This window comes from Mastacembelus armatus, unplaced genomic scaffold (genome assembly GCF_900324485.2).
Source record: "Mastacembelus armatus unplaced genomic scaffold, fMasArm1.2, whole genome shotgun sequence".
In the NCBI taxonomy this organism is placed as follows: domain Eukaryota; kingdom Metazoa; phylum Chordata; class Actinopteri; order Synbranchiformes; family Mastacembelidae; genus Mastacembelus; species Mastacembelus armatus.
In genome coordinates, this window is record NW_022872941.1 from 205,582 (window position 1) to 307,913 (window position 102,332).

At 41.2% G+C, this 102,332-nt stretch overlaps 1 protein-coding gene across 2 annotated transcripts; it reads right to left on the reverse strand.

Moving 5' to 3' along the window:
* Nucleotides 1-21,898: 21,898 nt before the first annotated feature.
* zfr (zinc finger RNA binding protein) lies at nucleotides 21,899-101,889 on the reverse strand. 2 transcript variants are annotated; one of them, XM_026311345.1, is made up of 20 exons: nucleotides 101,774-101,889; nucleotides 101,514-101,595; nucleotides 99,715-99,994; nucleotides 82,885-83,023; nucleotides 72,162-72,380; nucleotides 70,055-70,287; nucleotides 69,390-69,593; nucleotides 56,626-56,941; nucleotides 54,239-54,432; nucleotides 54,005-54,124; nucleotides 53,186-53,331; nucleotides 47,889-48,054; nucleotides 47,224-47,426; nucleotides 46,007-46,157; nucleotides 45,067-45,208; nucleotides 42,952-43,049; nucleotides 42,028-42,123; nucleotides 41,046-41,157; nucleotides 23,919-24,016; nucleotides 21,899-22,812 (listed from the first exon to the last, which is right to left on the reverse strand). In XM_026311345.1, exons 1-20 carry the CDS (start codon nucleotides 101,808-101,810, stop codon nucleotides 22,630-22,632), a joined length of 3,219 nt encoding a protein of 1,072 aa, XP_026167130.1. In that variant the 5' UTR covers nucleotides 101,811-101,889; the 3' UTR covers nucleotides 21,899-22,629. The 2 variants fall into 2 exon arrangements, 1 of the variants encoding a protein (XP_026167130.1); XR_003295942.1 differs by lacking the exons at nucleotides 21,899-22,812; nucleotides 23,919-24,016; nucleotides 42,952-43,049 and having other exon boundaries at nucleotides 41,117-41,157.
* Nucleotides 101,890-102,332: the final 443 nt, after the last annotated feature.

A 102,332-nucleotide genomic window follows, 5' to 3' on the forward strand; every position in this document is an offset into this window, starting at 1 on the left:
GAGAACAAAGTTCATTCTCGCCTCCTTGAGAAAACGAACAAATTTTTGCTTCTCGTGGAGTATGTATCAGGCTTAAGACAGAGACTCTGCCAGCATCGCCGTTCAGACGAATGCCATTTGTCACCTTGATAAGCCTCACTGTTGTGATGGGACCTAAAACCTGACTGAAAAAAATGTTTGGTGAATGGTTTTTTTCCCTTTTTCTGCTGCAACAACTTCAGCAGAGTAACACTGTTAGCCCCTATGCATGGTTGTGTTAATGTTGCTCTACTGCTTCATGGTAGACTGATGGCATGCTTTCACCACCTGTGGCTGGGAGAGGTATCGCAATTCTGTTTTAAGGTTTGCCCTCCTCATTTGCTTGATAAAATTCAGCAATGCTACCTACCTGTCCTGACTATTATTATAATCAGTGACCAATATTCTGTTTTATTATTTGTTTGATACTGCAGGAGAGGTACTTTTAGGTGTAGAGCATAGGTCACTAACAGGCGGACCGCGGTCTGGGTGCGGACCCAGAAGCTGCCCCATACGGACCCGGACCTACAGCCAAAACAGAAGATTGTGATTTAAAACCTAACAGGGAGCGTTTATTTCCACCGGCGCAGCTTTTTTAGACTTTATGGTAGTGGAAACGCACAGATCAATTGCATGCGAGTTGAGCCATCCCACATGATACCACTCAGCCAATCAAGTCTGTGCATCCCAGGCGGTAAACATTACGACTCTACAGTGTAAACAGAGCTAGAGGCAAGTTACACATGAAAAGACGGTACAAAGAAAAAGAAAGAGAGAGAACTTAGTTAATGAGAGAACATTATACATATCTACAGCCATACATATATGTTCAGTTGTGTGTTACATGACAATAAATATTGTCAGTAAGTTTTTGAATTGTACTGAATTCATTTGATTTGACAGTCAGGTATTGATTACATGCAGATGTTGGTAAAACTACTAGGCTACTTAAATATATATCACACTAACTAGTTAGACATTATGATCCTTCCGGACCTTTGCTTCAAGAAATTTTCTCTAACAGGACCTCTTTAAATTTTAGTTGAATACCCCTGGTGTAGAGGCACAATTACTGGAAACTGCCACATTACTCCTTCAAGGGTGATGGCTACAGGGATGGACATTGACCACATGGACTGTGCCCTGGAAGAGGATCTCCCACCTGGTCAGGATTCAGCCACTCCACGCAAGGCAGGAGGGAAGACTCTGAGAAAAAGGAAGCTGGAATAGGTCTATGACCCCAGAGTGGACCTCCTGCAGAAACAATTTGAAGACATGCATAAGACCATGGACATCATGGCAGCAGTCCAGCAAAGCTACTGGAGAATCAAGCTCCCCAGCGTGCAGAGTTTCACCCTGATATTGTCTCTTTGGCAGCTTCAGGCAATTTGGATAAGATGGACAGCTGTGGGGAGAAGTGAGATGTAGTATTAGGCTGTTTTCCTGAAGATGAAAGTCCATCTGGGTCCTGTGATTTTTCCTTGAAGTCTTTTCCCCTCAGAGCAGCTGCAGCTTCCTGCTCCCCCAGCTCCCTCTAGAGCCTCTGCACTGGACCAAGGCTCTGGCCGCTGGGGATGGGTCCTTTTCCTTGTGTATAAAGACTTTGTCTGCTGCCTCCAAGAGTCCTGGGCGCAAGGCAGGTGATGGTGAGGACAGACAACACTGCTGTGGTGTCCTACATCAATCACCAAGGCAGTTTGAAATCTGACCTTACATGCCAGAGCACGGCGACTCCTCTTGTGGACTCAATCAGACGGAATGTCTCTGTGGGCCTCCTGCCTTCCAGGCCCCTTGAATGTAGCAGCAGATCTGCTGTCAAGGAAGGGCCCACAACCTGGCAAGTGGCCTGCACCCACAGGTGTTTTCACCAGATCTGGTGTTGCTTCGGACAGGCCACAGAGAATCTCTTTGCTACAGAGAACAACAGTCATTGTGTTCTGTTGGTACTCAATGCACAGTCCACCAGGGCTATTGGGGACAGATGCGTTGAGCCTGTATGCATTTCCCCCAGTTCCTCTTCTCCCAGCCCTCCTCATCAGGGTGAGGCTGTCACAGGCCAGGGTGCTCTTGGTAGCCCCGAACTGGCCACAGAGACCTTGGATGGCCAAGATCCACGAGATGCTGGAAGAATACCCATGGCATCCGCATTTGCATCCCCTCGAAATCACACACACTCACACAACGTTTCCTTTTAACTTTTATTCACATTATGCAGATGTCTCCTGCTCTGCAGCAGGGTGGCTCTTGTCGTGTTGTCGTTCTTGTCCCTCCAGCATCCCTCCTCCAATATATATATGCAGAGGTAGGTCATTAGATTTGATGACTAGCAGCTGGAGGCAATTTCCCCCCATTTTGTTGCCATTCCCCGGCCGCTGCTGCACAGCTTTCCCTGCAGCCTCGCCACGATCACACCCTGCCACCACAGGCATCCTCAGTCGAAGGCCCTGAGTCTTCATGTATGCCCTTCAAAGGCAGTGTTGGTGTGCCTCATGGGCTCCCTCCACTCAACACCTGTATGGTGGTAGATGGAGGGTGTTTAGTGAGTGGTGTTGTGGAAAAGGTGTAGACCTTTTTTCCTGTCACATGACATGGCAGATACTGTCCTTTTTTCAGCATCTTGTAGGCCAGGGGCGGTCAGAGTCCATTATTAATTAATGTTATCTTGCCACTATTTCCACCATTCATGGCCTGTGTAATGGGTTGACTCCAGGGTCGCATCTCCTTGCAACACGTTTTTGAGAGGTGTGAGAAGTCAGCATCCCCACAAAGGGTCTTTCGTTTCCTGTGTGTGCTTGGATGGTTTCCGGGTAAGTGAATCACTTCCTCTTGCAAGCGTGTCGTGTTGTGTGTGTTGTATAGTTCGTCTACAGATTAGCAACAGACTAGCTATAGCCTAACACACCTAAAAACCAACTAAACTCTAAACAATTCATTAACTGCTACATTCCGGTACTAGTCAAGTACCTTTCTATTTTGACCGGTATTTATTGCTATTTCCTGACTTAGTGCTCGTTAGCCTACCGGTTAGCTTAGCTAGCTAGTTAGCTTAGCTAACATGGCCTCTCCCTCTCTCTCTCTTTCATGCTCGGTGTGCCACATGTTTAGTTATTCCTCTGCCTCCTTTAGCGATAATGATACCTGTAATAAGTGTAAGGTTCTGTTAGCCTTGGAGGCGAGGATCACTGATTTGGAAGCGCGGCTCCGCACCTTCGAACAAAAGCCAGCTAGCCTAGCCCCGTTAGCTGGTGTGGAGCCAGTGAGCTCAGGGTCTGTTAGCGGTCCAAGGACAGCTCCGGAGCAGCCCAGAGAATTAGCATGGGTGACGGTCCGACGGAAACGTACTCCTAAGCAGAAGCCCACGACTCATCACCTGCCTGTTCACGTTTCTAATAGATTTTCCCCGCTCGGCGACACACCCGCTGAAAAACCTGATCATTGGCGATTCCATAGTCAGGAATGTGAAAATAGAGACGCCAGCGACCATAGTCAAATGTTTCTTGGGGCCAGAGCGGGCGACATCGAGTCAAATTTGAAGCTGCTGGCTAAGGCTAATCGTAAATATGGAAAAATTATTATTCACGTCGGCAGCAATGACACCCGATTACGCCAATCGGAGGTCACTAAAATTAATGTTGAGTCGGTGTGTAACTTTGCTAAATTAATGTCGGACTCCGTAGTTTCCTCTAGACCCCTCCCCAATCTGACCAGGGATGACATGTTTAGCTGCATGTCGTCGTTCCGTCGCTGGCTGTCCAGGTGGTGTCCAGCAAACGATGTGGGCTTCATAGACAATTGGGCCACTTTCTGGGGAAAACCCGGTCTGGTAGCAAGAGACGGCATCCATCCCACTTTGAATGGTGCAGCTCTCATGTCTAGAAATTTGGCCGAGTTTATTAGCCAACCTAAAGCCTGACAATCCAGAGTGGGGACCGGGACGCAGAGACTCAGTCTAAAACGCCTCTCTGCAGTTTCCTTAGAGCCGCCACCCCTCTCAAACCACATAGAGATTGTGTCTGCTCCTCGAACATATAACTCAAATAAATCAGATGTTAACATAAGAGGAGTTATTCATAAAAACCTAATAAAAATTAAGACTACTCCTCATATTGAACAGAAAAACAGAACAGTCAGATGTGGATTATTAAATATCAGGTCTCTTTCATCTAAATCTCTGTTAGTAAATGATTTGATAACTGATCACCAAATTGACCTACTTTATCTTACTGAAATCTGGTTGCAGCAGGATGAATATGTCAGTCTGAATGAATCAACCCCCCTCAGTCATAAAAATTGTCATGTTCCTCGAAGCACAGGTTGAGGTGGAGGAGTAGCTGCAATCTTCCACTCAAACCTATTATTAAACTTTAATTCTCAGAACAATTATAACTCATTTGAGAGCCTCACTCTTAGTCTCTCGCATCCAAACTGGAAAACACAAAAACCAGTTCTACTTGTCATTGTGTACCGTCCACCTGTCCCTTACTCAGAGTTTTTAACTGAATTCCCTGACTTTCTGTCTGATTTAGTGGTTAGATCAAAGTTATTATAGTGGGAGATTTTAACATTCATGTAGATGTTGAAGATAACAGCCTCAGCATTGCATTTAATTCTATATTAGATTCAATTGGTTTCATTCAAAATGTTAATAAACCCACCCACCGTTTCAATCACACCCTTGATCTTGTTCTGACCTATGGCATCGAAATTGAACATCTAATAGTTTTTCCCCCAAATCCTGTTTTGTCAGATCATTCTTTAATAACTTTTGAATTTAAAATGATGGATCATGTAGCGTTTGGAAGAAAATTCCACTACAGCAGATGTTTATCTGACAACGCTGTTAATAAATTTAAGAAAATGATTCCATCTTTATTTACATCTATGCCAATTATAAACATAGTGGAGGGCAGCTGCTTCAATCCCACTCCCTACCAAATTGATCATGTTGATGACAGTGCTGTAGCCTCACTGCGTGAAACACTTGATACTGTGGCCCCTCTGAAAAAGAAGTTAGTGAATCAGAGGAGATTAGCCCCATGGTATAATTTACATATTCGAACCTTAAAGCAGGCATCACGAAGTGGCGTTCCACAAATTTAGAGGAATTTTTTCTAGCCTGGAAAAACAGTCTACTAACATATAAAAAAGCTCTCCGTAAAGCCAGAACTGCATACTATTCATCACTAATAGAGGAAAGTAAGAACAATCCCAGGTTTCTTTTCAGCACTGTAGCCAGGCTGACAAAAAGTCACAGCTCTGTTGAGCCCAGTGTTCCCTTAGCTCTCAACAGTAATGAATTTATTTATTTATTGAGTTTCTTTACAAATAAAATCACAACTATTAGAGATAAAATTCAGCAGATGCTTCCTATACCTAAAATAAATGAATCTTCTACTACAGTAGCTCTTGAATCATCTGTAAGACCTCAGTTATGTTTAGACTGCTTCTCTCCCATAGATCTCTCTGAATTTACATCAGTAGTTGCTTCATCGAAATCATCAACGTGTCTCTTAGACCCCATCCGGACTAGACTGCTTAAAGACACCCTGCCATTAATGAACTCATCTTTATTAGACTTGGTAAATTTATCTCTAGTATCAGGCTACATACCACAGGCCTTGAAGACTGCAGTAATCAAACCTTTACTCAAAAAGCCTAGTCTTGATCCAGGAGTCTTGGCTAATTATTGACCAATATCCAACCTTCCATTTATTTCTAAAATCCTAGAAAAAGCTGTTGCTAAGCAGCTATCAGACCACTTACACAGGGATGAACTAATTGAAGATTTTCAATCAGGATTTAGAGCACACCATAGTACAGAAACAGCACTGTTAAAAGTTACCAACAATCTTCTCTTAGCCTCAGATAATGGACTTGTTTCAATACTTGTCCTCCTAGACCTTAGTGCTGCATTCGACACTATTGACCACAACATCTTATTGCAGAAACAGGAGCATGTGACTGGTATCAGAGGAACAGCGTTAAAATGGTTCCAATCCTATTTATCGAACAGATTCCAGTTTGTTCATGTCCATGATGAACCTTCCACATGAACAAAAGTTAGTTATGGAGTTCCACAAGGCTCTGTGCTAGGACCGATTCTGTTCACCCTGTACATGCTTCCTTTAGGCTATGTCATTAGGAAGCACTCTATTAATTACCACAGCTATGCAGATGACACTCAGTTGTATCCATTTATTTAACCTGTTAACACAAACCAGTTAACCAGACTTCAAGCGTGTCTAACTGACATAAAGGCCTGGATGACCAGTAACTTTTTACTTTTAAACTCAGAGAAAACAGAAGTCATTGTATTTGGGCCAAAAAATCTCAGAAATAACTTTTCTGAAATTATAGCTACTTTAGATGGCAGAGCCCTAGCCTCCAGCACTACTGTAAAAAACCTTGGAGTTATTTTTGACCAGGACATGTCCTTTAACTCACACATAAAACAAATCTCTAGAACTGCATTCTTTCACCTGCGCAACATTTCCAAAATTAGGAACATCCTGTCTCAAAATGATGCAGAAAAACTAGTCCATGCATTTGTTACCTCAAGGCTAGATTACTGTAACTCATTACTATCTGGATGTCCTAATATCTCCATAAAAAGCCTCCAATTAATCCAGAATGCCGCAGCCAGAGTCCTGACAGGAACTAGCAAGAGAGATCATATTTCTCCTATATTGGCTTATCTTCATTGGCTCCCTGTAAAATATAGAATAGAATTTAAAATCCTTCTTCTCACATACAAATCCCTTCATAATCAAGCTCCTTCATACCTTAAAGACCTCATAGTACCATATTATCCCAATAGACCACTTTGCTCTCAGAGTGCAGGTCTACTTGTGGTTCCCAGAGTTTCCAAAAGCAGAATGGGAGGCAGAGCCTTTAGTTATCAAGCTCCTCTTCTGTGGAACCAGCTCCCAGTCTGGGTTCAGGAGGCAGACACTCTCTGTACTTTTAAGGCTAGACTTAAAACCTTCCTCTTTGACAAAGCATATAGTTAGGGCTGGCTTCAGGCAACCCTGAACCATCCCTTAGTTATGCTGCTATAGGCCTAGACTGCTCGAGGACCATCGGTGCACTGAGCTCCCCTCCCCTAACCCCCCTCCCCGCCCTTCTTCTCCCCTCTCTTCTCTCCTCCCACCTCACATGTATATTCCACCACTGAATGTCACTAACCTTGTGCTCTCTCTCTCCCCTAGTTTGTGCTCTCTCCCTCTCTCTCTGTTCTCTCTCTCTGTATCTTCTGCAGTTGTCCCTGGTCCTGGAGCTGTATATCGCTGATGTGTAGTTACTGGTCCCACCAACCTGCAGTGTCTATTTGTTGTTTATTGTTGCTGTTCTTTTCTCTCTCCTCTATCCACACACCCCAACCGGTCGAGGCAGATGGCCGCCCAACTGAGCCCGTTTCTGCTGGAGGTTTTTTCTTCCATTAAAGGGAGTTTTTTCCTCTCCACTGTTGCCAAGTGCTTGCTCATAAGGGATTTGTTGGGTTTTTAGTTTTAGTTTTTGTAAAGTGCCTTGAGATGATTTGTATTGTGATTTGGCGCTATACAAATAAAATTGAATTGAAGTGAATTGAATCCTGGAATCTTCAGACAACCCTGAGAGCTCTCTGGCTGCCTCCTTTTGAGCCCTTGTCTGATCTGGAACTTCGTCTCCTTAGCCTGAAAACAGTCTTTCTAATTGCTATCGCCTCAGCTAAAAGAGTGAGCAAGTTGGCTGCCCTCTCAGTTGGTGCGGGATGCCTTCGGTTTGGTGGTGGCGACAGAGTGGTTACCAAACCCCGCTTTCCAACCCGAAGTGTTGCCACATTTGGCAAGCCTGTTACAAAACAGTGCCTGGCCACTGGATTGTTGACCTCATTGCACAAGCCAGGCAGCGTCCTCCATCATGAGTTTTTGCTACCTCTACAGGGGGGATGTCTACATCAGGGGCACTGTTTAGGTGCTGCTGGTTGGTCATCCACATTTAATTGGCTAAATCTGCTTGCATCTGCCATCCCCATTTCTGTTCTCATGGCTGTGATGGATGGGTGACTGTTTTTATTTTGGTTAATAGTCTCCATCCTTATGAAGTTTATCATATTCTGGGACGCCTTGTGTTTTTCATAATTTATGTTTATTACCACAGAATGAATTTCTGTTCAGGTGTTCTGTCTTTGACAGATACCTTCCTGTTGGGTGCCACTCACCCTATTCGTGACATGACATACTCTTGTCACATGGTTACAGGTTAACTGAAATGAAATAGAATGATTGTTTACATATGTAAATACGGTTCTATGAACGAAAGTGAACCTGTTACCGTCAAGGTCACTCATTCGGGTGATTGGCTGGTTTTCGCCCAGTCAATAGAAAAAGGGTGAGTGTGTGTATACGCGTTATTCATATACTGTGGAGCGCGCACCCACCCTTTATTGCATGCTTAATACCTTGAACGTTGTCATTAAAAAATAATCTAAACTCATTGCATTTAGATGTTGAAATGAGTTCTGATGGCAATTTGCCAAGGGTTTGTTAATCTATTCACTTTAGCAAATAGGACACGTGAGTTGTTCCTGCTGTTGTTGATGATTTCAGAAAAATACATTTTTCTTTTTCTACGTATTTGCTTATAAAGATCATGATGAACTTAGAGCTTTGATTTATGCCATTTTTGTTTGGCCTTCCAGCACTCCCTTTTCCATGCCCTGACCAAGTCATCATTTTCTCCATGTGTCTTTTGCCTGTTTCTGATCACTTTATCTTTATCTTCAAGTAGCAATCACATCCATGACATTTAGAACACTTGAAGTATATGAATTCAACAAATCTTCAACATGAGAAAAAGAGGAATTTTCAAATCTAATCATCTCAATAAACAGTGTCCTGTTGTTGTCATTCATATGTCTTTTCTTAACAAATGTAGGTCCAACTGCATCTTTGGGAATTATGAACAAATCAAAAAAGACACAAAAATGATCAGACAAAGCAACATCAATCACAGTGACATTTGAAATGTTAACACCCTTAGTGCTGACAAGGTCCAGAGTGTGACCTCTGGTATGGGACAGCTCACTAACATGCTGACTAAGGCCGTAGGTTTTGAGGACAGCAAAAAGTTCTTTGGCATTTCTGTCACAGGCCTTATCCACATGAATATTAAAATCACCTGTAATAACTTAACAGTCAAACTCTGTGAAGACAACTGAAAGCATCTCAGTAAAATCATCAATAAAATTTTGGTAACATTGGGGAGGTTTGTAAAGTACAGAGGGAGATAATTTTAGCTCCATTTTAAAAGATACATATTCAAATGATGAAAACTTCCAAATGACAGCCTCTGGATAACCATATTATCCCTAAAAAAGGCACAGACACCACCACCCTTCTTGTTTTCTTGTATTTCTGATAGAAATGTAAAATTAGATGGGGTGGACTCGATAAGAACTCTTGCTCTTCTAACAGGGGTGCTCTGAGGAAAAGACGTAGGTGTAGGTGTTGGCCAAGGTGTTGGAGCTAGTGATGTCTTGGTGGATTGAGACAGAGCTCCTGGGTAGCAAAGGGGGTGGTGTTTGCTGGGGCATAAATTCAACAGCATTGATGATCAATATGAATGACCTTGCCAAGTTAGGGGTAAGGGGCACCATTTTAATTCCTGATTTCACCACGATTTGGTTTGGAAATCCTATTGGTGAAGATGGGGATGGAATGAACAAGGAATAGTCTGCAGAGGGTGTCGATGCAGCTGCAGGGGCTCAGGGCAATGGACTGGGCACCACGAAGTTCTGTCAGAGTGGGATCCTTGGCTGGTGAGGTATGAGTGCTTTCAACACTCCTGTCTTCTCTCAAAGGAGCCTTTGGATGTCCAGACAGCCACCCAGATCCTTTTTGGTGACTTAGAGAGTGGAGGAGGTTTTTTCGTTAGTCGTCTCACTCCACATCTGCTTAGGTGCGGGCCCTTTCGAACAGGTCATCACATTGCCAAAACAGGTTGAATCAATCAATGAAATCACTCCTCTTATCTCACAGGCCTTGGACAGCCATGTGTTTAGTGCAAGCAGCCTACTGAATTTATTAATCCTCCTGTCGATGTTTGGAAGAGGTCCACTGATAAATTACTGGATTTTCAGTTTATCAAGTTTCTCTAACAATTTAGAGAAGTCCTGTTTTAAAACCTCTGATTCTCCCTTTCTGGTGTCCACTGCACCCACTCGCAGGATCAGCTGTTTGACTCCTTGGTGTTTTGATATGACCTGGGGGAGGAGAGCTGCTATATCAGTGATCATGGCACTTGGGTAGCTGCATGTAATAATTCTGCTGTTATTTATGTCACGGATAGCACCGTCTCCAAGCAGTAGGATATCTCTGTCCTTCACATTTGGCACAGATTCTTTGTATCTGTTTCTCTAACTAGCTCCATGGCTCCTGTTTTTAAAATTATTGCTTTTTTGTGTCTCAGTCACAGCAGACATTTCTTGCTCAATAAGATTTAGTTCAGACAGTGGTTGAAACCTGTTACTGAGCTGTATGTTTGTTGATTGTTACGCCCCAGCCTAGGGGTTGCCGGAGCGTAACACGATTGTGGAGTTTTCCTCCAAACCTCTTCCACTCTCAACAAACACGAACTGGACGAACTACAATTAACAAGAATATTTATTCTGTTTAAACACAGAATACAATACAGAATGTTCAACACAAACAAAACGCTAATTTAGCCCTACTCAAACAAAAACGCTCCGTGAGCCCTACGATTTTACACGAATATTGGAAAACAAACACAAACGCTAAATATAGCCCTATGGTCTCAAACAAACAAAAGATCAAATAACAGAAACGCTACAATAGCCCTACGATCTCAAAACAAAAGAAACAACACAAAATCACAGGTCGCTAGCCTGGAAACTCCTAAAACAAAACAGGAGAAAACAAAACACAAACGTAGCCTAAATATCTAAGTATTTCTAATCTAAATAACGAAAATCCTATCATTAACACTACCTACAAAATGAAACAAAACCTAATATCTAACTAACTAACTAACTCGAAGTCGAAATCTCTAGCAAAGTAGTTGGGAATGGCAAAGGTGGGAGAATAGCTCTCTCGAACAGCAGTCCGTGGGCTTCTTATAGTCCTTCCGGGAAGTGTTGGACCAATCCCGGAAGTCCAATCCACGGTCCTCGCCCACACCCACTCCAGCATCCGATACACACACACACATACACACACACTCGAAATGGGGAGGGGAGAGCCAACAACACACAACCACACACACAATGACCCCTAGGGTCATAACACCTCCCCCCCTAAGACCAAACATTTTCCCAAGAAAATGTTTGTCTCTCTTTTTTTTTTTTTTTTTTTTTCTATTTTTAACATCGGGATAGAGCATCAGCCATCACATTTTCTAATCCTTTTTTATAGCGAATTTCAACATTGTAGTCTTGTAACAACAATGACCAGCGCATAAGACGATTGTTGTTGTTTTGCATTCGAGTCAGGAATACCAGAGGGTTGTGGTCAGAGAAGACGAGGGTCTGCTGTGTATTTGAACCAACGTACACTTCAAAGTGTTGTAATGCTAACAATAAGGCTAATGCCTCCTTCTCAATGGTGCTATAATGCAGCTGATGTTTCTTGAATTTCTTCGAAAAATAACTGATTGGATGGTCTATGCCCACATCATCCTCCTGTAGGAGTACTGCACCTGCTCCGAGAGCACTAGCGTCCACCTCCAGTTTAAATGGACGGGTGAAGTTTGGGGCAGCAAGAACAGGAGCACTACAAAGTAAAGCCTTGGCGGCCTCAAAAGCAGACTGACATTTCTCTGACCACTGGAACGGAGTTTTCGGACTTACTAAGCTCGTGAGAGGAGCTACTACTTCAGAAAAGTTTTTGCAAAATGCTCGATAATATCCAGCCATTCCTAAGAATCGGCGGAGCTCACGGCGTGTCAGAGGGGCTGGAAAATCAAGGATTGCTTGCACTTTGGTAGCAATGGGAGCAACGTGGCCTTGGCCAACCTGTTTTCCAAGGTAGGAAACTGTTGCTTTGCCGAATTCACATTTAGCTAAGTTGAGTGTAAGGGAAGCCTGTTTTAACCTGTCAAAAATTTTTGTTAGCGTGTCTAAATGTGCGGACCAGGTATCAGAATATGCTACAATGTCATCTAAATATACCTCACAATTGTTCACACCTGACAGTATTATGCTCATTAGCCGCTGAAAAGTGGCTGGTGCGTTTCGAAGTCCAAACGGCATGACTGTGTATTGCAGAAAGTGGTCCGGAGTCACAAATGCTGAAATCTCTGAAGCACGAGGTGTCAAAGGAACTTGCCAATAACCTTTTAGCAGGTCCAATTTTGTGACATATTTAGCGGCACCCACACGGTCGATACAATCATCCATACGTGGTAACGGGAACGAGTCTGATTTTGTAACGGCGTTTACAGTGTGACCAAAAACTAAGTCAGCTGGACTAAATCCTAGCGACTCCTGGCAAGTTTCTCTCACGGCGAACAACAACAATGGTAAGCCTTCGTCCCAATCTCGACTTGACTCGGAGCAAAACTTTCGTAACATACTTTTTAATGTTTGATGAAACCTTTCCAGTGCACCCTGACTCTCGGGGTGATATGCGCTAGACGTGCGGTGTGTGACTTTGAGCTCTGCCATGACCTGAGCGAAAACCTTCGACATGAAGTTAGAACCTTGATCACTCTGAGTATACTTGGGCAAACCAAATGTGGAGAAAAATCTCACAAGTGCCTTGACTATGGCACGAGCTTTTAATGTTCGGAGTGGCACTGCCTCGGGGTAACGAGTGGCAGCACACATTATCGTAAGGATGTATTGATTTCCGGATTTGGTTTTTGGCAACGGACCAACACAGTCAATGATGTGTTCAAACGGTTCCCCAATTACAGGAATTGGTTTTAATGGGGCAACAGGAATTACCTGGTTGGGCTTACATGACACTTGACATGTATGACAGGAACGACAGAATTTTACCACATCGGACTTGAGTCCTGGCCAGAAGAAGTAACGAAGAATACGATTGTATGTCTTTCGTATTCCCAAATGTCCTGCCATACTGTGATCATGTGCTAATGTCAAAATTTGGAAACGAAAGGGTTGGGGTATTACTACCTGACAAACAGAGTTATGTACATTACCAGAGCTCGGAGTCCAACGTCACATCAACACACCATCATTCACAAGGTAAGACATACCTCGATTACATTGTTGACTTTGTAACAGTGACATACAGGAAGACAACGTAACATCAGCTTGTTGTGCCTTAATTAGCTGTTCTCTGTCCACCGACAGAGACAGTGTTTTGTCATCAGGTTGTAGTTCAACACACACAGATTTTTCTTTTTCACATTTTGTAGGTAGACTTGGCGGATCAGAAGTGCTCACAAAAGTATCACTGAGATCCACCAAGTTTCCAAACTTTCGTGCTTGAGCACGGGTTACAGCACACATGGGAAATACTATAGGTGAGTTTAACACAGAGTCATCTGAAACAGTTACGGAAGCCATCGGACATTCGATCACTTCCGGTGACGGGAACACTTGTCCGCCAGCTAAATCATTCCCAAGAATAAGATCTACCCCTTCTATTGGCAGTTTTTCTCGAATGGCAACTTTACATTTGCCTGACAGAAATTGGGATGACAGTTGCACAAAGTGTAATGGGGCACGTACAACATTCATTTCAACTCCCCACATCAAAATGTCGGACCCGCAGTAAGACTGGGCCGAGAAAGGTAGTACGTCTTTACGTAACACAGACTGCTTTGCACCAGTATCTCTCAGGATCGTAATTGGAATTTGGATTGACTCATTTTCTAAGGAAACAAACCCTTTTGTAACAAATGGCTTAAATGCCTTGTCCACTTTGTTATTTCCAACCATGCCCACAGGTGGCAGGGTAGGTGGCGGGGTTTGTATAAGAGCCACTGGAGATGATGACTTAGCAGATTTAAGATTTTTATTCTGCTCTTTTTTTTTTCAGAACGGGACACACAGCAATGAGGTGACCCTGCTCATGGCAGTAGAAACACTCGCGTTTTTCAGCGGTGACTGGGAATGTACGACGGAAAACTTTTGGAGAGGGATTTTTCCTCTCAACGAAACTCAAGTCATGCCTGACGGGTGGAACGAAGACGGTTTTATGCGTTAGCGCAAACTCGTCAGCCATAACAGCAGCATTGTCCAGAGATGTAACTTTCTGTTCGTTTAAATAAAGCACGATTTTCTCTGGTAACCGATTTTTCCATTAGAATTAGCTCACGTAGATTGTCTAATGTTTTATCTTTACTAGCCTGACACCACTTATCAAAGAGAACGCCCTTCTCTCGTGCAAACTCTACATATGTCTGTGTAGCAGTTTTTTCACAATTTCTAAATTTCTGTCTATAAGCCTCAGGCACTAACTCGTAAGCACGGAGGACTGTGGTTTTAACTGTATCATAATCTAAACTGTCTTCAATAGACAGTGACGCACACACTTCTTGGGCTTTCCCAACAAATTTGCACTGAAGCAATAGAGACCACACATTCCGTGGCCAATTTAAGGTGGCAGCTATACGTTCGAATGCGCTGAAATACGAGTCTACCTCAGACTCTCTAAAAGGTGGTACTAAAGCTATGTGCCTGCTCACGTCAAAACCTTCGTGGGGTCTGGAAATAGGTGACTGAAAGGAGGGACTGGCAGCGATAGCAGCTCCCTGCTCCAACTCCAGAACCCTTACCTTAAGGTGCATGGCTTCCACCTCCAACCTTTTGTTCTGCAGCTCCACCTCCCGAATTCGCAGAGTGAGTTCCAACTCCTCTGTTGTTCGTCCAGCTTGGACTGGGAGGTCTTTAGGTGGGGTAGGAATACCAGCCAGATCACCCGGCCCGACTCCATTTGTGGGAGTTGGCCCACCAAACAACCCCCTTTCCGTCAGCTTTGATATGAGGAGTTGCTTTATTTCCTCCTTTTTGGCGCTTGTTGACACATGTACATCAAAAAAGTTGGCGATTAGCACCAAATCAGCCTTGCGGCACCTATCCAACTTATCCAAAGTTGGACTCAAGGTAAAGTCCTCTAATTTAAACTCCATGCTGCCACCACCACAAAAAGAAAAAACTGCGAAACAGACAGAAGAGTTTACACTTACCGAACACGCTAGGAAAAGCGCTACCAAAAAAAAGGGACGACGGCACGCAAAACGCGACGGACGAGCCCCCAAATCTATGATTTGGGAACGGTACGCAAAACGCGACGGACGAGCCCCCAAATCTATGTTACGCCCCAGCCTAGGGGTTGCCGGAGCGTAACACGATTGTGGAGTTTTCCTCCAAACCTCTTCCACTCTCAACAAACACGAACTGGACGAACTACAATTAACAAGAATATTTATTCTGTTTAAACACAGAATACAATACAGAATGTTCAACACAAACAAAACGCTAATTTAGCCCTACTCAAACAAAAACGCTCCGTGAGCCCTACGATTTTACACGAATATTGGAAAACAAACACAAACGCTAAATATAGCCCTATGGTCTCAAACAAACAAAAGATCAAATAACAGAAACGCTACAATAGCCCTACGATCTCAAAACAAAAGAAACAACACAAAATCACAGGTCGCTAGCCTGGAAACTCCTAAAACAAAACAGGAGAAAACAAAACACAAACGTAGCCTAAATATCTAAGTATTTCTAATCTAAATAACGAAAATCCTATCATTAACACTACCTACAAAACGAAACAAAACCTAATATCTAACTAACTAACTAACTCGAAGTCGAAATCTCTAGCAAAGTAGTTGGGAATGGCAAAGGTGGGAGAATAGCTCTCTCGAACAGCAGTCCATGGGCTTCTTATAGTCCTTCCGGGAAGTGTTGGACCAATCCCGGAAGTCCAATCCACGGTCCTCGAGTCCACGCCCACTCCAGCATCCGATACACACACACACATACACACTCGAAATGGGGAGGGGAGAGCCAACAACACACAACCACACACACAATGACCCCTAGGGTCATAACATGATGCTACATACTGTATGCTCCTGGGGTGCCACCATTCTTCTTTCTAATTCTGTGACGCTTTGGTTTGGCACCAAGTTTATGAAAGGTGGCTTCATTTTGATCAGTAACAGGTTTTGATCAATTTTGAAAGTTTTGGGAAAGACACTGTATTGTTGTCCGTCTTTGTGTGTCTCTATGTGGCCCTGCGATGGACTGGTGACCTGTCCAGGGTGTACCCCTGCCTTCCACCCGAGAGAGAGCTGGGATAGGCTCCAGCAGATCCCCGTGACCCTGATTCAGGAAAAAGCAGGTATAGAAAATGGTTGGATATCCGGTTTTGGCACAATAAATTCTTTGTGTTTGCTTTCCCAGACATATTGAAAAATAAACAATGCATGGCTGTAGTCACAATTAATCTCAGTTTATATATTAAAAATAAAAATCCCTTGTTAAAATCCCAAGTCCAGTTAAAAGAGAGTAAAATAATGTTAAAAATCACAAATCAAGAACCTTAAATTCATAACGGTTACATTTACATACAAATTGATGGCAATTTCTTGACATACTGAATGAAAAGGAAAGAATTCTTCACTGCTTGTCCTGCGTCTGTGAACTATTATGTGATAGGACACAATGAAATGTCAGTGTTGCTATTATATAAGGAACCAGGGGAAAAAACATTTTTAAAACATCATTACGTCGCATCACATGCATGTGACAATTACAGAACTTTGAATTAAAAATTGTTACCTGATCATCTAACAACTGAAATTCAGTATAGTGAATGTAAGTGCACAATTCATCATCTGAAACACTGCAAATGAGCATAATATAAGAATGGATTGAAAGAAACGAGGAGTAAAATATTTTGTCTGGCAGATGCCCTGTGGTCTGTAGAAAACCCTTAGCCAATGAGGTGGAGTGAGAAATGTAAATCTAAAATGAAATAAAAGTAAAAACTACATTTATGTTAAAAACCACAGCAGCCATAAATAAAAAAATAAAATAAAATAAAATAAAATGACCAAGGCTTTTAAAGGTCTAACAACATATATTATTGAATGTTTCTAATCATTTTTGTGTTCATTAGAAACGAGTATGCCTGGGGCTACATTCATCAGTTGGTGAAGTGTCCAGGCAGAAATGGCGGGGAGTGGGCACAATTTTGGAGCTCTGGAAAGATTAGCCAACATTCGAGTGAGATGGATATCATCATGTGGATTTTCCATTAATGGACTTTTATTTTGGGTTCTGATTTCCTGTGTGTCTCCTATGTAGTCATAGGTAGCTTTCCGGTCATTAGTTAGTATTTGTTGGGTCATTTAATTTCCGCCACAGTTCTGTCTCATTCGTAAGACAGAACTGTGGCCCTCTGGGCTATTGCTAATGGGTCTTAACCCATTCTTCATGCTAAGCACTGAAGAGAAAACTGTTTATACCCACCTGGAGTGCGACCTCTCCGTCTGAACTGAGTGATCTCATTATGTGTGCTCTACTAACATATAAGCAGCAGCTGGGGAAGTTTCTTCCACAAACAAGAGACACGGCTGAGCCTCAAGATCCACAGAGGAAAAACCTGGTCATGTAGCAGGTGTTTCAGAGAGGCTTAAATAGATTTTTGGGAAGCATCACATACTGGTTCACTCCAGACCCACTAACACACTGAGACAGAGACTAGTTCATTCTAATGACTGTTAAAAATTAAAGCCCAGCATTCTGGTTATGTGTTCCCCACCTGGAGTTCAGTTTGGGTCAGGCTTTAGTGTTTTGGTTTTTCCTCCTGAGTTGTTGGGCCCACTGAAGTGTGGAGCATTGACCCATTAGCCATAGCCTAAAGGAGGGAGGAGGCCCACCGCAGATGGGTGTAGACAGTCAGTTAGTATGAGGAATGGGATAATACCCATTAGCAAAAGCCCAGAGTGCACTCAATCCACAAAAAACAATTTCAGTGACAGGGAGTGCTGCTTTTGTAGAGTAGACACAGCAGAGATCGTGCTGGGGGCGGACTAAAATATTGATTCAGGCCAGGAATTAGACTCCATCCCAGGTCACTCTGTAAATGTGACCTGACCGATGTTTGGTTAATGTGCATAGAAGGACTTGAAGTTACTTGAGTGATACTTGAATGTCACTAACTTCGTGCTCTCTGTCTCTCTCTCTCTCTCTCCCTCTTTCTCTCTGTATCTTCTGCAGGTGTCCCTGGTCCTGGAGCTGTATATCGCTGATGTGCAGTTACTGGTCCCACCAACCTGCAGGGTCTATTTGTTGTTTATTGTTGCTGTTCTTTTCTCTCTGCTCTATCCACTCACCCCAACCGGTCGAGGCAGATGGCCGCCCAAACTGAGCCCGGTTCTGCTGGAGGTTTTTTCTTCCATTAAAGGGAGTTTTTCCTCTCCACTGTTGCCAAGTGCTTGGTCATAAGGAATTTGTTGGGTTTTTCTTTTTTGTAAAGTGCCTTGAGATGATTTGTATTGTGATTTGGTGCTATACAAATAAAATTGAATTGAACTGATTTGATGCCAGGAAATACCATGAGATACTCAAGATGACAGAATAAACAACAAAATTGCATATTGGTATCAACCTGTATTATATACTACAAAAGGGCAAACACAACAGTAAATGCAAACAATATTGGTGGACAAGCATGTGGTGGTGTGCACTATGGTTGTTATGTGCATCACATAGAGAATCACTGACATCTTTTTTGGTACCGCTAACAAGAATGAACGTTGCGCTTGTTGGGAGGATACTGAGAGTCCGTCAACTTATCCTGCTGCTATGTTACCACTGGTCAAGTTGATTGTCCACAGCAGGCAAAATGACCGATTGTCTCTCTCTCACACTGCAACACAACCCAGACTGTTAACAAGGGAGCTCGCATGAGAAAAGTGCAGGTTGGCCAATAAATCTTTCAACATATAACATTGCCTGAAGGAAGAATGTTATCATGTTGAGTAGTTTGTCATCAACTGGCCTAAGTAGTCCTATTAGTGTCAGTGTCTGTCTGAGTAAGAGCAATCATTTCATTTTGTTGAAATGTCAAGACATTATATTATATGGTAGGAAGGCTAAAGTAACGTAACAGCTATGATTTTATTTATAAAGAAACTCATAAAGTCATCATTGATGAGAGCTAAGGGAACAATGGGCTCAACAGAGCTGTGACTTTTTGTCAGCCTGGCTACAGTGCTGAAAAGAAACCTGGGATTGTTCTTATTTTCCTCTATTAGTGATGGAGCTTTTTTATAAACTCCCCTCCAAAGGCATTGGAACAGTGAGGCCAATTCGTTTATTTTTGATGTAGAATGAAAACATTTGGTTTTAACATAAAAAAATTAATATGAGATGAGATTGACACATCAGCTTTTATTTCCAGGTATTTACGTCTGGATCTGATACACAACTTAAAGGTTTGCATTATATGTATTGGAGCACCAAATTTTTAGGTGAGCAAAAGTATCGGAACAGATAGATGTATAATAGATTAAAGTGCAAATCCTTTGCTTGCAATAACTGCATCAAGCCTGTGACCCACTGACATCACCAAATTTTTGGCATTCTTTTATGATGCTTTCCCCAGCTTTCAGCACAGTCTCTTTTAGTTGTTTGTTTTGGGGAGTTATTCCCTTCAGTTTCCTCTTTAGCAGGTAAAATGCATGCTGTATGGGGATTGACTTGGCCAGTCTAAAACCTTCCACTTCTTGCCCCCGATGAACTCCTGTGTTGTTTTGGCAGTGTGTTTTAGGTCATTATCTTGCTGCATGATGAAGGATCTCCCAAACAGTTTCGCTGCATCTTTAAATTGTTTCTGTAGACTTCTGAGTTCATTTTGCTGCTGCTGTCATGTGTTACATTTTCAATGAAGATTAATGAGCCCGTCTCAGAAGAACTCATGACATTCCCTCCAGTTTTTCAAAGATGAGCTAGTATGTTTGGGATCATGAGCAGATCCTTTCTTTCTCCAAACTTTAGCCTTTCCATCACTTTGGTAAAGGTTAATCTTTGTCCCATCATTCCATAAAACTTTGTCTCAGAATTTTTGAGGCTTGTCTGTACTTTTTAGCAAACTCCAGCTGGGACTTTCTATTCTTCTTACTAATGAGTGATTTGCACCTTCTGGTGTAGTCTCCGTACTTTTGTTCCTGAAGTCTTCTGCGAACAGTAGATTGTAATACCCTTCACTCCTGCCTTTTGGGGGTTGTTGCTCTCACTAATTGTTGTTTTAGGGGGGGTCTTTCTTTACAGCTCTTACAATCTTTCTGTCATCAACTGCTGCTGTTTTCCTTGATCTACCCGTTCAAAGTCTGTTACTTACTGGTTTCTTTCTTCTATAAAAAATTGCTTGTTTTTCACTCATAGACAGTTTTCTGGTTTTTATGTTGGTTACACCTCTAACTATAAATCCACAGGCAAAACCCAAATGAAAAAACCTACATGAAAAATTGGTGGGTTCAAACAAAAGGTGCAACCTTCAAAGTTGTCTATTGGATCAAGACGTATATACCTGGAAAAAAAAAGGACAGATACTTTGGAGTTTGCAGTACATGCGTCAAATGTTTTATGATTGTGTGGTGACATCAGCCTGTTTTTATGCAGTGGTCACAGCAGCAGACAGAAAGAAACCACAGAAATTGTTCAAAAAAAGCTCAGCTCTGTTCTGCTTCCTTGACTTAGTCGGGGAGCCAGGGGATAAAAGAATCAGGATCAAGCTGTTAGTGATCATGAACAGCATCTCCCACCCCCTTACAGGACATCTTGAATGCCACCCTCAGACTCCACAGCACTACATTAGTCATTATTTGATTATGTATTAGTGTTAACTACAGACTGACACCATCTGACACTGACTGACACACCTTGCTATTTTATTTCTAATAGGCATATTATTATTTTTATAGTTGTTTTCATTTTACTGTTTACATTATTATTGCACATGGGTGAAAGCACAAAAATCTTAAGGTACTTGTTTCATTAAAAAAAAAAGAAGAAAGAAACGCAAACTTTGCATAGAGATGGTGTAGAAAACTAAAACAGAAACAAATGATCAAAATATTGATACCGGTGCTTGCTCTATCAATACTATATTTGTTTGTCATTTATTTAAAAATGAAAGTTAATAAACATGGACTTTAGAAAAGACTGTGATGGATGTATTAATAATTAAATTGTTACATCAGTTGAAAATGATTAAATCTCAAAGTAATAAGGGTATGAAGTTTTTTTTTTTACTTTCATAATATCCAAAGAGATGATACCAAAACCTAGATCACTTTAATTACTCTAATTACATTAATGAACAATGATTCAAATACACTTGTGATTTGCCTTGAGAAAATTAATGAAATTTCTCAGTCAATTTATGAAAGGTAGGCTTATTTAGTATTAGACAACACCTATATATTTCAGTTGACTTATAAAAACCTTTAAGCTGCAACATAAAAGGAAGCTAAATATCTTCCGGACATACCAAAAAACAAAGTACAATAATTATGTTCAAGTACTCATTTGCTCTTTATGCTAAGTTAGCCTGTAACGTGGCATTTAAATTATGATTACAGAAATCAAGGTGCTCAGCAAAAGACAAATTCTTCACTCTAGAATTCTGTTTATTCTGCTACTGGAACTGGAAAGCAGAATGCACAGCATGGCAATCACTCACAACAGGACCTCTAATGAAGCCCCATTACTATTGCTTGCATGTCATGATTTTTTATCATCACTACCAGTATAGAAATTTATTTAGCACCTAACCAAGTTAAAAGGCAAGCAAGCCAATGAAACACCTTCTTAACCAGGAAAATAAAATTTTAAAAGCCAAAACTGTAAGAATGTGAACAAAGCGATTTTCCACACAAACTAAAGTTTCTTTTTTTACAGTCTATTTAAATCTTAGACAAATACATATGAAAATAAAGAGACATAAAATAACATTTAGGGCTGACTACTTCATTACTAACAAAGCTCTATCAACAGTTAGTTTTTCTCAATATTTGTTCAATGCCATATAGGTCTTTTACCTTAACTGTAGCCTAGCACTGAGACATAACAAGACCAAAGCATAAAACATCACTTGCATTAAGCATAGGAAATCATACTAAGAAGAAAATCTTTGAATTGAAATTCAATTGTTCAAATGAATGCTTCACAATAACAATAACTGTCCACATCTGAATGTAACTATATAGATCAATAAATTGGAACTGACATTTATCCTTGCTTTTCTTCTTAATCCAGAGAAGACTGGTTCCATTTTTGATGGTATGATTTCACCTTTCCCTACAACTTAAGATCTAACATAAACACAGCGGAGGCAGGAGGAGTGGCACCATCTTAAGAAGCCACTTTCATCAACACTTCAATTTAAGAAGCACATTAAGTAAAAACAGTGTTATGTAGCACAGAGAATTCTCAACACCACCTTTTATAAAGAAATCTACAACTACAACAGTAGACAAGTGGTGTATCGCTGAGTGAGGCTGCAACTACACTGGTACATTTGTAGTTTAAAAAAAAAAAAAGCCAGTACACAGGAGAAAGCGCATACAATATGTTAGTACATTTTTGTAGATTACCATATTTAATAATGGAGACATTTAGAAACTATCATAATCTTTCTTGTCTTTTTTGCCTTCACCCTCAAAGCTGTCTGTTCCATCACTGTTGTCATGGCGACGCTTGCGGCTGTTGCGGACGTTGAAACGAGTGTTTATCTGTGGCAAAGGGTCCATACCCAAAACTTTATGGATCTGACGGAAAGCCAGCAGCCTCAGAGCAAACTGTGTGGGAACAAAAGAATATTTCAAAACAATTACTTACATATCATGTATATAAAAAGAGGTCTAATTACGATTTACAAATGATAAATAAAGAAGCTAATAAATCCTCACAATGAAGGGAATTTTAAGTGAAGCCTGGCACCTCTTGGTGAAAGGCTAGTGCCAACAGACTACTTTAAAAGTAGAAAAAATAGTGAGAAATGGCACCGAACATTAGGTAATTCATTACTGAATTTTAAAATCCTAAAATCCTCTTTAACGTCTCAGTACAACATAGCTCTCACATGTGCCTAAGAAATGTTATTTTTTCCCAATTGTTTTCAAAATATTCATGACAACTCTTCACTACTTGAAGCAATGTTCAGTCTAATTAATTTATGTCAATCAACTTAAATTGTATAAAATATATTATTTTGTCCCTATTAGTTCCGACAATATATTTTGCATTATAAGTTTGTTACATGACAGTTCAGTCATTTGTTCTACAATTAATCTAGTAAATGTGCACTTAATTGGAATACAATCATTCTTAGTCTGTTTTGTGGCAAACACTGCCATCTACTGGCCGGATAGCAGAAGCAGCAAGTAAGTTTGTACTGCAGACTTGTCCAAGCATTCAGAGGGAAAGCACGTATATGCCATGTCTCTGCCAATTCTTGTATCAGATGTTATCTGTTAGGTTGGTGTGAACTGTCTGATTTTTGTTGCATATTAGTGTCTTATTCAGCGAAGTGATTGTCTTCTTATGCGTCTATGCAGTCAGTTTGTTACTTAAATAGCTGTTATAAGCTGTTAGCGTGAAACATGTTAGCATAAAGCATTTGGCATGTTATTTCACATGCAACGACCATCTGTTGCTAATGTTATGACCTTGGATTGTTTATTTACATGTGGCAATGATGTTGATTGTGTCATTTATGCATTTATACTGAGACTGAATTCTCTTTATTCGGTTATTATAGTTTTACAAAATTACAAAAGTAAAAGCTCTGAACAATGTGAGACGGTCTCCTGAGTGCTTACAGAAGCCATTTATGTTTAGCTCACTGCATATGTATGGTCACATTTAAGTGAGAGCAGAAGATATATAGTTTAAGAATTTGTACTTGGGCACTTGATGTGATGTCCTCTCTCTGTTGCTCTCCCATAGGTGTTAGTGTGTCCACAGGCTTCTTTTCACAAGGATCCATCAATCCTGGTCCCCCTGTTTTCAGAAATAGATTTTCATTATCATTTCATGATTTTTCATTTTCATCATGTTTCCTGTCTGCTTAAGATAATCCTGTATTTGTCCTGTGATGGGGAAATTGACAGTGTTAGAGCAGCTAAGACAACACCATAAAAAGAAAAAATATAGTACTATAAATATGTTGCATACACAGTATACAAAACATGGCATTGGACACCTCTGTCTTATTGCACAGTTGAAGTGCTGACAAAGTGTCCACTGTGTTGCTTGTTGAACAATTTGACTGCAGCAGGAAGTAAGGACAGCCTGAATCTATTTAGTAGGGACTGTGAGGGAAATTTATACCTTGACAGACAGCACGTCTGCTACCTCCCTGTGTGACCTGTGTGAATTCAACAAAGACTTTTGACACTGCTTTATACTTCAGTAGGAAGCAGACGAAAAGACAGGTAGTCCACACAGACATGATAATCATATTACTGACCACTGTGTATTCACTTGTGTGTTGTCATGCTGGCGTGATTTACATGTGACTGATTGATTTGTAAATTTAAACTGCTGAGTTGATATAAAAGTTTGTCATTTCCTTTTTCCTGGGTCAGTCAGCTTTGGCCTGTTCTGCAGAATGAATGCTCTACTTGTGACTCTGCTGCTTTGCCTATTAAACTTGCCATCCTATAACCTGAGTTTTGCTTTTGCCACAACATATTTGGTGTCAGCGAGTGGGATGGATGCACGGTCTGGACTCCAAAGGATGGAGAGTAACAGTGCGCACTAAATAGCGATTCCTCCCCGTGGGTTGAGAAGCTTTCATCCTAAGGAGCCCAACCACTGATCCAACCAAGTACAGAGCGACTGTACAACGTCAGAAGTAAGTAATCCTCAAACCATCTTGTCTCTGGTACCACCAGATTCGACTCATTTTTCAGTAGTAGATTTGGCCAATGCTTTCTTTTCTGTCCCTGCCAGTACTGGTTTGCCTTTTCATTTGAAGGAAAGATTTACACCAGGACCACATGTTTTCAAGGTTGCTCTGAAAGTCTGAGTTACTTTCATCAGACTCTCAGTAGGAATTACTACTACAGTATGTAGATGATTTGCTGATTTGTAGTCCATCTGAAGAAGCATGCAAAATAGATACAGTGCATCTGCTAAAAACATCTTGCAGAAAATGGTCATAAAGTCAGTCTTTCCAAACTGCAGTTTGTACAACAAAAGGTGACAATATCTGGGTCACATCATCACCCCAGAAGGAAAGACACTGTCACAAAAAAGAATTGCTGCAATTCAAAACGTTCCTAAGCCAAGTACAAAAAAACAAATGAGTTTTCTTGGCATGACATAATTTTGACAGTGGATCCCGAACTATTCGCTGCGTGAAACTCCCATCTGCTATGCTGCGTGGTAAACAACTCTCTGCGCATGACAAAATCAGGTGGACTCCTGAAGGAGAAAAGACCTTTCTGGATTTAAAGGCAGCATTCACCGTAGCTCCCACACTGGGTCTGAGTAATCCTAACTTAACCTTCAATCAGTTTGTTGACCAGAAGGACAGTTACATGACTTCTGTGTTATGCCAACCTCATTGCGGCAAACTACGACCTGTTGCTTATTTCTCGTCAAAGCTGGATCCAGTAGCAACAGGCCTTCCTCTCTGTCTGAGAGCAGTCACTGCAGCAGAGAAAGTCGTTCTAGCATCATGCAATTTTGTTGGCTATTCTGATCTAAAATTGATGGTTCCGCATGCCATTGCACACTTACTGCACACAGAAAAATGCACAGTTGTTAACACAGCACTGGTTAAGATATCACACTATTTTGCTAATTTGTCACCTGAAATGTTCACCTCGGTGAGGGGGAGAAGTGCTGATTGGGCAGGGCCCACACTTCAATCTCCAATAAACGTCAAGACAGGTGAATACAGGAAGGTGACAAAGGCGATATCTGGTGCCCAACAATGGAGAATCATGCACAAGTGCATCCTCTGAACAAAAAGGAGTCTAACCTTAAGATCACGTTATGCACATTTATTCTCTTCACTGTGATTTTAACAATGTCGATGAGTTACGAATTATGGCAAGATCAGCAGATCACTCAGTAGTTCACCACCAATACCAGACTGACAAGGAGTGTGACTGGAAATGAACATTTGCTGAACAGGAACTCAAAAGACATTCTGGCTACAATGACACCAGTACTTGGGGCTGGTTTGATGCTATGTTTGGAAAATGGAAAACTTTTATCTTGTTTCTTTACACAGTTTGTGCTCTCTCCCTCTCTCTCTGTTCTCTCTCTGTGTACCTTCTGCAGGTGTCCCTGGTCCTGGAGCTGTATATTGCTGATGTGCAATTACTGGTCCCACCAACCTGCAGTGTCTATTTGTTGTTTATTGTTGTTGTTCTTTTCTCTCTGCTCTATCCACTCACCCCAACCGGTTGAGGCAGATGGCCGCCCAAACTGAGCCCGGTTCTGCTGGAGGTTTTTTCTTCTGTTAAAGGGAGTTTTCCTCTCCACTGTCGCCAAGTGCTTGGTCATAAGGGATTTGTTGGGTTTTTCTTTTTTGTAAAGTGCCTTGAGATGATTTGTATTGTGATTTGGCGCTATACAAATAAAATTGAATTGAGTTGAATTTTCCACATTGCTGTGTGTCAACGTGATCTTTGGAAAATATCAAGTGTGCTGCAGTTTTTTTGAGCAGTGCTTTCCTACGTGGTGTCCTGCTATACTGCCTTAAAAAAGTATTCACCTTTTTCCTATTCTGTTGCATTACAACCTGGAATTTAAATAGATTTACACAAAATAGCCTAAGTTGATGAAGTAAAATGAAATAAAAAATGTATTCTAAAAAATAAAAAAATGAAAATGGTGTGTGCGTTTGTATTCACCCCTTTGCTATAAGGCTCCTAAATTAGTCCTGCTACCAATTACTTAAAAGATCACATAAGTTAAATTGAGTCCACCTGTGCAGTCTTAACTGTCACATCTTCTCAGCATACATATATACCTGCTCTGAAAAGCCCCAGAGTCTGCAACACCACTGAGCAAAATGCAGCATCAAGCAAGCAGCACGATAAAGACCAAGGAGCTCTCTAAACAAGTTAGGAACAAAATTTTAGATAAGTACAAATCAGGGTTGGGTTACAAAAAAATAGCCAAAACTCTGAATATCCCGCAGAGCACCATTAAATCCATCATAGCAAAGTGGAAGGAATATGGCACCCCAGTAAATCTACCAAAACAGGGCTGCCCACTAAACTCCACAGACCGGGCAAGGAGAGCATTAATTGGAGAAACATCCAAAAGACCAATAATAAACCTGAAGGAACTGGAGAGCTTCACAGGAAAGATTGGAGTTTCTATCCATAGAACCACTGTGGAGCTGTACACTCCACAGAGCTGGGCTTTATGGAAAAATGGCCAGAAAAAAAATAAATAAATAAAAAAGCAGGAAAGAACATCTTGAATTTGCCAAAAGGCATGTGGGAGACTCCCCAAACATCTGGAAGGACGTACTGTGGTGACAGTAGGACAATGACCCTAAACATACTGCAAAAAGCAACACTTAAACATTTAAATGTGTTAGGATGGCCCAGTCAAAGCCCAGACCTCAATCCAATAGAGAATCTGTGGGCTGACCTAAAGACTGCTGTACACCAGTGGAACCAATCCAGCTTAAAGGAGCTGGACCAGTTTTCCAATTCATTTATTACAAATTTGATCAAATTGGTCTTTTTGGATTGTTTAGAGTATGTCAATTTTTCCATTTAAAATATTTCCAAAATTGATCCATACCAGTCTTCCAATGTTGGCAGAGTACAGCTCAGCCACTTTCTTGTAATGAACTGTTTACTTGCAGCTAAAAGAGCTTGCAGCAGCTTTGTATCCTTCCTCCATTTGGGACGTAAAAATTTTAGAAAGGTTAGAAATTTTATTATGCCAGCGGGGTATCTGATGACCGGCAGGGCGTAGGTGTTGATGGCTTGGACCTTGTTCTTCCCATTTAGCTGACTTCTTAGGACTTGCCTTACTCTCTGTAGGTATTTGGCTGTGGCTGCTTTCCTTGCGGCTTCTTCTTGGTTCTCATTTGCCTGTGGGATTCCAAGGTACTTGTAGCTTCCCTCAACATCCGCTATGCTGCCTTCTGGGAGTTCAACTCCTTCAGTCCTGACAACCTTCCCTCTCTTTGTTATCATTCCACCACACTTGTCCAGTCCGAATGACATTCCAATGTCGTCGCTGTATATCCTGGTGGTGTCGATCAGTGAGTCGATGTCTCGCTCAGTCCTGGCATACAGCTTGACGTCATCCATGTACAGTAGGTAGCTGATGGTTGCCCCATTTCGCAGTCGGTATCCGAAGCCCATCTTAGCGATGATCTGGCTGAGGGGGTTCAGGCCTATGCAGAACAGCAGCGGGGACAGAGCATCTCCTTGGTAGATGCCGCGCGGACTTGATGGAGACTTGTGCTATCGGCTTGAGGTTGGCTACTAGGGTTGTTTTCCACAGTCCCATTGAGTTCCTTATGAAGGTTCTTAGGGTCCTATTGATGTTGTACAGCTCCAGGCATTCCAGGATCCATGTGTTAGGCATTGAGTCGTAGGCTTTCTTGTAGTCAATCCAGGCGGTGCACAGGTTGGTCTGCCTGGTCTTACAGTCTCGAGCGACCGCTTTATCCACCAGTAGTTAATGTTTTGTTCCCCTGGTGTCCTTACCCATTCCTTTCTGGGCCCCGCTCATGTATTGAGCCATGTGCCTACTCATCTTAGCCGCTATGATGCCCGACAGGAGCTTCTATGTTGTGCAGAGGCAGGTTATCGGACGGTAGTTGGATGGGACTGCTCCCTTTTGGGGGTCCTTCAGGATCAGGACTGTCCTGCCTTCAGTTAGCCACTCTGGGTGAGTCCCATCCATTAGCAGCTGGTTCATTTGAGCTGCCAGGCACTCATGGAGGGCAGTTAGCTTCTTTAGCCAGTAGGTGTGGATCATGTCAGGCCCCCGGTGCTGTCCAGTTCTTCATGTTTGAGACCCTTTCTCGGATATCTGCCGTTGCGATGGTTACTGGTTCCTGTTCAGGGAGTTTGCTGAGGTCTGCTCTCAGGTCTGCCAGTCACTGGGCATTGGTGTTATGTGATGCCTCCCTCTCCCATATGTTTTTCCAGTATTCAGTTCAGTCTCCAGCCTTGGTGGGTCTGCTCTCGTGTTACTGCCCCCCCACTGAGAGTACACTTTGGATGGTTCGGTGGAGAACATCCTGTTTATTCTCCGTGCTTCTATTTCTCTGGTGTACCTCTTCAGGCGTGTGGCCAGGGCTGTGAGTCGTTGTTTGGCAGTCTCCAGGGCCTCAGGTATGGACAGCCTGCTGTATTTCTTACCCAACTCCATCCCCCTTCTCTGTAGAAAAGCGAATTACAGTGGGGCAAAAAAGTATTTAGTCAGCCACCAATTGTGCAGGTTCTCCCACTTAAAAAGATGAGAGAGGCCTGTAATTTTCATCATAGGTATACCTCAACTATGAGAGACAAAATGAGAAAAAAAAATCCAGAAAATCACATTGTCTGATTTTTAAAGAATTTATTTGCAAATTATGGTGGAAAATAAGTATTTGGTCAATAACAAAAGTTCATCTCAATACCCTTTGTTGGCAATGACAGAGATCAAACGTTTTCTGTAAGTTTGATAAGTTTTCACACACTGTTGCTGGTATTTTGGCCCATTCCTCCATGCAGATCTCCTCTAGAGCAGATCTCCTCTAGAGCCACTCCTTCGTTACCCAGGCGGTGTGTGTGGGATCATTGTCATGCTGAAAGACCCAGCCACGTTTCATCTTCAATGCCCTTGCTGATGGAAGGTTTTCACTCAAAATCTGATGACACATGGCCCCATTCATTCTTTCCTTTACATGGATCAGTCGTCCTGGTCCCTTTGCAGAAAGACAGCCCCAAAGCATGATGTTTCCACCCTCATGCTTCACAGTAGGTATGGTGTTCCTTGGATGCAACTCAGCATTCTTTCTCCTCCAAACACGACGAGTAGAGTTTTTACCAAAAAATTCTATTTTGGTTTCATCTGACCATATGACATTCTCCCAATCCTCTTCTGGATCATCCAAATGCTCTCTAGCAAACTTCAGACGGGCCTGGACATGTACTGGCTTAAGCAGGGGGACACGTCTGGCACTGCAGGATTTGAGTCCCTGGCGGCGTAGTGCGTTACTGATGGTAGCCTTTGTTACTTTGGTCCCAGCTCTCTGCAGGTCATTCACTAGGTCCCCCCGAGTGGTTCTGGGATTTTTCCTCACCGTTCTTGTGATCATTATGACCCCACGGGGTGAGATCTTGCGTGGAGCCCCAGATCGTGGGAGATTATCAGTGGTCTTGTATGTCTTACATTTTCTAATAATTGCTCCCACAGTTGATTTCTTCACACCAAGCTGCTTACCTATTGCGGATTCAGTCTTCCCAGCTTGGTGCAGGTCTACAATTTTGTTTCTGGTGTCCTTTGACAGCTCTCTGGTTTTGGCCATAGTGGAGTTTGGAGTGTGACTGTTTGAGGTTGTGGACAGGTGTCTTTTATACTGATAACAAGTTCAAACAGGTGCCATTAATACAGGTACCGAGTGGAGGACAGAGGAGCCTCTTACAGAAGTTGTTACAGGTCTGTGAGAACCAGAAATCTTGCTTGTTTGTAGGTGACCAAATACTTATTTTCCACCATTTTTCTTCTCATTTTGTCTCTCATAGTTGAGGTATACCTATGATGAAAATTACAGGCCTCTCATCTTTTTAAGTGGGAGAACTTGCGCAACTGGTGGCTGACTAAATACTTTTTTGTCCCATTCATTCATTCATTCATTTTCTACCGCTTATCCGGGGCCGGGTCGCGGGGGCAGTAGCCTAATCAGGGATACCCAGACTTCCTTCTCCCTGGACACTTCCTCCAGCTCTTCCGGGGGGACACCGAGGCGTTCCCAGGCCAGCCGGGAGACATAGTCCCTCCAGCGTGTCCTGGGTCTTCCTGGGTCTTCCCCGGGGCCTCCTCCCGGTGGGACATGCCCGGAACACCTCCCCAGGAAGGCGCCCAGGAGGCATCCGAAACAGATGCCCGAGCCACCTCAACTGACTCCTCTCGATGTGGAGGAGCAGCGGCTCTACTCTGAGCTCCTCCCGGGTGACCGAGCTCCTCACCCTATCACTAAGGGAGCGCCCGGCCACCCTGCGGAGGAAGCTCATTTCAGCCGCTTGTATCCGCGATCTCGTTCTTTCGGTCATGACCCAGAGCTCATGACCATAGGTGAGAGTAGGAACGTAGATTGACCGGTAAATCGAGAGCTTCACCTTCCGGCTCAGCTCCTTCTTCACCACAACGGACCGGTACACCGACCGCATTACTGCTGCCGATGCCCCGATCCGTCTGTCAATCTCACGTTCCGTCCTTCCCTCACTCGTGAACAAGACCCTGAGATACTTAAACTCCTCCACTTGAGGCAGGATCTCTCCCCTGGCCTGGAGATGGCAAACCACCTTTTTCTGGTTGAATACCATGGCCTCGGACTTGGAGGTGCTGATTCTCATCCCAGCCGCTTCACACTCGGTTGCAAACTGCCCCAGCGAACGCTGGAGATCCTGGCTCGATGGAGCCAACAGGACAACATCATCTGCAAAAAGCAGAGATGAAATCCTGTGGTCCCCGAACTGGACTCCCTCCGGCCCCTGGCTGCGCCTAGAAATTCTGTCCATAAAAGTAATGAACAGAACCGGTGACAAAGGGCAGCCCTGCCGGAGTCCAACGTGTACTGGGAACATGTCTGACTTACTACCGGCAATGCGAACCAAGCTCCTGCTGCGTTTGTACAGAGACCGGATAGCCCCCAGCAAAGGGCCCCGGACCCCATACTCCTGGAGCACCTCCCACAGGATGTCACGAGGGACCCGGTCGAATGCCTTCTCCAAGTCCACAAAACACATGTGGACTGGTTGGGCAAACTCCCATGAACCCTCGAGCACCCTCGAGAGTGTGTAGAGCTGGTCCAGTGTTCCATGCCCAGGACGGAAACCGCATTGTTCCTCCTGGATCCGAGGTTCGACCACCGACCGGATCCTCCTCTCCAGCACCCTGGCATAGACCTTCCCCGGGAGGCTGAGGAGTGTGATCCCTCTGTATTTGGAACACACCCTCCGGTCCCCCTTCTTAAAAAGAGGAACCACCACCCCGGTCTGCCAATCCAGGGGTACTGTCCCCGAACGCTACGCGATGTTGCACAGGCGTGTCAGCCATGACAGCCCAACAACATCCAGAGACTTGAGGTACTCGGGACGGATCTCATCCACCCCCGGTGCTTTGCCACCGAGGAGCTGCCGAACTACCTCTGACTTCGGCTTGGGTGATGGATGGATCAGCCTCCGAATCCCCAGCCCCTGCTTCCCTTATGGAAGACGTGTTGACGGGATTGAGGAGATCCTCGAAGTATTCCTTCCACCGTCCGACAATATCCCCAGTCGAGGTCAGCAGCTCACCACTTCCACTGTAAACAGCGTTGGTAGAGCACTGCTTCCCCCTCCTGAGGCGCCGGACGGTTTGCCAGAATTTCTTCGGGGCCGACAGGTAGTCCTTCTCCATGGCCTCACCGAACTCCTCCCATACCCGAGTTGTTGCCTCCATCACCACCTGGGCTGCAGCACGCTTGGCCCTGCGGTACCTGTCAGCTGCTTCGGAAGTCCCACAAGGCAACCAAGCTCGGTAGGACTCCTTCTTCAGCTTGACGGCATCCCTTACCTCCGGTGTCCACCACCGGGTTTGGGGATTGCCGCCACGACAGGCACCCGAAACCGTACGGCCACAGCTCCCAGCCGCCGCGTCGACAATGGAGGTGGAAAACATGGTCCATTCGGACTCGATGTCCCCAGCCTCCCCAGGGATCTGGTAGAAGCTCTCTCGGAGGTGTGAGTTAAAGACCCCTCTGACAGTGGGTTCGGCCAAACATTCCCAACAGGAGCCAGGCCTGGGGTTCGGGCTCGTAGGCGAGCGCCTGGTGGCTGGGTCTCCCCCCATGGGGCCCAGCCGGGCAAAGCCCGAAAGAGTGACGTGGGGCCGTCCTTCTGTGGACCCACCACCCGCAGGAGGATCCATAAGGGGCCGGTGCATAGTGGATCGGGCAGTGGTCGAGGATGGGGACCTCGGCGACCCGATCCCTGGATGCTTTTTTGTCCCACTGTATATATATATTTTTTCCCTGCCAAATAAAACGGGAAACCGATTTTCTCATTCCTTAAATTGAACATCATTCACTCCTACCGGTAAAGTCCAAAAAACGTGTAACAATCGTGAGAGGATATTCATTTTCACTGCATTTATTCTTGAATTTAAGCTTAGTTAGGGAATAAGACTCCATCTGTGCAAATCTGATTTTATTGTTGAGGATAATGGTCCATAGTTTGATTGTAACAGTTTTGAAAGGTCCTTTGTCAGGTTTATTCCCAGATATTTCAGTGGATCGGCTTCCCAATTAAGGTTGTAATCATCTTTTAGGGATTTGTAAACACTGAAATTCAAGGTCATAACCTGTGTTTTTGATATATTTAACTTATAGCCCGATAGCTTTCCAAAATCAGAGAGTAACATCATCAATTCTTTAAATGATTCCTCAGGCTTCCTCAAAAGAACTAAAACGTCATCTGCGAACATTGCTACCTTTTGCTCGCCCCTGTTACTATAATGATAGGGCCCTCCTACTCTCTTGGGAATACCATATATCTTCACGTTCTCTCTCCTGGAGCGGCCCTCTAGAGCTGCTGTTGCATTTTTGGCATTTCTACTAGTACCTCCTCTGCGCTTAGCAACTTCTCGGTCCCCACAATACTTGCTTCCACATGGTGTAGTCTTGAGTTGGTTTTCACAAATTCTCCTCCATTATGTCATCAAGTTTTTGGTTGTCTGAAGTCACATATTTCTTTGAGGATCAGTATCAGACTTGCCGGATCTTCTTCCTTATCTAGCATGTCTATGGCTAGGCTAGTTGTGCTGGAGCTACTTCCCCGTGTCACAGTACTTCGCTTTCTTTGACTGTACCTAGTGCAGACTTTTTATTTTTCTGTTTTGACACCACCCCCTCGCCCTTTCTATGTATTTAAACTTTGATTTGTTCTTATATTACTTTGACTTATGGAGGAATTTCATATTATTTGGTCGGGACAGTAAGTTCTATGCTGCCATCCTATGTTGACCTAGAAGTGGAACCCTTGATCTTGTTAATTCCTACAAGTGTCTTGGTATCTGACTAGACAGCTTACTCATTTGAATGATCCCACATCAAAAGTGATGTAGGAAAACCTAAATTCAGAATAGGTTTCCTTTACCTTAATAAATCTTTACTAACCCATCCTGCAAAACAACTACTGGTCAAAATGACAGTTCTTCCCATGTTAGATTATGGCAATGTAGTCTATAGGCTTGCTTCAAAAACGCTCCTTCACAAACTAGACATTCTTTAACATGCTGCCATCCATTTTGTGACTGGGCTTTGCTTTAACACTCACAACTGTAGCCTGTATTTTCTGAACTGGCCCTCAATCCAGTCCCACAGACAGATACATAATTTTCTGTTCATTTATAAAACCCCTGTTGTAAAACACCGACATACAGTGGGTACGGAAAGTATTCAGACCCCTTTACATTTTTCACTCTTTGTGTCATTGCAGCCATTTGCCAAAATCAAAAAAGTTCATTTTATTTCTCATTAATGTACACTCAGCACCCCATCTTGACAGAAAAAAATGTAGAAATTTTTGCAAATTTATTAAAAAAGAAAAACTGAAATATCACATGGTCAGAAGTATTCAGACCCTTTGCAGTGACACTCATATTTAACTCATATGCTGTCCATTTCTTCTGATCCTCCTTGAGATGGTTCTGCTCCTTCATTGGAATCCAGCTGTGTTTAATTAAACTGATTGGACTTGATTAGGAAAGGCACACACCTGTCTATATAAGACCTTACAGCTCACAGTGCATGTCAGAGCAAATGAGAATCATGTGGTCGAAGGAACTGCCCAAGGAGCTCAGAGACAGAATTGCGGCAAGGCACAGATCTGGCCAAGGCTACAAAAGAATTTCTGCAGCACTCAACTCTTCCTAGACCTGGCCGTCCAGCCAAACTGAGCAATCATGGGAGAAGAGCCTTGGTGAGACAGGTAAAGAAGAACCCAAAGATCCCTGTGGCTGAGCTCCAGAGATGCAGTAGGGAGATGGGAGAAAGTTCCACAAAGTCAACTATCACTGCAGCCCTCCACCAGTCGGGGCTTTATGGCAGAGTGGCCCGACGGAAGCCTCTCCTCAGTGCAAGACACATGAAAGCCTGCATAGAGTTTGCCAAAAAACACATGAAGGACTCCCAGACTATGAGAAATAAGATTCTCTGGTCTGATGAGACCAAGATTGAACTTTTTGGCATTAATTCTAAGCGGTGTGTGTGGAGAAAACCAGGCACTGCTCATCACCTGCCCAATACAATCCCTACAGTGAAACACGGTGGTGGGAGCATCATGTTGTGGGGGTGTTTTTCAGCTGCAGGGACAGGATGACTGGTTGCAATTGAAGGAAAGATGAATGCGGCCAAGTACAGAGATATCCTGGAAGAAAACCTCTTCCAGAGTGCTCAGGACTTCAGACTGGGCCGAAGGTTCACCTTTCAACAGGACAATGACCCTAAGCACACAGCTAAAATAACAAAGGAGTGGCTTCGGAACAACTCTGTGACCATTCTTGACTGGCCAAGCCAGAGCCCTGATCTAAACCCAATTGAGCATCTCTGGAGAGACCTGAAAATGGCTGTCCACCAACGTTCACCATCCAACCTGACAGAACTGGAGAGGATCTGCAAGGAATAATGGCAGAGGATCCCCAAATCCAGGTGTGAAATACTTGTTGCATCATTCCCAAGAAGACTCATGGCTGTACTAGCTCAAAAGGGTGCTTTTACTCAATCCTGAGCACAAGGTCTGAATACTTATGACCATGTGATATTTCAGTTTTTCTTTTTTAATAAATTTGCAAAAATTTTACATTTCTGTTTTTTTCTGTCAAGATGGGGTGCTGAGTGTACATTAATGAGAAATAAAATGAACTTTTTTGATTTTGGCAAATGGCTGCAATGACACAAAAAGTGAAAAATTTAAAGGGGTCTGAATACTTTCCATACCCACTGTATCTCCATTCATTACTAAATACCCATAATTCTAATCATAGTTTAAGTTCTAGCAGTTTCATTAATTTGGTCATCCCTAAAGCCCACTTGGTTGCTTCTCCTTGCACTTTGCCCCTTCATGTGACTGGAATCAATTACAACAATCATTAAAACTCAGTTCATTCATTCCAATCTCCACTTTCAAAGATTCACTACAAACAGTTGTTCAAGATCTTTGCACCTGCTTTTAGCTACTTAGCTTTTATTTATACTGTACATATTGTACTTTTGTTGTGAAGTGTATGATCCTGGATCAATGTGTATATGCTGTAGATGTTTTTTTCTCTCTTTTATATTGTCTACAGTCTTCCAGGTCGTCATTGTAAATGAGAATTGGTTCTCAATTGACATGTCTGGTTAAATAAAGGTTAAATAAAAATAGCATGCCAACACTATTTAAGTATTTTTAGAAGTGAAGGTAATTCTAAACCGCACTTCCATTCTTGTTTCATTGATTGGACTCCAAAGTTGCACACCAAACTTGTTGTGTATCTAGAAATTATTACATGGAGTGGCAAAAGGTTTTAGTACAGCGGCACAAGAAGGTGGCATATGTGGGGGTTTTTATACAAAATAAAAATACAATTCTAAGATTTACTCTATGCATTCTGCAAATTTATGTATCCCTTGCCAACCACAATATGTCCCCAAACATGGGGAAAATAATGTTAACACACTAAATTTACTTTAATCAGTGATTTTATTATTAAGCACAAGCTTGATTTTATGTTTTTAACTGAAACATGGTTAGGACAAGATAATAATGCTGCAGTTCTTATTGAATCAACCCCTCCAAATTTCAGTTTCATGAGTGAAACAAGAATACATAAGAAAGGAGGTGGAGTTGCCATTTTATTTAATGATAGCCTCAAATGCAAAAACATATCATATGGAAAGTGTGACTCCTTTGAATATGTTGCTCTTCATACCAAATCCTCCTGTTGAGCAACATTTGTAACTATTTATAGACCCCCAAAGTACAATCCACATTTTTTTGATGACTTTGCTAAATTACTATCTATTATATGCATTGATTTTGATTCCATTGTTTTAGTGGGTGACTTTAACATTCATGTTGATAATCTCAATGATGCAAGTGCAAAAGAACTCTTGAACATCCTGGACAACTTTGGGCTTTCTCAGCATGTAACAGATCCAACACATATCAAGGGACACACACTGGATCTAATAATGTCTAAAGGTCTTAATATTTCTGAGGTGGTGGTGACCGATGTTGCTTTTTCTGATCCTTGCTGTGTTTTTTTTAAAACAACCACCCCTGCTGTTTTGAACACAGGTGAAACAGAGATATTCAAAAAGCGGAATATTAACGAGAAGAGCTGTGCATTATTCGTTCAGGCTTTTACACCATCACCAACCATGCCATCAACCCCTATTGATGATCTTGTAAGCAGTTTCAGCTCCAAAGTTATGACTGTTATTGATTCCATTGCCTCAATTAGGACCAAGGTATTGTCAGCAAGAAAAAAGTCAAAGTCACCTTGGAGAAATGCCACAGTGGTTAAAATTCAGAAAAGAATATGCAGACAGGCAGAACGCAAGTGGCAAAAAACCAAACTCCAGGTTCATTTCGACTTGTACAAAGAGTCTTCAACACTATAACCAAAAATTAAAAAATTCAAGGCAATCATTTTTTTCAGAGGTTATCAATAGAAACAGCAATAATGCCCGCACATTGTATTCTGTTATAGACAGACTCACAAACCCAGCACCCTCTGTTCCTTCTGAACTGCTGTCCAAAAAGTCATGCAATGATTTTGCAGCTTTTTTCACAGACAAAATATCAAAGATAAGACAAACTATATCTAGGTGCAGTCCAAGGAACATGACAATATCCCCTGTGCCTCCTTGTTCTCCATTGAATCTAGAACATTTTGATCTCCTTGATCACAGAGCTCTGGCAGAAATGCTTCTACAATTAAAATCTACATCATGCTGCCTTGATATTTGACCAACAAATTTTTAAAAAAATGTTTTTAACAGCTTAGATCCAGATGTATTGCAGATTGTCAATAGTTCTCTTCAGTCAGGGCAGTTTACCCAGGCCTTAAAAACTGCCGTTATAAAACCTCTTCTTAAAAAGCCTAATCTAGATGCTTCAGCAGTAAGTAACTACCGGCCAATATCAAATCTTCCATTTTTGGGAAAAATAATTGAAAAAGTAGTTTCTCAACAAATTCACAGTTTTATGGTGCAAAACAATCTTTTTAATGCACTTCAGTCTGGATTTTGCACACACCACAGCAATTATTAAAATTTTAAATGATTTACATTTAATTCTCTGTACTTTTAAGGCTAGACTTAAAACCTTCCTCTTTGACAAAGCATATAGTTAGGGCTGGCCTCAGGCAACCCTGAACCATCCCTTAGTTATGCTGCTATAGGCCTAGACTGCCCAAGGACCATCGGTGCACTGAGCTCCCTACCCTAACCCCCCCCCCCCTTCCCCTCCCCTCTCTTCCTCTTCTCCCACCTCATGTATATTCCACCATTGAATGTCACTAACCTTGTGCTCTCTCTCTCCCCTAGTTTGTGCTCTCTCCCTCTCTCTCTGTACCTTCTGCAGGTGTCCCTGGTCCTGGAGCTGTATATCGCTGATGTGCAGTAACTGGTCCCACCAACCTGCAGTGTCTATTTGTTGTTTATTGTTGCTGTTCTTTTCTCTCTGCTCTATCCACTCACCCCAACCGGTCGAGGCAGATGGCCGCCCAAACTGAGCCCGGTTCTGCTGGAGGTTTTTTCTTCCGTTAAAGGGAGTTTTTCCTCTCCACTGTCGCCAAGTGCTTGCTCATAAGGGAATTGTTGGGTTTTTAGTTTTAGTTTTTGTAAAATGCCTTGAGATGATTTGTATTGTGATTTGGCGCTATACAAATAAAATTGAAATAAAATTGAATAACGATGAACAAAAAAACCTCTGTTTTAGTACTACTGGATCTCAGTGCTGCATTTGACACAGTTGATCATGATGTGCTGTTTGATAGACTAGAAATGTGGGTGCGAGTTACTGGCACAGTGTTAAATTGGCTAAAATCTTACGAGATAGAGACTATTTTGTCTCACTTGGTAATTACGAGTCTGAGCGAACAAAAATTACACATTTAATTTTTGTTCGTGGGGTTCGTGTGGGGTTCCTCAAGGGTCTATTCTTGGTCCTCTCTTATTCAATATCTACATGCTGCCCCTTGCTCAGATTATGGAATACTACAACATTGACTACCATACCTATGCAGATGACACCAACTTTATATATCAGTATCATCTCATGATTATAGTCCTCTAATTTCATTATGTGAGTGTATTAATCAAGTCAAAGAATGGATGTGCCAGAATTTTCTCCAGCTCAATACAGACAAGACAGAAGTGATTGTTTTTGGCCCCAAAAATGAAAGGTCAAAGGTCATTGTTCACCTTGACTCCATGTCATTGAAAGCTACAAATCAAGCCAGAAACCTTTGTGTAATCATTGACTCAGACCTGAATTTTAACAACCACATAAAATCCATCACTAAATCTTCCTATTACCACCTGAAAAACATTGCTAGAATAAAAGGTTTTCTGTCTAAACAAGATGCAGAAAAACTTGTTCATGCATTTATCTTCAGTAGGTCACATTATTGTAATGGCTTGTTTACAGGTCTTAGCAAAAAGTCAATCAGGCAGCTGCAGCTAATCCAGAATGCTGCTGCCAGAGTCCTTACAAACACCAGGAACTGGACCATATCACACCAGTTCTTAGATCACTACACTGGCTTCCCGTTAGTCAAAGGATAGATTTTAAAATCTTATTGCTAATTTATAAAGCACTAAATGGTTGTGGACCAAAATATATTCAAGATGTATTATTTTCCTATGAGGTTTTCAGACCCCTCAGGTCATCTGGGACAGGTCTACTGTGTGTTCCCAGAACCAGAACCAAACAAAGTGAAGCAGCATTCAGTTACTATGTTCCTCACTTGTGGAACAAACTTCCTGAACACCTGAGGTCTGCTCAAACTGTCAGCTCATTCAAATCAGGACTGAAAACACTGTTGTTTACTGCTGCCTTCAAATAATTGTTTATCCTTGTTTTCTTAATTTTATTTAAATTTTTATTTTAATAATTATTTTAATTTACTTTATTTGATTTAAATTTATTTTATGTTAAATGTTTTTGTTTTTAGATGCTCTTTTCCATACTTTTAATGTAATTACATGCGTTGTAAAGCACTTTGAATTGCGTAGTGTATGAATGGTGCTATACAAATAAATTTGCCTTGCCTTGCTTCTGTACAAAAGATTCACAAATCTATTTTTAAAATATATTTATTATTACAATTATATTAATAAACACTTCCCACACATTCTTAATCTTAGAGAAGAGGAACAAAATCAGTGTGGGGGATGATCTGGGATGGAGGGGCACCTGGCAAACACTACCTGCCCCCACTTGCCCCTGCCTGACACCAATTAACATTTAGTGCCATCAGACCATTACTTTTTTTCACCATCACTTTGTATGTGTAAAGGGTTTGTTAAATAATGATATGAAAGATTCTAATTGTGTTTTAGAAGTATAGTCTTTGTTGATATTTTTGACTTTGGTGAAGATCACTTCAAATTTCATGACCAATTTATATTAAAAAAAAAACAGGAAATTGCAAGTCCCTTTAGTTTTTCGTACAACTGTAAATACTGTGAGCAAATAACTGCCCTGCATTTCATATGAGCCACCATTGTAGTTCACAAACTATATTTGTTTTGTCTAAAGGACAGTAAAAGATCCACATAAACAGGGGGATAACTTACCAGGGAGTAAAATTCCTGAAGAAATACACTCAAAGACACGTCTTAGTGCATCCCCTGGACTGAGGGCGGCAGTGGCACTGCTGATTGCCTTCTCAACAAGCAGCTCCATAGCCTGAATAGAGTAAACAATGATAATGGCTTAGATGCCAAAGACACAATCTCTGATTGCATATCCACTTGTCAGTTGTTAAACCTGGAAGACATTATAATTACAGTAACTGAAACTGAATGCTGTAAGATTACATTTTTGATAAATAACCAAACTACTGGAGTGGGCCTGTCAAGTGAGTTGGCTGGTTTTCACTCTAGGTTTGGGGGCAAAAGCAACAAGTAATATTCATAAAGAGGCTATCAGCTGGTAATAAGTCAGAGATTCTGCGTTTTCTATGTGGAGTTTGCATGTTGTCTCGAAGAGTTTTCTCCAGTTAGTCCAGCTTCCTTCCCCAGTGTAATGGTACGTAGTTTGGGTAAACTAATGACTCTAAAATATAGATGTGAATGTGAGTGTGAATATTTGCCTGTCTTTATAATGTCAGCCTTGTCACAGGCAGATCTGTCCAGGGTATACCCCACCTGCCAGTTGTGATTGGCTTAATCTAGGATTGGCCTCTCCTCAGGAGGTTGGCAACGTTGTTTAAAAATCAACAATTACAAGAACAAAATCTAAGACCTAATATTGGTACAAGTGACACGTAGTTTGTGTTTTGACTCTAAATGAACATCCCAAAAGAACTATGGATCAGACACCAAAACCATTGTTGTGTTTTCAAAGACAGGTTTATTTCTTTATAGTCTTGCACTATGCACCATGTGAAAGATCCTGTTGTCAAAAGGAGCAAAAAATAATTTGGTTCATGACACTATCAGAATTTTGCATGGGTCATCAAAACTCACTCTGGGATCACCATTTTAAATTACACAAACTGTGCAGTGTACAGAAAACTTCAAATATTTTACTAACATGTTTAAATAACATACATACCCATCCTGGGAAGGTAGACCATGTAGGAACTCGCTGACAGAGATCCCGTAGGATTCTGATGATGATCACACAGGACTGAAGTCCATTGGCTCTAGCCTTTTAAGGCAATAAAGGTAGGTTTATGGAGTGACAAACAACAAGAGATGGACCAAACAAGTAAATCAGCTCTGGTGTTGAGGTCCAAACACTACTGTGTATAATGGAAGCTCGAGTATGGTTTGTATGAGCCACAAGAGTTTGCAAACAGCTGCCATTCCCAGTAGTCTTGAACCTCATAGTTAGTAAGGGAGTTCAAAGTTTGCAAGATGCACAAGAAATGAGGACTTTTCTTGCCATCTTCTAAACCCCGAACCCCATGTTTATCCAAGATATCTGACAAACAGGTACTTAAAAGTACAAGAGTTCACCTGAAAAGAGTATAGGGACTGAAAGAGACAAGGAAATCTGCTTTATCTTGTCTGTGCTTTTGCTCAGATAGCAGAATCACAGGGAACTACTCAGATATCCCCTTTTCTCTCAATCCCCATTCTACAAAATATATAGAATAAAAACAATACAAATGCTGAACATGAAGGCACTTCTTGATGGCACAACTTTGTGCAAGTTACTGTGCAGCCTTATGGAATCACATATATCTACATTGCAGTACTTAGAAAATTAAAAAGGACATACAAGGATGCCAGTTTACTACAGTCCTTTTTACCTTGTGAGAGCTTCAAATAAAATTAGATTTCTGATCAATACATATCATGGAACATCAGATCCTTGTAGTGGCATCCTTGAATATTTTTTTTGTTTCAAATAGTGATAGTTTTTGTAATTGTTTAAAAATGAAAATCAAATGTGTAAAACAAATAAATGAATAAACAAATAAATAATGCATCTCATAAGGCTACAATAAGAAAGTAAAATGATGTTCCGAACCTGGAACCACTTAGCGTGGCGCAGAGCAGCCAGAGCGTCAAGGCATTTTTGCCTGTCCAAGACGTCCGCTGGGTCTTTCACCATACCCGAGGTTATATCTAAAAATGGATTTGAAGTGTCAAAATGGCAATGGGGAATGGGTGTTTGACCAGGTCAGTGAGGCTGGCATAGAGCAAACACATTGCCACACATACCCGTTCTTTTCCTTGGTTGCTCATTTTTTAATTTCAGAAAGGTTATTGGCGTTAAAAAAAAAAATTATTCCTCAAACCAATAGTTACAAAAGTGAACAGATGCAGTCTGACACTACAACATTTGAAGTCGTTAAATTGTCTAAAATTCATATGAATTTACTGAATCAGTATTTCATTACTTGAGCTTAGGCTCCCAAATATTTTGTAGCCAATACCACTTTATCAGGTAACTGTACTGTAAAGCTTATTGATAAATACTATGGGAATTTTGAATTTTAGTGGATTTCCTTCACCCAAACATTGGAACAGATGAATGCCATGGCTAATAATAACTGGGGCAAAAGTGGTGCCAAAGGTCAAAGAATGAATGACCTGATAAAAACTGGCATGGCAATAGTAGGTGTGGCAAAGTTTTTGGGATGTGAGAAAACCTTGGTCAAAAATCCTTCCGGAGGTGTTGGGCCTAACTAAAACTGATAGTAGACAATGTAATGGATTTTTTAAAAAAAACAAACAAAAAAAAAATTTTTTTGTCCTGGATTTCTAAATACTACTACAAATATAAAAAGAGGAAGTAATGGGTGCTGAAGAAGAGAAAAAAACATGAGAATACCAGAAACCAAAGGGGTTAAGGATATCATCGCATGCATACCTAACATCAGTAGGTTGGAATGAAAACAATTATACCAAAGGCTATACTCAGGTCCAACTAAAGATTCAACAGCCATAGCATTCTTACCTCAACATCTAACAATAATTCTTTAAGACATTTTCGAAATATGGCTCACTGTTTATCATCAGCTTTCCATTTCAATTAAAAAAAAATGAATGGTGCATCTTAAAATTATGCTTATCATTCCATTTGTCAATAAAATAAAAATAACCAGTCACTCTCAAAAGTGTTGACTTTAGATGAACATATGCTATCTCAAAACCAATTTTGAGTCCTGAGTGTAAGGGAAGGTTATAATCAAATCAGGCATTAATTTCAGAATAGGGGACCTCAGCATGGTGAACTGTTCACCGGGACACAAAGGAAGATTTGTTTCCTGTGGGAAAATGCCATCGAATTTCCTGTGCTTTAGGCCTAATCTTGATTTGAAAAAGGGTGGCAAAATTCAAACATTAATTTCAAAGCACACTTGGGGAACAGAAGTGCCTTCTGCCATCTGTTTATCTTGTCCAAAAATTCTTTTTTTTTTTTTTGTCTCATTAAAAAAAAAATTGGCAAAAAATACTGCAATGCATGTCTCCCACTGTAGCTTACAATAAAATGGAAACAGAATCCTCTGAACACAGGAAACAAAACAGAATCTCACCTGGAAATAACTAGACTTAACACAACGCAAACACTGATCATGCTTTGTTTAAAGAATATAGAGAGCATTTGAGAAGTAAGAGTTAGAGCAAAAAGCGTAAGAGCAATACTGCTGGCACTTGCCTCTGATTTTTGTTTTTGATTTGTTAGAACTGATTTATCCCACATGAATAGGAAGAGCATCAATTAAAAAAAAAAACACTAAGGTGGGGGGCTCTCTCACTGGCTCCCACTGACTCCCAATAGATGTAGTTTGAAATGTTTAATTGAAATCCACCCATGATTTTTGGTGTATAATCAAACATGGTATTAAAAATTAAATGTTTGCGTACCATGAACTGTGTTCAACAGACCCTGAAGTAAAGACACCAGTTATTGCTACGAACAACTTGCACTTCCTTGGTTGCCTTGTCATTTGTGGTCTATGAAATGCAAATATACAAAGTGAAAGCTGCCAGAATGATCCAATTTTAAAGCCGAATCTTTCAGGAATGCCAGCAGGACAGTGCTCTTCAGGATGTCAACCGATATACTGAAGTGTATTTTGATAAACAGAAACAAAAAAAAGAGGTGCATCGGAAAGGCTGTGATGGGTTTCCCAACCTCCATCCCGGCCATTTTCCTCTCTGATGACAGGTGAAGTCAGTGTGATTGTCACTTGCATCTTTGGCTCAGTACAGGATGTCAAAAGTATGGCTGCTTCCTGGACACATCCCTTCACCTCATATTTTTCTGGTGTGACCATCTGGAAGAAAACATTATTTCTGAGTCCTTTGTATGTACAACAAGCTCGCAGTCATTCATCAAAGAAATAATTAGGGAACATACCAAGTGTTCATCTACACTGTTCCTATGAAAGGGTCCACTGTTAGTTTATGGGGTCTGCCAGGTCTTAATAACATTCAAACATGCAACAAGATAAAAGGATGTTCACAGTAATCATACAATCTGTTACTGAGGAACACAATGAATGCAACTAGGCACTTAGCACTGTCACAGATTCTTGCTGACTTGATACAGTAGTTTTGGAAAGTCTTTAAACCCCTGTTGCAAAATTGTCCATGGATTCATTTTCAATTCTCTGAAATCTCTGTTACACAAGCATTAGGACTGCTAAGAAAATAAATCTCAAAACATCTAATTTGGTCAATTTCATGGTCATGTTAATTCTGACCTTAACAGCAAAATTACATTAAAGAACCTTGGCATGATATTAAAGCTAGCTTAAGTAGTTACAGTTAAGTTACACCTCTTGTTTCGGGGTCGAGTCCAGTTTCTCCTACCATTCATTTGGCCACCTGACCAACAAAACACAACCCGAAAAGTTTCACTAATCAGTGCACTGTACTAGTAGTAGTAGTAATCAGTGTAGTGACGGTGGTTTTTTATCACATTGGTAAAACCATTTCACGCTGGAAGCCCTTTTAAAGAGACACATTGTTTGACTAAACTGCTAAAATGTTTACAACAAAAGAAAAGTGTTTGAAGAAGCATGTGGGGCAGGCACCTATTAAAGTGCCTACGGAAGAAAAAAAAAAAGTACTGTTAGTTGTTTGGGAAGATGATCCACAATGCGAATGAGGAGGTCCTTTGTGGGCTTCTCAGAGCAGAGCAGGACCAGGTTAACATTTTTGTCCCCACGAAGAAGCAAGCCTTTGGCAAGAACTCCGACCCGCATCACCCCCTTCAGGGCCCTGGACACAAGGGAAGAAGGATGAAGAAAGAAAATAAAAAAATAAAAATAAAAAAAGTTGTCACAGTGGGGTAGTCTGCAGTCCATTCAAAACAGAGCACAAATGTTTCTAGGCAGTGGCTGCCACTTTGTTTGAAAATACTCTTACTGCATTACGTAAAAATACTCTAAAAGCACTTTATAGGGAGAAAACCTAATAAATCTCTCTTAAGCAAGCACTTGCCAACTTTTGGGAAGAAAAACTCCCTTTAATGGAATAAACCTACAAAAGGACCAGGCTGGGTGGCCACCTGCCTCAATTAGCTGGAGTGAGTGGCCAGGAGAGAGAGGAAAAAGCAAAATAAAACAATACACAAATACTATGCAGGTTGCTGGGTGCACATCACAAATACACAGTCTTATCTACAGAAAAGTACACATGAGACGAGAGGAAGGAAAGAACAAAATACAGGAGAGGGTACACAATGCAAAAAGGAAGGTAGACAAACTTCTGACTAGGGCTGCAACAACTAAATAAAACTGTGAAAGTCCCAAACAATTTTCATACCTAAACAATTTTTACATTCTTTTCTATTTTCACATATAAACTCTGGACAATTTCATGAGAATCATGTTCTGAGATAGTCTGGTGTCGTTTCAACATGTGCAGCCACAGCGGGAGACACAGCAGAGCTCACACAACTAAAACATTAATTCACGCCGTGAAAGTGAATCCATCGCATGCTTTTCTAAATGCGAACAATATTGTGGACAAGCAGATGGATGGTTACTATGCACTATGGTTGCTAAAGAGATGCAGACTTTTTTGTACTTTAAATTTGTACTTTGCTGTGCATTTAAGTTAATAATAGATATAAATATAACAAACTAAAAAAAAAACAAATAAGCTGTACCTTTTGTTTTATTCTGAAGCTGAGCTTTTCAGGTATGGACGGGGTCAATTTACAAAACTTGAACTGAGCAGGACTCAGAGTTAAGCCATTTGTTTAAGGATATGCAAAAGGCGGCTAACCATTCTAAAGTTATTGTACTTATTAGACAACGTATAAGCAGGCCACTTATCACACCTGTCATTACAGGGTTCTTTCTTGTCTTTGTCTTCTTCTTTGGACTTGTTCTGATCTGTAATTATGTCTGAGACCAGTTTAAGGGCACGTTCTGTGATTGACACAATCTTCTGAATAGACTGGAGCTCGTCTTCTGAAGGGTAAATCGCTGCATGTTTGGTCATAACATAGCGATCATCTGAAGAATCAGGCCGACGTGGAGGCTGAAAGACACAAAAAGGTTCAAGACCAGTTTATAATTTTTAGCTTAAAGTGTTCTGATGTTTTTCAAAGAAAATACTGACATTCCATAGATTTAGACTGTGAATTTCTTCCGTCACCTTGTATCTTATACACTATTCACAGACTACAGTATGATGCAAATTCTTACCCCAGACTTAACAATAAACATGACTATAATAATTGACAGAACTAAGTTTAGCAGAATTATCTAAAGTCTAGTAATTAAATAAGAAAAAAATAAGTAAAAGAGCCTACTATATAATAATATTACACACACCTCTCACAGATAAAGCAGGTGAAGGCAACACTAAAGCAGTATACTGTTGAGGGTGCTGTTTGGTAAATGGCCAATATTAAAATAACTAAAACCTTAATCAGAATATTTTAGTCTAGATTAATTTACCATGTTGCACCATACCATACAGACACAATCAAAGCCCTACCGCAGGACCCTGAGCCTGCAAGCCAAGCATGCCAGGTCGGACTCCAAGTAGACCAGGAGGGCCAGGAGGTCCCTGTGGATACGCGCCATCTGGCATACGCCGTCGCTCTTCCCAGTGGTGCTGCTCCTCCTCCATACGTCTCCAGTACATGTCTTCTTCATAACGCCTGAAAATATAAACCTCAGTTTCTGTATTATACAGATAGTTAAACTGAAGTTAAAACCAACATGGGATGTCTCAGGAGGGTTTTGTTCCACCATAAGCAAGAGTTCTCTGAGCTTGTGGAACTCTTCTACAGAGATGAATACCACCCTTCCAAGAGAGACCCTTCTCTTAAAGTTTGTTGACCACTGATCTGTCAGCCAAGATCACTTTTTATGTCAGACAGAAAGCAAAGATCTACTGTACCTTTTAGAAGTTTAAAAAATATAATCCCATACAAAAGATCAATTGTGGAAGAATGCTTTATCTTTTCACAAAACATTTTGACCACAAATGTGGCAGCTGATGTACAAATACAGAACACAGTATCTAAAACTTATATAAAAATATTAATTACTGCAGTTTGTATTGGCTTCAGACAAAAACTGAAGCATGTCCAGAAAGAATGACAAGCCAAAACATGAAAAGACCAATCTGTAAATAGAAAGTGCAGTTTTCAGAAATTGTGGGAGTGATTGCATAAAGCTGAATGTGATTGCTTAAAAATATGAAGGCATAACCTACTGACAGCATAAAAGGGACAAGATTTGAAAATATTTTAAATGGAATCAATCAACACACTTCTTGTAAAATTCGTCAGAGTGTATGCGGTGTAGTGCTGAAAATTTGATTGGCACACCATTGAACCAATCAGTTAAATGGGATATTGGTCTTATGGCAAACATATTTGCAACAGTGCTCTGATTTGTGAAACATAGTAAATAGTTTTTGACCCTTAAAGATCGACTTTGAATGGCATAAAGATCAACCTGTCGATTGTGATCAACCGGTTGGTGACCACTGTTTTAGATTCTCTGTTGCTTAGGTTGTGGTAGATCCAGAAATGCTAAATTAACTGGCCTTTCTTTAGATGTTTCATGTCCTCATTCATACAGTCCCTTACAAAGTGCATATCAGAGCATATTCATTTTCAGACATTTAGTTATTCTGTGCACATGAACACAACTGCTTAGTTGTCAGTCAGTTCTCCTGCACTGAAAATCTGCTGCAAGTTAATTGAAGTTCAATTTCAGTTTATTTAAAGTGCATTTCACAAATAAGGTGTACCTACACACTGTACAGTCAGAAATAAATAACACCAACATCATACATTACTGACTGCTAGAAAAAAAGTTTTAGCCATGAGACCGTTCTATTAATAATCATTTCTTATATTGTGATTAGTTACACATGTCCATCATAGTTATTGATCATATCAGAAATAATGTGAATATGATTATAGTGCAGCTTCAAAGACTTTATATTTACAAACTGGACTAAGTAGAGTTTAAAAGGTTCTTAAATTTAGGCTGCAGAGGATCATTAGTTACTTTGAATCAATGTACTATATGTTTAGATAAAAATTATTACTAAACATATAGTACACCATTTTAACTTAGACACTGGGCAAAACTATGAGCTTACAATGAGATATTTATAAATAAACATTTAAACCTTATCTGTTTGATTTCCCCTTCTACTCCCACCAGTAGTTTGTCCCCATCAGGTTACAGCTGAATAAGTAGGTATGTAATGTAAATTTACTGAATGAATGTAAGAAACGGTAGGATTCCAGTACAGATGTACACATTTTTTTTACCGCGGGATGATTATGGTGCCTTTGCGTCAGGAATGCAGTGGTTTTGTTGTCTAGCCAGCAAGACCCACTGACTTTCTTACTGAAAGAATGTGGGTCAGGAGTGCCCGCCTTAGGGAGTCTCTTCCTATGGCTTCAAGTGAGCCGGGCCTATCACAGCCATTTATCTGCAATGGGGCAGGCTCATACACATAGACTTGTTCTTAATGCCGGGGCCAAGTCTGCAAATCTTTCTACAACTGGCTTTTGCTGTTTACTCTGTTCAAAAATATGCACAGAACTGGTGATAACGCAGTGTATTCTCATCTTTTACAACAAAAATGACAACAGTCATTCACTAGTGTCTCTACTGTATGCCATGTTGGATTGAACGCTGTTTGTTTGTTGATACTGGTCTTACTGTCGCTTTGCTTGGTCACATCCTTCGTTTCATTGGTTTATTCTATGTCCATTGGACCACCCTTAGGAATTCGATCTTAACAAATGAGATTCCAGACTAATTCTTTGTATAGATTAGAAAAAGAGTTAGTTTGGCTGGCCAGGCTAGTGGGTTTGATCCAGGCCCGGGCTAAAAAAATCCAATGTGCAATCCCTCTTTCTGCCACCAGGTGTTGCAAAACTTATTACCCTTTTTGTGGATGTGCAAATATACAGGTACTGCTGCAGATACATAATTAAATAAATCTGTTACACTGTGTTTCATGTATGAACTCAAATACAGTGGGTACGGAAAGTATTCAGACCCCTTTACATTTTTCACTCTTTGTGTCATTGCAGCCATTTGCCAAAATCAAAAAAGTTCATTTTATTTCTCATTAATGTACACTCAGCACCCCATCTTGACAGAAAAAAACATAAATGTAGAAATTTTTGCAAATTTATTAAAAAAGAAAAACTGAAATATCACATGGTCATAAGTATTCAGACCCTGTGCTCAGGATTGAGTAGAAGCACCCTTTTGAGCTAGTACAGCCATGAGTCTTCTTGGGAATGATGCAACAAGTATTTCACACTTGGATTTGGGGATCATCTGTCATTCTTCCTTGCAGATCCTCTCCAGTTCTGTCAGGTTGGATGGTGAACGTTGGTGGACAGCCATTTTCAGGTCTCTCCAGAGAAGCTCAATTGGGTTTAGGTCAGGGCTCTGGCTGGGCCAGTCAAGAACGATCACAGAGTTGTTCCGAAGCCCCTCCTTTGTTATTTTAGCTGTGTGCTTAGGGTCATTGTCCTGTTGAAAGGTGAACCTTCGGCCCAGTCTGAGGTCCTGAGCACTCTGGAAGAGGTTTTCTTCCAGGATATCTCTGTACTTGGAAGGGAGAAAGTTCCACAAAGTCAACTATCACTGCAGCCCTCCACCAGTCGGGGCTTTATGGCAGAGTGGCCCGACGGAAGCCTCTCCTCAGTGCAAGACACATGAAAGCCCGCATAGAGTTTGCCAAAAAACACATGAAGGACTCCCAGACTATGAGAAATAAGATTCTCTGGTCTGATGAGACCAAGATTGAACTTTTTGGAAATTCATCTTTCCTTCAATTGCAACCAGTCATCCTGTCCCTGCAGCTCCCTGCAGCTGAAAAACACCCCCACAACATGATGCTCCCACCACCATGCTTCACTGTAGGGATTGTATTGGGCAGGTGATGAGCAGTGCCAGAATTTCTCTACATATACCGCTTACAATTAACGCCAAAAAGTTCAATCTTGGTCTCATCAGACCAGAGAATCTTATTTCTCATAGTCTGGGAGTCCTTCATGTGTTTTTTTGGCAAACTCTATGCGGGCTTTCATGTGTCTTGCACTGAGGAGAGGCTTCCGTCGGGCCACTCTGCCATAAAGCCCCGACTGGTGGAGGGCTGCAGTGATAGTTGACTTTGTGGAACTTTCTCCCTTCTCCCTACTGCATCTCTGGAGCTCAGCCACAGTGATCTTTGGGTTCTTCTTTACCTCTCTCACAAAGGCTCTTCTCCCACGATTGCTCAGTTTGGCTGGACGGCCAGGTCTAGGAAGAGTTCTGGTCGTCCCAAACTTTTTCCATTTGAGGATTATGGAGGCCACTGTGCTCTTAGGAACCTTGAGGGCTGCAGAAATTCTTTTGTAACCTTGGCCAGATCTGTGCCTTGCCACAATTCTGTCTCTGAGCTCCTTGGGCAGTTTCTTCGACCTCATGATTCTCATTTGCTCTGACATGCACTGTGAGCTGTAAGGTCTTATATAGACAGGTGTGTGCCTTTCCTAATCAAGTCCAGTCAGTTTAATTAAACACAGCTGGACTCCAGTGAAGGAGCAGAACCATCTCAAGGAGGATCAGAAGAAATGGACATCATGTGAGTTAAATATGAGTGTCACTGCAAAGGGTCTGAATATTTATGACCATGTGATATTTCAGTTTTTCTTTTTTAATAAATTTGCAAAAATTTCTACATTTCTGTTTTTTTCTGTCAAGATGGGGTGCTGAGTGTACATTAATGAGAAATAAAATGAACTTTTTTGATTTTGGCAAATGGCTGCAATGACACAAAGAGTGAAAAATTTAAAGGGGTCTGAATACTTTCCGTACCCACTGTATCTATTGAACATGGAACACAACACCATAGGTTATTAAAATGGAAAATAAAAGTCCTTTTTCCTAGTGGTAAATCGTAAGAAATTTCCCAAAACAAACTGTTCAACAGAGGTATGGAGTAAGGGTAGGGGTAGTGGATGACATGGCAATGGTTTTCCATCTGGAAAGCTGTGAGTACCTTTTGATGACTGCATTTAAATCTCAATGAAAACCTCCAGCTTTGTTTTCTTTCAGTCAAGGACTGCAATATACTACTGACAGTCTCTTCAAAATTACGTCCCTACACACCAAAATCCATCCATCCATCATCTATACCCGCTTATTTCTATTTAGGGTCACGGGGATCTGCTGGAGCCTATCCCAGCTCTCTTCAGGTGAAAGGCAGGGTTACACCCTGGACAGGTCACCAGTCCATCAGAGGGCCACAGCAAAATCACCAGTGTTAAATGAACAAACTAAGAGTGTTAATTTAATTTGGTGATTTGGCTGTGTATACATGTACAAAGCGCAACTGCCAATACGTTAATACACAGTATCAGTAAAATGTTTCCAGCCAACATATTTTTTTCTGCCTAAATATCTGATACTCCAGCATAAAGGTCAGTTTTCTGACTGTACCTTAAATTGTATTAACCGTATTTTCACATGGCTTTTTCTTTACTTCAGTTTCAAAGTACACATTCATTATAGTATAGGCTAAAGTATGGTCTGTTCATGCACAGGATGCTGTACATGTGAGTGTAAGCTGAGCACAAATGAATGGTTATTCTTGGAAACCTAGACACTAGTTCCAGTTTGGGTTTGATGGCTATGGTATATTCCCACCGAACTGCACCTGCCTCGGACGCAGTAACAGTCAAATACAATGTGAAAGTATCAGTCATATTTGTACTGCATCCCTTCTCCAACTCCTGATAGGAAATTACTATAACATACCGCATTTCCATTCTCCAGCGCTCCTCCTCCTCTCTTCTTCTCCAGTACTCCTCTTTCTGCATCTGCTTTCTCATCTTCTCTTCCTGAATCTTTCTGGCTCGAATGCTAGGCTTGACCTCTACCTGTAGATCTGGGTTCACTTTCTTCTACAAAGCAAAATATGTGAAAACAAAATTGAAGTGTAATACAAAAAACAGAAAAAGGAGAACTCTCTTCTAGCAGAGAGAAGAATACTTGAATACTCCAAGGGGTTAAAAATGATGAATAGTGAATCGGTAAGTTTTTGACTGCTGCTATTAAATAAGGAAAAAATATCACCCTGTAATTATGGATAATGCCCTGCAAATAGTTTGTATGTTCCATGAGAAAAAAAAGCATAGCAGTTAATCCCATAATAACATTACAGCAGGGAAGACATCTTTGATCCATCAATAAATCAGAGTAACCTTGTACTTGTCAAAGCATCATATGCACCTCAGACCTTTGCCAGCCATTTATGCTGCTCATGAATACCTGATACCATTTTCCGCACTTCTCACTTAAAAATAGCCAATGCCCCAAATAATGCACATTCTGTACATCTGTGATGTTTACAATGTGTGACCTTTCACTGATATCATGTAAATAAATTTATTCAATGTTGCAACTCTCAGAGAAAACAGAATTTTCTGTGTTCATAAAGATGATCACTTGACTGAAATATGCAATAGAACAAACATGCATCAGTCAAAACTCAATTTAGTGCTACAAGACAACTAATAAATTCACTAATGTGTTTTTAAAATTCAAGTAAAGGGGTGAAAGATGTCAGCTACAAACCTTGTATTGCAGGCGATGCCTGCGACCTTTTAGATGCATTTCCTTTGCATTTGGATCATTGAAACTACATTCGCACAGCTTACAATGGAAGCGGATGACTTTGCCTTCATCGTTTCTGACCTAGAAATGAGTTTCACATATTCAAGACAGTGGATTCCCCATTCAAGGTTTAAATGTATTTCTGCTTCATAAGTAAAGGTTGGCTCCAGCCCCTGCATAGGTCTGTCAACTTACTTCTTCAACATAGTCATGACCAACAGGTTGGACATCACTTTGCAATGCAGCAAGGGCTGATGTGGACAGAGAATCTAATACTTCACTCTTGGCGTCCTGAACACCTGAAGAGGGTCCTGCAGGTTTACAAGTATCCACTTTGACCTCTACTCTGGTCTCCTCCATTTTCATTGTAGTCTGTAATTTATTCCCACCTGCATATGATAAATTACAACATAAATCAGTCATAAAACATTTACAGTACTATTGCACAACACTGGAAAAAAAAGACAATGTGACAAGGCTGGAAGAGTGGTTCTGTGAGGAGAAATCTTTCCTGCTTTCTCTCAAATAGTCATAGAATGTTCATTTTGTTACTTTATACATTTACATTTTACTTGCATTTATTAACTTTTACTGCTACAGATGTTCAGACAACTTTCTCCCCTTTTGGCAAGGGGAGAATAAAAGAAAATAAATATGGACTCCCTATTTTGTCTAATGTGTTGCACAACATACATCACAAACTAGGTGGAGTTCTTTGATTTTACTTGTACAAACTGTTTTCTCTCAAACAATTTGCATGTTTGTTCAGTTTTAAAGCCAGCTAAAATTAGCTACTGTTAGCTACTATAAGTGATGCTGGTATAGGTCTAGACTGCCCAAGGACCATCGGTGCACTGAGCTCCCCTCCCCTCCCCTCCCTTCCCTTCCCCTTTCCTCCTCTCCTCACATATACCCTTGAATGTCACTAACTTGGTGCTCTCTCCCTCTCTCTGTCCCTTCTGCAGGTGTCCCTGATCCTGGAGCTGTCTATTGCTGATGTGCAGTCACTGGCCTCACCAAGCCACAGTGTCTATTTGTTGTTTATTGTTGCTGTTCTTTTCTCTCTCTATCCACTGACCCCAACTGGTCGAGGCAGATGGCCGCCCAAACTGAGCCTGGTTCTGCTGGAGGTTTTTTCTTCTGTTAAAGGGAATTTTTCCTCTCCACTGTCAAGTGCTTGCTCATAAGGGATTTGTTGGGTTTTTTGTTTTTTGTAAAGCCTTGAGATGATTGTATTGTCATTTGGCGCTATACAAATAAAACTGAATTGAATTAGACTATTAACTATTTATAGGGAGAAAAATGAGAAATAAAAATATACACTAATTTAATACAAACAGCAGCTACTTTTGTTTTTTGATAGTGTGTCCATTTACAGTTGTAAGAAAGGTAAGCGAACTGACAATTTCCTGGGTTTCTGCATAAACTGGTCGACGTGATCTGACCTTCACTTTGAATGTTCAATAAAGACATGAAAGATGAGCTTGTGTTTGTTTACGTTTGTGATAAAAATCATATCACATTTAATAATTAATTTATGCAGAAAACTAGGAAATTGACAATAGTTTATTTAATTTTCTGGACTGGATCTATGTTGGAGTTATGGACTGCAATATGAGAAGGTGTTTACAGTTTTTACATAATTCAGTTACAGATTCTGTGGTGATTTATTTATGTAAATACAATCGGAACATGCCATATTTTCTGGGCTATAAGTCGCATTGGGGTATAAATCGCTTGTATCAAAAACAGCCTAGTTGAATAGAAAAAAAAATAAGTAAGTCACTTCGGTGTACAAGTCGCATTTCTAATTATATAGTAGTATATGATATATTTCTAAATATAGCCTATATTTAGCCTATGAACAATGTAGGCTAGGGATAACAAGCAGAAGTGCATTACAAAATTCATTCATCCACGCCAAGTAACGTTAAACAACTACGCCAGCAACAACTGGGTGGGGGAGATAAAACGAGGTCTTCTCCTCATCAGGTTGCATGAATGCAGACACTCACTCCACACTTTGTTTCAGCTGCAGACTTTATTACCTCCACTTTGAAGTGTGCAGTATAGCTCTTTCTTTTGGGCGCCATTTTCACTTGTGTTACACTAGGAGTTGCAGTTTAGCGTGACCATGAACTCCTTTACTTTTCGGTGGTACAATTATCTTCAATTGAGTCAAGAGTGCAAAGAGAGGCATTTAACACTAGTGACTAGTCGACAAAATCACTGTAAATATACACATATAAGTTGCTTCGCTGTATAAGTCGCAGGACAAGCCAGAGGAGTAAAAAAAATTGTGACTTATAATCCGGAAAATACGATAACAGTTATAAATATACTTCATGTTCAAGTGTTTCTGTGTCATGTATTGGTATAGTTTTAGAGGACGGGAGAAGTAATTTGGGTCTTACTTTTTCAAACTGAACGTGGAAGGTCTAAGCACTGCTGGGTTTTGTGGAAGACCACGGGTTCGATGTTTATCAGTTTCAGCTTGTTTGAAAATCATGTTTTAAACTACAAAAAAAGATACAATTGGATTTTTAGATTATGTTCCCATATCATTCAGATTTATTACTAACCAACAAAATTGATCTTCGGGGTGTTCACTTTCTTCACAGCTGAGGTGGAGTTGGCAGCGGAGATGCTGTTGGCTAAAGGGTTCTTGACACCTGCCACACTGCTGACTATGTTGACAGGTTTCAGGTAGGTGGGGCTGGAGCTGGTGGTAGGAGTTGCGGAGACAGCTACACAAAGAGAGGTGTTGGTGCTGGAACTGCTCAAAGTAGATGTGGTGGTCTTGCTAGGGGCAGCTGTGGTAGAGGATGATGTCTGAGTGATCATACTGGGCTCCGTAGAAGGAATTGGCTTGCCAAGTTTGGTATGAAGCTTCACAACCTGTAAGAGTACAGAATCGGACTGTTATAGATTACAATTCATATGATGACGATAATACTATTGATTCAACAATTTTATTTATCCATGCTTAAAAAAGAAAGTTTTCCATTTGATTTCTAATATCTTGTACATTCTTTGTTTTTAATATTGTTTTAATATAATATTTAATATAACAAAATTCCTGGACAACCTATTCCTGATCCAACTCCTATTATGGTTAGGAAGTGCTGTTAAAAAGAAGTGCTGGGTGCGCTGGCGCATTTTGGCTGCCACATTTTGGCTGCCACTCCACTTTCAGATTGTTTTATTACTTTTTATTCTAGCTAAGTGCTTTTAATATTGTTTTGTTATTTTTATTGTCTGTTTGCTTTATGTCTCGCACACTGTGATGCGGTGGCACTTATTCACTCTTGTTGATGTCTTGGCCCTTCTGGTGTTCGTCTGGACTTTATTCTCTGCCCTTATCGGATATGGCTTTATGCTACACCCCTCGACAGCTTCTTTCCCTCAAGCTGAACTACTAGCTGGTCAAAGACGTGTATATTCGCTGTGGAAAAGCCAGCATACTGAGACCTAAGCACTATGTACATCGGCGCTCAGGACGTGGCTGCTTCTTCGTCATCTTCCACCTCTTCAGTTCTAGTCTACAAGAATCTGCCATGCTGGTGTTAATTTTGGAAATTTAATATTCTTGCCCCAAATCGAAAGGATGTCGAATGCTGTGGACCTACTAATCTCCTTAAATGCTGTATTACTTAATGCGCGGTCTGTGAACAATAAAGCTCCACTGCTGTCAGACATTATCTTGGACAAAGGTTTGGACGTTTCTCACCGAAACCTGGCATAGACAGGACGACGGTCTACTCTTCAACCAACTAACTCCACCAGGATTCGGTCTCTTTGACTTCCCACGGCCTTCTCGTAAAGGTGGGGGTATTGTTGTGGTCAATAACCTACAATGGAAAACATGCCCTATTCCTGTACTTCAGTTTATATCTTTTGAAAACCTTGCACTCACTCTAACTCTACCACTATTGCCACAATTTACAGACCTCCAAAACCAAATGCAGAATGTCTGCCAGAATTAGCTGATCTGCTGAGTACCTTGTCCGTTAAATTTGAGAGAACTCTGATTCTTGGTGATTTTAACATGCATGTTGATCAGAAAGACTGTTTCGGCCAGGGCCTTTTTATCCTTGCTGGATTGTTTTAACTTTTACAATTTGTGAACATTCTGACTCACTGCAAAGGCCATACACTAGATTTAGTCAGGGCGAATAATCCTTTTGTGTTAAACTTTTCTATTGTGTTGATATTGGTCTTTCTGATCACTCAGCTATCTTTTTTTAATCTGGATGTATCATACGCCACACGGTCAGTGGCATGTACTGTCTCCTTCCGTAAATGGAAATCAAGTGGCTTTTACTAACTCGATTAATGCATGTTTGAATGATTTGTCCTCTCTCACCTCTGCACGTAAGATTTTCTTATTTAACAAAGCCCTTAATGCTAACTTAAACATTTTTGCCCCTACTAAAAAATGAATTGTCACCTTTGTCCATAGAGCTCCCTGGTACACTGATACTTTACGCTCAAAAAAGGTGGAATGACGGAAGCTGGAACACAAATGGCGCAGCTGTGGCTGAGATTTTCATCAAGCTTGGAAAACCTGCTTGGGCCAGTACAAAGCAGAAATTGTCTGCAAGATCCTCATATTTCTCTCAACTTATTGATAATAACCATCATAACCCTAGACAAGTCTTTCACATTATTAATAGCCTATTGAAAGTAGACGGTACGAACACTGCCTCAGTCCAGTTATGTGATGAGTTTTTTAGCTCAAAAATCGACATCATCTGTAAAGATATCTTTAGTTCTTCTAGACCTCAGGCTTCTTCACCTAACCTACCATGTTTCTCAGGTACAATTTTCTCAGATTTTTCTTTAATTACTCCTGAGTTGCTTTGTACACAGGTATCAAGTATGCAAGCTTCCACTTGCATACTTGATCCCTTGCCACCTAGCTTGTTTAAATCTTGTTTTAGCTACTTGTGTCCTGCTCTTCTAATAATAATAAATGATTCCCTGTCCACTTGTGGTGTTCCAACAGCACTTAAAACTGCTGCTGTCACCCCCATATTAAAAAAAACAAAATAGTGACTTGAATAATTTTTGTAACTTTCATCCAATTTCCCATCTTCCATTTATTGCCAAAACACTAGAAGGTGCTGTTTCATCTCAATTCCATAACCATTTAATGATCAATAACTTATTTTAAACCTTTTCAATCTGGGTTTAGCAAGTTCCATAGTACTGAAACAGCCTTAGTTAAAGTTGTTAATGATATACTACTAGCTTCTGATTCTCTTACTCTCTCCCTTTCTATTCTCATCTTGCTCTCAGCTCAGCATTTGTCAGTTGATCATATGCTTTTAGTCAACCAGTTGGAAACTGTTGTAGGGGTCTCTGGGACTGCCCTAGATTGGTTTAGGTCATACTTTAGGGATCGTAGTCAGTTTGTTTTCTTCGATGGTTTCAGATCAGATCAGATCAGATGTTAACCCTGTTTTAACTGGCGTCCCCTCAGGGCTCGGTTCTTGGACCATTGCTTTTCAGCATTGATACTCTCCCTCTTGGTCAGCAACTAAGATCTTTTAACCATAGCTATCATTTTCACACTGATGATACTCAGATCTATATCCACTCTCAGCCTGGTCAACCTGTAGATGTTTCCAATCTCTCTAACTGTATTTCCGAGATTAAGTTGTGGATGTCTGACAATTTCCTGTTTGTGTTTGTATAGCCCTAAAACTGAAGTTATGCGTCTTGGCTCTCCCCACCAATTGCGAAATGCTGCCACCATGGACCTGTCAGTTGATGGTATTACTCTAGAACTACAAAGTAAAGTAAAAAATCTTTATTTTTGACACTTGTCATTTGAGGCATTTATTCTGAACACGGTAAAGACCTCCTTTTTTCAGCTGAGAAACATTGCACACATTAGGCCTATGCTCACCTTCCCTGTTGCTGAAAGACTAATCAATTCTTTTGTTTTCTCAAGAATCAATTATTGCAATGCTCTCCTTGTTGGAGCCTGTAAATCTTCCCTCTTCAAACTGAAATATTTTCAGAGTTCAGGAGCCAAAATTCTGACCGGGGCCAGGATTGGCGATCATATAACTCCTGTTTTAGAGACATTACATTGACCACCTATTAAGTACCGTGTAGATTTTAAAGTTCTAATGCTCACATATAAGGCATGGTCTTGCCCCACAGTACTTAGCAGATCTTCTATCTTATACACCAACTTGGGAGTTACGTTCGTCACATCATGGTCTTCTATCCATCCATCCATCCATTTTCTACCGCTTATCCGGGGCCGGGTCGCGGGGGCAGTAGCCGAATCAGGGATACCCAGACTTCCTTCTCCCTGGACACTTCCTCCAGCTCTTCCGGGGGGACACCGAGGCGTTCCCAGGCCAGCCGGGAGACATAGTCCCTCCAGCGTGTCCTGGGTCTTCCCCGGGGCCTCCTCCCGGTGGGACATGCCCGGAACACCTCCCCAGGAAGGCGCCCAGGAGGCATCCGAAACAGATGCCCGAGCCACCTCAACAGACTCCTCTCGATGTGGAGGAGCAGCGGCTCTACTCCGAGCTCCTCCCGGGTGACCGAGCTCTTCACCCTATCTCTAAGGGAGCGCCCGGCCACCCTGCGGAGGAAGCTCATTTCAGCCGCTTGTATCCGCGATCTCGTTCTTTCGGACATGACCCAGAGCTCATGACCATAGGTGAGAGTGGGAACGTAGATTGACCGGTAAATCGAGAGCTTCGCCTTCTGGCTCAGCTCCTTCTTCACCACAACGGACCGGTACACCGACCGCATTACTGCTGCCGATGCCCCGATCCGTCTGTCAATCTCACGTTCCGTCCTTCCCTCACTCGTGAACAAGACCCCGAGATACTTAAACTCCTCCACTTGAGGCAGGATCTCTCCCCTGGCCTGGAGATGGCAAACCACCTTTTTCCGGTTGAGTACCATGGCCTCGGACTTGGAGGTGCTGATTCTCATCCCAGCCGCTTCACACTCGGTTGCAAACCGCCCCAGTGAACGCTGGAGATCCTGGCTCGATGGAGCCAGCAGGACAACATCATCTGCAAAAAGCAGAGATGAAATCCTGTGGTCCCCGAACTGGACTCCCTCCGGCCCCTGGCTGCGCCTAGAAATTCTGTCCATAAAAGTAATGGTCATGGTCTTCTAGTTGTTCCCAAATCATGGCTGTGATCAAGGGGCAATAGGGCATTTTCAATCTATGCTCCAAAATGTGGAATTCCCAGCAACAATCTCCCAGCTGTCATTTATAGGATGCAAGCTTGCTAACCGTTTTTAAAACTTCTCTTAAAACGTTCAGAAATGCTTCCTTTTTGTTTTAATGTTTTTAATGTCTTTATATTGTCTTTTCTATGTGATATATTATTCTGTTGTACATTTTAAATCCCTTGTTTCATATTGTTATGTTTGTTACTCTGTAACCTATTATGTACAGCACTTTGAGAAAGTTTCTTTTAAAAGGTGCTATACAAATAAAATGTATTATTATTATTATTATTATTATTATATTTTATCTCTTCTGGGCTTTCCAGATGCTCCTCTTCTCTGTGGAATTTGAATAATGTCTATGTGGTATTTAATTGCAGGCTTAGTTTCTTACTAAGAGTGCAGGGGTTAAACTACTTAGCAACTTTAAACTTTCTCATGTTAATGTGAATGGTCATCTGTCTCTCGTAAATTGCTATCTGAGCCTCAAATTCACAGTTTAAGAGAGTATAGATAATGGATAAACTAGACTTGACATGACTACTCTTCACATTCGACTGCTCTTTCTGGCTTGGTTTCTTTACTCCTTTTCTATTTTTGTCCGCCGATTGCTAACACCATTAGTCGTTTGATGCAGGCTATTAATTGCATAAATGTCCCAAGCTATGTGGTAAAACCTCAAGCAATTCACAAATCAACGGTACTTGTAGGCCTAGTAAGAAAACTTAAGTTGTAAATACTACTAATTTATTTTTACTAATAGATTTTAGGGAGAAATGTACTTGTTACACTTCTACCTTTATTTGGCAACTATATTTGTGCTGCTGATACAAACAAAACATAACCATTTTGTATCTGTTATTAACTACCCAATAACATATATTATATAATATATACAAAGTACTGCAGATAAATCAGTGTCAAGTCACCCTGTTGCAACATTAAAGTGCTAACATAATGTTGTCAAAATATCTATTATAATAATCCAATTACACACCTAACAAAACATTGTGAAACAGGTCATTCTGAGTACCCCTTACTTTTGATACTTTCATTGCATGTACTTTCATTTAAAATCAAGACGGGAGAGTATTTGGCATAAGTACTTTGAATATGTATTTATTTTTTATTTTATTTATCTTTTATTCTGTTGTATTCCACTGATGCCCAGCAAACCTGGCTGAGTGGGTGATGTGAGACACCACAAAAAGCTTGAAGTACTGCCTTGACTGAAGTACAAGAAACAAAAGCTGCTCTTGACAACTGCAAGTGAAGTTGACTTGGCCAGATTTCAGGTGAACACAGCAGCAATATGAGGAGCCTGTCATCACACAAATGATATCATTGGCACAGGCATGTCAGTCAGCGGTGTGACATATATGCCAGTTCTGACATAAATTCAGATAAAGTGGACAAATATGTGCATACATCCTAGCATTCTAGAAACACAACCAAAAACTGAGGTGGCAGCACTTATGCGGAAAAAGATAAATATCACTAGTTTTGGTCACCCAATTACTATTTTTAAAATGATAAAGAAAGAAAAATCTCCTGATAAGCCAGTGCAATAGTGTGCTGGGAGGTACTGCCACAGAATTTACATTTTTCTGCTGCTCAAGCCAGCAACATTTTTTTTTTTTTTTTATTTACTAGCAAATATTTGCAACATGAGACATACTTCGGAACTACGAGTTTACCTTTTTGATCCTAGTTTTACTCTGCTGCTGCACAGGCTAAATCAGCAGTAATCTTTGTTTTGTTTTATTTTTAGCAAATTTTTGGCACATAAAGCAAGCTTGAGACCTACTGTTCAAGAAAGCAGCAATTTTTGAGGTAAACTTCAGACCTAATAGTTTCCTGTGTTTTCCAGACTATAAGTCACAAGTAAAAACAGTCTTGCCGAACAGAAAAAAACAAAAAAAAAAACAAAGCAAAACATACAGTGGGTACGGAAAGTATTCAGACCCCCTTTAAATTTTTCACTCTTTGTGTCATTGCAGCCATTTGCCAAAATCAAAAAAGTTCATTTTATTTCTCATTAATGTACACTCAGCACCCCATCTTGACAGAAAAAAACAGAAATGTAGAAATTTTGGCAAATTTATTAAAAACGAAAAACTGAAATATCACATGGTCATAAGTATTCAGACCCTTTGCAGTGACACTCATATTTAACTCACATGATGTCCATTTCTTCTGATCCTCCTTGAGATGGTTCTGCTCCTTCATTGGAGTCCAGCTGTGTTTAATTAAACTGATTGGACTTGATTAGGAAAGGCACACACCTGTCTATATAAGACCTTACAGCTCACAGTGCATGTCAGAGCAAATGTGAATCATGAGGTCGAAGGAACTGCCCAAGGAGCTCAGAGACAGAATTGTGGCAAGGCACAGATCTGGCCAAGGTTACAAAATAATTTCTGCAGCACTCAAGGTTCCTAAGAGCACAGTGGCCTCCATAATCCTTAAATGGAAAAAGTTTGGGAAGACCAGAACTCTTCCTAGACCTGGCCGTCCAGTCAAACTGAGCAATCGTGGGAGAAGAGCCTTGGTGAGAGAGGTAAAGAAGAACCCAAAGATCACTGTGGCTGAGCTCCAGAGATGCAGTAGGAAGATGGGAGAAAGTTCCACAAAGTCAACTGTCACTGCAGCCCTCCACCAGTTGGGGCTTTATGGCAGAGTGGCCCGACGGAAGCCTCTCCTCAGTGCAAGACACATGAAAGCCTGCATAGAGTTTGCCAAAAAACACATGAAGGGTTCCCAGACCATGAGAAATAAGATTCTTTGGTCTGATGAGACCAAGATTGAACTTTTTGGTGTTAATTCTAAGCGGTATGTGTGGAGAAACCCAGGCACTGCTCATCGCCTGCCCAATACAATCCCTACAGTGAAGCATGGTGGTGGGAGCATCATGTTGTGGGGGTGTTTTTTGGCTGCAGGGACAGGACAACTGGTTGCAATTGAAGGAAAGATGAATGCGGCCAAGTACAGAGATATCCTGGAAGAAAACCTCTTCCAGAGTGCTCAGGACCTCAGACTGGGCCGAAGGTTCACCTTTCAACAGGACAATGACCCTAAGCACACAGCTAAAATAACAAAGGAGGGGCTTCGGAACAACTCTGTGACCGTTCTTGACTGGCCCAGCCAGAGCCCTGACCTAAACCCAATTGAGCATCTCTGGAGAGACCTGAAAATGGCTGTCCACCAACGTTCACCATCCAACCTGACAGAACTGGAGAGGATCTGCAAGGAAGAATGGCAGAGGATCCCCAAATCCAGGTGTGAAAAACTTGTTGCATCATTCCCAAGAAGACTCATGGCTGTACTAGCTCAAAAGGGTGCTTCTACTCAATACTGAGCACAGGGTCTGAATACTTATGACCATGTGATATTTCAGTTTTTCTTTTTTAATAAATTTGCAAAAATTTCTACATTTCTGTTTTTTTCTGTCAAGATGGGGTGTTGAGTGTACATTAATGAGAAATAAAATGAACTTTTTTGATTTTGGCAAATGGCTGCAATGACAAAGAGTGAAAAATTTAAAGGGGTCTGAATACTTTCCGTACCCACTGTATATGTCACTTCGGATTTCTAATTATACTAATCATAGTCTAAATCAGCCTATAAAGAACGTAGGCCAGGCATAATAACAAGCAGAAGAGCATCAAATTCATTCATCTGGGTCAAGTAACTTTAACCCTTTGGGGTCTAAGGGTGTTTTGGGGCCCTGGACAAGTTTTGACATGCTCTGACATTTGTGCTTTTTTCAGTTGCTTTTAAAACATATAAATGGCTAAAGTCTGAATCAGTCTAAATCAGCACAAACTGGGCTACAATAATATGTGAGCAGCAAGTTTATACATGGTTGTGTTTGAGAAAACAGTGTTTATGCATGGTTAGTAAAAAACTAAAATTTTTAAGTCACTGAAATAAGTCCATAAAACACATACACATTGGTTCACAAGACTTTGGAGAAACGCATCTTTTAGCCTAAGGTGTTTGCTTCAAAATGATGTGAAGTCATCTTGTTGTCTCATTCACAGAAAATACACTGATTTAAATTTTCTAAGACACTTTTTGTTTAGAAAAGACATATGCAGAAAGGTGTGCTTGATCATGAAAGGTGTGCTTCTCATGTGATTTACCTGAGAAGACAAAGACCCGCATAATGAGCCTTTCAGTCAGGAATGTGGCTCAGAGGGAATTAGTGCAATAGAATGCAGATGCAAACGTTTGTCATCTAAGTCGTGTTTTTCCTCTGAGGAGAAAGTAATCTATTCGTCGCTGTCTGGAATGTATGAAGCACTTCTTCATCCTCGTAGCGTGCCATCATCCAAACGCACAGAAAACGTGAGTAAATTTCATGATGAAGTTTGACGTTTTATGCCATTTCTTGGGGGGTGTGCACAGAACTACCTGGCTCACCTCAGATTATTTCCATATGAACAGTGCACTCAGTGCGAGGCGGGATCACATCAGCTATAATGAGGTGAGACAGGAGAAACTGTACCGCTCCTTACTTTCATACGGATTAAATAAAAAGTGATGATTTGTTTTCGACTTGAATTGTTTCATTTAAAAGAAGACATTTCAAGCTTTCTAGCCATATATTTTGTATTTTTATGAGGCAAGTATTCGCTGAGATTCTGGTTGTTTTATTTGTGTCTGGTGGAGTAATTTAGGTGTTTGTCGACCCCTGAGAAAATGTTATGTTCAGAGGTGAGGCTTTGCTGTATAAGTCGCAGGACAGGCAAGAGGAGTAAAAGTAAAACTTATAGTATGGAAAATATGGCAGGTTGAAGAGCGTGTTGTGAGCGGGGTGCAGGCGCAGGCAGGTAAGGTGGTTTCCAGAACAGATTTGAGCCATTGTGGACCAAATTCAATGAAACACCATTATTTTTAAATATTGTTTATTAATAATGACCTGTTTGTAGGAAGTTACACTTGCTTTCTTCCTATTGGGTAATATTTAAGCCTAGATTACTTTAGGTAAATGAGAGCACAGCATAGATGTGATTAGCTATCACTACTCAGCAAGAAGCTTCTGGGTTTGAATCCTGTTCGATCCACCATCTTGCTAAATTCACAATTTATTTGCTACTTCAGGTCCACTTTCCTACTGTTAGCTTAGTTAGCAGTCTCACACAATTGTTTACACACTCATACAAATAACATGGCCGCTGGGAGCAACTGGGCATTCAGTGACTTGGCCATGGATAATTCAATATGGGACTTAGAGAAGCCAGGATCCACAGACCATTCGGTTAGAGTACAACCTACTTTATCTACTGACTAATAGTCACAGCACTACATCCTGCGCACTATCAAACAAAAGCCAGCTAGCCAAGCCCCATTAGGTGGTGTAGACCAACCCAGTGTAGTGCAGACATGGTCAGACAAAAGACGCTGTTCAACCACTGGCTGCCTAGGTGGTATCAAGCAAATGGTGTAGGCTTCACAGACAACTGAAAAACTCTGAGACTGGATATTGTTCTCCTGTCCGAGTCCACCAAGCAAGTGGTCCTGTTGGACCCAATTGAGCGGAATCCAGCCATCCTCAAAATTGCAGAAGTGACAGAGAGTCTCAAGATTGCTGTGGCTAAGGATAGGAGAACCATGTGGGCTTAAAAGCTAAGTAGTCATCTGGTCACAAGCTCAGGCCTGGGGGAGAGAGTATGATGTTGAAAGCCTCAAAACGCTCTTTGAATTCAGCAACATGACTGAAGGTGTGACCAGAAGCATTAATAGATGTATGGACCCCCAGAACAAGCTATGATGAACCTAATGGAGAAATACCCCCAGGGTGTTCGAGAGGGGGGTAGGATGAGCATCCCAGTCTAACAGCCATAACAGCATTAAAACAAGGCAAGGGACAAAGGAATAAGAGCAAGCGGTGTGCATGTGGAAAAATCTTTAAGAACCAACAAGGCCTAAAGATTCATCAAGCAAGAATGAAGTGCCTGGGGGTGGGTGTCACCAACACAATGCACAGGTGTACAACCTGGTGAGACGCAGAAGGAGGCAGGTCCGAAGCCCAAAACCTCCAAGTGGAACAACACCCAGTTTGACAACATTGTAGATCAAATTCTGGAGGTGACTGAAAAGGGCAATGTCGACAAGAAGCTCCAAGCTTTAGCAACGATAACTGTCAGCATTGAAGCAGAACAGTTGGGAGAAGAAAAGATTAAAGGAGTTGAATGATGCCATTTTAGGAACAAAAGAGAGGTGAAAACTTTATACAGCGTATAAAAACTGTCCTAAACTTCTGCTGGGTCTATAGAATATCTTGCATGTCCTCTGAAGGAGGGGCAGGATTCCCAGAGTAGTGGACACTTGCAGAGGGGATTTTGATTCCAAAAGGAAGTGAATTCCAAGACGAAAGACAAGTTCCACATCATCTTTGTTATGCATTGATGCCAAGACCTCTTCAGTGGTGTTTCTGTGTGGGCAGAACAGATGAGGGAGACGCATGGTTGAAGTCTCCAGAGATGAAGAGGGCCTTTGGGTGCTGTGTCTGCTGCCTGCTGGTGATATTGAGCCGCATGTCACAGGCTGCGTTTCCAATAGCAGAGGGGGGCATGTACACTGCTATCACCATGATGTATGTAAACTCCTGTGGCAGATAGTATAGCCGCATGCACACTGCTAATTTCTGTCCCCTCACAGAGACAGAGGGGACAGAAACAGGAGCTGAAATGAGAGGCCTGATTCTAACAACATTAACAAAAAACTGGGCAAAGTTATTACACATCTCGGAGGAGGCTTCCAAGCAGGCAGGCTGTGGGGCATGAAGAACAGAGTCAATAGTATTAAAGAGCACATGTGGATTGTGACAGTTGTAAGAAATTATGTTTGAAAAGTGCTGTCTTCTGGTTTCTTTAACAGTGTTCTGATAGTTACGCCAACGGTTTTTCAGTATTTAAAGAGACACTTGCAGTTTGTCCTTCATCCACCTGGTTCAGCTCTTCGACACTCCCATCTGAGTGCCAGGGTTCAGTCATTGAACCAGGGCTCAGATTTGACTTTTGGCTGCTTAGTCTTCAATATAGTCACTGAGTCCAGGACAGCTCAGCAGGAAGAATGAAACCATATATTTAGGTCCTCTATATCAGAGGAAGCGGAGTCAGGTGGAGGACCAAGCCGCTCGAAAGCAGCAGAGAACCAACCAGCCGTGTAAGGGTTAAAAGTCTGGAAAGAACATTGACAGGAGTTTTAATGACAGAACAGGAAAAGCCCACTTCAAACAGTACAGGATGTGATCAGGAAACACAGCATCACAAATTTCCAGGTTAGACAGGGAATCCACACGAGAGAACAAGGTCCAAAGTGTGTCCTTGTTTATGAGCGGGACCAGTCACAGACTGCACCCGATTAAAAAAGTCAATGAGGTTTAAAAAGTCCTTCACTAAGGGCTTGTCAAGGCAACATACATGAATATTAAAATCCCCAAGAAAGAGGGTACAGTCATAACTGGGCATAATCCCAGTTGGCCAATGATCTGGCGTTTAGCAGGCCAAACCTGGTGGGAGCAGGGTTCTGGGCTTGAACTCCAGCCACTCTTAGGGTCCGGGGCACAGGGCAGCAGCTTCAGGTGACGGAGATTTGAGCTGCAGAGGTGGAGTGGGAAAACGGCTGAGCAGCGGGTCTGGAGAGCCTCATCGTCCAAGAAGCCGACAAGTGGAACCAGGCAGCTATCACCTAGGCCCAAGAAATGCCTGGATACGAAACACCGAGGGGGGAGTCCATGTTTAGTCCGGGAGGCAATAGAGACATCCAGCACACATGCCCTCTATCGCACCAAGGTACCTGCACGACACCCACACCTCACTGCTATGTGGAAGCAGGTCGCGGCCGAGAGAAGTGGAGGCAAGGGATTCTGTCTTCTACAGGCAAATGGAACCACCTCACAAGTAGGCAGTTGTAAATCCATTGGAGTGTTTGAAGATCATATACCAGAAGTGACGTAATCTTTTGGGTGCAAAGAGTTAAAAGGAGGACAAAGAACCGACAGGGCAGAGAGAGACACAACTGGGCCATATTGTCATGGATATTTATGATTGTAAATACAACTTTAAGTACACCAAAAAAGAATACTTCATACTATCACAACCAGCAGTGACACTTATATTCATACCTTCTGGTGCTTGGCTCCACGGATATGTGCAGCATAGGCATCGGCACCAGTGCAGGATACATCACAAAGTTCACAACGGAGCTGGTTCTGGGCATTGCGGGCCAAAATCCCTCCACCACTACCACCACTGCTGGTGCTCTGGGAAACCTTCAGTGCCGCTTCCTTCTTCTTGTGCTTCTGGCCTTCTAGATGCTCCTTGTAAGTCTTATGCAGTCAATAATTAGGGGGAGACATGTCCATTACATTCATCCAAGCTTTGCATACAATGTAGTAACGTTAGCTTTATTTTATTTATTTTAATTCCACATGTGGTCTGGTTGGACCTCTTGTGAGATGAGTGGGTCGGAGTGTATATTCTTGATGCACATCCATCTGATAAACAGCCAGATCTAGTCTATTGACATCTTTACATAACATTAATTAATGCCATATGATTTAATCTAGGATAACATATGTATATACTCAACCCGTAAGATAAGCAAGGTTAGACATCTGAGACGACAAAACTATGAAATAAGTATTGAATAGATGCCACCTTTACAGTCTGTTAGTTGATGGCACAATTCATCTCACAGTTTTTTCTAAAACATTAACATGCTGTATATAGTTCATGTGCTTAATGCTAACCACACTTGAACTGTCATTGTGGACTATATTCAACTCACTTGTGGGCCCGCACAGCTGATCTTGCAAACGTCACAATAGTGGATCTGAGGAGGTTTGGGTGGCTGCTTTGGCCGAAGCTGCTTACTCTGAAAAGGAGGTTTCTTGGTGAAAGTGCTCCCTGTCCATGCTGCTGTTGCTGCTACAGCTGCTACTGCTTGCTTCTGCTGCTGCTGCTGGTAGTAGCTGGAGGCTGCTGAGTAAACCGCTGCCTCATAGCCTGAGTATGAGGTACCTGGAAAAGATAAATAAAGGTTGGTTTAAACCAGCTCTATTGTCTGATAAGCACAAAACAAAGGTTAATGTCAGCCATGTTTGTTTAGTCAGTATACTAATAATTAATAAAACTAAAATTAACATGTACAGGTAAGGGCAATCCCAGCTGAAATTGGGTACAAAGTGGAGTACACTCTGGGAAGATTGCTCATTTCCCCTACGGATGATTTTGAGTTACCAACTAACCTAACCAAAATCTTTGTGTTTTTGGATAATGGAGGAAACCAGAGTACCTAAAAAGTACTCAAAGAAATTGGGGTTATACAAATGTCACACAAAGTCCCCCAAGTTGAGCAGGATTTAAATCTAGTACCATCTTATAGTGAGGCAGCAGCGCTAACCATCACACCACCATGCTACCTGCTACTTAATAAAAATGCTGAATTTTGAAAGCATATACCATACTGATCTTAGTTCAGCATATTGGTAGCCCTAACGCAAAGTGCAGCTGAGGGTGATGGAAATGTTTGCTTTTGAAAGTACCTGATTTAATCAGTTCCTGTAAATCTAGTAGATCTATGTGCTCAAATGACCAGTTTCTCTTTATGGTTCCACGTTCCCGTTTAAAATGTAAAGGTGATTGGGCATTCTCTGTTGCAGCTCCTAGGTTCTGGAAAGACCTTCCACTGCATGTAAAATCCTCTTCTACATTGGGAGCATTCCAGAGTGCACTTAAAACTTTTCTTTTGCTTATTTTGCTTTCAATAATGCTTTGTGAGTGGTGTATGTCTCATGTTTGTACTGACTTTGTTTGGTTTTGTCTTGTTCTATTTTATCTTTTTTTTTTCTTCTGTGCAGCACTTTGGTTCCGTATGCGGTGTTCAAAGTGCTTTATACATAAAGTTGAGTTGAGTACCTGTTTAGGAAATTTCAGTATTTACTAGGGTTGGACTAAAAAGCATGTTTATAAATTTAAAGTATTCAAATAAGGAGGATATGAAATAAATACTAAGAGAAAATTCCTCACACTGATGTGAAGAAAACCTACTGCTCTTTTGAAGTTGCTGCAACTAGAAAAACATTTGTTACATTTGTGTCAGAGTGGAGGTTCTTCATTTAAAGAGATTTTAGGTTGAGAACAGACACAGACTTGCAAAAGGCACACAAACCTATAACAGCAAAGTTTAACTTTGGCCTGGACTCAAGTTATTCAGAGAACAACCATTAATTAGTGTTGTTTGTCATTTTAACCAGTCAGCGCCATCTAAAAAAAAAAAGAGAGAAAAAAAAAAAAGAGAAGATGCTGTCTGCTCTTGTCTGCACTGCTCTTTGCCCAATCTGGTTGTCAGAATTCAAAGTTCCTTGCACTGCTTTTATACGTTTTTCCACTAGCTGTCACAAAGGTAGGTAGTTCTGCAACCATGTCAGGCTGGAGCAAAAATAACACAAAAGCAAAGTAACCACCTTCTTTTTATCAACTTCATTAATATATGCCAATAGTCCTTAAATGTGTAGAAAAGTATACAGGCTGAATACCAATAAATGTAAAACATTGCATACAACAAAATTCCTGAGGCAAGTACTAGAAATGATTCATGTAATGATTCATGTAATCATGTTGATTAAAACTACGTGATCAGCCTGAAGTGGAACTCAAATTGAACAAAATTTTTAAAAAAACAAAACAAAAAAAACAAACAATGAAACACAACATACATTTCATGTTTATGTCCTACTTACTGACATGGCTTTAAAGTCAAACCATATATTAAAAAAAACAAGTAATTTGTCTCTACAGAGGAGTGAAAATCACCAACAAAAATGGCTTGCTGGTTTTCCCAAAATAATCTTTGTACCATGTCAGGCAGAAGTTCATTCAGTGACAAAGCTTACCAGAGTAGGTAACGGCATTTGTGCTGTAGGTTGGGCTTTGAGAGTAAGAAGGAACCACAGAGGCGGCAGCGGCCACAGGCTGAACAGTAGAGGTCACTGGGTAGATCGAGAAAGTGGATGAGGCTGGACTGGGAGCAGCGGGTTTTATCACGGTTACCTGCCGAGTCTGCTGGCTCTGTGTATATGATGTTACCCCCTGGCTATATCCTGGTTTGGGGGCTAGAAAACACAAAAGTGGTTATACCAATGTACTGTACTTAAATTTAAAGCAAATAGGGAACAGGTATTACTGAATTAACTTTCAGGTGAGTGCATATTGCATGGCATAAATTTTCAAGTCAAAGAATTGCACCTTATAATCTTTGTGGGACACCTGTTGTCTATTTGTTAAACAAATACTTGGGTTAGCACTAGTGTAGCACATGTTAAACACAAATGATGTACCAGAATTGGAAATACCTGTCATGTATATCTATTGTATACAAGGTGGACACATTTCAGTTGAAACACACTGACTCCATGTACTTTTAAAGTTATAATCAGAAATTCAGACACCATTTATTGTACTATTTATGGCAGCCACCAAATAGATTAACATTATCTCTCAGTAATTATCTCAGGAACAGTGTGTAAAATGTAAATAAAAGCAAATGCAATGATTAGCTAACTATTTCAAACACACATTTTATTCCAAATAGTACAAAGATAGGGAGGTGCACTATGTAATCATAATGAGGGCAAGAGGACTGAATTTTAAATCCTACTCTGAAATGCACCCCCGCTTCAGAGCCCAGCCCACACCCCCAAACACCAAAAAAAAAAAAAAAAAAAAATCACTTCTCTTCTAACCCAAAAGTACAATAGGGGATTTTCATTTGCTGAAATGCCACTCAAATCATAACTGTGTTCCCAAATCTATAGAGGACACTGATTTTTTGATTTAAACATTAACCAAAGTATTATGTAAAATGCTGATTTTTGTAGATTGATACTTTATTTATCCCCCCTGGGGGAAATTCAGATTGTCCTGCAGCTCTTATATTAACTTTCACTATATAATATAATTAACAGATAAAGGCACTCAATTAATAAGATATAAATAGCATAACTAACATATCAACAATTACTATTAAACAGTCTAATGGCTGTGGGGTCAAAGGATCTCCTCAACCTCTCAGTTCTGCAGCGTAGTGAGATGAGCCTCCTACTGCAGCTGCTACTCTGTTTAGTCAGTATATCGTAGAGAGGGTGTTTATTATTGTTCAATATTGAAAGCAGCTTCCTCCACATCTCCTGCTCCACCACAGTTCTGACAGGGTCCAGCCCCCTGCCTAGCACAGAACTGGCCTTTTTCCACCAGTTTGTCCAGGTGCCTACAGTTCTTGTCCGTAATGCAACTCCCCCAACAGACAGCCGCATAGAACAGCGTACTTGCCATGACAGTGTGGTAGAACATGCACAGCATGTCACTGCAGACACTGTACGAACCAAGCCGTCTCAAGAAGAAGTGCCCTTTTCTGTACACTGCATCCACATTGACAGACCACTCCAGTTTTTCGTTCAGTACCACCCCCAGCTACTTGAAGGTCTGCACAGGTCTCTGTCTCCTGTCCATCAATGCAGACTGACTGGCATGGTGCTTTTGATCTCCTAAAATCCACCACCAGCTCCTTAGTCTTGGGGGTGTTCAGGAGAAGAGAGTTCTTTTTGCTCCAGTCAGTGAAGGCCACCACTAGGTCCCTGTACTCCCCCTCCTGTCCACCGTGCAAACATATCACAACAGCCATATCAGTGCTGCATTCCAGTATCCCAGAAACACATCTCCCCAGCCTGACATACTGAGGTTTGGATGTCAAATAGTCCAGAATCGATGATGTCAGGGAGGGGTCGCCCCCATACACAGAAGCTTGTCTTTTAATATGGGAGGCCGTATAGTATTGAAAGCACTAGAGAAGTCAAAGAATCCTCACATGTGAACCAGGTACATCCAGATAGACATATGCCCGGTTCAGCATGTAAAGCACCGCATCTTCCACTCCCATGTGTTTCTGATAGGCAAACTGAAGGGGTTTAAGATCCTCCTCAACCTGCAGCCTCATGTGACAGACAAGGAGCCGCTCCAAGGTCTTCATGATATGGGATGTCAAAGCCACAGGTCTATAGTCATTTAGCTCCACTGGCCACCCCGTTTTGGGCACTAGTATTAGACAAGAAATCTTCCACAGCACCAGGACTTTTTCCAGCCGAAGACTCATATTAACCTGAGGGGGTTTTCGGGGCCTGGACAAATTTTGACATGTCCTGACATTTGTGCTTTTTTCAGTGTCTTTTAAACATATTAAGTCTAATAACACTGTAATCAGCACAAAATTGGCTACAATAATATGTGAGCAGCAAGTTTATACATGATTGTGTTTTTGAGGAAAAAGTGTTTAAAAAACTACAATTTTTTACTCACTGAAATAAGACCATAAAACACAAACAGAACATTGGTTCACACGACTTTGGAGACCTGCATGTTGTAGGCTAAAGTGCTGTGAATGTCATCTTGTTCACACATTCACAGTAAACAATACACTGATTTAAATTTTCTAAGACACTTTTTGACCAGAAAGGCCATATGCAAGAGGGTGTGTCTGAGGATGAATAGTCATGTGATTTACCTGAGAACACAAAAGACGCACTGAACGACCAGACAACGACACGCATAATGAGCCTTTCAGTCAATGTAGATGGCACGGATTAGTGCAGCACAATACAAAACAATGAGGAGCCAAACGATCCTCATTTGAGTTAAAATCAGTGTTTTTACTCTGAGGACAAGCTAAACTATTTGTCTCTGTGTGGAATACAAGAAGCGCTTCTTCACGTCCGTGACGCGCCATCATCCAAACGCGCAGAAAAAGTGAGTAAATTCTATGATGAAGTTTGACGTTTTATGTCATTTCTCGGGGTTGTGCACAAATTTACGTGGTTCACCTGAGATTATTTACATGTGAACAGTGGACAGTGTAAAAGGCGGGACCGCATTACCTGTAATGAGGTGAGAGAGGAAAAAACGGACTTCTCCTTACGTTCATACTGATTAAATAAAATGATTTGTTTTCGACTTGAATTGTTTCACTTAAAAGAAAACATTTCAAGCTTTCTAGCCATATAATTCTTATTTTTATGTGGCAAGTATTCGCTGAGATTCTGGTTGTTTTATTGTGAAGAGAAATGGCAGAGACAGAAAAGGCCGAGAGCGCACCCTGTCGGCTTTCTTTATTTAAAAAAAAGCACAACGTTTTGTTGTTATTATGATGGTATACCACTAAAACTAGACCCTTTACAGATTTGAATGATATACTTCTTTTATCTGTACGATCAGAATTGACGGAGTAATTTAAGTTTGTTTCGGCCTTATCAGGAAAAGATGCGTCAAAACGCGCCGGCGCGTGCGTCGACCCCAGAGGGTTAAAGAGCCTCTGAAAAGGAACAGCTAGTTGTCCTGCACAGTCCTTCAGAAGCCTTGGACATACATCGTCTGGTCCAGCTGCCTTCCCTGGCCGAAGTCTCCTGAGCTCAGCTCCAACCTCTTCCATTGTTAGAGACAAGAGCTGTTCAGACTGTAAGAGGGATGCTGGAAGAAGAGGGAGCAGCCATACAGGTGGAGATGGAGGTAGCAGTCATAGAGGATAAAATATAGTAAGGAGCTGCAGAGGTGGGGGTGGAGGTGGAGGGAGCAGACATAGAGAATGAGGTGTAGTGAGGAGCTCCAGAGGTGGAGAGAGCAACCACTGGGGTGGTGGTGGAGGGAGTAGCTGTAGAGATGTAGGTGGAAGTAGCCACATTGTCAAACCTGATGTAATACTGGTTGAAGGTATTGGCTCTATCCACATCACCATACAAAGACAGAGTTGTTCAGTTTGTAGCCAGTGATGGTCCTTACCCCTCTACACACCTCACTGGCATTATTGCTCTCCAGCTGTTTTTCCAACTTTTTCTTGTACTCCACCTTAGCTCGCCTTAGTGTCTTTTTGAACTCCTGCTGTATACTCCTCAGCTGCTCCTTATCCCTGTCCTGGAAAGCCCCCCTTTTCTGGTTCAGGAGGTCTTTAATGTCACTGGTGATCCATGGTTTATTGTTAAGATAGCACCGTACTGTACTAATTGGGAGTCCAGTGTCTCTACAGAAATTAATGTAGTCAGTGATGTTGACTCTCCTGTCCAAGTCATTGTCCAATTCCTGCTCCTCCATCAGTACATCCCAGTTTGTGCACTCAAAACAGTCTCTCAATGAATCCCTTGCCTGTAGTGACCATTTCTTGAAAGACCTGGTGGTAACAGGAAGCTTCTGCACACAAGGTCTATATGTGGGCTGAAGGTAGACCATGTTGTGATCAGATCTACCCAGTGGTGGAAGAGGTACAGCCCTGTAGACTTCTTTGACGTTAGCATAGAACAGATCTAATGTCCTTTTTCCACATGTTGGACAGTCCATATACTGTACAAAGTCAGTCAGGAAGGAGGACAGAGAGACGTGATTGAAGTCCTCTGTAATTGCAATGAATGCATCAGGGTGCTGGGTCTGTATCCTACCAATGGCATCATGTATGACATCACACGCCGTTGCAGGCGCCGCCTTCGGTGGAATGTGAAGAACAATGGCGACTATGTATGTCTGGAAAGCAGACCTTCTCTTTCACGGTTACATTTCAGAGGTTAACCCATTTCTAATTGAAAAGTAGGATAACTTCCTCACCTTTCGTCCTTCTGCTCATCCTTGGGTCTCTGCCCACTCGTACAGCTGTGAAGCCAGGTATATCCACACGAGTCCGGTATGTTGTTGTTCAGCCAGGACTCAGAAAGACATATCAAACTGCACTCCATGTACAGCCTCTGGCTCCTCACAAGTGCCTCCAGTTCGCCACACTTGTTATGCAGTGAGTTAACATTCCCCATGAGCACAGAGAGCAGAAAAGGCTTGTATCTCCACCTTCTGCTGTTCCTCTTAGACTTTAGCTTAGTCTCTCAATGAATTGAGGTTAGGATCATATACAGTGGGTACGGAAAGTATTCAGACCCCTTTAAATTTTTCACTCTTTGTGTCATTGCAGCCATTTGCCAAAATCAAAAAAGTTCATTTTATTTCTCATTAACGTACACTCAGCACCCCATCTTGACAGAAAAAAACAGAAATGTAGAATTTTTGCAAATTTATTAAAAAAGAAAAACTGAAATATCACATGGTCATAAGTATTCAGACCCTTTGCAGTGACACTCATATTTAACTCACATACTGTCCATTTCTTCTGATCCTCCTTGAGATGGTTCTGCTCCTTCACTGGAGTCCAGCTGTGTTTAATTAAACTCATTGGACTTGATTAGGAAAGGAACACACCTGTCTATATAAGACCTCACTGCTCACAGTGCATGTCAGAGCAAATGAGAATCATGAGGTCGAAGAAACTGCCCAAGGAGCTCAGAGACAGAATTGTGGCACGGCACAGATCTGGCCAAGGTTACAAAAGAATTCCTGCAGCACTCAAGGTTCCTAAGAGCACAGTGGCCTCCATAATCCTGAAATGGAAAAAGTTTGGGACGACCAGAACTCTTCCTTGACCTGGCCGTCCAGCCAAACTGAGCAATCGTGGGAGAAGAACCTTGGTGAGAGAGGTAAAGAAGAACCCAAAGATCACTGTGGCTGAGCTCCAGAGATGCAGTATGGAAATGGGAGAAAGTTCCACAAAGTCAACTATCACTGCAGCCCTCCACCAGTTGGGGCTCTATGGCAGAGTGGCCCGACAGAAGCCTCTCCTCAGTGCAAGACACATGAAAGCCTGCATAGAGTTTGCCAAAAAACACATGAAGGACTCCCAGACTATGAGAAATAAGATTCTCTGGTCTGATGAGACCAAGATTGAACTTTTTGGCGTTAATTCTAAGTGGTATGTGTGGAGAAAACCAGGCACTGGCTCATCAGCTGCCCAATACAATCCCTACAGTGAAACATGGGGGTGGGAGCATCATGTTGTGGGGGTGTTTTTCAGCTGCAGGGACAGGACAACTGGTTGCAATTGAAGGAAAGATGAATGCGGCCAAGTACAGAGATATCCTGGAAGAAAACCTCTTCCAGAGTACTCAGGACCTCAGACTGGGCCGAAGGTTCACCTTTCAACAGGACAATGACCCTAAGCACACAGCTAAAATAACAAAGGAGTGGCTTCGGAACAACTCTGTGACCGTTCTTGACTGGCCCAGCCAAAGCCCTGACCTAAACCCAATTGAACATCTCTGGAGAGACCTGAAAATGGCTGTCCACCAATGTTCACCATCCAACCTGACAGAACTGGAGAGGATCTGCAAGGAAGAATGGCAGAGGATCCCCAAATCCAGGTGTGAAAAACTTGTTGCATCATTCCCAAGAAGACTCACGGCTGTACTAGCTCAAAAGGGTGCTTCTACTCATGCCTGAGCACAGGGTCTGAATACTTATGACCATGTGATATTTCAGTTTTTCTTTTTTAATAAATTTGCAAAAAATTTCTACATTTCTGTTTTTTTTCTGTCAAGATGGGGTGCTGAGTGTACATTAATGAGAAATAAAATTAACTTTTTTGATTTTGGCAAAAAAGTCACCAGTCAATACGACTGCAATCAGAGGTGTGTTAGTGTTGTGCTGAATGGTGCATTGGTCCCCAAGGATACCATAGCAGAAGCTTGCATGGCTACAGCTTCTGTTTTTGTGCCCTTTCCTCTGTGTAGAACAACATGGCCCCATCTCCCCCAGCGTGCGCGACAGCCACCTGTCTCACCTCCACTGCCAACCCCAGTTCAACCAGTTTCGCATTTGCAGCCAACCTCTGCGTTGGTGTAAGAAAACCCAGGTGTTTGTGACAAGGGTCCAACATTGATGCGATCATGGTGGTGGATTACACCAGCTCATTGGAATGAAACTATACAATAAAGTTATCCTTAAATTATCAGAAAAAAATGCATCTCTTTATAGGCAATACAGATAAGATACTTGTATATAAACTCTGGCCCATCCAGTCACTCTTATTTATTCTTTCTGCGGTTTCTCTAGGATGACTGCACTTCTTCCTTGAATTCCCTGACTTTGGGCCAGTCTCTTTCTTTGTGCATGATTTGGGTGTTAATGAGCCTGAAAGTTATGAGATAAATGTTGGAAATGGAGATGTCGTTCTCTACAGACATGACTGTAGTGGCACACTTAGCTGCTGCCAAAACAGGCTTTGTGTCCTCCATTTGCTGTCAAAACTCCTCTTTCAGCTCAAAGATCCTAGCATCTCGAAGGTTAGTTGTGGTTCGAACTGACAGCACAGCAACAATAGCCCAACACTGCTCCTCCAGACAATCGAACATCTCACAAACGGAGTTCCACCACGTTTTACACAACTGTATGAGCCAATGGGTTGCCAGGCCCATTTGCTCCAATTTCCTTTGTAGTGTTTTGCTTGCCACAGTGACGTGGCTAACAAGTTTGCCAGCCGCAGGGATTACCCTATGCAGGTCAAATGCAAATGTGTTACTAATGGCCAACTAACAAGTGTGTACAAAATGGGTAACTGAAGCCCAGGGAACTGGTGGGACTATTGGCAGCACTTATCTTAGCAGTGCTGTCGTGGAAGCTGTCATTGTTGATGTAGAAGCAGGTGATGGTGAGCTTTTTGAACAGCTCTTGCTTTAATCCTATATAGCGTGTTTCCATGAGCCATGACAGTGTGCAATAGGCTGGTTCGATCAGATCTCCAAAACCCTTGCCTTCTACAACACTTATTGGCAGTATATCCACTGCAAGAGCAAACCTTGCAATATTTACAATGAACTTTATTTTTTCAGCTCAAAACTGTCCCACACCAAACTTTGTCTTGTGTACTTTCAATTTCTTTGTTGGTTTAGGCAGCAAACTATTTAGCCCAACTGCCGATAGCTAAAACACTTGTTAAATCTAATATAATTCATCAAGACAGTCTATACTGTACATATCCTCGTTGAGATTATACTATATATGATCGACAAATTCAGTTATCAATAATCATGCCCATCCCTACCTAGAACAAGTTAAAAGTGCACCCAGAACAAAATGTCTGTTGCCAGAAAAACTGCATTAGACTTCCTATTTAAAATAAGTACCGTTTATACTAATATGGTGTTACTTATGCTACATTGCACTGGCAGGAGAAGACAGGTTGACAAGGCCAAGTTAGCCAGTTTAATGTTAAATGCTTTTACAATCTTTTATTAAGATTGTAAAATTAATGTGGATCAAGAATTTTACCTCCATTGCATATAAAGCATTGTTTACATTTTGATTCAAGAACAGACCCTTTTGGATTTCCCTTATAGGTGAGAGGTTACAGCTCATTCTATGTGCAGGAACAAGATCTCTCTGCCTCTCTCTGCCTCTCTCTGCCTCTCTCTCTGCCTCTCTCTCTGCCTCTCTCTCTGCCTCTCTCTCTGCCTCTCTCTCTGCCTCTCTCTCTGCCTCTCTCTCTGCCTCTCTCTCTGCCTCTCTCTCTGCCTCTCTCTCTGCCTCTCTCTCTGCCTCTCTCTCTGCCTCTCTCTCTGCCTCTCTCTCTGCCTCTCTCTGCCTCTCTCTGCCTCTCTCTGCCTCTCTCTGCCTCTCTCTGCCTCTCTCTGCCTCTCATAATGGCAAAAATGCAAGATATTCCTTAAATTTGGTGTTGTGCTGTGGTAAAACGTGCTGTCTAATATAATAGCACAAATTCCCCTATAGCTTTTCAGTTGGGTTGAGAGCTGGTAACTGCAAATGCATATCAGTCACATAATTTTCAAACTCAAGCCATTCACTGACCCCTTGTGTCCATGGGATGGGGGCACTATCACCTTAAAAGCAACCCCACCCATCCAGACAGAAATATTTCATCACATTAAGTTGAATACTACCAATTTCATTTTTAAGTTAAGGTATAACTGTCTTAACTTTCTAATAGACCTATAGATACTAGTGTTCTTTTAGGTTGATACATTTTAAATATTATAGCAGAATCTAAAGAATGTTCCTGTGAATAATGTATGTTTGTAAGGAGAACATGAAGCTTGAAGATGTTCCTTCCAAACATGAACTAATACTGATGGTGCGGTTCTGCCATGGACTTAGCTTTAATGATAAGATAAACTATTCATCCACAAAGGTAAATTCAGGTGGTCTTGTATTTAATTAGTAAGTCAGTAGCTACGGCTATGCAATTAATTTTGGGTCTCAACGATCACAAATACTATGTAATCGAGAAAAAAAACGATTATTCCGTTATTAAGTTAGTAAGTTATTTTGGCCTGCGTTCTTAATGACGCGCATGCAGCCTTTTGCATACTAAATACAACATATTTCCAAAGTCAATGAGTAATCACATAAAATAATTGCGATTATGACCAAAATAATCCTGATTATGTTTTTTTTTTCCACAATTGAGCAGTCCTCTAAGTAGCGAGAGTAGTCAGTAGTCCGTTGGCTAAGGTGTTGTAGAACCTGATGGCAGTGGGGATGAAGGATCTCCTGTATTGTTCAGTCCTGCAGTGCAGTGAGATGAGGTGAGTCATCCACTGCAGCTGTTTTTCTGCTCCATCAGGATGTTATGAAGGGGATGGTCAGTGTATTCCAGGATGGTCTCCACCTTTTTCTGTGTGCATCTCTCCACCACAGCCTCTAGTGAGTCCAGCCTCATTCCAGTCATTGAACCAGCTTTGTGCAGCAGTCTGTTGACTCGTCTTGCATCCTACTGGTTTATGCTGCCTCCCCAGCAGACTGCACCATAAAACAGCACACTTGCTACCATAGTTTCATAAAACATGTGCAGCATCTTTCTGTAGACGTTAAAGGATGTAAGCCGCCTTAGGAAAAGTCATCTGTGGCCCTTTTTTTTTTTTTAAATGTAGAACATCTCAGTTCAGTGACTATGGGTAGTCTATCTATGGAGAACATATCATTTATGCCTGGAACTGCCAATGGGTCATTTTTACCCCTCAAATTGCTGTACAATGCTGCGTTCAACTTTCACTACCAAAACATGGCACGCAAGAACTAAGGACTGCAAGTGAGTACACTTGCTTTCATTATTTATTTCTTTATTCATTTTTATTAATACTTCTAATCCAAAATTAATTTAATATAACTATATTATTTAAACTTATTAGCTGATCTGTTTATGGTAGCTTGCAGCCTAAAGTAATGTGAAAATGTATTAGTAGACCTTTTTAAAAATCGGTAAATCCTATGCACTTGTAAAAATAATAAACTGAATTATACAAAGCTATTTTGTCAAGCTTTATTTATTATTTTAAAAAATACACAAAAATGAACAACGTCTTCAGAAAACTGCATTTTTGTGATTACTGAAAATGTTGCAGCAGTGGGGGAAATGACCACCCTGGCGGTTCTAGCATTAACACACGTCAGCTGACCCACTATTGGGCATGTGTCAGAGGCTACCCAACTTTGGTGAACAAGCTTTTGCTACCAGGATAGAGTGTAACCAGAAGCTGAATTAAACTGAATAATTACCACAGCAAAGTTTCATTTTATTTACGTGGTTTTATCATTAAAGTGCATGGCACTCTACTGCATACTATAAATTCTGATAAACAGGGAAACAGCTATCTCACATTACTGGATCCACACAATTAGTAGATTTAAGATATTTGCTGTCTGAAAACTGCCAAAATTAAGAAAGTTGAATTGAGTGTATATTAAGCCTACCTGTCTGGTAGTAAGTATCTGCCACATTGGGTTGTGGCTGTGCCGCAGCAACAGCAGCTGTAGCAGTGGGCTGTTGGTAGTACTGCTTGGTATCATAAGCTACTGCTGGAGCTGTGGAGCGGACATAGGAGTAGGAGTCCTGCAAAGAAAGACAGAGTTTCCGGATTGTCAGTTCAAACACCAGCACTTTACATTTGCATAACAAGGTGATCTGAAACCCACCACCACTAATTATGAAACTCATTTGAAAAAGGCACTTAATAAAATTTTCTCCATTTACCACATAACTAATAAATAAAACACTAAGTCACCACTCACTGTTATGCTGTTGTACTGATTTGTACTATGAAATGCAAATGCACATATGCAGAATTTATTATGCATGTTATTTGTTTGCAGGAAAGATCCATATATTGAGAAAAGCGAGAAATATCTGGTGTAGGCTGTGAGGAAATTTTCAACAAAATACCTTTGTTCAAGATATTACGTCTGCTATACCCCTGTGTGACCTGTGTGAATTCAACAAGACTTTTGACATTTTGTCTTTCAGTAGGGTGATGCAGGATGCAGGAGAAAGGACAGTTAGTCACACAGACTTGCTAATTACATTGTTGACCACTGTGTATATGTTATGCAAGTGTGATTTACACGACTGACTCTGTTGGGTAAATTGAAACTGCTGAGCAGGTATTAAAGAGTGATGTTGCCTGTTGTAGCGAACAGAAATATATACAGTGGGTACGGAAAGTATTCAGACCCCTTTAAATTTTTCACTTTGTGTCATTGCAACCATTTGCCAAAATCAAAAAAGTTCATTTTATTTCTCATTAATGTACACTCAGCACCCCATCTTGACAGAAAAAAACAGAAATGTAGAAATTTTTGCAAATTTATTAAAAAAGAAAAACTGAAATATCACATGGTCATAAGTATTCAGACCCTGTGCTCAGTATTGAGTAGAAGCACCCTTTTGAGCTAGTACAGCCATGAGTCTTCTTGGGAATGATGCAACAAATTTTTCACACCTGGATTTGGGGATCCTCTGCCATTCTTCCTTGCAGATCCTCTCCAGTTCTGTCAGGACTTGGAAACTACTCCTTTGTTATTTTAGCTGTGTGCTTAGGGTCATTGTCCTGTTGAAAGGTGAACCTTCGGCCCAGTCTGAGGTCCTGAGCACTCTGGAAGAGGTTTTCTTCCAGGATATCTCTGTACTTGGCCGCATTCATCTTTCCTTCAATTGCAACCAGTTGTCCTGTCCCTGCAGCTGAAAAACACCCCCACAACATGATGCTCCCACCCCCATGTTTCACTGTAGGGATTGTATTGGGCAGGTCATGAGCAGTGCCTGGTTTTCTCCACACATACTGCTTAGAATTAACGTCAAAAAGTTCAATCTTGGTGTCATCAGACCAGAGAATCTTATTTCTCATAGTCTGGGAGTCTTTCATGTGTTTTTTGGCAAACTCTATGCGGGCTTTCATGTGTCTTGCACTGAGGAGAGGCTTCCATCAGGCCACTCTGCCATAAAGCCCCAACTGGTGGAGGGCTGCAGTGATAGTTGACTTTGTGGAACTTTCTCCCATTTCCATACTGCATCTCTGGAGCTCAGCCACAGTGATCTTTGGGTTCTTCTTTACCTCTCTCACCAAGGCTCTTCTCCCACGATTGCTCAGTTTGGCTGGACGGCCAGGTCAAGGAAGAGTTCTGGTCGTCCCAAACTTTTTCCATTTCAGGATTATGGAGGCCACTGTGCTCTTAGGAACCTTGAGTGCTGCAGGAATTCTTTTGTAACCTTGGCCAGATCTGTGCCGTGCCACAATTCTGTCTCTGAGCTCCTTGGGCAGTTCCTTCGACCTCATGATTCTCATTTGCTCTGACATGCACTGTGAGCTGTAAGGTCTTATATAGACAGGTGTGTTCCTTTCCTAATCAAGTCCAATCAGTTTAATTAAACACAGCTGGACTCCAATGAAGGAGCAGAACTATCTCAAGGAGGATCAGAAGAAATGGACAGTATGTGAGTTAAATATGAGTGTCACTGCAAAGGGTCTGAATACTTATGACCATGTGATATTTCAGTTTTTCTTTTTTAATAAATTTGCAAAAATTTCTACATTTCTGTTTTTTTCTGTCAAGATGGGGTGCTGAGTGTACATTAATGAGAAATAAAATGAACTTTTTTGATTTTGGCAAATGGCTGCGATGACACAAAGAGTGAAAAATTTAAAGGGGTCTGAATACTTTCCGTACCCACTGTACATGTATTGAACATGAATATGTTTATTATGTCTGGTTTATGAATTGTGAACATCATAAACCATAATTTCGGGGCACTGGATCAACCAGTCAATTAATGATTAATACAGGATATCAGTCTACAATCTGAGTGAGACTTCCCCAATTCAGTGATGAGTTTACTGTGTGAAATAACACCAATGATGTCAGTCACAGATGCCTTTCTAAGATTTATTCAACTATTTACATGGTACATTCATACTATTTAAATAGGGGGAAATGGAGGGAGAACTGAGCACAGAAAGTAGATGAATTAACAAATAATACATAACAGTATAAAAGTAGGTGGTTTGCAGTGGTGGAAAAGAAATCTTGAAATCAATTTAGGTTCCGTGTTTGAGTCTGAGGTCTAAACAGCAGTTTAGGAGGAAGCTCTAGGTAACTACAGAGACCAACTGAGATCAATGTGAGACAACCAGCACAGCCATGGGTTGCTTGTCTGACCTCAGGTTTACTGAGGCTCGTTCCATTCTGCTGTGGGTTGGTCCGACTGGATTCTGCCAGCAGGTTTCCAGGAGAGACTTAGTCGGTCCCCGAAGTCCTCAGCTGCAGCCCTGGAGGCTGTTCATCGCCATTCGTCACTCTGCTTCTGGCTGCTGCAGGGTTGTCCCTTAGAGTTTCATTGATATGAAATGGTCAGCTGGAGGAAACCTGTTTGCTACAGGACAGCCACATTCAGGGAGGATGTCTATGGGTTTCTCATCCACATAGGCAATAAAAGCAGTCTCTGCCTCATTGTTCTTTAGTCGGTGCTCTCTTTCTGAGGGTCTTTTTCCTCAGACCAAGAGGGTCTTGAGATTCTGAGTCTCCAGAGAATCATGAAGAGTCTACAGAGATGGAAATCTCTGTGTACTGCCTTTTCGTGCTTTGCCACGCTGCGCCGGGAATCCATCTGGTTAGTCCTTCATCGTACTTGACACAATGTGGTTGGTCCAGGAGGTGCTCCATCCTTCCTGGTGATTGGTTTACAGTCCCCTGACAGTGATAGTGCAGTCTCACTGGTCTGTGTGATGCAAGAGACTAACTTTTCCTTTTAGTGTTGTAAAATTTTAAGAATGTCTTCTAAAAACGGAAAAAAATATATTTTTCCACCAAGCACTAACCAGAGTCAATAGTTTATTAGAATCAGAATCGGTTTTATTGCCAGGTACAACACTTTATATTACTAGGAATTTGTCTTGGTGTCTGATGTAACCACACATACAGATACAGAGTATATACACAATTTTAGAATAAAATAAAAATAAATACTATATACAGAAAAGTGAGAAGTGAAAGAAGTGAAAAGTAGTGCAATTTAGAAGGTGAAAATGACTGTCCGTCGTTTGTGGGAGGGGAGGGGGTCATCATTTGGGGCTAACTGGGGCACCGTTCAGCAGGCTGACTGCAGCTGGGAAGAAACTGAGGGTGTGAGGTCCTGACCTTGATGGACCGGAGTCTCTTGCCAGAGGGGAGGGACTGAAAGAGTTCTTGTCCAGGATGAAAGGAGTCGGTTGTGATCTTGGGCTGCACATATCCAGGTCCTGGAGACACAAACAGTAACCTGGCATAGGATCCTGGGGAGTCCAGATGCTGGAGAATGAAGTGGAGGGCCATACTCTTTCTCTGACCTAAGCGGTCTGAGTTTAGCTGTGAACCAGGGTTTGTCATTGTTATAACTCACCCTGGTGCGTGATGAAATGACGCTGTCCTCACAGAAGTTAATGTAGGACGTCACAGTGTCTGTGTACTCATTCAGACTGTTGGTGGCAAACCTAAAAACATCCCAGTTTGTACAGTCCAAACACTCCTGAAGTTCCCCCACAGCCTCACTGGTCCATTTCTTTGATGTCCTCACAACAGGTTTGCAGAGTTTTAATTTCTGCCTGTATGCAGAAATGCAAATGCACCATGATGTGGTTAGACTGGCCCAGTATGGCACGAGGGACAACACAATAAGCACCGTTGATGGTGGAGTAGCAGTTGTCTAGTACGTTCCCCCCAAAGCTTAAAAAACTGTTTGTATTAAGGCAGCTTGTGGGAGAGATTACCTTTGTTAAAGTCTCCTAGGACAATAACTAAGGTGTCCATTCCACACGCAGTATCTCGTCAGCCAGTGCATGCTGCGCTACGTGCAAATTACCTTGCGGCGGGATGTAAACACCAACGAGAATGAATGAGGTGAATTCACAGGGCCAGTAAAAGGGCTTGCAGTTGATGGTGAAGGCCTCCAGGTCCAGATATACAAACAGACTCCACCACCTTTTGTTTTGCCGGAAAGCTCTGTGTGTCTGTCTGCTCAATAGAGTTGAATCCACTCAGCTGTAGCACAGAGTCTGGTATGAGAGCCACATTTCCATATAGCACAAAACACAGGACTTGGAAAGGTCTTTTGTTCAGCAGCAGGTTCAGCTCGTCAATAAATGGCAGATAAACGTCATCATGGCTTCAATATCACACTGTGGTCTGCCAGTGATGCTCTGTATAAGTCTGGTCACGTTACATATTTAGCAATCAAAGCAGAAATATAAGAAGAACAATTTATAAGTTATTGCATAGGTTTCAGGTCCTTTTCAGGAATGAAATAGTTTTAAGGTATATATGACTGGGTGTGAGCAGGGGGAGTCTATTTAAGAGGGGTTCTGTTGGTAATAGCCAGTGTTCCGCGCTTTGTCAAAAGGAGTCCTGACTGTGCAGTATTTGGTAGAGAAGGCTGTGCCACTTCCTGTTGTTTACCTTAGTAGGTCACTAAAAGCCAGAGGTTATCGGTTTTAGAGCAATAAATTCCTGAAGGGTAAAACTCCTTCCTCAGTCTTAGAATATGAACATATTCCTGTCTTAGGTCCGCTACACTGTATTCTGTGTCAATTATTATTGGCTGCAAAATGAAAGCTCTGCTTGTAATTCGGCTGCTTTTCCTCTTAGACTTGCCATCCTATGACCTAATTTCTTTCTTATTAACTTTTTGCCACAACACAGTCAATGATGCTTTTGTAAAATAAAGAAAGCAGACGGTGCGCTCTGACTTCTCTATCTCTGTCATCTCTCTCCACAGACACGTAAATAAAACAACCAGAATCTCAGCGAATACTTGCCTCATAAAAATAAGAAATATATGGCTAGAAAGCTTGAAATGTTTTTTTTTTTTTTTTTTTAAATGAAACAATTCAAGTCAAAAACAAATCATCACTATTTATTTAATCCGTATGAACGTGAGGAGTGGTACGTTTTCTCCTGTCTGACAGGTAATTTGATCCTGCCTCACGCTGAGCTCACTGTTCATATGGAAATAATCTGAGGTGAACCAGATAATTATGTACACGTCCCTGAGAACTGGCATAAAGCATCAAACTTCATCATAGAAATTATTCACTTTTTCTTTGGATGATGGTATGGTACGCGGCTGAAGAAGCACTTCGTATGTTCCAGACAGAGACAAATAGGTTACTTTCTCCTCATAGGAAAAACACGACTCAAATAATGAACATTTGGATCCGCATTGTATTGTATTGTGTTGCAGTAATCCCCTCTCAGCAACATTGACTGAAAGGCTCATTATGCGGGTCTTTGAGTGGGTCTTTTGTCTTCTCAGATAAATCACATGACTATTCATGATCAGACACACCTTCCACTTTTGGCTACAAGATGCATTTCTTAAAAGTCTTGTGAACCAATGTTCTGTTTTATGGTCTTATTTCAGTGACTTAAAAATTGTAGTTTTTCCACTAACCATGCATAAACACTGTTTTCTCAAAAACACAATGTATGAACATGCTGCTCACATATTATTGTAGCCCAGTTTGTGCTGATTACAGTGTTATCAGACTTTAGCCATTAATATGTTTAAAAGACACTGAAAAAAGCACAAATGTCGGGGCATGTCAAAACTTGTCCAGGGCCCCAAAACCCCCTCAGACCACAGAGGGCTCAGTTAGTTTTGATGTTATCAGGAGAAGATGCCACTGGGGTCATCGACCCCTGAGGGTTAAATTGTAATGCTCACGCTCACACCAACCATTTTACACAACAAATACACTTGCTGCTCTTTGTGCACTGCTAACAATTTTCTTTGCTCTGCATTGTGAATATATTAAACCTATATTTTATTATATTCAACCTTGCTGCTCTTCTTTGTAAATAACAGAGCTTTATACTAGTATAACAGGGCCATAATGTCATGGAAACAATAAATGGAGAGGTTCAATTAATAAGCAAATGAATACACTAAAACAAAAATAAATGGAGAGGGAGAATCCGAGGCAGGATTATTAAATGAAAAATAAAAATACAGTGGGTACAGAAAGTATTCAGACCCCTTTAAATTTTTCACTGTGTCATTGCAGCCATTTACCAAAATCAAAAAAGTTCATTTTATTTCTCATTAATGTACACTCAACACCCCATCTTGACAGAAAAAAAACAAATGTAGACATTTTTGCAAATTTATTAAAAAAGAAAAACTGAAATATCACATGGTCATAACTATTCAGACCCTTTGCAGTGACACTCATATTTAACTCACATGCTGTCCATTTCTTCTGACCCTCCTTGAGATGGTTCTGCTCCTTCATTGGAGTCCAGCTGTGTTTAATTAAACTGATTGGACTTGATTAGGAAAGGAACACACCTGTCTATATAAGACCTTACAGCTCACAGTGCATGTAAGAGCAAATGAGAATCATGAGGTCGAAGGAACTGCCCAAGGATCTCAGAGACAGAATTATGGCAAGGCACAGATCTGGCCGTCTCTTCCTAGACCTGGCCGTCCAGCCAAACTGAGCAATCGTGGGAGAAGAGCCTTGGTGAGAGAGGTAAAGAAGAACCCAAAGATCCCTGTGGCTGAGCTCCAGAGATGCAGTAGGGAGATGGGAGAAAGTTCCACAAAGTCAACTATCACTGCAGCCCTCCACCAGTCGGGGCTTTATGGCAGAGTGGCCCGACAGAAGCCTCTCCTCAGTGCAAGACACATGAAAGCCCGAAGGTGTGTGAGGTGTGAAAAACTTGTTGCATCATTCCCAAGAAGACTCATGGCTGTACTAGCTCAAAAGGGTGCTTCTACTCAATACTGAGCACAGGGTCTGAATACTTATGACCATGTGATATTTCAGTTTTTCTTTTTTAATAAATTTGCAAAACTTTCTACATTTCTGTTTTTTTCTGTCAAGATGGGGTGCTGAGTGTACATTAATGAGAAATAAAATGAACTTTTTTGATTTTGGCAAATGGCTGCAATGACACAAAGAGTGAAAAATTTAAAGGGGTCTGAATAGTTTCCATACCCACTGTATACTTAAGAAGATCAAGACTGAAAAAACCAAGGTGCAATCTGAGATTTATTCCTAAAGAATTAAAATTTCCGAAACTAATAACAGGGCCCACTGACCCACGGATACAATTGCATCACGCAGCAGGAGGTGGCACAGTCATCTCACAGAGACGCTGGATTTCCAGATTCTTTTTGATCATGAACAGACAGAGTTAACGCATCTGCTTTAACCGAGAGACTCCCTGCTGGTCACAACCAGCCATAAATACCATTAAACCATTCCTGGTCTCCTTTAACAGCTAAACCTGTGTTTCCAGATATGACCTGAAAACTTATGTGATGATTTATTAACGGTTCCTGATACATTTCTACCTCATTCGCTAAATATGTAAAGCGACCTACTGAAAGCATTGCTGAATATGATGGTTGACATAAGCGTTGTCATTGTTTGCAGATTAATTGCTCCAAACACTAACCATTTGCAGACCAATGAAATTACCATCACAGTAAATTGCCTATAAACCAATCATCAACAAGGATTAACCACCTTCCCAGACTAACCAGTCCACCCAGTGCAGAATAAAACAAAAACCATGCTAGGAATTCACAGAAGACACAGACTAAACAGAGAATCAGGGAGACAAAGACCCTGAGCACAGGGATCCTCAATAAGTCAGGCGCACCAGCTGTTTCTCGGGAACAAGAGGCAAACACTACCCATGGACATACTGCGCATGTGAAGAATACTGCTTCATATGCAGGGGAGAGGATAGAGTAACCAAAACAGAGTTCACCCACTCAGTTTGTGCCCTCCTCCACAGTGTTGTTTTGTAGTAAATAACTCATTTCAAGCTGACACTCACAGTGCAGCAAAGTAGAGTGTGAATATCCACGAGGGGCAATATCAGCGAAGATCCCCAGAATAATCCAGCAGAACCAAAGGTCAGCACCATAACAAAGAGAGCAACTTGCCACTCTCTAAGCCAGCAGCCAAAGGAGTTCCAAGAAACACCGATGCACCTCCTGGAAACCTGTCACACAGATTGCAGTCAGACCAGCCCACAGCAGGACAGATCTAACCTCAGTAAACATAATCACCTAAGGTTTACACCAGCATTTTTATGATGTTTTAATTTAATTCATCCACTTTTTCCTGTTAAATTTTCCTTCTCTTTTCTCTCCTTTGTAAATAGTTTAATAAATCTTAAAAATGCATATATGACTAGCATCATTATTTCACACAATGTCATCACTGAATCTGAGAACTCCCGCTCAGATTAAAGATTAATAGCCCTTATTGTTTATTAACTGGTTGGTTAATGCACCATCATGGGATCTGGTGCGGCGAAATTATGAAGACTGTTTATGATATTAATAATTCATAAACCAGACATTATAAACAATTTGTTTGCTACAAGGGGAATTCACATTACTGTGGAATGTTCCTGTGTCTTGTATACTATATCAGTTCATAGTTTGTTGAAAAGCCCATGCAAAGGAGTAAGTTTGTGATTGACGCTGATCATCATTTAGCCATAGCCAATAATAACTAGACTGCATTTGTTAAAACACACTTGTAAAATTACTACAATCTATTGAATTATAGGCATAATGTGACTAAGTATACCTATGAGTTGGTACTTGCATCTTGACAATCACATGATAGTGAGGGAAATTTTCAACAGAATACCTTGTTCAAGACAGACATTGTGTCTTCTACCTCTCTGTGTGAATTCAAAGACTTTTGACACTGCTTTGTATTTCAGTAGGGAAATGCAGGAAGCAGAAGAAAGGACAGGTATTCACACAGACTTGCTAATTACATTACTGACCACTAAATGTTCACTTGTGTATATGTTATGCACGCATGATTTACTTGTGACTGACTCACAGACGCATATTCTGTGGACTGACGGCTGAGAATTATATATATATTATATATTATATTCTGGGTCAATCGGTATTGGCCCATTCAGCTGAATAAATGCACTGCCTGTGATTTTGCTGCTTTGCCTATTAAACTTGCCATCCTAAAAAAAGTTCTTCCTCTTAATTTAATTATTTTTTGCCACAACAGATGCATTTGCGGGGGCCCAGGTATGACTACAGCATCTCGTTTTTTCACTCAGTAAACATCAGGGCCCGTATTCACAAAGCTTCTTAGAATCCTGTCAGGGAGCTCCTATCTTAGTCTAAAAAGTCCTAGCTGGGAGTCGTAGACTAAAAGTGATTTAGGAAACTTCTCAGAGCAGCTCTGAGTGAGGAAAGTACAAAAACCTTTATCTTAGTGAGGAGGTGTGGTTGACCCCATTGCTAGGGATGAAGCAGCATTTCAAGGACTGCGATTGGTCTGTAAAGATCTTAAAATGCGCTTGTTGTGAAAATAGAATATATAATAGAATGGACAGTGAAATCATAAAATGCTTGTATAAAAAAAATCATGAATGTAGGCTATTTTATGCAAAGTTTCTGTTGGCTAAATATCCTAAGGTTAATTAAAACAGCCAAATACAGTGGGGCAAAAAAGTATTTAGTCAGCCACCAATTGTGCAAGTTCTCCCACTTAAAAAGATGAGAGAGGCCTTTAATTTTCATCATAGGTATACCTCAACTATGAGAGACAAAATGAGAAAAAAAATCCAGAAAATCACAGTCTGATTTTTAAAGAATTTATTTGAAAATTATGGTGGAAAATAAGTATTTGGTCACCTACAAACAAGCAAGATTTCTGGCTCTCACAGACCTGTAACTTCTTCTGTAAGAGGCTCCTCTGTCCTCCACTCGGTACCTGTATTAATGGCACCTGTTTGAACTCGTTATCAGTATAAAAGGCCTGCATTACCCTACTGACCTGCAGAGAGCTGGGACCAAAGTAACAAAGGCTACCATCAGTAACACATTACTCCGCCAGGGACTCAAATCAAGTATTTGGTCAATAACAAAAGTTCATCTCAATACTTTGTTATATACCCTTTGTTGGCAATGACAGAGAGCAAACGTTTTCTGTAAGTTTTCACAATGTTTTCACACACTGTTGCTGGTATTTTGGCCCATTCCTCCATGCAGATCTCCTCTAGAGCAGTGAAGTTTTGGGGTTGTCGCTGGGCAACAAGGACTTTCAACTCCCTCTAAAGATTTTCTATGAGGTTAAGATCTGGAGACTGGCTAGGCCACTCCAGGACCTTGAAATGCTTCTTACGAAGCCACTCCTTCGTTACCCAGGCGGTGTGTTTGGGATCATTGTCATGCTGAAAGACCCAGCCACGTTTCATCTTCAATGCCCTTGCTGATGGAAAGAGGTTTTCACTCAAAATCTGACGATACATGACCCCATTCATTCTTTCCTTTAAATGGATCAGTCATCCTGCTCCCTTTGCAGAAAGACAGCCCCAAAGCATGATGTTTCCACCCCCATGCTTCACAGTAGGTATGGTGTTCCTTGGATGCAACTCAGCATTCTTTCTCCTCCAAACACGACGGGTAGAGTTTTTACCAAAAAATTCTATTTTGGTTTCATCTGACCATATGACATTCTCCCAAATCCTCTTCTGGATCATCCAAATGCTCTCTAGCAAACTTCAGACGGGCCTGGACATGTACTGGCTTAAGCGGGGGGACACGTCTGGCACTGCAGGATTTTAGTCCCTGGCGGAGTAATGTGTTACTGATGGTAGCCTTTGTTACTTTGGTCCCAGCTCTCTGCAGGTCAGTAGGGTAATGCAGGCCTTTTATACTGATAACGACTTCAAACAGGTGCCATTAATACAGGTACCGAGTGGAGGACAGAGGAGCCTCTTACAGAAGAAGTTACAGGTCTGTGAGAGCCAGAAATCTTGCTTGTTTGTAGGTGACCAAATACTTATTTTCCACCATAATTTGCAAATAAATTCTTTAAAAATCAGACAATGTGATTTTCTGGATTTTTTTTCCTCATTTTGTCTCTCATAGTTGAGGTATACCTGTGATGAAAATTACAGGCCTCTCTCATCTTTTTAAGTGGGAGAACTTGCGCAATTAGTGGCTGACTAAATACTTTTTTGCCCCACTGTATTGAAAACATGTCTACCAATTTCCACGAAGTAGTTACTATATTTAAGTGCTTACTTTTATTTATTATACTGATTTTATTATTTGTAATCTATTTCAGATTGATGGGAACAAAATGGCTCACCCTTTACCAATTTACATGCTTGCAGGACAGTCTGTTTAAGTTGCACTTTTGGGTGGCATATAGACAACAATCCAAGAGAGATGGAAGTAAAAGAACAAGAAAACCAAATTTGACAGAAGACACTGGGAAACCAGTCACTACATGAGGCTGTGAAAGCGTTTCAATAGTTTGTGCGATCACTCTGCTGATGGAAGGTTGTGACAGACAAGTCATTACTACTGTTGCATTTTTCCAGTTGCCAAATACCTCAGTGCTGTAATCACTTTCATTTCTGGCGTTATGGCATTACTAGGTTGGGTGGGAAATGTGAGCGTATCTCTAATAAGTGCGACCACAAATGTTATCCCATCACGATCCAATCTGTAGCATTTAATTAACTCACAATTGTTCAGTGTTTGGAGAATATTTCTTCTTTTACCCATTTTGTCCTGTACTAAAGAAAATTCTTAAGCCTCTTAAAAGTCCTCCTCTTTACTCTTAACAATTTTTATCTTAGGAGCTGTTTTTAAGACTAAGATGTTTCGTGAAACATTTTTTTCTTTACTAAGATTCAGTCCTGAATTTAAGGGGAAATTCTAAGAAAACATAACTCTAAGAATTTTCTTAGAATTTCGTCACTAGGAGCAACTTTTAGGCTTAGGAAGCTTTGTGAATACGGGTCCAGAGCAACAAAAAACAGTAAGTGTAGGCCTTTGCATCTTGGCTCTCATGTTCCAAAAAGTAAGTAACATGAACTTGAAATTGAGACCTGGCTATTTATCAACAAGGACATAATAGTGGAAACTTAGGTCAGGATAAAGTGAGTGGTCTTATACGTAGTTTTGTCAAGAAAATACTGTACTTAACAGCAATACAGATATCCTCGAACTCATCCCTGGCAGGTACAAACAATGATTTATATAACTATGACTATGTATGGTAAACGACAAAAAATAACCTATTAAATGCATAACAGTGATGTTAAAAGTGATGTGAAAAAATGTGGGTGCAATTAAATCAACAAGTTAAGTGCACCAGTGCAACAAATGCAAAAATCCAGTCTGGACCCTGCAGTTCATCAGTTACTAACCAGAAAGTCTTACAGTTAGGATTACTTTTAGTTTTCATGATGTCCACATTGTAGTTTCACTTGAATGTTATTCATTGATAAACACCTCACATTTGAAATACAGCAATCTGGCTGAAAATGAAGTCTCCCTTTAATTTGATTAATTTAATTTTCAAGCAAATTTAATTTGCTTGAAATTCAAGTTTATTTTGAGCAATAAGGTCTTTTGAAAAAAATATGCTGGCGTTGCTCAATGTGCTGTACATGTACACTGACATAGCAAAGTTTCGAAAGCCCTGAGATGACCTTTTGTCCACCCAGCAAAAACAAATACTTTACTTTCTAGAGTATTAGTATCCCTAAAAATGTGTTAAAACCACAAAAAAGTCACTATGGTCACTATGGTGTATACAGTTGCAAAAAAAGTAATGATACGGTTTGTAATTTCCAGGTTTTCTGCTTAAATTATTCATGAAATGTGAAATCTCCACCACAGTCAAAACATTAACCAACAATATTTCAATGTGTCTCAGAAGCCATTCTGTAGCAGATTTATTTTGATGTCATTATCCTGCTGAATGGCCAAGCTTCTTCTGAGCTTAAGACAGCCACTCTGATATTATCCTGTAGGATACCTTGATAAACTTGGTGAGTCATTTTTCCCCTCCACCAAAGCAAGCAGTCTGGAATCAGAGGAAGCAAAGCCGCCCCATCATGATGCTCCTTCCACCATATGAAACTTTCGTCATGCTTTCGCATTGGTAGGCTGTTCTCTTTTCATGCCACATGTAGTGCTGTGTTCTTCCCAAACAATTCTACCTTCATTTCATCTGTCCCCCCCAAAATTTTCCCAGTGGTGTTGTAAAAGGTCAAGGTGATATTTGGCAAACTTCAGGAGTGCTACAATTACGGCAGACCAATGGCTTCCTCTATGGTCTTGTCATTTCTATCACACTTGTTCAATATTTTGCATATGCCTGACTTGAAAACAGTATTCGCCAATGCCAAGGAATCCTCCAAGTCTTTAGCTGTGACTAAGGTTCTTTTTTTTTTTTTTTTTTACCTCATTTCACATTCTGTGTTGTGCTTTTTGAGGGATCTTGGTTGGGTGTCTACCTTCTATAGAGAGTAACCACAGTGTCTAGATTTATCTATAACCCTTTCAAGATAGAGAGCATGGTTCACGTCAGCTATTGCTACTTATGCACACTTACATTGTTTAAGTGTTTTTATAAGTCTTGTTTCATTGATTGGACTTCAAGGTTGCTAACACCTAACTCCAATTGATAGTGACATCAAAAGCCTAGCGGCATTGCCATTACTTTTCCCCCCCATTACTTTGTATATTTGTGTGTTAAAAGATAATTAAAGCCAGTTTTACCGGTGTTTGTTGTTAGTGTTTGTTGATATTTGTGACTTTGGTGAAGATTACATCTCATGATCAATTTATGCAGACAACCAGGAAATAGCAAATATTGCCTCTATTTTTTCTTACAACTGTAAGTTGTAGTTGTGTCTCACAGATAGTTCAAGAAACAGCTTTCAGACCATTAGTCATCTTCTCCCCTAGAGGGGCATGTGCATTGAGACATTCCAAGGAGTTTCATTGCAAACTTTCTGCAGTGCTATTGCCCTTTTTGACTTCATATTTTACGATCTGCAGTTACATTCGGCAGTACAACTTTCATTTAGTGGCATATCATTTCCACTTTCTGGTATTATTTTCATTTGCGCCATGAGCAGTGAATTCTCAAAGCTGTATTAGAGAATTGTTTAAAGATGCAGCAGCTCTCTGTACCAGCTGAAGTAGACAACGTTGTGGGATATCTACTGGGGTGCTTGTGAAGCAAGGGACCCAAATTCTACTCCCATGTACCCACCTGGCTCACTAGCTACCAAACCGGACTAACTGGTTGTTGTTAACCAGACTTACCCTGACTTGTCACATTCTACTCGCCTGTCTTTCAGCTGCAAGGCTTCCAGCTCTACAGAGCACGAAATTGGAAGCTCTCCATTCACAGCATGAATTTTCATTATCTATTCCGATAAGTGTGTACATTCTTCCTCAGCCCTGTGTTATTGAACTGGAAGTACGGCTCTGCACCTCTGATCAAAAGCTGCAGGCCAAGGCCCCCTAGTGGGTGTGCAGCCACCTATCATAAGGCCTGCTAGTTGTTCCCCACTACCTCTCCAGCACTGGAGATATCAGCCTTAGGTGACAGAGCAACAGAGGCATACAACTAAGTAGAAGCCAACAATTCATCATCTGCTAGTTCACATTTGTAACCAATCATCGCCCCTCAGCAATACACCGGCTGAAAAACCAACTCTACAGTCAACAGCTCACTGCATAGCAGCAGCTCCACAACCTTAATATCTTACAGAACAAACTGATATGCATTTTGCCCAGTTATACAGAAAAATTAATCCCTGAGGGCAGAGTGTGCAGGTTAGAGATGGGCAGACATTATATGCCGAGATGAGATTGACAGTACAGTGAATGTAAAAAAAAAAAAAAAGTATGTGTTTATGGTGAAAGACCATATTATAACATTGTGCTTATAGAGCTGGGATCTTTAAACTAAAATTCCAGGAGGTCCATCAAATTAGACTAATTTAATATTAAAGATAACCCACGTAAATACAAAATGCAGTATTCATTTATTAAGGGAAAAATGCTGGCCAGACCTGCATGGCCCTATGTGTAAAAATAATTGCCCCCCTCGCTGTGATTAACCACATTTTTAGGAAAGCTAGGTAAAATTTCCCCTGCCACACCCATGCCTGATTATCGCCAGACCCATTAAATCAAGAAATCACTTAAACAGAACCTGTCTGACAAAGTGAAGCATGCTAAAATATCTCAAATAGCAACACATCATGCCGCTTTGGGACTCCAGCGAACCACGGTGCGGGCCATTATCCACAAATGGAGAAAACTTGGAACAGAGGTGAACCTTCCCAGGAGAGGCCAGCCCACCAAAATTACTCCAAGAGCACAACTACTCATCCAGGAGCTCATAAAAAAAAAAAAAAAAAAAACCTAGAACAACATTTAATGAACTTCAGGCCTCACTTGCCTCAGTTAAAGTTGTTGTTCATCATTCAACAATAACAAACAGACTAGGCAAAAATTGCATCAATGGTAGAGTTCCAAGGTGAAAGCCATTGCTGACCAAAAAGAACACAGAGGCTCCTCTCACATCTGCCAAAAAAAAATCTGGACTATCCCCAAGACTTTTGTCAAATATTCTGTGGACTGATGAGACAAAAGTTGAATTTTTTGGAAGGTGTCCATTCCATTACATCTACACAGCACTTCATAAAAAGAACATCATACTAACAGTCAAACATGGGATACTGGTGGTCTGGGGTTGCTTTGCAGCTTCAGGAGGTGGACAACTTGCCATAATTGATAGAACCATGATTTTTGTGCTCTACCAGAAAATCCTGATAGAGAATGTCCGGCCATCAGTTTTTTGGTTTTGGAGTGGCCCAGTCTGGACTTAAATCTGTTTGAGATGCTGTGGCATGACCTTAAACAGGCCATTCATGCTCGAAAAGCCCTCCAGTGCAGCTGAGTTAAAACAATTCTACAAAGAAGAGTGGACAAAAATTCCTCCAGTGATGTGAAACACTCATTACCAGTAATCACAAATGCTTGATTGCAGTTGTTACCGCCAAGGGTGGCACAACCATAAGGTTTAGGGAGCAATTACTTTTTCCACATAAGGGCAGGCAGATTTGGACAGTTTTTCACCTTAATAAATTATTAATATAATTTTAAAAACTGCAATTAAATCAACATTAAAATGCATTTTGTATTTACTTGGGTTATCTTTGTGGAATATTAAAATTTACTTGACAATCTGAATCATGTAAGTATGACAAATAAATAGATAAAATCAGGAAGCTGGCAAATGCTTTTTCACACCCCTGTAGATAATAGAGCCTGAACATATTCTCCACATCCCACCTTCAGTAATAAACACAGAAATCCCCTGTGAAGAGGAAAAAAAAAAAAAAATGTGTTATCTGTCTGTCAGCTTTAATAGGTAAAAAGTTGTGTACCTGATAGTTCTGTGAGGTGACTGGCGGTGGTGGGGGAGGAACTTCAGGCTGGCGCTGAGGGTAGCCATAGTCAGTGGCAGCATGGGTTGGCTGGTATCCTCCATAAGCTGCAGCAGTAGCAGCAGCCACAGCTACAGGTGCAGGTCTAGCTACAGCAACTGTGGCTGCAGTGGGAGCATAGGCTGCAGCCACGGTGTGTGCCGCCACAGGTGCTTGATGAACTGTGTAACTGGCCACTGTGGTGGGATGTGTGTATGCTACCCCGGCACCTGGCTGCTGACTGGTAAGGTAACACATAAGAAAAATGTTAATGGTTAGCTAGCCAGCTGCAACTTGTTTACATAACTTTTAATGTATTTGTGTTTGACAACATGTGACAGGCATGTTGTAGACGAACAAGAACAGTTTAAGGCAGGGGTTTGAAAGCGTGGAGGTTTTTATTCATTTATTTATGAAAAAACAGGAATAGCAATTCTATAATTAATAGATTAACTTAACTCTGTCTGAGAATTCTAACTTTATCAAAGCTAGGAGCAGTGCTACCATGTAAAATAAGATAATTTCTAGCCCTGTATTGTACGGGTTTATTCTCCCCATATTTTCTAATCTTTAACTTCTTTTTTCATGGTCTGGCTGGTGTTGACTTTGATGGTGTTGAACAAGTGTTTTCTGGTGGCCTGGTTGCTTTTTGCTGCTAACCATTCTGAACATAGCTGCTCACAAGTACAGCTTAATTACAACTTCACTGACAACTGTCAATGCAACATTACTAGACACTACACATTCATAATAACTTCCAAGAGTCCCATCTTTATTTCTCTAGAAGAACACAAAAAAAAAAAAAAAAAAAAAATCAAGCTTTTTTCTGATGCAGTTCCTTGTATTGTTTTAGTGTAGGGGGAAATGTCTGTTTAGTCTTAGCAAAAAAAAGAAAACACTATCTGAACCCAAAGCACATAATACGAAAGTTAAAACAGACTTTTAAATAATTTAAATAAGATAAGTAGATCCACCTGAACTCCCGCTTAGGCCAGGAACACACTACACAATTTTATTCCGGCAATTCGAGGCTTGTTGCAATCCATTATTTGTTTAAACAATTCTCAAGTGTATGGTGTCAACATGATTATTTTACTGCTCCTGAGCGGGTCGGAGTCTCAATCTGGATTCCTGGTTGGCGAGGCTCCAACGGAATACCCACAACGGCCAATGAGAGCTAGCAGCCAGAAAACGTCACCAACGATGTGGCGTACTTTACGCCTTACAAACATGGTAGCCAATGAAAACAAAAGCCAGGACCGAAAGGAGCACTGATAAAGACGACATGCATGTTGAATTATGCTAACACGGGTATATTTTTAACGTACTGTACAAGACATAGCATTACCACAATAAGACCGACAATTGAAAGGCTTGCGTCACGAAGTCACCTCTGATTACGCGAGTTTCTATGGAATCGCCAACGTGAAATCGTTACTACAAAGAGCAAGTGTGTGGTCTTCCATCCTTGTTGAACCATAGTGGGCATTCCGAGGATTATAATATTAAAATTTTCTGAAACTGTCAATTTATCTGTGGTCTCCCATGTTTTCAAAATCGGTGAAGATTTTAAAATCTAGTTTGTCCCCAGCCTTACATCCAACCACAGGAACAGAAGGACAACGCCCACCCACCACTATGAACAATGGAAGCAAAAGCAAGCAGTTTGTAAGTTAGCTACCTGTAAAACATGAAATTCAGCTAACCTATTTTTAGACTCGTAGGCAGCTAATCGAGTCTAGTGTCTAGGGTCCTCTTACCTGTACTGGGCGGCAGCACCATGAGTAAATCCAAAATAATTGCCGGTAGCCATTTTGGCATCCTCACCAACCCGGCTGGGCACTGCGGAGTGCAGACACAACAGTAAAGGAAAACGCTAAGCTAACAATTAGCACCAAGCTTAAATAAGCGAACAAGCAACCATCCCTTAGCGTAATAATGGCTATATCATTTGTACATGTCTTACATGGTAGTCCTTTATCTCGCTGTAAAGTTATCTCCACGTTTTAACGATACTTACCATAGGTGAAGGACACTACTGGACAAATGGGAATCATTGGTTTCTTATGTTCTACCGACGCCTGACTAACAGAGCAGCCTGCTTATGGTTCATGTCGTATCCGGAAATGTTGTCACGGCGCCTGCGCAGAAGGAGGCGATGTGAACGTAACCCGAGGCCCGGGCCCGAGTCCCAAGCATATTTTGTGTTTGTTGAACTATTTTCTGTATTCTTCTTGCAAGGTTTTTAGGGTTAGTGTAAATGTGGGGTGAGAATAAATTCAAATAAGTTACACTGAAAACTAGGACTTGAATTTTTTCGAAATTACATTTTGAGTGGGAAAATTTTGGTTTCAAAACTTGATTCAAACCTTTGATAATAAAATTTAAATATCTGAAAAAATGCTTCTTTTCAGTGTCACAAATCAGTCTCTTCAAGTTTTAAAACTTGCTTTGCAAACATTCAACTCACTTTTTCAGACATTCAACACTTTTTTCACTCATAGTTTCAGATTTGCTCATTCTGACCCTGTCTTAACAGGCAAAAATGATCTGAAACTTAAAACAAATGTCCAAATAGT

Excerpts from the sequence above, each read along its gene's own strand:
- zfr (XM_026311345.1), bottom strand. The coding sequence starts at position 101,810 with ATGATTCCCATTTGTCCAGTAGTGTCCTTCACCTATG. Across the intron at positions 46,158-47,223 it reads AAAGAACCCTGTAATGACAG|GGCCCTGAAGGGGGTGATGC; the intron begins GTGTGATAAGTG and ends CCTTGTGTCCAG. Across the intron at positions 42,124-42,951 it reads GCCACGCTAAGTGGTTCCAG|GCTAGAGCCAATGGACTTCA; the intron begins GTTCGGAACATC and ends TTGCCTTAAAAG.